The 143172-nt window shown below is 32.0% G+C and overlaps 12 protein-coding genes across 24 annotated transcripts; 7 read left to right on the plus strand and 5 right to left on the minus strand.

Moving 5' to 3' along the window:
* Positions 1–2883: 2883 nt before the first annotated feature.
* On the plus strand, positions 2884–12277 carry LOC137820707 (protein PSK SIMULATOR 1). Of its 4 annotated transcripts, none has more exons than XM_068624920.2 (12): positions 2884–3656; positions 4196–4533; positions 4667–4759; positions 4868–4958; positions 5623–5701; positions 7205–7302; positions 7544–7613; positions 7780–7883; positions 9503–9616; positions 10954–11030; positions 11170–11214; positions 11313–12277. In XM_068624920.2, the coding sequence occupies exons 1-12, from the start codon at positions 3357–3359 to the stop codon at positions 11800–11802; spliced, it is 1899 nt and encodes a 632-aa protein (XP_068481021.1). In that variant the 5' UTR covers positions 2884–3356; the 3' UTR covers positions 11803–12277. The 4 variants fall into 4 exon arrangements, 3 of the variants coding, with proteins under 3 accessions (XP_068481021.1, XP_090151469.1, XP_090151470.1); XM_090295343.1 differs by having other exon boundaries at positions 3007–3656; positions 4667–4771; XR_016515588.1 differs by lacking the exon at positions 7205–7302 and having other exon boundaries at positions 3062–3656.
* A 2235-nt stretch (positions 12278–14512) lies between these two features.
* On the plus strand, positions 14513–20824 carry LOC137821852 (protein PSK SIMULATOR 1). 3 transcript variants are annotated; one of them, XR_016515751.1, is made up of 12 exons: positions 14513–14919; positions 15119–15435; positions 15788–15880; positions 15986–16101; positions 16982–17033; positions 17645–17745; positions 17921–17990; positions 18259–18362; positions 19598–19714; positions 20163–20239; positions 20377–20421; positions 20528–20824. XR_016515751.1 is itself a non-coding variant. In XM_068626629.1 (12 exons), exons 1-12 carry the CDS (start codon positions 14710–14712, stop codon positions 20679–20681), a joined length of 1428 nt encoding a protein of 475 aa, XP_068482730.1. In that variant the 5' UTR covers positions 14513–14709; the 3' UTR covers positions 20682–20824. The 3 variants fall into 3 exon arrangements, 2 of the variants coding, with proteins under 2 accessions (XP_068482730.1, XP_090151742.1); XM_068626629.1 differs by having other exon boundaries at positions 15986–16073; XM_090295616.1 differs by lacking the exons at positions 17921–17990; positions 18259–18362; positions 19598–19714; ... (1 more) ...; positions 20377–20421; positions 20528–20824 and having other exon boundaries at positions 16982–17034; positions 17649–17714.
* Positions 20825–23923: 3099 nt separating this feature from the next.
* On the minus strand, positions 23924–38209 carry LOC137820092 (Small GTP-binding protein). 2 transcript variants are annotated; one of them, XR_016515841.1, is made up of 22 exons: positions 37816–38188; positions 37552–37728; positions 37335–37421; positions 36666–36722; positions 36479–36544; positions 36098–36160; positions 35192–35236; positions 34993–35093; positions 34392–34488; positions 29798–29869; positions 29295–29449; positions 29125–29182; positions 28619–28699; positions 28405–28483; positions 28187–28258; positions 27903–28037; positions 27724–27797; positions 26634–26721; positions 25010–25087; positions 24825–24900; positions 24439–24479; positions 23924–24167 (listed from the first exon to the last, which is right to left on the minus strand). XR_016515841.1 is itself a non-coding variant. In XM_068623895.1 (22 exons), the coding sequence occupies exons 1-22, from the start codon at positions 38071–38073 to the stop codon at positions 24072–24074; spliced, it is 2064 nt and encodes a 687-aa protein (XP_068479996.1). In that variant the 5' UTR covers positions 38074–38209; the 3' UTR covers positions 23924–24071. The 2 variants fall into 2 exon arrangements, 1 of the variants encoding a protein (XP_068479996.1); XM_068623895.1 differs by having other exon boundaries at positions 28397–28483; positions 37816–38209.
* Positions 38210–50626: 12417 nt separating this feature from the next.
* LOC137821088 (phosphatidylinositol 4-phosphate 5-kinase 2) lies at positions 50627–55777 on the minus strand. The gene is made up of 8 exons (XM_068625513.2): positions 54399–55777; positions 54154–54318; positions 53897–54062; positions 53620–53730; positions 53313–53506; positions 53088–53218; positions 52925–52982; positions 50627–51800 (listed from the first exon to the last, which is right to left on the minus strand). The coding sequence occupies exons 1-8, from the start codon at positions 55442–55444 to the stop codon at positions 51491–51493; spliced, it is 2181 nt and encodes a 726-aa protein (XP_068481614.1). The 5' UTR covers positions 55445–55777; the 3' UTR covers positions 50627–51490.
* Positions 55778–59433: 3656 nt separating this feature from the next.
* Positions 59434–66604, minus strand: LOC137823028 (oxysterol-binding protein-related protein 1A). Its single transcript, XM_068628097.2, has 10 exons — positions 65934–66604; positions 64109–64468; positions 63933–64029; positions 62802–63214; positions 62532–62687; positions 61459–61626; positions 61215–61355; positions 60211–60441; positions 59716–59829; positions 59434–59610 (listed from the first exon to the last, which is right to left on the minus strand). The coding sequence occupies exons 1-10, from the start codon at positions 66411–66413 to the stop codon at positions 59434–59436; spliced, it is 2337 nt and encodes a 778-aa protein (XP_068484198.1). The 5' UTR covers positions 66414–66604.
* A 5656-nt stretch (positions 66605–72260) lies between these two features.
* Positions 72261–77977, plus strand: LOC137821971 (uncharacterized). 5 transcript variants are annotated; one of them, XM_068626797.1, is made up of 10 exons: positions 72261–72325; positions 72963–73114; positions 73294–73466; positions 74678–75096; positions 75277–75603; positions 75763–76214; positions 76325–76469; positions 76547–76708; positions 76792–76880; positions 77545–77977. In XM_068626797.1, the coding sequence occupies exons 2-10, from the start codon at positions 73002–73004 to the stop codon at positions 77693–77695; spliced, it is 2031 nt and encodes a 676-aa protein (XP_068482898.1). In that variant the 5' UTR covers positions 72261–72325; positions 72963–73001; the 3' UTR covers positions 77696–77977. The 5 variants fall into 5 exon arrangements, with proteins under 5 accessions (XP_068482898.1, XP_068482897.1, XP_090151951.1 ...); XM_068626796.2 differs by having other exon boundaries at positions 72298–72379; XM_090295825.1 differs by having other exon boundaries at positions 72298–72379; positions 75395–75603.
* Positions 77978–84195: 6218 nt separating this feature from the next.
* Positions 84196–90513, plus strand: LOC137820956 (TOM1-like protein 5). 3 transcript variants are annotated; one of them, XR_016515542.1, is made up of 11 exons: positions 84196–84410; positions 84875–84962; positions 85644–85763; positions 86506–86584; positions 86822–86920; positions 87011–87124; positions 88343–88503; positions 88806–88881; positions 88946–89055; positions 89620–89781; positions 89885–90513. XR_016515542.1 is itself a non-coding variant. In XM_068625310.2 (11 exons), exons 3-11 carry the CDS (start codon positions 85663–85665, stop codon positions 90300–90302), a joined length of 1296 nt encoding a protein of 431 aa, XP_068481411.1. In that variant the 5' UTR covers positions 84196–84410; positions 84875–84962; positions 85644–85662; the 3' UTR covers positions 90303–90513. The 3 variants fall into 3 exon arrangements, 2 of the variants coding, with proteins under 2 accessions (XP_068481411.1, XP_068481413.1); XM_068625310.2 differs by having other exon boundaries at positions 88970–89055; XM_068625312.2 differs by having other exon boundaries at positions 84875–84946; positions 88970–89055.
* An 812-nt stretch (positions 90514–91325) lies between these two features.
* Positions 91326–97809, minus strand: LOC137820953 (ferrochelatase-2, chloroplastic). Its single transcript, XM_068625308.1, has 10 exons — positions 97325–97809; positions 96468–96792; positions 95983–96126; positions 95316–95417; positions 94621–94724; positions 94396–94522; positions 92988–93140; positions 92544–92644; positions 92252–92453; positions 91326–92044 (listed from the first exon to the last, which is right to left on the minus strand). Exons 1-10 carry the CDS (start codon positions 97438–97440, stop codon positions 91820–91822), a joined length of 1599 nt encoding a protein of 532 aa, XP_068481409.1. The 5' UTR covers positions 97441–97809; the 3' UTR covers positions 91326–91819.
* A 3227-nt stretch (positions 97810–101036) lies between these two features.
* On the plus strand, positions 101037–103661 carry LOC137820954 (putative glycosyltransferase At5g03795). The gene is made up of 4 exons (XM_068625309.2): positions 101037–101387; positions 101540–101760; positions 101858–102209; positions 102648–103661. Exons 1-4 carry the CDS (start codon positions 101121–101123, stop codon positions 103311–103313), a joined length of 1506 nt encoding a protein of 501 aa, XP_068481410.1. The 5' UTR covers positions 101037–101120; the 3' UTR covers positions 103314–103661.
* An 88-nt stretch (positions 103662–103749) lies between these two features.
* LOC137820957 (serine/threonine-protein kinase SRK2A) lies at positions 103750–107311 on the minus strand. The gene is made up of 9 exons (XM_068625313.2): positions 106768–107311; positions 106454–106528; positions 106241–106342; positions 106101–106154; positions 105917–106009; positions 105746–105838; positions 105374–105478; positions 105185–105283; positions 103750–104230 (listed from the first exon to the last, which is right to left on the minus strand). The coding sequence occupies exons 1-9, from the start codon at positions 106885–106887 to the stop codon at positions 103916–103918; spliced, it is 1056 nt and encodes a 351-aa protein (XP_068481414.1). The 5' UTR covers positions 106888–107311; the 3' UTR covers positions 103750–103915.
* A 10957-nt stretch (positions 107312–118268) lies between these two features.
* LOC137820289 (patellin-3) lies at positions 118269–121890 on the plus strand. The gene is made up of 4 exons (XM_068624274.2): positions 118269–119782; positions 120225–120349; positions 120449–120584; positions 121287–121890. Exons 1-4 carry the CDS (start codon positions 118634–118636, stop codon positions 121542–121544), a joined length of 1668 nt encoding a protein of 555 aa, XP_068480375.2. The 5' UTR covers positions 118269–118633; the 3' UTR covers positions 121545–121890.
* A 16866-nt stretch (positions 121891–138756) lies between these two features.
* LOC137822576 (defensin-like protein 1) lies at positions 138757–139385 on the plus strand. The gene is made up of 2 exons (XM_068627487.2): positions 138757–138915; positions 139031–139385. The coding sequence occupies exons 1-2, from the start codon at positions 138861–138863 to the stop codon at positions 139195–139197; spliced, it is 222 nt and encodes a 73-aa protein (XP_068483588.1). The 5' UTR covers positions 138757–138860; the 3' UTR covers positions 139198–139385.
* Positions 139386–143172: the final 3787 nt, after the last annotated feature.

The raw sequence follows: 143172 nt of genomic DNA on the forward strand, positions 1-143172 counted from the left end.
AAATGTAAATCTCATTTTGTTTTCAAATGCTTTTGAAATGAATATGCATGTATAAAGTTGGTTATTAGATTTATGCGATTAGGGTATATTGGTACAAGATGTAGTTAGTTTTAGATAATATATTCAACTTTATAGTAGAAATAATTAAGTTAAATTTCACATTTAACCAATTAGAATCCCTGTGTTATCTGCATTATTATTTTTTGAATTATGCAGACTCGTTGGGCGAGTCATGTGCTCGTTAAGCAAATTTCTTTTTAATAAAAACATGAGTTTTGGTCGTTGAGCAAACCTTTTAAACCAAAACTCTTAATATTTTTGTCTTTGGGCGAAATGTTTTTATGGAAATCTCCCAATGGAGTAGTCGCTTGATGAACATTTTGCTTGTTGGGTGTCTAAAAGTGGTCAACTATGGTGTGCCTTTGGTAGAGCGAGCAAAATGATGGCTATGCTTGTTGGATGAGATGATGTTTTCTAAATTTTGAAGAAACGTTTTAAAATGTTTCTAAATGCCAAAATGTGTGTATCTTTCATTATATTTGACTAATATATTGTATTTGAACATTATTATATGTAATGGAGAATGAATTTCAATTTATTTGCATTTAAAAAGAGTTAGATGTATATGTATGAATGTAAATCTATGATTGTATTAGATTATGAAATTTTGTGGTTGATTAATTAATAGAGTAAAAAAATGATAAAGTTTCCATGTTAGTGGTATTTGAATTGAATTCATAATTTGTATGAATAACTTATTTAGGAACTGAGGTATGATGTATGCATAAATATTGCTAGGAAAGATACTGTTATGTTGAGATCTATAAGATATGTATTGAATTCGATATTTATTTAGAAGGAGATATCTTAACTTTACAGTTTGAAAAATAGTTGGTTTGACAGGTCATATGGATTGACCCTATCATATGAGGAGACTTCGTTTCTATTTTATGTGGCTGGGTTAGAGAGATAACACATTGAATGTAGTATGACAAATGCAAATCCTTGAGTCAAATTCAATGCATGTGTCTTTTGGATAGAGTTGAGTGTTCGGTGATGTGTGTCAGTACAGTTCTAACATGAGTTGTAGATTTCACTTATTTTTGAAAGACACTTGATTATGTGAAATGTTTGAATGAATATGAATGAAATTGAAATATATAATTGTTATTGTTTAATAATTTTTTATGATTTTTTTATCAACTCTATTTTACTGTATTTTCTTATTTGTAAATGTTTGTAAGAGATAGTTCAGATAGAAAGACTAAGCAAAAGTAAAAGGAAAATAACCAAAATAGATATATGCATTTTTATCTATCTATATATATTTATTTTGATTTTTTTTTATGTATATATATGTATGTGTGTGAGTGTGTGTCTATATGTGTGTATGTGCTTGAGTGTGTATTGGTGTGCATGTGTGACGAGAAGTTGAATAATGTTAGATACTAACCAGGATTATTTTTGTATTTCAAAGTTGTACCTCCATACACAACTTTTACATAAAAAAAAATACTCATTCAGATAAAAGCAAAATAAAATTGCACCATGCAAATAAATAAAAAACTTTCCTTTTCGTATCAAAATTAAAGTTGCAACTATTTTGAAGCTATGTTGTAAATTTTTTTGAGTGAAATCTTATTTGGATTAGACTTATTGGCTAACCTGAATAAACCGCACTTATCTTCTATACAACCTGGTATTGAAATTTTTTTGGAGTGAGATATTAGTTTGGTTGTGGAAAAATCTAACATGACAAAGTAGATAATGACAATATGACTAACTTTTGAGTGAATGAATGGTTGTTCAAAACAATTGATTGTTTTAAAACTCAAAACAATTGATTGTTTTAAAACTCAAAACAATTTTTAAAATTTAGATTATTAAATAATATTTTAAAATAAGTTTGTTCATGATTTTAAACCTCTAAAATGCAGTGAAGGAAAAAAAATTAAGTTAAAACTCCATTCATAACAATGTTTAAAGAATGTAAAAGGTAAAACATAAACTAAATTGGGTTGGGTTTAGTATAATTTTTGACCTAACATATTTCTAACCGCCAAACTCAGCTAAATTATAACTGGGTTGAATTGAGACATTTAATAAGAAAAAAAATACCATGAAATAAAGGGGTAAATTTTTTATATAGCACTATTTACATTTTTATTTTCCTAACTAGCACCCTTTTGTTTTTATTTCCCTATCTAGCATCCTTTTATTTTTTTTATTTCCCTATTTAGCACCATTTAAAAAATAAATAAAAATAATAATAATTTTTTTTTTATAATTTTAATTTTGAATGTATTAAAAAATAAGTATTTTTAATGTTTAAAATAGTTAGAAATATAATTAATGAATAAAAAAATGAGTTTTTACAAAATAAAAAAAATAAAAATAAAATAAAAATGTTTAGTTTAAAATTATTTTTTTAAGAATGAAAAAATAAGAAATTAAACCCTACAACAACATAAAAGTTGAATCTATAAACATAAATTATTTGTGTGTGCACTATTTATGTTTATAGATTTTTGAAATGGTGTAGATAGGAAATTGAGCCTGAAATAAACACTTCCAATATTAAAATCATATTTCTCAACTTAAACACGTGAGTTACTAAACAGATTTTAAATAACATCAATCAAAACTAAATAATTAAAATTAAACGAATTAAAAAATCACTCTTAAATGTGGAGATTAATAAAATATTTTTAAATTTGACACACTCAAAAAATATTTTAAAAGACTAAAATAAATTATAGAGACAAAACATCTTCGTTCGTTACAGCATCTAGTTTTTATGTCTTAGTTTAGCTTTTTTTAAATAATAAAAAAATAACCTATAATTAAATAAAATAAAATAAAACACTCTATCACAAGGGAAATAAATTAAATATATTTGGTTGTAGCGTGAAGGTAAAAGCGAAAGCGATTGGTTGAAGAAGGTGAACGAGAGTTGAAGTTTTCCAACGGAAAAAAAAAGGAGGCACGAACGAAAAGTAAGGGTTTATGTCCGTAATTTTAAGGCCTAGCCTATAAGGTAGGGTGCATGGTGAGTGAGAGTAAGTCACAGATGGTTGGACCGAATGGATAATAGTCAACCCTAGAGTAGTTTTGAATTTCATCTGGTTGGCACCCAATGGGAGGGGTGGACTTTTGGGACACTACCCCACACGTGATAACTCACCACCCAGTCTCTTCTCATTCTGTCTTCTTCTTCCCTTTTGGAATTCGTTTATTAGTTTACTCATACACCTTATGCTACAAATTTTTTTCTTCTTCCTTACTATTCATCACTGCTACCAACTAATGCAATGACCAAAAATCAATGAGCCTTAGGATCTTAGGGGAACTACTACATGGCAGGGGCTTCGAATTCCAAGATCGAGTTCTTGGTGTGGTTGTCGCAAGTCATGGGAGGGCTCTGTTCGCGCTCTGCCGAGGACGACCGAGTTTTTGTCAACGCCGATTCTGCTGCTCAGAGTAAACCTGCCGCCGCCGACGCCGCTGTTTTCTCCGCCGCGCCTCAGAGGATGGAGAGGAATCTTCCCGAACCTTCTAGAACTAACGGCGGAGCTTCTTCCCCTGTCGACGAAGAGTTTTACGACGGAATCCCGCGCTTCCCTAAGGACTCCTTGCCTCAGAAGCCTAGGTCAAAGGTTAAACAGACTGTTTCTCTGTTGTTAATAAATATGTACTGAACTGGAGTGATGTATAGCGTGTTGAGTCGTTGTTGATGGTTTAGTCGCATCTAGGGCTGGTAGTTCACAGAGGCTAGGCAAGAAGTTAATGAGGTTATTGAAGATGCGGTTTGAATTAGAGAAGACCTGTGAATATTTTGGTGACTTGTGTAATTTGGAAGTAAGGTGTGTGGTTGGGGATTAGGGTTTGTTTTTTTGTTAATAATTAGGAGTTTTAGAATTGTGTTGTTTATCTTGTTTATGGTTGTATTTATGTACTTGAGGCTTGGCAATAGGTTTTATGTGCTAGAAAGGGAAATTATCCCAGGGCTTTGGATGTCAGAAGGTATTATTTCAGATATAAGACAAAGGTGGATGGGCTTGCGTGCATTTTAGCATCAAGTCCAAAGGGCTTTTGGGCAAGGGAGCATGTATAAAACCATTAAATTTTCTCCTGCTTAAATGGAATAATACTGGAGAAAAAAATGAAAATATCTACTGAGCTCTTTCTGTTTCAGGTCTCAGAGGTGAGTTCACGCTTGAGCAAAGCTGGTACTACTGGAATTGCTATTGGACTTGAGAAAGCAGTAGAGGTTTTGGACACTCTTGGGAGCAGCATGACAAATTTAAATGCTAGCAGTGGGTTTGTTTCCGGAGCTGCAATTAAGGGGAATGAAATTGGCATCTTGGCTTTTGAGGTTGCAAACACAATTGTCAAAGGTTTTAATCTTCTGCAATCTCTTTCCGCTAAAAGTATTAGGCATTTAAAAGAAGAGGTTCTTCTTTCACATCCTGTGCAAGATTTAGTGTCAAAGGATATGGATGAACTTCTTGGGATTGTTGCAGCAGACAAGAGGTAAATATGGATTAAATCAAATTTCTAAGCACGCTTCTGTACCATGACTAAGTTAACTATTTTTTTCTTTTTGCATTACCATGACTGTAAAATTAAAATATCAACTGTATATGGTTTTGGATTATGTTGTCAGGCAGGAGTTGAAAGTTTATTCTGATGAGGTGATTCGGTTTGGAAATCGTTCGAAGAATCCTCAATGGCACAACTTAGACCGATACTTTGAGAAGTAATATAAATTGTACTCACTCAATTCTACTAGCCTTTCATTCATCTTCAAAAAAATATTAGCCTTCCTTGTATTTATTCTAAGCTGTGATTTCATTGTAAATTTTAGGGTTAGCGGAGAATTGAATGCTCAAAGACCCTCAAGAGACGAGGCAGAATCAATAATGGAACAATTGATGACTTTGGTTCAGTTTACAGCTGTGAGTGTATTCCTTGTGTCACTAAAGAAAATGCTTAGTGTTGCTCGAGGACTTATAGTAACTTCTGAAGCTGAAAATATATGAAAATTAAAAAAAGAATTATTACTAAAAGTATTTATAATTTAAGAACAACTAACTCATGGGTTAATCAAGTTTTTAAGTGATTACTCATTAAACCACTCTTTCAATATTGTTAACCAGTACAGTGAGTGATTGTCCCTAAATAGGAAATACTTTTTTCTATAATTTTGTTTTGCAATTTTTCCGGAAATGTATTATAAGGGGATTTTCTTAAGGATTTTGAACGACTGTATCTTCTATTATATTACATATAAGTTGTATAGAGTTTTCTTACTCTCCTCACTTACTCAATACCTTTAATTATGATCTTTACTCAAAGATGTAAAGGAGAATTTGATTTCATCTGCAATAGCTCTGTAGTAACCTGTAGGTACATTTAAAAATTCATTTTGGTTTCTATTATCACCCTAGAATAAAACTTCCAATCATGTAAATTTGGCATTATCTACCATAAATTAAAAAAAAAGACATGTATTCATCGCTGAGACCAAGTGCTCCATGCATTTGCTTTTTATTCAATGTAGTCATTCTTTTATGTGGTTCTTTTAAAAGAAGTTGGAAAATCAATTTTCTGTGACTGCAGGAATTATACCACGAATTACATGCTTTGCATAGATTTGAACAAGATGTTCAGCGCAAGTGTGAGGATGATGATGAAAAGGGTAATTGTAGCATGTTACCCTTGAGCTATGAGTGCTATGCATTGTTTTTCGTAACTAGCGATTTTTAACCTTAATGCATTGTTTGGTCATTTACTATTTGTGGATTGATTTATGAGGATTGTGTGTATTTTGGTGATTTGTGATAATTTGTAGGGAAAGTTTTGAAAGAAAAAATGGAGTGTGAGATGAGGAGAAAAAGATGGATTTGTGGGAATTGTTTGATAAATTACTAATTTGCGCCTTCAACCTTTTTTTTTAAATAATTCTATTTATCGGATTTTTCTTTAATTTTTTATAATTATTATTGGAAATTAATAAATAATATTTTAAAATCAATAATATCTTTTAAGAAATGATTTATTTTCATTTTCTCTACTAATTTTTTTAACAAAAAGATGTTTATATTTTAAAAATTATACCTAAGGGCTATTTTCATCTTAGACTAAAAAATAACCTACCAACCTTCTGTCAATCAAATCGATCACATATACTATTACGTTCCCAGAAAGAAAGAAAGACAAAAGATTCACTCACAAAACACTGTAAAAGAATGAATACCTCTCTTTGATTTATTATTCCAGCACTTTAACAGATCACCCAAACGCTTACAAAGGAAAACAAATTCCTTTCACACAGGTATTAGCCTGTCACTACATTTAACATACAACAAGCCTCCCCTTTAACTTTCCGGGTTGGTCTTTATTTAAAGACCAACCATAGCCAACAACTAACCGAAACCCCTTATCCCTTGTTCTTAAATTTCTTTCTATAATACACCCTCCGTACTCTGTCCTTGTCTTCTTGCCTAACATATAGCAATAAACTTTTTATTCAAATCTTCTGTCTTTCTATTAAACCAAACCACCTCACTTTTCATTTACAAATTAATCCTCCACTTTCCACACCTCCAACCAAAGAAAGTGTAAATCTGAATCTATTGAAGATTTTTAGTTTAACACGAGGATGGATTTTGGTATGATTATTTATTGTTATTATTTTCTTCAAATAGACCAATCATTGAGATGGTGATAAATATGTGGAACCTTAGGACTAGGTTAACACTGATCGCGTAGTTGGTTTTGAGATGTTTAAAAAGATATATGCTAGCATCAACAACACTTTGATCAAGGACTCTGAAATGAATGTTGGTTGAATACTGGCTATCTATATTCTGCTTGAGCTGTATTCTTTTTTATGGTTTTGCTATTCTGTTCTGAATGTCTTCTTCATCTGCCATTTTGTCTCATTGAAAATCATCCTGTTAAATTGTAGCAGTTCCAAAACCCTACTTTGATATTGTTTTTCCATAATCATCCCTTCTTCATATTGTTGTTGACGATGTAATTCTGAGGCCTAAATGACTGTTTACTATTTATATTACACATTTTTGAAGAAAAAATCACTCTGATTCAGAAGTTTGACCTTTCAGTATATTGAGCAGTATTTGTTTATGTAGTCTCTTCTAGATATAATTTTGAACTTCAGTATATCCCTATCATATAGGTGATGGCATTGCATTCTTGAGGGCCGAAATTAAAAGTCAAAAGAAGCAAGTTAGACAATTAAAGAAAAAATCACTCTGGTCTAGAAGTTTGGAGGAGGTAACATCAGATTGCTTCTCTGTGCAATGTGTTTTCTTGTCCCTCAGTATCCTCCTCTTGGTTTGTTTTATCCTCATTTAGACTGTCATTGTATCGGATCCATGTGTTATGCCCAATATATTACTTGAACTATGTAGAGAAATAATTTTTATTTATAGATGTGGGTTCATCTTGTGCATATCATATCACCTACGGAGAACTGACAAAGGTTGAATATAATTCATAATGTAATGGATTACAGGTTATGGAGAAGCTTGTAGATATTGTCCATTTTTTGCTTTTGGAGATGAGCAATGCCTTTGGCAATACAGGTTTGTACCCACTAAATGCTATTAGGTTATGTTTGTTTCACTTGATTTGTAATGCTGTTCTGTACCACTTAATGTATTTAAGTATTAAATATCAGTCTGTATTCGTATCAAATTACTGTTGAAATCAGTCATACCTGTAATGTTGTTTATCGATGTGCCTCTGCAGATAGCCACAAACCATTAACTGGACACACAAGCAATCGCCTAAGACTGGGCCCTGCAGGCCTTGCTTTGCATTATGCTAATGTAGTGCTTCAAATTGATACTATTGTGAGTTAATCTTCCTTGTATTTACTTCATCATTCCATGTCTGTTTATTTTATTCCCTAACTTGGTTTGGAGCTGGTAAAAATTAATTGAGTTCTAGAGTTGCTCCTTTTGTTGCCTATTGAATTTCACTTGACTCGTAAAACATTTATCTTTCTGTGTGTTTTAATACACACTAATCTCCCTTTGGCTAATAATGACTAACCCTTCTAAGTGAAATAGGGAAATAACATAAAGGAAATAAACGAGATATTTATCTAAATTAGTAATATCAGATATATGTAGGATATTTATTATGATTTCTTCTGTTCTACTTCCATGTAACGTCCTTCTATTAACTTCAGATTTATGTAATTGAATGCTTGTATTAAAGAGGGAAACTCAACCACGAATCAGTAGTAAAGCTAAGCATTTACTATAAATTTGGCTGTCATTGACATCTAACAATTTTGATAGACAATTCCATAGGCTCAAGTTTCTATTACTAATTGCCTCAGTTTGTTACACAATCTGTGGCCCGCATTGATAATCCTAACTGTTAAAATGAGAATTGGATGATCCTCAAAATTGAATTTAAAGCTTCGTAATAGTTTCTAATGGAATAATATTTCTCTGATTGAGTTGTGACAGTGAACTCAATACCAAGGTGTCAATGTCTTAGGTTGATCTTGTTTGTGATTTACATATAAAATAATTTGGGTGATAGAAATATATATGCACCAGAAATAAACTACTAGATGCATTTATGATCTTTCATTCAACAAGTGTGATCTTCATAATAATTTCTTGACAATGCTGAACCGTGCCTGAACTGGAATCTGGATGTCATCATCAAATTGAAATGCACTTGTCAGGTCCGCACTTAGTTTTTTGGCAAATCGGTTAGGTGCAGACAGTATGTTCACAACTAACAAATTAGGAAGTGGGGCATCTTTATATATTAGTTCATGACACTATGCTTTGATCAGGTTGTGCTTTTATGCTTGACTATATGATAATTGGTATGTGATTTCTTCACTACAGATAGAGTTAATCATCGTGGGTTGGTTCCACTTGACCAAATTGAGATAAAAACACTGGATTGGGTTGAGTTGGTTTTAAAATTGGATAAATTGGAAGTAATTGATTTTGGTTTGGAAACTTCACACCTGAGCTGACCTAATCATATTAAAATATAAAATACTTAATATGTAATTACCCTTTTATTTATTTATCCTTTTTCTATATCCTTTGATACTATTTGATATTAACTTGGAATAAATATCTATATCCTTTCTATTTTTTATTTTTCCCCCTTTTTGTGCTTTTTCCTTCCATTTTCTTTGCATCATCTAATCCAATGACCCAACTCTGTCACAATCTAGTTGTGGTCGGGTTGGGTTGAGCCACTCACCACTCAACCAAACTATTTTCATTTGGTTTGGCTTCAAGATTCTCCCCCAAACCTAACTCAACCCCACCTATGTTTACCCTTAACTCCTACTTGCCTTTGTCCTTTCTTGGATTGATAAGGTGTGCTTATATATACTTATTCACCGACAATCAAATTTATGTCTTAAGAAGTTAGTTCATTGAAGTAATATTATTGTTTTTGGTCTGGTGTTGACTGTTGGCACTTTCAGGTGGCTAGATCCTCCGTGCCTGCAAATACAAAGGATTCATTATATCAAAGCTTGCCTCCTAATATAAAATTAGCTCTGCGCTCCAAATTACCATCCATTTGTGTTGTAGAAGAGGTATGAGAATGCTACTTTCTATTTTTACCACTTTGTTAAAAGAATCACAGAAAGAAATAAGTTTAAAGTTTAGAAGAAATTGCGCAAAATAGGAAATAACACAAGAAGGAAGGGTTAGAATGTGTTTTAAATTTTTTTGCAGTTTTTCACTGATATCGTTTGTGCAAGCACTGTCAAGCAATACAAAGATGAATACACCAATAAAATTAATTTTTTTTGCAAGGTTGACTTTAACTTTTCCTTCATTCTTTAGTTAGTTAAACAAATATATAACATGCAATGTAAAATATCAAAGGAAAGAAAAGATACTTAGTTTTTGTATATTGTTTTGTCTGATCACATAGACTACGTCCGATTCTTGACTAGCCAGTCAACTATTCTTTCCCAAATCGCTTTTGGCTCAAGCAAGTAATCTTTCGACCAGCCACCTCCTAGTTTAACCCTGTTCAAGTATTCTTTCCCAAATCGCTTTTGGCTCAAACAAGTATTCTTTCCCAAGCCATTTCAAGCTCAACTAATGAGCTTAGCTCACTAGAGAGTGTAGCATTTTTCGATGTGTACATGGTTAGACTTTATCATTAGTTTGCTGAATTGAATACAAACAATGATCTTTGCAAAGCTTTAGGGAACATAGTATTTTGGCAGAATTTCAGCACTTGCAAAATTATGGCTCACTTCTCTATTCTTCTCTATTTTTGGAAAGGATGTGCATGAGGTTTTCAACCGGCGTTTGCGTGAGATTTATTTATATTGTGAAAACAATATCAATTCGATAAATAAAGTAGATTTGATGTCCTCTAAAAATAAAAATATGATACTAGAATAAAAACGTTCCTAATAATACATATATAATTTTGAAATTCTTAATTATAAAGGGTATATGCATTATTTCTATAATTATAACGTTAACTTAGATTCATTGATGGACCACTTGTATTGCAATTCATTGATGGACCACACTTATTGAAAGGTTGCCTTAGTTTCAAGGTTTCAAAAGGGTAGGGAGCTTACCAAAAAGGACAAGTGTGAAGTGTCGTAGTGTGGAGACATTGAGACGTGAACACTTACAAAGATGAATCACACCTCAATTATACATTAGGTCTGAATAGTGCTTATAAAGTTTGGACAATTCTCTTGTCTTATAATCTGATTTTGTAGAGTTGAATCACAGCTCAAGTCTAAATACTAAGAAATATATAGAATGGCAAGGAAAATGGTCAACAACTTTTTTGAATAAATTTTCTTTTGCTTTCAGCTTTCCACTTTCAACCAAAGATGAAGAATTCCTTAAATTTTTCTTTTATTTGCTTGCTCCTCATAATGTCTGAGTCTTGCAGTTAACTGTAGCCGATATCACTGATGAGATGGAGAAAACATTACAATGGTTGGCCCCCATGGCCACTAACACATCCAAGTAAGATATCTGGCATTTTGTCAACTATCTCCTTATTTTATTATCCTTTCGTTTTTTATCATTAGTTTATTTACCTCATACATAAGCTAACACTAGTCTTTTTATGGCCTTTATTTTGGTTGTTTTAAAATTGGTTCAGGGCACATCATGGCTTTGGTTGGGTAGGGGAGTGGGCAAACACAGGGTAAGTTTTTGAATTAGAAATTTGTACGTTTTTTCCTTTTTTGTATTGTCTGTGTTTTTAATCCTTTCCGATTTTAAATACTTGCTTTGTTCTTGAAGCTCTGAGGTAAACATGAAGTCTGGTGCAATGCGGGTTGAGACATTCCACCATGCAGATAAAGACAAAGTGGAATATTATATTGTTGAACTTCTTGTATGGCTTCATCGCTTGGTCATCAGAAGTAAGGCAGGCAGTGATGCTGGCAAAGTAAGGCCTGCCATCAAGTCCCCTGTTGGCGCTGCTTTGCAAAAGACAAATGAACAGTCTACAAATGCAGTATTATCATTGTTGACATTGGACGAGCAAAACATGCTGCAGGATGTAAATATGAAAAAACCTGTTACACGAATCAGTAAAAGCTGGGATTTTGGCAGTGTGAATATTAGATTCAGGGACAACTACAGATTGACCAAGAGTAGAAGTCATTCATCAAGTAAAAGCAAGGAGATATGTTTCAATAGGATTTTGTCTAAGCTTCCAGTGATTGATTTTGATATTGACAAAGAAAGGGCATTGAACGTGATCGACAGACTGGATGTGCTAAGGTAATTTGCAAGCTTCCTTGATTGCCTCTAAAATGAATTGAAAGGAGCCAAAGTACATGTAGGCATGGTAGTGGGTTTTCTTTGCATGCACATGCCACATTCTTGCTGTTGAATGCCATATTTTTGCGGAACCTTTGGTACTTCGGATTCCCATTGGCTTCGTTTGGGTGATCTGTTTCGGTGAAGTTCCGTGTGATGTAGGTATCTTTATATGGCACAAGCTAACTGTTGAGACGATAGACATTCATGCTTGAATGAATGTGACTGCAAAGCCCACTTAGTATAGGAGCGGAGTGGACTAGTTCATTGTTGAGTGTATATATGTATTATGATGTAACGAGGATATAGTGCTCATCCCTTTTCTTATTTGTCTCTCCTTTTCTGGTTTGACTACCCATGGTCACTGTCTAATGTAGAGAATTTTATTAACTGAGTTTTCAGCATCTCAGTTTTTACATTTATTTTATTTTTTTAATTAATCGCCATCTATCATTTTTATTGACATTTAATGTATACAATCATTAGGTAGATTGTCAAAGTAAAATTTCAACTCTAATTACAGAACACTGTAAAATTATGAAATTGGATCTAGCTTTAGTACTAATAAGTAGGTTTAATTAAATTGCATCTCAGTTTAGTAGTAATATCGTGCTTTGTAGATGTTTTTTTACACTTCTAATGGCAAAAGGAAAATTTTAAAAATAGCATCCTTAAAAACAATGATATTTTGGAAATGAGATAAAACATATGTAGCCCCTTTTCAGTTGGGACATGCATGCTGATTGGAGTTTTAGAAGAACTCCAATTGTTGTAGATGAACATCATGAAAAAAAATAGATGAATTTTGGTTATGTTTTAGTTTTCTACAATGTATGATTCGTTTACTTGTCTGTGACAACATTTTTTGTGTTTCTTCTAATTTGTTTATTGTGTACTTTGTACTCAAATGTTGTGTGAATATTACATTGAACAATATTAAGGTATAATATTAGTACAGATTACCTTTGTTTTTTAAGAGTTCGTATATTTGCATTATACGCTCCTATTTATGATGTCCCAACAAACATTTCACCTCATATTTCATGCACGTCAACCAGGTCTCTTAGTTACTCTTTATTTTAATTCCTGAACTATGTAATCATTCCTTTATTGTTCAACATTCAAATTATTCTTGTTCAATTAATTATTTATAATATTCTCCTATATTTTCAATATTTACTTAAAAAATATCCTAATTTTCATCTAAAAAAATCACGTAATCCATCATAGTCCAAAAAGTGTTTTTTAGCAGAACTCAAGACATTAAAGTTATATAATTGTATCCAATGACATATAGTTTGGAGTGTAATAATACAAATAAATTAAGAATATTAAGATTAAAAAATACATAGTGCAAAGAATTTTGAAAGATTATGAGAAAGAAAAGTATTTTTTCTTGGTTATACGATATTCGTGTGCATTTGTAGATAGATTTTTTATACTCATAATGCATTAATGATTCTTTGGAAGTTGGAGTGTGAGATGTGAGACTTAACCTGTAATTGACAACACTTAATACTGTGGGGAGCATAGCATTTAACACAGCCTATCAGAAAATAAAAGAAACAATATATTCCAAAGCCTATCCTTTAACCATTCATTGGTTGTTGAAGTGTCAAAGTTAGTTTAATTTCCACAATTTCCCATGAAACTTCACCTATCTCAAATCATGACTTCTTTTCATATAACATTATAAATCTATCATCAAAGACTAGTAATTTCTTTTATTGAACTGTCCTCCCATAACATAAAATTTTAAACCCCTGAACTATAAAAATAAAAAAAATATTTTTGTTTTGAAAACCTTGATAACTAAATAAAAATAGTAAATTAAAATCTTATTACTGTACAAATTACCTAATATAAAAAGTCAGCATTTAAAATTTTACCCATTTTCCTCAAATACTTAGATAGTTTACCTATGAAAAAGTAAAAGATTAATACAATATAGTTTGTAAAGGCCTTACGTGCGTAAAATATATGTTTATTTTTATAATAAAACAAATAATATAAAAATGCTTTTACATATATAATAACTAGAAATTTTAAACATATAAAATTTATTTATATTTATAATAAATAATTTATATTGTGATATAGTATCGTTTTGATTACTAATATTTTTTGAAGTTATTGAAATTTAATATAACTAAAAGTATTAAAAATGATAAATTGAATAATAGAAGTTAAAATAATGCTAAAATTTAAGGATTGCAAAGTGAACCCGCACCCTTTTTATATAATTAAAATTAATTTCAAAGATTAAAATATTTTATAATAAAAAATATATAAGAATAAGAATAAAATTTAAATTATTAATATTTACAAATGAAGTTTTAATTATTTATTATATATGAATAATTTAGTATGTAAAAGTAATAAAACTTTCTTAATTTACCTAATTAAAGGGAAAAATGGACCTTTTTCACTTCTATTATTTTTATCCATAATAATCATTTCAATTTATACACAGAAAATAATACCAAAAGAAGTTGCAATTCCTTTTAATTTTATTATAAATAAAGCATATTTTCCTAAAAACTCAATCCAAAATGACTGAGACTGGTTTTTCATAATTTTGTTAATAATAAAGAATATATTTTGACGTGAATAATTAATAAAAAAATTAATTTATTAGAGTTTATGATATATAAAAAAATGTTTCTAGAAAAGAAGGGAAAATTTCTTCATACAAACGTGCCTGCGTGTGATATTGAAACGCAGCTACTAAGCAATTTCCATGTTAATGAGAAATTGCTTAGAAGGTATTATTTGAAGATTATCAATTTATAGTTGAGGGTGGTATGGAGAAGAAGGTGAAGGTGATGATCCTTTGTGTTGAGGTTGAACTCTCTTAGTCTCAGGTGCAGCAATGGCAGGGGGTTCAAATTCAAAGAGGCCTCATCATGTCAACAGGGCCACTGATTCCACAAACACACAACAGGGCATAATTGAAGGGAATAATCTGCAACCACAAACACAAGTGCAAGAACGAGTTACTGTTTTCGACCAACATTTCTATGATGGAATCCCATGCTTTGCCGATGTTTGCTTTCTCCACAAGTCAAGATCAATCTCAAAGGTTGTTTGGTTGGTTTTTAATTTTGATTTCAAATCATTCACTCTTGTGTGTTCTGCTAAATATAACTGGGTTTAAGGTATATTTATTAGTAACTGTTATTATTCTACTTTTTGGAGGGTGTTTGATTTATTCTACTTTTTGTCTCTCTCTTCTATAACTGTTTATTTGGAAGTTTATCCAAAGAAGTGTTGATTTTCAGGTCTCAGAGGTGAGTTTACACTTGGGCAGAGCTGGAAGTATTGGATGTGGAATGGTTTTGGATACCATTGGGAGCAGCATTACAAGTCTAAATGCTGGCAATGGGTTTGCTTCTGGAGCTGCGATTAAGGGGAATGGAATTTCAATTTTAGCATTTGAGGTTGCAAACACAATTGTCAAAGGTTTTAATCTTCTGGAATCTCTGTCCGCAGAAAGTATTAGGCATTTAAAAGAAAAGGTGCTTCTTTCAAAGGGTGTGCAGAATTTAATATCAGAAGATATGAATGAACTTCTTAGGATTGTTGCAGCAGACAAGAGGTAAACTATTGGTTAAATTAAATTACTAAGAATGAGTTCTGTACCATCAATAAACTAAGAGGTTTGTTTGGACCAATTTCTCTATAAATACTTGGAGAAGAAAATAAAAGGAAAAAAAATGGAATAAACTTCTCAAAAAGCTAAAAACCTAACATGAGAGAGTTTTTACAAATTAGCATAACCTAATTTTAGTTTTTGGAGAAATTTATTTAGTCTTTTCTTCACATTTTCTCTTCCAAAGTGCTTCTGGAGAAATTTATGCAAACAGACCTTAACTAGTTTATTGTTTTGCATTACCATGGCTCTATAAAACGAAATATCAAGTGTATGTCATTTTGGATTATGTTGTCAGGCAGGAGTTGAAAGTTTTTTCTAATGAGGTGATTCGTTTTGGAAATCGTTCGAAGGATCCTCAGTGGCACAATTTAGACCGTTACTTAGAGAAGTAATATAAATTGTACTCATTCAATTTGTCTAGCCTTTCATTCATCATCAAAAAACTATTTAGCCTCTCATTTATTCTTTGTTGTATTTCCTTTGTAAATTTTAGAATTAACAGACAATTAAATGGAAGACTGTCAAGAGACGAGGCAGAATCAACAACGCAACGCTTGATGACTTTGGTTCATTTTACAGTTGTGAGTGTATTCCTTGTGTCAATAACTGGTAATAGTAACTTTTGAAGCTGATAATGTAAGAAAACTTAAAAAGGAAAGGGATTCATTGGAAAAGCATTTGCAATATAAGAATAAGTAAGTCAAGTGGTTAATTGAATTTATAAATTATTGCTAATGAAGCCAACTTTCAACATTTTTAACCAGTTGAATGAGTGACTGTCCTCTAATAGGAAATACTTTATCCATCAATTTATTTTTGTAATTTTTCAGAAATTCATTATAGGGGAAATAGTTGAAGAATTTCAAACTATTTACCTCATATTGCATACATATCAATTGCAAAGGGCTTTATTTCTTTCCATCACTTTCTTCGGGTCCTACTTAATACCTTTTAGACGAATCATGATTTACAAAGGTATAATGGGAGTTTCTGAGTTCATCTGCTTCAGCTCTGTAGTAACTGTAGGTACATTTAAGTGATTTAACTACTCATTTTGATCATGTTCTCCATTATGACCCTATAATGTAACTACCAATCATGTAAATTTGGAATTGAATATGTACCAAAATTTCATAATGACACATGTGTTTTAGAAATGAAACCAATATGATGGTTATGATACCTTCTTGATTAATCTAATCTTTACTCATTTATTTTGACTGTACAAATTAAATGTTATTAAAAGTAATTGTGGAAATGTTGTATATACTACTTATATAAATTGGTTTATTAAATTGCCTGAGGTGTCTTCTTTCTGCACCTTTTGTTTCCTCTGCTCATTTTCTCCCATTTTGCAGTTACTTGATCTTCTAGATTTTCTATTACTTTGCCGAAACCAAGTTCTCTATGCATCTTCTTTTTATTCAACTAAGTATTTTTTTCTGTGGGTTTAATTCTAAATTTGGAACACAATTGTCTGTGGCTGCAGAAATTGTACCATGAATTAGATGCTTGGGATAAACTTCAACAAGATTTTCAACGTAAGTGAGTTGGAGGATCAAAGAGGGAGTTGTTCAATGTTACCAATGGGCCATAGCATAATATGCATCTTGTCTTTGTATTTGTATGTAGCAATTTTTAATCTTAAATCTGAAGCTCTTAGAGACTTAATTTAAAGTGAAGAATAATTTGGCATTAATGTTATTGTTGTAGTTGGAAATAGAGCCATCATTTAGTCGGTGAGAATGTGTAGAACCTTGGGACAAGGTCCACACTGATCATGCAAAATGTTTAAAAGATATATGCTAGCATCAACAACTCTTTCATCAAGGACTCTGAAATGAATATAGGATCTGTACACTATAGTTATCTACACTGCTTTAGTCGTATCCTATTTTTGTATCTTATGTCCCTGTTAAATTTTAATTTTTAACGCTTTACAGACAGATAACTTTTTCAAAAACCCCTACTTTACTTTTTTGGTAATATTTGTTTTTCTTTTTGTTTAGAGCCAAAACTACATAGTGTTGTCTGAGGGCCTGAATGATTGTTAACTATATATATTGCACATGTTTGAAGAAAAAGTCACTCTGATTCAAAAGTTTTATCTTTCAGTATATTGAGCAGTATTTATGTGGTCTCTATCCTATAGGTGATGATGACCTTGCAGTCTTGACGGCGGAAATTAAAAATCGAAAGAAGCAAATTAGTCATTTAAAGAAAAAATCACTCTGGTCTAGAAGTTTGGAGGAGGTAGCATTAGATTTCTTCTCAGCAAAATATGTTTATCTTGTCGCTCAGTATTCTCCTCATTGTTTGTTTTATCCTCAATTAGATTCTCATTCCATCCGATCCACGTATAATGCCAAATATACTATAGAGAAATAATGCAAAAGTTGAATATAATTCATAATCTAATGTATTACAGGTTATGGAGAAGCTTGTAGATATTGTCCTTTTTTTGCATTTGGAGATAATCAATGTCTTTGGCAATACAGGTTTGCCATTAGATTATGTTTGCTTCCCTTGATCTGTAATGCTGTTCTGGCCCACTTAATATTAAGCATTAAATATCAGTTCTTTTCCATGTCAGGACTTAATTAACACAAGTGATTCTTATTTTAAATTAGAAAGGGAGAATAAGGTGGGTGTTTTTTTGGAAGGGGAGAGGGTGGGGTAGAAGCATTTCATTTTCCTGGTAAAATCCAGCTTTAAATGAAATCTATATTCTACATACCTGTAATGTTTATCCATGGGCATCTGCAGATGATCACGAACCATCAATTGGACACATGAGCAATTGCCAAAGATTGGGCCCTGCAGGCCTTGCTTTGCATTATGCAAATATAGTGCGTCAAATCGATACTCTTGTGAGTTGATCTTTATATTTAATCCATTCTATCTCTGTTATTTTTTTTCCTTATCTTGAACCAGAAATTGAATTTCTAGAGTAGCTTCTGTCGTTAAGTATTGAATTTCTATTGTGCTACTTCTCTGTAACTTCCTTCCTAATTACTTTCAGATTTGATGTAATTAAATATTTGGATTTGGCTGTAAACATATTTATTTTAATCAATAAAATTAAGAGGGAAACTCAGCCAAGAATCAGCAGCAAAGCGAAGCATTTGACTTATACAAATTTTGGCTGCCCTTCACATCAGATGGTGCCAATTTGGTAGAAAATTTATGTGCTTTCAAGTTTCTAATACTAACTGCCTTTCAGTTTGCTACACCACCTGTGACCTGGACTTTGAAACTAGATGATCCCCTTTTTTTCAAGTGAAAACGGATGATCCTCAAAATTTATAAATATATAATATTTGGTTTACGACAGTGAGCTCAATACTAAGGATGTCTTTGGTTACTCATGTTTGTAATGTGATGTAAATAAGACTAGGAGGAAAATTGTTAATGTTTATGAACCTTGTCTATAGCTGTTGCATAACTTTGTGAAGGTTCTTATGACTTGTGATTTTTGAAAGACATGTTTGTAATCTGGAATATTTGAATGCACACTGCCTCTAAAGAAAAGAAAATCTGGTATTTTCGTGGTTAATTTTTATCAACATGCCTCACTGCCTTCTACATGTACTTTAAGAATGGAAAAGTAACTGTGGTGCCTTTTTTTCCATGCTGCATTAGATCCAACACCTAAATCATAGCGTAGCCTGTGCCAGGAAAATTCAAAGTTTTCTTTAATTTTTGGTTTTCAACCATTGCTTGGCCGTAGTTGATACTTCCCAATTTGTCAAGGCATCAAATAACATACCTTCCCATGTTCTCGTACATAACACATTCTAGTCAGAGAACACCTTAGCCTGATCTAGATCATAACGCACCACATTTCCTCTAAAATAAATTAGGAGATTGAAATATATATCCATGAAATTTTACATTCGTACTCGTATGTTTTGATCAGATTCTATATTCATACTTAGTTATATGATATTGGGATATGATTTGTTCACTAATGATTCCCTGTACTTTCTAAGATTGAATAAGGTGTAGTGTAGTTATATATACTAATCATAGTTGTTCAAATTTGTGTGATTCTAAGCAAACTACATTTGAGTAACATTGTGCTGTATCCGGCATTGACACTCAGGTAACCAAATCAACCATGTCTGCTGCAAATACAAAGGATTCACTCTATCAAAGCTTGCCTCCTAATATAAAATTAGCTCTACGTTCTAAATTACCATCCTTTCATGCTGTAGAAGAGGTATGATTAACTGCTGATACTTTCTATTATTACCACTTCTGTTAAAAAACCACAAAAAATAGATAGAAGGAAAGTTTAGAATAGACAAAAAGGCCTAAGGTTTATGCACACTTTGCCTATAGCCCGCAATAGACAAGGGAAAATAAAAAGTATACCAACTATATAGCTGTTAAACAATGACGCCATTCAACCTCCTCATTGAAATCAAGCAGTCACTCATCATACTCAGTCCATATTGAACGCCCTCAATTTAATTTACCAATGATTCTTTCACCAAAGGACATGCCTTCGTACTTGGCTAGATTGTTTAGTCACCGCATAACATGATGATATTTAGAATGCCGCGGAAAATGCTTAATTTTTGAAGAATAACTTTTCTTCTACTTTCATCTTTCCACATTTTGTTCTTTTTTACTCTTTCCTCATGGTTGCCGTTTGAGTCTTGCAGCAAAGTGTAGCCGATATAAAAAGTGAGATGAATAAAACCTTACGTTGGTTGGTTCCCATGGCCACTAAGACATCCAAGTAAGATATCTGGCTTGTTGTCAACTAGCTCCTAACTACCCATATGAAAAGCCTTCTATCATCACTATATCTACCTCATACAAGTTAACTCTAATTCTTTTTGGCCTTTTTTTTTGGTTGTTTTAAAATTGGTCCAGAGCACATCATAGATTTGGTTGGCTTGGGCAGTGGGCAAACACAAGGTAAGCAGCAATTCTCTGCTGCTATATTTGAGTTAGAAATCTGTACATTTTTTCCTTTTTGTATATTAATTTTTTATTTATTTAAATACTTTGTTGGTTCTTAAAGGTATGAGGTAAACAGGAAGGGTGGTGTAATGTGGAATGAGACATTCCACCATGCAGATAAAGATAAAGTGGACCATTATATTCTTGAACTTCTCTTATGGCTTCATCGCTTGGCCATCAGACGTAAGACAGACTGTGATGCTATTGCTGGCTAAGTAAGATATCCCATCAAAGGAAGCAATTGCCGGATTAGCTGTCCAAATAAATCTCTTGATTTTAGGAATTGTAACTTATATTTACATATTTTAACTCAACACTACCCGTGAAACTAATAAAAAAATAGATTTCTTTATTCTTAGTTTGGCTATCAGTTGAACTATCAGTCATGTAAGGTTATGGGTAATATTTTGTTTATTTGTCATAGTAGAACTCCGTTGGTCCATTCACGTCAATCTTAAATAATCTAGAATAATTTTCTGCCATAGCTAGCAAAGAGCTTTGTACTCTTTACATAAGAAATTGGCTGAGTCAGAGAAAATATTGATTCTAAATTTAATTAATGCGTAGTTTATAATTAAATTTCGAGTTAAAGTAATCTTTGAATGCATTTATAATTCAAGTGTTGGAAATTTTGTTTTTTAACTGCAAATAGCAAATAAATGCACATAAGTACACGTGATATTTTATTATTCTATTTTAATTGTTGATTTAATATTTTTAGGTAACTGTTCATAAAATCATTTAAGAGTCAGTTAATGCAAGTACTTTGTTAGCGATGATAATAAAATATTTTCGTCTGATTTATTCTAAATAACCAACAATTGGTATCAAAGCTATATTCTTGAGGGATGTGTGAGGTTAGTAGAGTGTATCAATGGAAGAATGTTTCAATTTTTCAGCAATGGTACCACCTGTCTTTGATGGAGACAATTATCAAATGTGGGTTGTTCGTATGGAGACCTACCTAGAAGCATTGGATTTATGTGGGAAGCTGTAGAAGAGGAAATTCAGTCCTAGAAAACCCTACTGTGGCACAAATAAAATCAGGAAAAGAAGATGAAAAGGTCAAAGGCAAAAACATGTCTATTTGCAGCTGTATCTCCTATGGTATTCACAAGGATAATGTCCTTGAAGTCGGATTACCTCAAGGCCAAATATGAAGGTGATGAGAGGATTCGTGGAATGCAAGTGCTGAATCTAATCAGAGAGTTTGAACTGCAGAGAATGAAGGAGTTAGAATCCGTAAAAGAGTACTCTGACAGACTTCTAAGCATTGCCAATAAAGTGAGGTTGCTTGGATCTGTGTTAAAAGATTCAAGAATTGTGGAAAAACTGCTTTTAACTGAAGGCACCATAACAACCCTAGAGAACACAAAGGACCTATCAAAAATTTCTCTTGACCAGATTTTTGCATCTTGAGAAGTCCTTGACCAGTCAGCTCCTCCTGACATAGATCTAATGAGAAACTTTTGTCTCTCATTTGTACCTTGAACAAATCTTGTCCTGTAGCATCCTTGATCAAATAGTGGTTATCTTCAATAAATTGCTCTATGTTCGGTACATATAACACATCAGTAATAGTTTTAGTACCTGAATGATGTGTTGCTAACAATGGTTCCTATTCCTTTTACTGAAATGTGACCCTCATGGAGTATCTTGACCTTTGAAATTTTTGAAGGCTTCAACTCCTTGAAAAGTTTTTTGTTTTTTGTTATAAGTCACGTGATTTGTGCATCCACTATCAATTAGCCACAATGCACTTGAAATATTGTTGGAGAAACCAGTTGCAACGAAAAGTACATCCTCCTCATTTGCAAATTGAGCATCTACATCTTGTTGCTCACTTTGGTTTACATCTTGTTCCTCACTTTGGTTTCTACAAATGACTGCTTCATGCACCAGTTGATTGCACTTGTTGCACTTAGCATCAGGTCTTCTCCAACACTTAAACAATGGATGACCTAACTTGTTGCAATGCTTACAAGGAGGGTAATTTCTCCTTTTTTTGTTATTGTGTACAACAACTTCTCCATTTTCTTGCTGATTCGGCTTGATCTGGCTACCTTTTTCATCTTGTCTCATCTTCATGATTGGCGGTTAAGGCTCCTTCTATTGTTCCATCTTGTCTCATGACTCTTCTGCTTGTAAAGCATTTAAGAGCTCTGCAAGATAAAGTTTTGATAGGTCCTTTGTGTTCTCTAGTGTTGTTATGGTGGCTTCAAACCTCTCTCAAATCGTTAAAAGCAGTTTTTCCACAATTCTTGAATCTTTTAACACAGATCCAAGCAACCTCACTTTGTTGGCAATGCTTAGAAGTCTGTCAGAGTACTCTTTTACGGATTCTCAGTAGTTCAAACTCCCTGATTAGATTCAGCACTTGCATTCCACGAATCCTCTCATCACCTTCATATTCGGTCTTGAGGTAATCCCAAATTCCTTTTGTTGACTTCAAGGACATTATCCTTGTGAATACCATACCATAGGAGATACAACTGCAAATAGACATGTTTTTGCCTTAGATCTTTTCATCTTCTTTTCCTTCTATGATTTTATTTGTGCCATAGTAGGGTTTTTTGGAAGAGATTGAATTTCCTCTTCTACAGCTTCCCACATAAATCCAATGCTTCTAGGTAGGTCTTCATACGAAAAGTCCACATTTGATAATTGTCTCCATCAAAGATAGGTGGTACCATTGCTGAAAAATTGAAACCTCCTTGATGCACTCTACTAACCTCACAGATCCCTCAAGAAGATAGCTCTGATGTTGTTTTTTTAGAATAAATCAGAGGAAGACATTTTATTATCATTGCTAACAATTACATTTATAATACTTGCAGTTACTAACTCTTAAATGAATTTATGAGCAGTTACCTAAAAATATTAAATCAATAATTTGTGATCTAACTTCGGGTACAAGTTTTGATCATGGTCAAATGTAATTTTAAGAAAACAATTTTAATTTTAAAAATATTTGTTGCTAAACAATGTTATAAAACAAATTTCAAGGTGCTGCACTATATGTCGCACATTCGCACATTTCTTTTTGTTCCTTTACTTTTAGTCCCTAAAACCTTTTCTAAAAATCTTTAATTAAACTGTTCAAAACACTAACTAAATCACTTTAGTTAACTGTTTAAAGCATTATGTTAGTCGGTTTGGCGATAAAAAAATTAAAATAATTATTAAGGACGAAACGATTAAAAAAATATTAGAGACCAAAGTTATAAATAATAAAAATATAACTTTATTATCATCATTATTGTAGCTATCCCACTTATAATTATGTCCCTATAGTTTGTGCATATGTATATATTAGTAATTTAGCATTGGCAGAATCAATAAACTAGTAAGTGATCATTTCAGGTGGCCGAATTCTGTCAATAAAGAAAAGTCTCGACGATTACGGCATTAACTAGAACCTTGACACTATATATCAATTTTTAAAACTAAAGAGAACTTATCAAGAATCCAATCTTATATAATGCAACTGAGAATCATAGAATTACAATTGAACAATTATACCAAACAAAAAGAGACCAAGATTCTAATATTTTCTTAATATATTTACAATTTAAGATCATGCTGCAACTTACACGTAAACACAATCATATTACCTCCTTTTCAAGTTTCAAAACTGCCATGAAAGCTTCTTGGGGAACATCAACTTTACCAATAGACTTCATCCTTTTCTTTCCTTCAGCCTGGTTGGAAATAGACGATAATAGTATTATGAACAATCCAAGGTATAAATCAGAATTAAAACATCAATTGCGTATAAGTAATTTTACATTTCCACCACGCAATTAATGAAGTAATAACCATTTTTCTTTGTTAACACAAAATACTACAGAAGCTGAAGTGAGACACACATCTATAGCTATACATATTTCACTGTTCACTATATACATACTAGACATCCATTTCGATAGCCTTAATATAACAAAAAAATTGCGAATTTATACTAGAACATACCTGTTTCTTAAGCAATTTCTTTTTTCTTGAAATATCCCCACCTAGAACATCAAAGAGAAAAAATAAATTCAGGCAATCAGATCAGTACGAGGAAAAAATAAAGTGAAAGATGGATGTGTTGTACCAAATACAATATTGTTCGTAGTTTCTATTTTCTAAATATCTACATAAGAAGGAAATTTCACTTATAATATGAAGAGCCACATGGTCAGGAAATCTTCTCAAAATATGTGGGAAGAGGAACACGAAAAAACAAGTTAAAAGATTTCATTTAAGAACAAATAGCAACCCAAAATCTACTGAGGCATCCTGGTGGTAATAATGATTTAAATATTTTTAAGCATGTTTATGCAAGACAACCCCTAAGGTTTGCTATATTCTCTCACCGTAGCATTTGGCTAGTACATCCTTCCTTATTGCAGATATCGCTTCACTGGCAATCACTTTTGATCCTATACATGCCTAGAATAAAGAAAGCAAGCATATATGTTAATGTTATCATGGTTAGCTTAATGATTTTGAACAATTTTTTTAAAAAAAAATTAACATTAGAAGTGTACTCGATGCTTACTTGAATTGGTACTTTAAACATTTGTCGTGGTATGAGCTCCTTCAACTTCAGAGTCAAAGCCCTTCCCACAGAATACGCCTGAAAATAAAAGCCTCAGTTGATTTTCTGATAATTTGTAGACATCAAAATTAAGTATAATCACAGGATATGCAGCCAAATTTAACTATAATGGTGTAGCCTATATAATATATGATGAAGCGTAGCTTATGCAGACGGGAGTAGCAGTGAAACATAAACAGTAAACCAAGTGAGCCGTAGACAATCTTTTAAATACTGAAAATAGTATCTTGTGATATTTTATACTTCAAGTTCTGCAATAAGTGACAACAGCACTTGAGGTGAGTGCAAGGGGAAGAATCAGTAAGATAGTAGTGTAGTGAAATAGGTATTAACGCTGAGATGCGGGGGATTAAGTGGAGGGCTAAGACTGTTGTTTTACACGTCACTGATAGGAATATAGTAGTTTAAATAGTTAAATAAACCATTTAAGTTTGAATCAAAGCCGTACAATTTTTTTCCTTTTATTTAGGATCATAGCTTTAAAGGGAGAATATGGAAAAAATAGAAGCAAAATGATAATGTTAAGATAAATGTACGCCCACACAAGAAAACGCAGGATGTGTAATGATTGTATACAAATACTTCACTACTACACTCCAATGAAAAAAGGGAGAATTATAAAACAACCCCTCAAAAAAACTGGTCAGCTACACAGAAAATTGGAGGGGCTGGCTCCTGTTCACAGTAACCGCCAAGATAGTCGTGATAGTGTCACTATCTCGTGCAATTAATAATTGAGATCTTTTAACAACAGTAATAAAAGCTAGAATAGACAACACAATATTGAGATTACTTGGGATCTATTCAGACGAGCTTTGAGAATTTTTAGAAGAGAAAAGAAAAAAATGAAATATATTTCTTCACAAGTTAAAATCAGTTTACGCATAAACTAACTAATTAGAAGAAGCGCTCTCGTAATTTCTCCATGAGAATTTCGAGAACAGAAAAGAAAATAATATATATATATATAACTCCATATAAGTTAATAGTTTATGCATAAACTAATTTGAAGAAGCACTCATATAACTTCTCAAAAATTTTATTTTTAACTTATGCATAAACTAATTTTAACTTATGGAGAAATCAAATTAATTATTTTTTCTTCATATTTCTATCTATTAGAAGTCCTAATGGAGAAGCTCGTCCAATGAGGTTTTTCCAGCAAATGGCAATTTTCAAGCTGTAATAGACCAAAAATGTGTTTTTTATTAGTTTCTATTAAATACAAATTCTTTCATTATACTAACTCTCTTTTATTTATTCTCATTGAATAAAATAAGAATTACAGGTCTGACCAACTATTCTGATTACTGAATTAAGGGTCACTTCTCCTCAGTTTAAATGCCTGCCTGAGTACTTGCATTTAAACAATTGCAATCAGAGTTAAAGAATTATTTACCAGACAATTTTTTCAGAAAAAATAGAAAATCATATATTCAAGTAGGGTTTCTCCAAACCAGTATGATTCCTTAAGTTCTATTGACAGGAAAATTACATTTAGCCAGATACATATATTTATTTCCAACCCATGCATAGACCAAAACAGAAAGAATTTATAAGTTACCTTATCATTGTGCACAATTGTGGCCAATGGCTCCACACAGTCACCATTTATCCGTATGTCAAGTTTAATTAAATTATTTTCGACGTACCTGAAAATTAATTATAAGAAAGCATTAGAGCCTTATGAGAAACTTTGGAAAGACAACCTTCTCAGTCCATACTTAATAGTTAATAATACGCAAGCATAACTTTAAAACTAATATATAAAAGTATTTTATGTGCTTGAAATATTAAAAAAATAAAGTTCATCCTCCTCTGGCGCAGAGTTAAGAGTATATGAGATAATATATAAATACTTAATAATGCGCAAGGATAACTTTACAACTATATATAAAATTATTATGTGCTTCAAATATTCATCCTCTTCTGATCCAGAGTTAAAGGTATATGTGTCATGCTAAGACTGTGCATCATTTACAAGATGATAAATCACCAATTTTGATAAACTTCTAAATAAACACTTACAGGAAGAGAAAATAAATGAGTTCAGGGATAAAATGAATTAAAATTCTCATATAAAAGTGTGTTAGGATTGGATTGTTTTTGGAGACTATAAATAATTTCATACCCCTTTTAGTAATTTTACAAAAACAATTATTACTTTAGACAATTCTAAAAAAATAGATAATCTAAAAATTACTTTGCACCTAATCACATATTCAGAGTCTAGACATAAAATTTCTTTTACATGATTGTTAGAGTACATCTATATAGAAATAAGCTCTACAAAAACAAAATTGAAGCACATACTAAGTTAAAATTAATTTATGCACCTCAACCGTTTTAGAGCTCTCTCGTCTAACTTCTTCATAGACATCTATTTAACTTAAGAAGCCCATCATTCCTGCCTTAGAAATGTCTTATTGGTAGGTTTTTACAATTGAAAAGATTCCATGTCTAGAAGCCAATCCAAAAATCAGTGATGCCTACATTAACTTACAGTCCCTAAGCATTAGGTATGTCTTATTTTATCAAAACTACCCTGATTACACTAGAGAGTCGGGGGTATTTACAGTAATCAACAGTAACTTGAAAGCCAACAGAACCTCGTGTGAATATTATCAATAAATTATGCTCTTGGAGACATTTACCCAACAAACGTATACTCCATACTAGCATAACCCTTACTTCTTGACTTCAACTGATCAAAGAAATCACCAACCATCTACAAAATTGACATTTAAAACAATTCAGACACCTGAAAGTCAAAACTAGTCAAACAGAAGCATGGTTAAAAGGTTAATTGAAAAGAAATAAAGTACGAGATTACCTCTGCTAATGGTAATTCATAGACAAGTGATGCCCTATTTTCAGCAATAAATTTCATTTCTTTAAACTGCCCTCTTCTTTCTTGTGCCAGTTCCATAAGTGAACCAATGTAGTCTTTTGGTGTAAGCATCTCAATCTGTACACAACTACATTAATTACAAATAAAGACAATAAACACACACACACACACACACACACACAACTTCCGAATTAAAATGTTTTCCCCTAACTGTTCTAATTCTTGAAAAAGGTGAACAATAAAGAGAACAAAGTGCAAGAACTAACCTTAACAAATGGCTCCTCAATTGATTTCCTTTTTCCAGGCTCAGGAAGTAATGATGGGTTGGAGCATTCAACCTTCAACAATTTTGTGATTCCGACAAAAATTATGGCGTTAATATGACATTTAAAAAATAGCATATATTCAGTTTTAACAAGTAGTTCACCCAAAAAACTATTACATAGAAAGGGAGCTTAGGAATGAGAAGAAATTACAGTATCACCATTTACACAGTTTACTCTGTACACAACACTAGGAGCAGTTGTTATCAAGCTCAAGTTGTATTCTCTCTCAAGTCTCTCCTGTAATGCAAAGTAAACCAGGTTTCCATAGTTAATCAAAATGACAAATCATATTTCTGGGAATTATGCCATATATAAGAACATTCAAGCATTTCCTCTGAAAGCCAAAGTGTAGATACTTCAACAAATGCAAACCTGGACAATTTCCATATGAAGAAGACCCAGAAACCCACATCTAAAGCCAAATCCCATGGCACTCGAGGTCTCAGGTTCAAACTGTAAACCAGAAAAGAAAAATGAAGTCTTTCAATATATCACTAACCCTACCATTGTCCGCTTGACTCTAAGAAAATTGGATATTTAAGAAAAAGAATTGTTTGGTGCCAAACTTTGGATAAAATTGTATATTATAATCCACCAAATGTCAAAAAACAGCTGTACATGAAGATCTCAATCGAGTAGTTTAAATAAACTTTATGGCTGGCAGACTCTGAATGCTTCTCTCACCAAAGAAAACTAATTCAAAAGTACAACTGAATAAGTTAATAAACATCACAGTTTAAAGAAATATCAAATTGATAAAAGGAAATTATAACTAAATCAAGAAAAAATTAAATTGAATAACCAAAAACCAAATTATGTTCCTTTGCCAAAAGTCTAGAAACAAAAGATAAACCATTGTTCAAACATATCAGTATAACCTTTAGTGCAGCATCATTGAGTTGTAGCTTCTCAAGTGCATCACGCAGATCAGGGAATCTGACAATAAATGATAATAAGGGAATCATTAATGATTAATTTCAGATACATTCAAGAGTAATAATACAATTGTTTTGCTCAAGAAAGAAGAGAGTCAACAAGAGATAAATACTGGTCAGCATCAACAGGAAACAAGCCACAGAACACCATAGGAGTGGCTTCCTCGTATCCAGGGAGTGACTTATCAGCCTTTCTGCCATAGTGAGTAATAGTGTCACCCACTCTAGCATCAGCTACTGTTCTTATTGATGCAGAGAGATAGCCCACCTATTAAAGCACAACAAGATATCATCAGTAATAATGAATAAAAAATGTTTATTTTATCTTTCTTTAGAGAACAAAAATGACAATAATGCATTTACCATAGAAAGGAATTGTCATGCCAGCTAAAAATATGCACATACAGATGCATAGTTACTCAGCAGAAACAATACACCACTGCCATGCATTGTGTCATCTTTTTTATGCCATTTTTTAAGTCTTTTATCTCATTTCTCATAGAGTGTACGTACGATATGTTACAAAAAAAAGGATAGGAGAGACAAACCAAAAATACCATAAGCAATATGAAATACATCAACCAGCTAATTAAACCATCCAGAAGTACTATTTTACCTCACCAGCATACAGTTCTTCAACTTGTAGTTGATTGGGAGACAAAACTCCAATTTCATCAGCAAAGTAATCCTGCAATTTAATAATCAATTACCTTCAGACTTCAGAGAACATTAGTGGTCACCACAATGACCAAGTTTTTACCAATTATAGATTAAAACTTGTTTGAATTTGTTTGCAGTCATAATTAAAAATTTGATAAATGTTGTTAGTAGGATATTAAGTGTAATATTAGAAGTTGTTAGAAGATTCTAGACATCTCTTTGTAATCAATACTTTAGGGTTAGAACTCTATATATAGAGATGCTGATGTAATGTTTAAAATCAATCAGTTGATATTAGAGCTTTCGATCTTGGGGCTCTTCTTTACCGTCTTAGTTACGGTTCTTTTTTTTAGGGTTGCCTGAGGTGCACCTATTTCCTTTGATTATTGGGGATTGCATGAAAAGAACCGAACTCGTGGTTTTGTCACTGTTGTTTCCACTGCAGCTATTGTTGCCGGAGCTGCCGCTGTAGCATCCAATCAGATAGGCATCCTCCAATTTGTCTGTTGCCAGAGTCACACCGCCATCGGAGCTATCACACACCTGCACATACGCAATCACTCTCCGCGAGTGAGTTTTGCGAGCCACATTTTTCTGGCACGTGATGCCGCGCCCGAAAGTAGTTCCCACTGCCGTTTGTGTCGTTAGAGCTGCCTGAAGATGGAAGTTCCAAATCTGCCAGTGTTTCCCTTTTTCCTTGGGTTGCGCATCTCTCCTTTAAAAGGAGCATTGTTCATGGACAACATTGTTCTGTTCTGTTGTCTTAATGTTCTCTATTTTATTTATGAGGGGGGCTAAGGAATCCCAATTTATTTAAGCATGCCAACTCCACTAAGCAATGTTGATCTTCTGCACCTGCCTTATGACAGTCACCTTAATGGTCAAACTTATCTTTGGTGAGCTCAATTTATCAGATGCATGTTAAAGGGTATGGGTAGGCTCAACCATATTGAAGGAGAGGTCATATCTCAGGACAAGCCTAATTTTCTAAATTTGGGACAGTGATGACTCACGAATTATTACATGGTTATGGGGATCCATGATTATAGAAATCAAGAGAAATTATACGTTCTACTCCAGTGCCCATGCAATTTGGGAAAACATTGCAAATACTTATTCTATGCAATAAGACATCTCTACATGTTATGAGTTAGAAACAAAGATCTTTGGAGCCAAGCAAGGCACTCTCCCGGTAGTGTTGAAAGGTTTGTGGATTGACTTGGACCAGCATCAAAATTTGAATCTTGAAAATAGCAGAGATGTTGTCACTCTTGCTTAGTTTTTGAATGGTCTCAGATATTTATCCGGTTAGGACAAATTCTTGGGAAGGAAATACTTCCTTCTCTTTTTGAAGTCTTCTACATTGTCCGAGGTAAGGAAACTCGTTGAATGGTCATGATGAATGAGCCCTCAACTGAAGGAGCTGCTATGTTCTCTAAAAAGGCTTCCAAACCTGGGACCTCAAATCCTGGAAACATGAAACTTAACTTAAAAGACAAAGAGAATTGTTGGTAATCTCATTGTATGAAATCTAGCCACAATAACGAGACTTGCTTTACGCTACATGGAAAGAAGAAAACTCTCAATCGTTTGGCTGGAATAAAAGGATAGCCCTCAAGGAAGGCTTATCGGGCAACATCAGATTATGAAAATTCTAGCACGACTCCTTCATCCTTTTCAATTGAAGAAGAAATGTTTGCATTACGTGCTGAAATTGAATGTCTAAAATTTCTCAGAGTTCATAAATAAGCCACCTTCTGGTACTTGCTTCCTAACCATGACTGGTAAGAACTCCTCTTTTAAAATTTTAAAATTTTATATAAGGACTCTTGGCTTCTAGACTCTGGTGCGACAAGCTATATGATCCCTCATCCATCTCTTTTAACATCATATGTTTCTCTTTCTGATAACCACATTACTGTTGCCAATGGGACCTGTATTGTATCCCAATAGTTGGACGTGGTAATATTTTTCTTTCGTCATCTCTCAGCCTTAAAGACGTCCCTTACGTTCCAAAACTTTCTAATAACCTTGCTTGCGTTAAAAAAACTTTACGATGACCTAAATTAATTTGTAACATTCTTTCCTACTCATTGTGTTTTTCAGGATCTTACTATGGGAAGGACAATTGGAATTGTTAAGGAGCAGAGAGGGTTATATTATTTTAACAACTTTGGAACTAAGGATAGGATCAATAAACAAGCGTCTATCTCTTGTCTCAAGTTTGGCACTACTTTTGAGTCCTCTAAATTTGGCTTCTCCACCATCGTCGAGGACTTCCATCCTTTTTCGTTTTAAAGTTTATGTTCCCCTCCATATTTTCCAAAGAGTCTTTCCCCTCCTTATTGAGCCATTTAAATGTGATGTATTTCAACTTGCAAAGCACCATCGTGCCACATACCCTCATAGTAATACAAAGAGGGTTCATTCTTGTGATTTGGTTCATTTTGATGTTTGGGGGCCTACATCAAACTCTAGTATATCTAGTGCTAAATGATTTGTCACTTTCATTGATGATTGTACCCGTGTTCAAGGTTGTCAAACTCGAGAGTCTCCGTAGACTCGTGAGAGTTTAGTAAACTCAATTCGTAAGAGTTTACTTTATATAAAAAAAAATATTTTAACAACATAATCATTCAAAGTAATTAATTGTACAACACTAAAATAACTACATTAAGTAGTAAAAATGCCACAAAGTATCCCAAATATTATTGCAAATATGTACTCTAACTAAAAATAGAACTAGATAAAAAGGCATCACTAGATAAAAAGGCAGTAGGATGCAAATGTGTTTATAAGACCTTTACAAAGAAAGGTTAGTTTGCTAAAGGATATACTCAAACTTATGGTGTTGATTATAAGGAGACATTTGCTCCATTGACAAAGATGAATATTGTTAAAATCATTCTCCCATTGACAACTTATTTTGGATGGAAATTGCAACAATTTGATGTGAAAAATGTTTTCTTGCATGGACATTTAGAGGAAAAAGTCTACATGGAAATTCCTCTAGGTTTTAGGTCTATTGAAGAAGGGAATAAAGTGTGCGGGTTGAAGAAAGCTTACGTACTAAAGCAGTCACCCCATGCTTGGTTTGGTAGACTGACTTAGGCTATGATCTCCATGGGGTATCGATAGAGTCAAGGTGACCATACTAGAAGGTAAACTTACTCTACTCTTGGTCTATGTTGATGATATGATTGTTGCATGAGATGATGAATACGAAAAACAAATCTTGAAAGAAAAGCTTGTTGCTCAGTTTTAGATGAAGGATCTAGAAAAATTACAGTACTTCCTTGGGATAGAAGTAGCTTACTCGAAAAAAAGGCATCTTTATCTCCAAAAAAGTATGTTCATGATCTTCTCAATCAAACAGGTAAGATTTATAGAACAAAACCATAGAATTAGGAGTGATAAAGGTAGTTCTACTATGAATAAAGGCCAATACCAAAGACTTTTGGGGAAGCTCCTTTAGTTAGCCCACACTAAACCTGACATAGCCTATTTTGTGAGCGTACTTAGTCAGTTAATGCATAATCCAAGGGAGGGACATTTACAAGCCATGAACAGAATCCTTCAATATTTGAAGACAAATCCATTAAGGAGATTATTGTTCGAAAGGTATGAACAATTAAAAATGAAGGTGTATATTGATGCAGATTATGCAGGGTCTATCATAGATAGGAAATTCATCTCGGGATATTGCATGTTCTTAGGTGGAAATTTGGTGATTTGGAGAAGAAACAAAACATTGTTGCAAGGTCTACTCCATAGGCTGAATTCTGAGCTATGACACATGGGGTGCGTGATTTGAAATGGCTGAGAATTATTCTAAATTATCTTAAATGCTCTACACATTGCTTCCAATCCAATTCTCCACGAGGGAACTAAACACAGAAATTGATTGTCATTTTATTCAGGAAAAGTTGCTATCCAAGTAAATTTGTACTGAGTTTGCCAGATTCAATGATCAAATGATCAACTTGCAGATGTGTCAACAAAATCCTTAAGGGGACCTTGGATTGAATTTATTTGTTCCAAACTTGGTATATACAATTTGTATGCTCCTTAAGGAGGGGGGTGGTTAGCATAGGTATTAAATATAGGTAGTAAGTAGTTGTATTGGAAAATTGCTGAGTTGTACCTATCTATGTACCTAGGACTCTAGTTTTGGCTTTTGATATTTGTTCTCCCCTCTACTTATTGTATCAGAATTATATCAATATAAAGGTGAACATAAGAGAGGTGTGTGATTAAGCCCTCTAAAATATCTTGTCTCTTTTATTTATCTTAAATACCTGCTTGAGGAGGAGTGTTGTTGTAGGAAATTAAGTGTAGTGTTAGAATATTCTAGAGATCTCTTTGTAATCAATACTTTAGAGTTAAAATTCTCAATATATAGAGGCTAATGTATTCAAATCAATCAATTGAATAAAATCTACTCTCATTCAGATTAATCATTTTCCGTTTTATTACAAACAGGCAACTATACTAACAGTTTGTCACCACAGGCAAGAATAAGGGATCAAAAAATAGCAAACGTACTATACCTTCCCACTAGCCATGAAATAAACTCTATCACCTTTCTTTATAGACCCATCTACAATTCGGAAGTATACAATAACACCTCTGTATGGATCATAGTAGCTGCATTTAAAGAAATAATAAATATGAGTGCCTAAAGGATAAATACCACATGAAAAGAATATTAGCATAAACAACATGCAAGGGGGGTTAACCAGCCATACATACTAAAGGAATTTTATCCATGTAAATACTTCACATCTTTATGAAAGCTATTGCATCCAAGGATGTCTTTGTAGAGAGTAATTGTATAACAAATAGATGCATAAAGTACAGGTATCTGAACTTGCATTAAGCACACAACAACAAACTACATAGAAAAAGAATTACCTAAAGTATGGGATGAAGCCTAGACATGTAAATTAGATCCTTGAACTTTACAATTAGTATACCAAGTCTTAATTCAACATGTTATAATTTCTAGATTGTAGGGACCTTACCAAAATTATTTCATGGTATCAATGTCATCCAAATCTAAAAGGACAAGCTATGTGAATCAATAGTATACTGCTTATATTTATCATCAAATGGATTAGTCTGATAACATTTGAAAAGAATGAACAGTACCTGTCAAATATTAAAGCCCTCAACGGTCTTTTAGATGTATCTTCAGGTGGGGGAATTCTTGCAACAATCGCATTGAGAATATCAATTATACCTATTCCTTCCTACAGCAGAAAGTACTTCATTACGTAGAAACATGTACATATTAACGTAAAATCATAAACCAGAGAAAACAACAGGAAATGAAAGAACAATAACAAACCTTTGCAGAGCAGAGAATCGCATTGCTGCAATCTAGACCTACAATCTATACAAGAAATCAATTCCACTCACGATTTTTCTTATCAATATCATAAAAATAATTCAAGAATTAATAAATAAACAAACTAGCAATGCTCATGCAAGGATGCCCTAGTTAACCCATTCTAAAAATGTATATCTCCAGCAGTGAAACTATAACCATTCTAGTAGTAGTAATTAAACTAGGAATAATGAGACTTAAGAATGTGTTAAAATAGTAGAGAGAGAGAGATAGAGAAACTGAGAAAAAGAAACTATTGTGTTATTATGTAAAGAATACATATCAATTGATTATTTTGTCTATCATAGACTTTAAAAGTCTCGGAGATGCACTTTTAATGACTTTTAATTGTTTATTGCAAGTGAATAATTGATTATTTGGCCATTTAATCCATTAAATTGTGCAAGTTTATGGTGCAGTTCCTGCTTTAAAGTCACCAAACATGCTCCCCTGGATTACTGAACCATAACAGTTGTCAAGGCCATACTCTAACAGAACTATAAGCTAATGATCAGTACAGGTATGCTCCAATCAAAGAACATATCAATTTTATAATGCCAAAAAGTTTGCTGGCATTCTCAAGCTTCACTTTTGTGTATTTGGTTGTAAAGAAATTGCTATAATCCTGGGGACCCCAATCTTCTATTAAGTTCGTTTGGGATTGAGTAGTTTTTCTAGCCTCTTGTAGTGCTCTACCCTTATGCTCACGGTTGCCCTCTATCCTAATCAATTCCTTTCTTACCAAAAAAAGGAAAAGTATAGTGTCATAAGGGTAACTTAATGAGAAGGGTCCTAGACTATCTTAATGTGAAACTGAAAAATTTAAACTAGGAATATGATATCAGCGGTCTAAGTAGGCAGACAAACCTCTTCAATCTCCTTGATAACTCGATCTGGTTCTGCACCTGGGAGATCTATTTTGTTCAAAACCTGTTACAGAATATCTAGTGTTACTAAACATGCACACATGCAACACATTCGGACATTTTATCTCATGATTTTATGACTTCAGAAAAGTAATGAAAAAAATACAAAAACAATTCATCCTTATTTTGAAAAGAGCCATGCCACAAAATTACACAACTGCTTAGTAAGTGTAAATATGTGGTCTTTTTTCCCAAAAAAAAAAGAAATATTTGGGTTTATTAATTGAAAAATAGCATCAATAAAGGATAATGTGTATCTCAGTAAACTAAAACAAAAATTAAATATAAGTTAAAAGTAGAATAACAGAAATAATGTACTCACAGGGATGATTTCTAGGTTGTTCTCCAAAGCCAAATAAACATTAGCTAGGGTTTGTGCTTCAACACCCTGTGATTTGAAAGCAAATTTTTGCAAAAGCATAAACAAGAATTACTGAAAGATCACTCTCACATGATAAAGGAAATAAAACCAGAGGGGAAAAAAGAGCAATAAAAGCATAGAGATTCACCTGAGAAGCATCTACTACTAGAAGAGCACCCTCACATGCAGCAAGTGACCGGGAAACCTGGCCACAGTTGAATAGTCACAATGTATTATTGTATTGATTCTGAGAAGGGTTTAACGGCCACCAAAAAAGAAAGAAAAGAAGATTATGTTCATTTCCAACACTCAAACCCAATTGAGTGGGAAGTGTCATTTAGAAAGACTAAATGGAAACTCTAAAATGTGATTGATATATAGCGTTTTATTTACATTTTCATGCAGTTTTTGTTCTCATTGTTAGCTAAAAACAAAGGATGTGGCTTCTTAAAAGGTTCTAGAAAAAGAGAAGGAAAGAGAGGTGGGGGCGGAGATCAAATAGAATGCCACCCACATTTGATAGCCGTCCTCTGTTTTCTGTTTCTTTTTTGAAAAACCAATTTATTTTCAAAAGCTCGCCATTTATGCCTACAAATTCTTGAAACTACAACTTGATGGAGAGAGTTCACAAGACTGACAGTCGTGCTTAAGTTTCTCTGTTCAATGTTCATATAGGTGTTACATGTCGTTGTAGTCCCTAAATTTGAAGCAAAAAGAAATGAAATGGGACAAGACTGGTGCAAAAAATAATACAATAGAAAGAAGCATATAACAGATAGGCAGTTAGCATGTACGTATAACTAACTACATCACATACCTCATAGGAGAAGTCGACATGACCTGGTGTATCGATTAGATTCAAGCAATAAGGTTCATTTTCAAAAACATAACGCATTCGAGCTGCCTGCCATGATAAAAATCAGCCAAATACCTTCTCAAATATCTTAACATCGAAAAACAACTTCAAACTCACATTTCCCAATCTCTCACACACGATTAAGCTAATATAATACGGGATTAGGAAATGGTGGAACCTGGAGCTTAATAGTGATGCCTCTTTCTCTCTCCAAGTCCATGTTATCGAGAAACTGATCCTTCATGTCTCGCTGTTGCACCGTGCCAGTAACCTGAAGCAACTTATCCGCCAACGTCGATTTCCCGTGGTCAATATGCGCAATGATGGAGAAGTTCCTTATATTACGCACCGGCACCTAAAACCAATACAATCCAAACATGTTTACTGCTACGAACGACGGGCAATTTGGGGAAATACGACAAAATGTAACTAATGGTGATACCTTAGAGAGACGGTGTTCGCCGGCTTTGGCGGCGGAGTCGAAGTCGGTGCTGGCGACCTGGCACAAAACGCCGGAGCGAAACGTGGAAGCATTTGGAAAGACGGAACTAAGGCAGCGTTTGGATGAGTGGAATCTGGTAGTGGTTCTTCTTGTTCTGCTTCGTTGAGCATGGAAGAGCGCGCGTTGGTGGTGGTGTGGTTGTTGCAGTTGAGTTTTAACGGATAAGAATAGAGACGCGCCACAAATTTCTGCGGCCATTGGAAGTGTGACTCTACTGCACCGTTGCCAATGGAACACGAGCCTTCAACTTAACTTTTGTGCTGGATCAAGTTGGGCTGGATCCGTTCGAGTGTGTTTCTTCCTGCACTCCCATAATTTTTTCCTGCACCTCTGTGGGTCTATATAAAATAAAAATATCTTTATATATGTTACTGGGTTATTAACCCGGGAAAGATTGTTTGCAAAAGAATATATTAATAAATAATTAAATAATTATAATTTATGTAGGTAATATATTTTAACTTTTTTTTTTTGCATTAAAGATGTCTTAAAGTGTCTTATATAAAAATATTTATACATTGAAATGTTTTAATAATAAAAAAATTTTATTCAATATAACAAAGATATCACATTTATACCAAATAACCAAATACCAAATAACAAAAAAAAACATAAGTTAGAAAGCAGAAATATAATAATTATAAATATTAATAATGTTTGAGCAACCGTTGTACACATTAAGTCCAACTAAATTTAAAAATTTATCTTTTTTATCAGGCTTTAAAAACAGTCATGACTCCCAAATATATTACAATAAACTTTCAATCAAATTATTTTCATAATGATAACTCGAAAGTGTTGTCATGTATGTTCATCATCATCTACTTCAAAAATAATTTTATCATTTTCCTGAAGTGAGTGTTCCCCATAGAATTCTTTCCATCCACTTCCCAATTTGACAGTCTTTTTGGAAACATTTCGGATTAGAACTTTGCATTGCACTTGTTCATTTGGACCGTGCAAAGTGACATTTTGGAATCTACCTCTTCGCACATAAACTGCGAAAGTCACAGGCAAATCCTACACAACAATAAAAAGTTAAATATTTGCAATTGTGAAAAAAAAATCATTTCATATAATATATGTAAAGCAAAAGTCAGTTATAAAAAAAGATATCAGATGACTTGTTGTGCACTCGAAAGCAGCCAAAGTTAGTGTAAAATGCAGTGCATGATAGTGAGCTTCGACTTTCAATCTCTACGGCAGTAGTTTCGGACAACGTATCCTCAAATATGGTTACATCAAAACAGCTATCCCCACGTAACGGAAGACAATTTGATGAGATCCTTCTTTTAACGCGCACTCCATCGCAACCTTTAACCATTAAGGGATTATGCATGTCCATATTATAACGTACCTTGAATATATTTCCTTTTGATGTGCAAGGGTCCATATAAAATTCAGTTTCGTACCAAATATTATTGCAAAGGCCCCATCCACAAAAAAATCATACTATGATAATATAAGCATAATATGAGAATGTTGACAAAGAATAGTTAATCCTAAAACGGAAAGAAAAAAATAACATATGGAGAATAAATATGAGAACATATACCTCCGAAGGATGATGCTCTTGAATGTACCTATTGTTTTCCTGCTTATGATTTCTGTTGAGTCTGCGTTGTTCATTAAAAGTTAATGAAACACTGAAGTGGTTTACTAGATAAAAGTATACAGAGGGTAGAGGTAGATTAAAGTTCAGAAACTTTTCAGAAATGCAAACTAATGGTGTGATTGTGGAAAGGTATATAATTTATAAATAATAACTAATAATTAATAAAGAAAAGGAAAAAAATGTTACATTTCTAGGTATTGAAATGATGAATGGTAATTTTTGGAAATAACAGTCATACTAAATAAATTGGTATTTTCCATTATGAATGAGAAGTACAGACAACCATAGAAAAGAAGATTGTGTAAACAATGAGTTTAAAATACAAAAGTTTGAAAAAGACTTCAGTAGTTAAGTATACGTTTTAATGTGAAATGAGAAACCTATGAGGCAACACATCAATCCAATCCAGCAGAGCAGAGTGCCTGTCTAAAAAATGCACCCTCATGAATAAATAAATATTTTTGTGGTTAAATACCCATTCACAAATATCCCGTCTCTAAAAAAAATAAACAGAATTCCAAATAAAGTGCGTGGTGCATATTTGAACATACATGTGCACATCATAAATTCATTTTAATATATCATATTTTTAATTTAAAATTAACAAAAATTACATTCTATATTTAATTTATTTTATTTTTAATTAGTTAGCTTATACATTTAGTATGAAGTAGGAATCCGTTTTTCTAAATTTTTGAAAATGACAGTGATACTAAATAAATTACTATTCTTCACTATGAATGAGAAGTACAGAAAACCATAAAAAAGAATATTGGGTAAACAATGGGTTTAAAATTCAATAAATTGAAAAGGACTTCAAGAATTAGGTATACATTTTATGTATTTTGTTTCTATTTAATTATCATTTCTTTAATTTCAAATTAACAATAAACATCTTTTACAATTACAAAATTAATTTCTTTTATTTTTAATTAATTAGCATATATTATGAAGTAGAAATAAAAAAAGTAGTATACTTTTCTAAAACCATAAAAAAGAACATTGGGTAAACAATGAGTTCAAGAGTTTGAAAAGGTGTTCAAGTTAGGTATACATTTTATGTATTTTGTTTCTATTTAATTATCATACTTTTAGTTTTAAATTAACAATAATTATCTTTTATAATTAGAAAATTAATTTCATTTATTTTTAATTAGTTAGCATATACATTTATTATGAAGTAGGAATAAAAAAGCAGTATACTTTTCTAAAGACTAAGTTTATTAAATAACGGTACTATTATAAATATTTAATATAACAATATTAAATACATCAGTTTGTTATAAAAGTAAAATTGATTTTTAATCACATATTATTGTAACAATTATAATAAATGTCACTCAACTGTGTTTTACCTTTACTAGCTTAACATTTAGTGATTATTATAATTCCATGCAATACTATTTCCTAATGAATCATAAAAATTTATGAAATCTATAATATAAAACACTCTGTTATGCTATAAATTACTATTATAATAATAAACAGTTAATATCAAAATATACATGTTGTCATTTTTTAATATAAATTGAAGTTCACATTATGATTTATGATTTAAGTTGAAACTATAATTATAGGTTTATCACATTATTCCATTGTTTTTAAATATTATAAAAAATTTCAGTGTAAACAACATTTTCTATCTTCATCAAGAATAAGAATTTTCATTCATTTTTTTGTTCTAACTCTAGAAATAGCTACATAGAATTGTCCATGTGTGAAAACTAGACGTGGAAGATATAAACCAACTTTAGTCAATGATTGACCTTGGCTTTTATTGATTGTTGTTGCAAAACATAGAGCTACTTGAAATTGTCTTCTTTGAAATTTGAATGGCATACCTGAATCTGAAGGGATCAAATTCATTCTTGAAATGAAGATTTTATCACCAATATTTGTTCTTGTTAGAACTGCTACACAGATAACATTTTTCTTCAAATCAAGAACTTGCAACCTTGTTCCATTACAAAGACCATTGACTTGATCAATATTTCTCAAAAGCATAATAGGCACGCCAATTTTCAAATGAAGTCGATGATTGGTATCCCTGAACATTTTTTCTCATTTAAGAACTTAGAGGTGAACCATTCACCTTCAATTTCATGATCTTCCTCTGATTGGCAAGGTGTATCCAAACTAAGATAAGTTATTTCTTTACCATTTAACATAGATAAAATAAAATCATTCACTTGCTATACTGATTCAATTGTTGGACAAAGTATTGCTCCATCCTCAAAGTACCCAAAACACATCATGTCAGTTAACAAATTAGGATAAACAAAATTCACCAATGACAACAAAGGTGTTTCTGTGGGCTCAATCAATAGATCAGGTGGGATTTCCACTACACACTCACCATTTTCATTCAAACCAATTTGGCCATCTCCAATTTTGAGAATCCAATCAACAAATTCTTTGATACTGTTTGCGCTTACATTAGATTTTGCATTGTTTAATCTCATGTTTTGAGAAAGTTTTAAGATGACAGCTTAGCCACAAATGAGAAGAGTTGATTGTTGACTTCACAACATCGTATCTTGATCATTTTTTTACAACTAGCAATATTTGCCTGAAATCACCTCCCAAAACCACAAACTTCCCACCAAAAGGTTTTTTACTATTTCCCTCATTAATCATTCTCATAACATCTCTCAAAGTTCTGTCAAAGGCCTCAAAACACATTCCATTCATCATTGGTGCTTCATCCCAAATAATCAATCTCATTTCAATCAAAAGTCTAGCACAATGACTTCCTTAAGGTATATTACAAGTTGATTCTTCATTTATTAGAATAGGAATGCAAAATCTAGAATGTGTTGTCTTCCCTCCAGGTAGTAGTAAAGAAGCAATTCCGCTTGATACTACATTCAAAACAATCTTTCCTGTAGATCTAACTGCAGCAGATAATGTTCTCCGCATGAGAGTTTTGTCAGTTCCACCATAACCATATAGAAAGAAGAAAGCACTCTTTTCAGACTCAACTGATGAAATGTTCTCTTCATAAACATTTAATTGCTCAGTTGTGAGACATATCAACAATGACATATGCTCTTTTTCCATTTCATCTTTGTTGTTGTTAAGTTCATCCATAATAAACCTATTTTGAAACAAAGATGAATGAGAAGGATCAAGGCAAACAGACAAATTCTTGTAATGACTACCCATTTGCCATTAATAACACTTGTATTTTTAATAGACAGAGATCATGTAGTTGTTTCTCCTCGAGTTGAAGACCTAACATTATTCAAAAGCACGCGCCATTTCTAAATGTCTAATGGTGTTTTGGGGAAAAAATACTTTCAAATACGACATCTCTAAAGTTGTCGAAATGGTGAAAAGGAGTAAAGGAAAAGGAGAGAAGGGAGGGCAGAAGGTTGAGATGAAGGGTTGCGATTAGGGTTTGAGAGGAAAGAGAGTAATCAGGTTTCAGAGACCGAGAGAATGGGGAAAGCGAAAAAAAAAAACGCTAGAAATCGGAAATTCAAATTCAAATTCAAAAACCATTACCTTAAGGATGCTCTGTCATTGTTCTCCAACATCTGTTGGAATCGACATTGCACAGTCATTCACGGAAAAGGAAAAACCATGTTCAAAAACCCTAATTCAAGAATCCTAATTTAGTTGCTTTAGAGAGAGAACTGCAAAAACAAAATGAAAGAGATTGGGGAAAGAGAGAGAATGGGAAAAAAAGTGAGTTTTAAAACATTGGCCAGTTTTGCACCAGCGGAAGCAAGGGCCTGTTTTGTTCACAAAAAAAATAAAAAAAAATTCACATTACGATCGACACGTGTCAAACTTTATTCTTTCAGTACATATTAATATCGGTTTTCTTTTCAAAAAAATGTGAGAACACCACGTGTAGAAAGTTTCTTGGTTGTGCTCCCTTAAATGTTATAAGTATAGATTTCAAAAGCACACGTCATTTCTAAATGTCTAATGGTGTTTTTGGGCAAAAGTGCTTTCAAATACGACATCTCTAAAGTTGCCAAAATGGTGAAAAGGAGTAAAGGAAGAGGAGAGAAGGGAGGGCAGAAGGTTGAGATGAAGGGTTGCGATTAGGGTTTGAGAGGAAAGAGAATAATCAGGTTTCAGAGACAGAGAATGGGGAAAGCGGAAAAAGATGTTAGAAATCGGAAATTCAAATTCAAAAACCATGACCTGAAGGGTGCTCTGTCATTGTTCAGCAACATCTGTTGGAAACGACATTGCACAGCCATTCACGGAAAAGGAAAAGCTATGTTCAAAAACCCTAATTCAGGAATCTTAATTTAGTTGCTTTAGAGAGAGAAAATTGCAAAAACAAAACGAAAGAGATTGGGGAAAGAGAGAGAATGAGGAAAAAGTGAGTTTTAAAACATTGGACCGGTTTTGCACTAGCTGAAGCAAGGGCTCGTTTTGTTAAAAAAAAATCAAAAAATCTCACATTGCGACACATGTCAAACTTTCTTTTTTCAGTAAATATTAATATTGTTTATTTTTTCAAAAAAACGTGAGAACGCCACGTGTAGAAAGTTTCCTGATTGTGCTCTCTCAAATGTTATAAGTATAGATTTCAAAAGCACGCGCCATTTCTAAATGTCTAATGGTGTTTTTGGGCAAAAATGCTTTCAAATACGACATCTCTAAAGTTGCCAAAATGGTGAAAAGGAGTAAAGGAAGAGGAGAGAAGGGAGGGCGGAAGGTTGGGATGAAGGGTTGCGATTAGGGTTTGAGAGGAAAGAGAGTAATCAGGTATCAGAGACAGAGAATGGGGAAAGCGGAAAAAGATGCTAGAAATCGGAAATTCAAATTCAAAAACCATGACCTGAAGGGTGCTCTGTCATTGTTCTTCAACATCTGTTGGAATCGACAATGCACAACCATTCACGAAAAAGGAAAAGCTATGTTCAAAAACCCTAATTCAGGAATCCTAATTTAGTTGATTTAGAGAGAGAGAGAATTGCAAAAACAAAACGAAAGAGATTGGGAAAAGAGAGAGAATGAGAAAAAAGTGAGTTTTAAAACATTGGACCGGTTTTGCACTAGCTGAAGCAAGGGCTCGTTTTGTTCAAAAAAAAATAAAAAAATCTCACATTGCGACACATGTCAAACTTTCTTCTTTCAATAAATATTAATATTGTTTTTTTTTTCAAAAAAATGTGAGAATGCCACGTGTAGAAATTTTCCTGGTTGTGCTCCCTCAAATGTTATAAGTATAGAATTCAAAAGCACGCGCCATTTCTAAATGTCTAATGGTGTTTTCGGGCAAAAATGCTTTCAAATACGATATCTCTAAAGTTTCCGAAATGGTGAAAAGGAGTAAAGGAAGAGGAGAGAAGGGAGGGTGTAAGGTTGAGATGAAGGGTTGCGATTAGGGTTTGAGAGAAAAAAAGAGTAATCAAGTTTCAGAGACAGAGAGAATGGGAAAGCGGAAAAAAAACGCTAGAAATCGGAAATTCAAATTCAAAAGCCATTACCTGAAGGGTGTTCTGTCATTGTTCTGCAACATCTGTTGGAATCGACATTGCACAGCCATTCACGGAAAAGGAAAAACCATGTTCAAAAACCCTAATTTAGTTGCTTTAGAGAGAGAGCTGCGAAAACAGAATGAAAAAGATTGAGGAAAGAGAGAGAATGGGAAAAAAGTGAGTTTTAAAACATTTGGCCGATTTTTTTAGCTAAATCAAGGGCTTGTGTTAAAAAAAAAACAAAAATTTTCACACACGTCAAACTTTTTTCTTTCAGTAAATATTAATATTTTTTTTTAAAAAAAATGATAACACCACCACGTGTAAAAAGTTTATAAGTATATATTTCTTTCTATGTCGTGGTCACTAGTTCTTTCTCTTTTCTTCCCTTGCCACCCCTTGGACTTTTCTAAGTTAGCATTCTCCACTTGTAAGAAGTTAATATTCTGATGAAGCTTTTTTTATACTCAATAATTTCTTTTTCATTTTGGATTGGAATTGTGAAATCCATACGACACTCGGATTATATAATCTAACCGCTTTTTTTTACAAAAAAAAAATAGCTTACAAAGGGTAATTTGGAAAAAAAATTGCAAAATTGTTTTTGAGATGGTTTAATTCGGAAATAAAAAAATTACTTTTGAATTATACTGAAAATAAATTTTGGTTTATTTATTTTAAAAATAAAAGATGATTTTTAAATTATACAATGCAAACATTTTATTTATATAAAAAATACTTAGAGATTATATAATATAGAAGTCAATGTATTCCTTTTATGCGAAACCATCTAAAATACATTTTTATTTTCAAATTATACTTGAATTACAAAATTCAGAAAAGAAAAAGACTTTAAATCAAAAGGGCAAAGTAGAGATTTTCATATTTATTGAAGTGCAAAAGAAAAGTATGGGAGTGCAAAAGAGAAACCCCGTACATTTCAACAAGGATGTTAATATTAGCTCAAAAGTTTGGCAAATGTTCCCTGCACCATATCAATTCTAACATACATCCAATCTGAAATTGAAAATGACAAAATTGTTCTTCAATAATGACGAAAATAACCTTAAAACATATAAGGGTGTAAATAAAAATTACTTCCAAATCCTTTTATCCGAAAATATTCCGGAACACTTTTTTAATTTTATGTTCCAGATCTTTTTATCCAGAATGTATTTTTTCATTTATCCCTAGTTTTGTCTTACCAAGTTGGGACGTTCACTTTTTGCACCCTCGTGATTTCTTCTAGAGGTGTTGCAAATGTTTAAAAAGCGTATGGTTGATTGCGGAGTTTGTAAACATGTTTTGAATTACATTTCTAGATTATGAAATCTACAATGATTTTCAAATTTTTATAGATAAATTCAAAAAAATTCTACAAATTAATTTCTAGACAATTATTCAAAAATACATTATCAATATCTTGAGCATATATAAATCGATAACCAGTTGATAAAAATCAAACTTGATAAAGGCTTCCAAAGCCATCCCAACATGTTATCTTTCTTTTCTATTATTGGTATTGCTGGTACAACAATTTTTTAAATGTCACGGTGTGATTGTTTTGTTGAGTTAGGCTAAATTAAAAGGGGAAAATTATTGTACCTTCACAAAGGACTAAACAAAGATACAAATCATTACATGTGTGTGGTGTTGATTATGTGTGCGACTCTTGCACCACTCTAGGTGGATACGCTCACATTCCTTTGCAGCAATTTCTTTTGTACTTTTATAGTTTTTTTTATTTTTCATTTTGCACTCAATGTTTGGTCATATTCATACGTGATTGTTTTATTTGAAAACTTTATTACAAACACAACTTTAATCTAAATAAATGTGTATATTAGAATAATTATTGTGAAAACTTATAATTTAGAAAAAAAATGAACCGACATCCACCTACTTCCCCTACCACAACTCAAGAATTATGCAGGACAGATTCAGATTATATCCAGAGTCAGCATCATAGCATGTGCAATCCAATCAAACTTGCAAAATAGTTAAGCAGAGCATGTTATTTCTAGAGTTAAATCAATTACACACACATACATAGTATTCAAATTTTGTGTGTCTCTTCTAACGAAATATTAAGGAAGAAAACATGCTATGAATTTAGTTTGAAGAATCATTTTTAGGTAGTCAACAAAACCAAACTAACTAACATGAACTAACTTAGGATGCATGGTTTTTGATTGGGCAATGTTTTTTTTTTTTTTTCAGAAAATGAAAACATAAGAATCTGAATGTCACGTTATGTTACAAAGATAGTCCTTTCTGCGGCTTCACGCCTCTGTTGTGTCTATGTGCCAACTTATTCCTTTGTGTTGTCAATTGTTTGATTTGTTGCTGCTGCTGTGTTCTGACCACTTCTGTTCCCTCTATTTATCATCTCATTTGTTTCTTTGTTGCTCACCATCTAAGGAGGAGGAATTTGCTTGTTTGGATATTCCTATTTCAATGATGTATGTGTAATTAATTGGTTTTATTTCGTTTTCCTGTTTCATTTCACATGTTACAAAATGAATCAGATCCACTGGTAGTGATTGTATCTCTGTAAACTACTCACTAGTGCGTGCGTGTGTTGTGCTCATCATTATGCTGCAATAATAAAAAGTTAAAAACAAACGTTTGTCTAAAACATACAGTTTCAAATGTATTGGGTTTGACATTAAAATGCTCACGAGACAACATTGTTTAGAGTTTATTTTTACATGCTTTCAATAAAGAATTGTTCTAACTGTTATTCATTATTCAGAAATGTATATTAGAAGTGAAGTCGATGTTTTCATTGTTTGAGCTAAAAGAGAAACATTATCTGAAATGAAGTTCAAGTCAAGTAATGTAAAATTATATTATGTTATTAACTAGAATCTTGACCGTTCAATGCACGGGATTTTTTTTTAAAAATTTCACATTTAAATGATAATATTATAATAATTATGGATAATTATATATATTACATTAAATTTGTTTTTCTCACATATAATATATTAAATTATAATATTAGTTATATAATAATTTGTAGGTTAAAATTAAATGAATTAAGAATGATATAAATTAAAAATAGATATACTCGGTAAATTAAAAACACAATATAGAAAAAAATTTAACAATAATTAATAATTTAAAACACTTATAATTATTATTACAAAATGGAGTTTAAGTTTAACTTAATCCCATAAAATTAACTCATGAGGTAAAGTTTGCACCCACTTATATACAATAAATTGTCCTCATATCTAGTCGATGTGGGATCTCCAACACATAAAAATCAAAATTACATCAATTATTACTAAATAATTTAAGAAAAGATAAAATTGACCAAAAACAAAAGTATTATGACAAAAATTATTGATCAATTCAGGATGGTTGTAGAGTCTCTCCTTTGAATATCAGATTTTCATCAAGGCATGTAATGTCACAAAAAGAATTAAATAAGATTTATTAAATACAAAAATAATAAAATACAAGAACTAAATATACCTTTTAGTTGAATATTGTTGATAACAAAATGAGTTTTCTGAATGAAATTTTACTTTGATGTGACTATGTTTAATTTATTTGATAGGTGCAAATATAAATGATATGGTATCAGATACAATATGCATACGAGGTAGTAATGAAGAATGAAAATTAAAAATCATATATTGATGTAGCTGCCTTATTATGCATGTTAACCACATTTTTTTTATCGACAATAAAAAATAAATAAATGTGAACTACTTCAAGGGTGATTCAACCCTTATACAAACATAAAATATTTAAGACACTTCATCTCAACACTCACACCGCCAGACGCCTAGAATTACTAAACCATCCAAACTCAGCCCATACAATCTGAGCTAAAAAATAATTCAAAAAACCATCGTCATACAGACCAAAGGTTCGAGACACCACTCGAAAAAGGAGAACAAACCAGAGAGAGACTTAGATGTAATCCAAGACATAGAAAGTGGTAAACACATTGTTCTAAATACATCAAGTCAAAACTTAAAATTTATAATCGTACATGTATGCATGATTTTGGAAAACATTGTTTGCTTACTTGCTATTATTAAATAAACACTTTCGACATAATACTTATCACATAACGCAACATATGATGGATATCTTTGCAAAAATTACTTGAAAATAGGGTTCAAAATGGGAAAAAGGTAGACCATAAATACTAAAAATAATTCAATAAGCCAAAGATTGAAAACAGAGATTAAGCATAAAAAGGAAAGGTCTTTGACAAAAAAAATATTGAAATACGGTTAAAAATAGATTAAAAGTGAAAACCCTAGGGAGTAAAAAAAAAAACAAAATGACTTCATTCACAATTAAACCCTCAAAACAATGTAAAAAGCAATACGTAAAATAAAAACAAAAGATGTTACCTCGGTGCTTCAACATCCAGGAGTTCAGTTTCACAAACATGGAAATGAAGAAAAACCTATGGAAGTAGCGGTGGCCACGAAAGAATATCAAAATCTAAAATGAGATAATGATTGACGATTAAAAAAAAGAAAAACCTACAATGAAAAAACCAATGCGTAGAAAAGAACGAAAATATCTTACCTCAGTGTGTGAACATTGAGGGGATTCAATTTCACAAAGATGAAAATGAAGAAAAACCCATGGAAACCGGTGGTGATGATAGAAACGCAAAAGACAAAATTAAAGAAAAAACGAGAGAGATAAAGCAAAAAAGAAGAAGTTTTAGAAGAAATGAAAAAGAGAGAAAACTAAAAAATAAAAAAAAAATAGAGAAAAACCATGAAAGGAATTCAAAATGAAAAATAGAACATGTGTAGACATTACACAGTTTCACTTGTCACGCGCATAATACATTTCAGATTTCTATTTTTGTAAAAATTGCATTGTTTTAATTTTAATTTATTTTGAATTTTTTTCTGGTACAGCCATTTATCAAAAGTTTTCGGGTGAATCCCCTCCATTTGTATTTTGTATTATAGATAGATAAGATTCTGCAAGAAGCAAAGTTATGTGAAATGGAACAAAAATATTGGTAATGTGTTAGTTAAGGAAGCATATTGAACACCATTTATAGTTCTGTGTGATGGTATTTTCCTTCCTACTAGACTATTGGAGAATTTCAGCTACAATATTACAACTGTGATTTGATGAATACAAAACAAATCCAGTGTTCTGGCAGGGGGAATTTTAGATGATGGGGGTAAATTTATTGGTCCCCTGGGTCTGGTCTGGTAAAGTTTAGTTTAGTTTGCAGAAGAAATAAAAGTTTACTATATTCCATGCAAGAGACACCATCACTCACTCCAACAACAAAACAAGCCCTGCCAGATTCAGGATCAAAGCAGGCAAAGCAGCGCAGGATCACTCAACAGTCCATTACTTAAATAGCCCACTTTTTGTCCTCTTCGTTTTCATTTCTTGTTTCTACCAGAGTTTAGGAGAGATAGATCCAAGAGCCTTCACTTCTCGATTTCATTCCACTCATATTGCGTCATTTCAAATTATACCACCCGAATGTTTGGTCACAAGATCATTAGTTCATGTTATGTGAAATAATTAACTTCACTTTAGTTATAGTTGTAAGAAAAAATTATTTGACAAAAGCAACAAGTGTGCAGACACAGGTTCGAGTTTCACTGTTTTTCTCTTGTTATTAAAATACAGGGGCACAACATGCATGGATAGCTATCGCTCTCAAATACCAAACATGTTCACATTACGTGTCCAAATTTATTGCTTTGTCGAGTTGTTTGCATCTTGGTATTGTTCAAAAGAAGCAAAAAGGACACACCCTTGTATTATTGTTATTCTGCTTTTCTAAACTTCGTTTATAGAGTGACAAAGAAAGAACATGAACCATGGAAACACCCAACTCTTTCTTTCTTGCGCTTTTCTCTTCTTTTTATGCCTTATTCACTGCAAAAGAGAAAACACCCATTTTAATGCATACAGCAGACAGAGAGAGAGAGACTGAGACAGAGGGGTCCTCTGTGGGAACTTTTCTTTCTTGCACATCAGGCAAACCTTCTCCTTTCGATCTCGCCAACCAAAAATGTATGTTCACTCAATTCCATTCCTTTATCCATCTTTGACTGTCTGTACAGTTATTTAACCCCCACCCCGGTCAAATATGAATCCTCCATACCCATTTTTCTATTCCCTATACCTCTTTCTCTCCTCAACCACAACAAAAGTCATCAAAAAAGAATATCTCTCATCACATGCCCTATGATGCATTTTACATGTACAACCAACTATTGTCACAATCTCTCCCCTCAATAAATAAAAAATAAATAAATAAATAAAGCATCCCCTGCCATGTCTATCATCTACCAGCACCCCCCACTAGTGTTCACTTTTCATTCCATTTGCAATGGCTATGAGAAAAATTTAGCCATCAACTACCAAGGCCTCCCATTTGAGACTTGTATTTAATTTTAGCACCAACATGTTCAAACTTTAAATCGCCAACATTTGCAGCATTCACTGACATGTCCTGATCCTGATGCTAAGGTGTCACCACGCTAAAGTTGGTCCCGTTTCAGTTCCAATTGTCTCTCTCCAAGTATATCTATCATTTGTCCTCCACAAAGATTCTGTGTATGAAATCTCTAAACCTTTTGGAGTATAGCTTGGGATCAACGGCTGAGATGGAGGAGGAATCCACTTGCAGCGACTTGTATGCATGCTCTAGCTTTTTGCTTATATCATAATCTTGAAGAATGTCAATTATGCCAAAGTAGAGGATTACATCAGAGACCTCATCACCACTCTCTGAAGGGGTAGAATTGCTACTTCCAGTACAAGTGTGCTGATCCAATCCAGCTTTACACACTCTCTCAGGTCTGGCAGGCATGTTTGTTCCCAGTCGAATTAGAGGTCCCCTGGAATACCAAGAATCACCACAATTCATAGAAAAATTAGAATTAGAATTCAAATCAAATATTTGCATAATTGGGATATGAACAATAAATTTGTACATTAATTTGGTTAATAAGAAATTTAATAGTTCAGTTTATTTGATAAATCTTAAAAGTGGAAACCCAACTGGTAATTATAGTTTAGAAACAAAAAAAACGTGTATATATTAACAAAACAAGACCAGATTTTTATGTTACCGGCACGCAAATATATATATATATATATATATATATATATATATATATATATATATATATATCCCAAGCTTCAAAAGTACTAACAACAGCCACTGCTTTATCAATATCACAATCGCGAGTCAACTAACAACTAGCTTTGCAAACAAGGTTTTGCCCTTCTCAGAAAAATCAAACGACCCCACCAGCATTTGTTGTCAATAAAACTACCTCCAATTTTGCCATGATAACTCAAGTCATTTTCTGTCCATCTCCACCAACAGAATCGTATTCCAAAAAGGAGATAACTAGCAAGTCACCTACTCCTAAATCACAAATGGAGAGGGGCTAATTTATTTGCAATTGCTTTGTTTCTACATGACTTTGTGACCATATAGACTTACCTATTTGCATGCGTATGGGCCATATTGACAGTTTAAGACAGAAGCATTTTGCTTCTGTTTGTTTTATGACTGGGTCCAGACAGACTACGGCTCGAAGAACATGGCACATGCATGCAAACAAGTCATAGAAGTGAAAGCTATGGCTACCAATGGGTGTAAGTATCAAGAGACTAATAAAGGTATATCCCCACTAAACCATCTCTGGTCATGAAATATTGCAACTTAGAATGGTCCATCTTTACCCGAAGCAAATTCCATTAATTGACTTGGAATGGTCCATCTTCAAGAAATGAGGGGCTGGATTGGCATTCACATGACCACTCAAGCTAATAATAGAACTGCACAAAGATCTCTAAAATCCCTAAATATTGTCCTTTTTTTGGGAATATAAATGAAAAATTCAAGGAGGACAATAATTTCTGTTCGTTTCCATAACTTCATAGGAATTTATTCATCATGATGAAACAACAAAAAATGTCAGATACTGTGGATTAAGGGTAAAGGGCATACCGGCCTATGGGTATCCACTTCGTATCCTGTATATCATCATTTTGCACGTCTCTCTTGCCTGCCATACCCATAAATTCCACAGATTTTTTACCTCTCGGACCCAATCAATTAATCCAAATGAAAAGAAACACAGAACTACGAGGAAGTAAGAAGAGGCGTGTACCCGAACACAACTCATTCGTTAAAGTCTTCACGTCATCAACTGAGCTATCATCACGAAAATGAAGGCCAATCAAAAAACTGTAATCCATTATTCCCTCTGCTTCCAAGAATTCACAGTCTCTATCAAGTTGCCTGAGCAGAAGTCATCACAAGAGACCAACTTTAAGAGCATAGAAAATGTTAAAAGTAAAAGCAATATGTAAAACCCTGGCAGCAGATTCTGTACCATTTTAGCTCTTGAAACCAAGACTGTTCCAGGCGGAAGACAAAACAAAGATCAAGGTCTTTAAGAGTGGTAGTCTCATCAATCTCCTCGCGGGGTTTATCGGTTGTTCGACCATGAGAAGAACCTTTGAGATCAAACCTTTTATGGATCCGATACTCCGAGCAAAATACATTGCCCATCACAATAAACCGAGTCTGTTTTTCACAGCATAATTTACAAGTGTTCATCTCGTTGTAATTTGTTACAAGTATTCACACACAGTAAACCAGTAGAGAGCAAAGTTCAAATAAGGTAAGTTCATACAAACCTTTTGACCTCCAATCGGTTTGACACAGTGAACCCCCAGAAATTTTGTTACCAGCGAATTCTTGTACTGACACACATGTTGATAGTAACTCGGAAGCATCCTGATGAGCACCTGACATGGCCACCAACTAATTATTGAATGGTGAATACCCACAGAAAAAAAAGGACGGTGGCAAAGAGCTGAAAGTGAGACCTCACCGTACTAAATATAGGTTTTATGGTTTTCTTTCTCATAAAATTGAATGCATCTTAAAGTCTAGTTAAGGCTAGCAACTAACCTTGACTTCAGACTTCTTCAAGGTTTTGATAATGAACCGGTCGTCCTGAGTGAGGTAAAAGAAGCTTCCACTTTTGCCAGGAGAAGACATCGCCCTTAGTGTGTCATTGCCGCAAATAGCAAGCATGTAATCCGCAGGATCTATTCCAAATAATTCCCTTAGATGTCTAAATGCCCACCAAGACATAGCCATAATTAGTCCACACAGCACCAATCAAATAAAGTTCACAGAAAAAGAACATGTCCATTAGTGCATACCTGAACACCACAGGACAGTAATCTTTCCACCTAAAGTCCACAGACTGATGAGGAGGTGTAAACTTAGAGCCCTCCGGAGGGAACCTCGTCCAGAACTTCTCCTTGGGATCAAAATCCCCAGGCCTAAGCCCTTGCAAAATCGAAGCATGCTTTCCAACAGAGTATCTACACAGAAACAATTCAGTCTCAAAGGGATGTATCTACTTAAATTAAACAACGAATGTAGGTAAAATCAAAGTAAATACCTAATACCCAGTTGAAGATTAAGCATGAAATCATAATTCTTGTGCCCTTTGGAAACAGTGTGACCAGGCTTCTTAACATCCCCGTCAACAGAACCACAAGGAATCCTCTGGAACTGCACGCTCTCACACCCTGTACCTCTTCCACCATTCTCGCACCCTGTGACTCCTCCACCACTCTCGCACCCTGTGCCTCCTCCACCACTCTCACACCCTCCACCACCATAAAACACAGAAGTCTCCACAATGTCACAGGTGATATCCCCAGCCTCACCATCAAGCTCCCAAATGCAAATCCTGGGAAAACTCACACTCTTGGTGCTGTGGTTGTTGTTGTTGTTACAACACTCATCCACCGACACACGTTTCTCATTCACAAACTCCTTCCCCCAATTCCCAGAGGAGGTGCTCCCATCCCGCCACGTGAACACGCCTCTCCCTTTGGGAACCCCGTTCTCCCAACACCCCTCGTAACGGTTCCCGTTCTTCCACACCAACACGCCCTTCCCGGAGATGGCGCCGTTCTTCCACTCCCCGACGTACTCGTTCCCGTTGCGCCACGCGTACCTCCCCTCCCCCTCCTGCAGGTTGCACCGCCACCACCCCTCGTACACGTCGCCGTTCGCGTACCGCTTCTCCCCGAACCCGTGCTTCCGGTCCGAGATCCACCCGCCGCGATACGTGTCTCCTTCGACGCCGACGAAGGTACCGTGGCCGTGCATCCTGCCCGCGGCGAACTCGCCCTCGTAGGTAGCGCCGGAAGGCCACGAGAAGCGCCCCTTGCCGCTCGCCTTTCCCTTCCTCCACTCTCCCTCGTACATGCACCCGTCCGACCAGAGGTACTTGCCGCTTCCGTGCGGCGCGTTTCCCGACAGGCTGCCGCTGTAGATGTCCCCGTTGGGCAGCGCCCTCTCCACCGCGCCGGGAGACACGCGGCGCGTCCTTGTGGGACGGCGGCAGGGCGGCGGCGGCAGGAGGAGCTGGATGTCCTTGGTGGTCGTGTTGTTGTCCTTTTGTTGGTCCGACAGTGTGAGCAGCGTCTCTTGCATTTTTGCTTAGCTCCTCCTGAAGACAGCCTCACATTTCAAATGCCGTTGCCAACTCTCTAACGGTAATAATGCTGCTCTTGCTGTCACCAATGGAAGAGAAGAGACTATAGAGAGAACCAAGTGACAGTGCTTTGGGAAAAGAGAAATAAAAACCAGAGAAGGAACACAGAGAAAGTGGTTATGGTTATGTTTATGGTTATTGTTATAGTTATGTTATGGTTAAGGCCTAGGAACATTGCCATACCAACCTCTTCCTCTTCCTCTCTTTTATTTCTATACCAAACACCTCCATTACCTTTTCTCTTCTTTTCCTTTTCCTAACATTTCTAATTTACCTATTTCATCTTAATCTTCTCTTTAAAACATTACAATTTTTTTTTAAATCTAACATTAATCATAATGTTAGGACCAATATTTATTTATGTTGGAAATTAAATTTGTTTTAAGCTAACTTCACACCACATAACTCAAGCTTAATTTAATGTAAGAAATTGACCTCAAATTTTAAATGCATTTTAATACAATAAATCACATTTGAGTTGACCTACTATTTCTGAACTTTGCATTCTGCAAGAGCCAAATGACCTCTGATAGGAATATACAAATTACCAGGTACCAATATAGAATGAAAAACAAAAACTATATAAACACTTTCAACACCAACTTTTGTTTATAAATTAATCAAACAATCATAGATGATGATGATAAGTTTATATATATATATATATATATATATATATATATATATTTAAATGTGACAAGTTTGAACCCACCATAGAGTATTTTGAATTGAAGCATGGTTTTTGTTGTTTTGTAAGAATATAAAAGAACTACACTTACTTAACAACTTATAAATGTGTGTATGTTTTGATATTAATTATTATCACTTGGCGCATCATATAATGGAAGTGAAGCATTGAATTGTTTGGAGAAAAAGGAAAAAGTGGTGTGTTGGTTTGATTTGTAACTTTGATCTGGGATAAAAAATGAAACAAAACATATCTCATCTTCCATATTTGTTGCAATGATTTCTGGGCCACAACACAAGGTGGCATCAAACTCAAGAAACTAGATCTAATGACTTGGAAATAAAATAATGTTATCAACTAAGCACTTTTTTGCTTAAATCAATCACTTGGAAGGGGACAGTTGACCACATAACATGTTTTCTTAAATGTATTCCACAATTGCTTCACTTTTATCCATTAACTCATTATTTAACAATATTTCTATGTTTTGTTTACAAACAATTTTTTTAATTCAAATAATTATAAAATATTTGAAATGTTACTTTTTGTATGTGATTACTTTTAGATATGAGAGATTCTACTGTGTGTATTTTATTAAATAATAGAACTAATTTAATTTAATGCAAGACACAATTACTTAATTAAAAATAACACCAAAATAGTTATAACAAATTTATATAATGGTATATATATTGTTGTAGAAGTATGACTTTTCTTTCTAAATATAGTATTTTGAAATGATAGTTGGATAAACAAATTATTTATTTAAAGTCAACACATATTTAATCTCTTATATGTCTTTCTTATTTTGATAATGTATTTTGATATTTTAAAATTCAGTATTCTTATCATGATTCTTACTAATATGATGACATGGAATAGTTACAAATTATTTTGTCTTTACAAAAGTTTTGATATTTGCTAAAAAAATCAATCTCTTACAATAATTTTAGCAATTAATTATATTTTGTAAGTCTTGTAAAAAAATTATTCAACAACTTCTTAAAAAAACATATATACTATACTAAATTTATCCGAGCACATATCCTAGATTATAATTTATTTTCTACTTCTCATTAATGATAGGTCCACAATTAGAGCTATAGAATTATACAATAATGTTTTATTTTTTTTCTTCCATTACATTGACCATCTTATATCTTAGACTTATTTTTCTATCTTTTTTTTATCGCAGAAGCTTTTGAATATATTTTCTATAAATACAATTTTTGTTGTAATAATCATTGTTTTCAGCCATGAGCTATTGTATTTGGTCACGTAATCAAATAGGTTATTCTTTTTTTTATATTATTACATAGACATATTGCGAACTAAATTGGATATATATTGTATGTGAAGTGATGGTATGATTTTGTAGTTTTACACATAACTAAATTATTAGAAGTTATATTTATAAATTTTGTACTCAGAAAAACACGTTTGAAATAATAAAAATGAGATTTGGAGAGTGTAACAGTAATCTTTATATTAATTTTTTTTTATTAAATAAGACTAATTTTAGAGACAAAAATTAATTAATCACTATATTGATAATTTATATAATTAATTAGATATAATTTAAAAACTATTTATTAATAATAAAAATTATTTTAAATACTAATATTTTTTTAATTTTTAAAATAGTATATAAATTAGTTAATATGTTGATTAATTATATTTTATCTTTAAAATTAGTCTGTATTTAATTAAAAAAAATTAGTGTTATATGATTTTTCTTAATCCAATTTTTTAGAATTTGTTATCATTAACTTTTTTAAATATTTTTGTATTTTTTTTAATAAATTTGTTATCACTTTTCTTTTACACATGATTTATTTCATATATAAACGTCATGGTCCTTCTGAAATATAATTAAGAATTTATTATTTATTTTCCTAATTAAACATTTTTAAATGAATATATTTAATCTCTAATCTAAATTTTGATTTATGAAAGTCCTTTAACCCTTTCTTTGTTATCATTTTTAGTATTTGTTGTTAACAATGCTAACTTATAATCATGGTGATTCAATAGTCTTCAACAATGATGATTGGGTTGTCAATATTACTATTACATCATCTATTAACTCTAGTGGAAATTAAAAGTAATAACAAAAAATATTCAGAGACTTGACCAATATCAAAATCTAGATTAAGGATTAAAATTAAAAAAAAGTTAAAGGGTTAAAAAAAATAGTAAACACCCTAATTAAAAAATGAACGTCTTTTGTGATGAATATATAAATCATATACAGTTTATCACTTTGAAAGAACATCCTCTTTTAACTTTACTTCCATTAATAGTATATCAGAAAGTATTTTGTCAGATATAGATGTTTGAAGAAATATTTTGCTTTACAAATGTTTATTTTTCAGGATGAACAGATTGAATTAGGTTTGGAAACACGCAACTGAACAAGAAATCATCAAGTGGGATAGGTGTAGACAAGTGGTTGCATCTTTTTGCCCCCACTTTTAACTTGTTATTTGTTCTTCTCACAGCACAAAATACTGTGAACATTCTATTTTGTTTCCTTGACATGTTCTGATACAACAATCTCAAGGATCACGGGAATAGCCGCTTAATCTTTTGGAAGCTGCTATACATAAAAGATCAATGTTTCTCCCTTGTTTGTTAATGCTCTTTAACAAGATTTTTCACACAACTACCCCATCTTTCCAGCGAATAAAAACGACAAATAAATACAAGATTCTAGTCAATTGTGTTTTCTAATGCACGCGCAGCATTTTCTCTGTCCCTTGTGGTGGACTACTTAGTAAATTTAAGTTGCACCAAATTGGAATAAACGTGTGTAAACAGTTAAACATGTTTCAATGGATAATCAGAATAAGCATTAAAATAGGAGCATGTTCATTTAATGAGTTTTCATTCTTTTCCACATTCTGGAATGTTGTGACATTGAAATGATTAGGATAGCAACTATGACTTTCATATAAAGCTCCACATCATCCCTTCTAAACCCAACTTTGAAACAAGCATCTGACAGCAAGAAAAGTTGTTGTTGTTGTTGCCAGTTGGAATAGGGAAATGGGAGGTTGCCTTGTTGAGAAGAAGTTGTTTCTGTACATATATGACTGTACACAAAGCCATTAATCAACCATATCTGTTGAATGCTAAAAAAGTTGTGATCATAAATATGGTTACGAATGTATATTTTGATCAAAAGGGCGAGGTGGTAGGGGGAGTAGGTAGAGATCTCAGGTAAAAAGAGATGAAAATTTATGGATTTGGGTTAACATCAGTATCGGTTGAGACTTGACCAAAAATGTCAGGACAGGATTCCCAGTTCCCCTTTTCCCTACTCTCCCAGTACCCTCCAGTATAACGGTAAGAGCTGCTGCCTTTTTCCTTAGCAAACCACCTTGGTTTCCAACCCTTTTCTTGCATCTTTCGTGCCTGCAATTATGGAGAGTCTCTTGTTTATTAATGAATGAGAGCACATTAACCAGCACAACATCATGCATTTCATTACAGGAGGGTCCAATAATGCAACAATTGTACCTGCCGCTGTCTTTGTTCCAGTCGCAACTTTTCAGAATTGGCCATTTCATGCTGTCCATTCTCCAAACACCTTTGATCAGGTCTTAGCCTTGAATCTGTCGGTGGCAACTTCTCCTGTTTGTTAACACAAAATGTCAGAAATAAGTACTGACCAACAACATAATTTTAATGCGTTATTGATGTGATTTTCCATTAAACTGCATGATTATTTACTATCTGATGAGTTTTTGACTAAATTGTAATGATTTTAAATAAAAGTCATTTTATGCTTGGATGTTTTTAAACAAAGTACTATAAACCTTTTATGGAACGGAAAAGCTATTTAAAATCATTTTTCAGTGCACAATCAATTCTTTAAACCGAAACTATAGATGTGAATATTTAGTTTGAACATCGTTACCCTGTATGTTATTGTGAGTTTGGATGTGTTTTTGGATTAGAATTGGAAAATCGGTTTTGTAAATTTCAATGTGCAATTGCGTGATTCATACTCGCCTTTAGTCCAGGTGTGATTTCATTGAGTGTAATAGCAAATTGTGTGAAGTTATATCTTGTCTGGTACTCCGGTGGCGGGCTCCTCTTCCACAGAAGATGTGGTTTTGATGACTCATTGGACCCTTTTCCTTTCCCAAAACTCCCCCCAATTGCGTAGTGCAAACTTTCATCCCACTTCCCAATTAGAGTTGCTACTGTTCTACCTTTCTTATCTTCCACTATGCCGTGAATCTGCAGCAGAACTTAAATTACAAAGCATAAGTTACATAATATGTCTATGGACTATGCTTAAGAAAATAATGTAACTCATAATGTAATCTTATATTTCTCTTTAATCTATGAAAATGATAAAGTGGGCATCCACTGTCAAACTAAAACTGACATGAAGTCATTTGATTCAATCCAGAAGAAATGTTGAAGAATCTGTAACATTAGATTCATATTTGGTAATTGAAGTCGAATAGGGACATTGGTATAAGTCGATTGAAATTAAAATTACTTCGCGTGTTTAACTTCCTAATTATCATTTATAACAAACAATGAATGGAGTCAAAAACCATGTACAGTTTTTATCTTTTTGTACTTTTGGGGTGTTGCTTAAATATTTTACTTTTCACTCGTGCCCTTTTCTTCTCGACTTCAATTTCCTCGGAAAATTTCTTTCAGAGGCAAGTGTATCAGTAAAATGTTTCCTGAAAAATCCTCCGAGTATTATACTCTCTGTTCGTCAATCTCTAAAGATTTCTGATAATAAAAACACGTAGGGAAGTTTCGGAACCATAACATGCTGCAACAAGTTGAAGAGGGGAAGGAGAACAAGGAATAGCATAGGTTGGCAATTACTAAACTAATACTAATATAATTCTCCGACTTGAAATGCAATTTTTGCCCGAAAGCCACAAGTGGCACACGTCATAGTACGAAAAAATGTAACACATTTTGATGAATACATCACCTAAAAGGAACCAAATAAAAACATAAAAATAAGATATGAGAAAGGGCACCTGGTGAGGGTTCCTATCAATGATTGACTGCTCCTTGAATTTGATCTTACATAAATAGTCACTGTTCCCCTCTAGGCGCATTGTACCATAATGGTCGCAGTAGAGTTTTCCTAAAATGAGGTTGTAAATGGATGTTGTTACCTGGTGATAGAAAATGAATTAGCTAATATTCAGAGTGTATTTTGGAAAGAGATTGACAAGTACTAGTGCTACTAAATACATTCATGTAAAAAACTATATATACCTTGCTCCAATGAATAATTTCTCCATCATCAAATTCCACTGTCAATACACCAACAGGGTCAAGCTGGATTGAACGACCCCAAAATTTACTTTTTAAACTGACGTCACCCCAGAATTTCCAGCCCCTTCCCTCACAATGGCATGCTACAACCATGGGGTGATGACTGACCTATCTCAAGATGAATAGCGTTAGCCTTTTTCTTTAAACCACTAGCACTTTACACAAGAAAAAATAACACGCCAAGCTATTGATAAGCAAGTCTATGGCTTATTATCATGAAACATTATAAATGGTTTGGAGTTATATGAATGAAAATATGAGCCCCACAAATGTTAGAAGAGAGACATTGTTGGACAGGGAATGGTAAAGTGAGGCATTAATGTTAAGGGGAAAGGTGTGTGAGAGTGAGAAGTGGATGATTGTAATGTATGACCTGTAAGGAGAGAGAGATTTCAGGACAACTTTGTTTTATGTTAATAACATAAATGTTTACAGAAAGGGACAAAAAGTAAAAGAATAATTGAAATATGCAAATTTAAGAAAGGTAATAAATATAGTAGGGAAAGGGTAGACTAGTAGAGTATTCAATAATTTATGGTTTACCCGTTTAGAAAAAGAAGAAAACATATCCAAATTAATTTTTGTATGAATAATACTTTCAATACTTGTATTCGTGTTTAATGGATACTTATATATTCGACCTGAATTAATCACCTGTGTTTTGATCAACAAAAATATGTTCCTCTTTTTAATGTTTTATTTTACATATTGCATACGGACATGCGTACTATTTTATGGCTTGTAATTGGATGATAGTATAATAGTTTTCGATTGTGGAAGGCACACATTATTTATTCATATTTTTGAAGAAAAAGGAATCTTAAAAAAAAAATATATACACACACGTGCCATGGCATGAAGGGTTCCCTTTCAAGCAAAAGAAACTGACGAATTAGCGACGTGCTATCCAATGGTGGATCTTTTACTGTATATATAATCTTTTCCAACAAGTAGAATGGACGTGTACATGTCGCATTTTTCATCAACAGAATGATACTGATATACAATTGTACCTTCTCAGAGATAAAGCGAATGCCTTTGTCTGGGTAATCTGCTTCATATGTCTCTCCCAACAGTGGATTAAAAGGTTTGCAACTTCTACCTTTGGTGCTAGCATATGCCGAAGCTGCAAATCCAGCTACATACACCATCCTCTTCACACCATCACCCTGTGCACAATAAGTAGCATGCATGTGAAAAATCTCACACATAACAACTCCTTAGTGAATTATGACATTGACTATATAAATTATCTACTAAATAACAAGAGTTAACAAACTAACCATTTTGCCCCATTCATAAGCTTGGTCTAGAAGGTAAGAGTACTCAACATCTTCAAAACATTTCTGCAGTGAGGAGAGAGGCTCGTTAAAGTAAACTGGAAGACAAACTTTTGTAAGATCCTTCCCGATATTATCTTTTATGATTGACCATAGACTGACGCTACTTTCTTTCTCAGTAGGATCGGGCAACCTCTTTCGTCGCTTGATATGAGGATAGTTAAATCCTACAGATCCGGGTGCCTTTTCATCACATTTCTCATTTGGACCAGTCTCATCCTGCTCAGAATCATGGCAGGATCTCACGGGATCAGAGTCTGTTGATAGAAAATCATATGAATCAAAGAATGCCTCGTCGTCATCATCTGAAGCATCGAGCCTATCGTTCTCATCAGAAGAGTCATCCCCACTTCCCTCTGTCACAATCATAATAATTCGTCATGTTTAAAATTGATGAGAAATGACCACACATTCACTAACTGCATGCACCTACTAAGAGATACCAAGAGAACAAAAAAGTGATACACGTAATTCAACAAAATAAACAGAAGAACTCAGGGAGAAAAAGGAGGTCGAAGAGGCATACAAGTAGTGGCATAATATCTTTGCTAAAAACTGTTTGCGAAAAAGTAAAAGTACTTCGTTTATATAGCCCCTAGGGAGAAAACACAGTAAGTGAAACATGATGTTTTTGTATATTTTAGTGTACCAATGCAAAACTATATGACGAAGAGGAGTCAAAGCATAACACTAGACATGATTTTTTGTAGGGGGCTTGCCCCTTATTACCAAAATGGATATAGTTTTTTAAAATATTAAAAGTCGGGTTAAGACACGAGTTCTTAACGGATCACTTTTTTAAATACTAAGGTTGGAGAAATAGTGTATATATAATATTTTGAACTAAAATTCTTAACACAATTTTAAGATAAGTTGAAGATGACAAACAAAAGGCATGCTTACCGTGAGATTCATTTTAATAATTTTAACTATATGATCGACTAAGTACGAAGAGAAAGCAGCAATTATATGAATAACGATGAAGTTCAACATTCACTAGTCTTATATTTCCCTATTACTTCAATGAACAAGAGCTCTAAGACATAACTGAGTGCACTAATTTCATGCACGTACCGCTATATTTTTCTTGCATTGATGGATGGGTATCTGCTCCATCCTTTGATTTTCTCTGGCTTTCGATAAGTGTGTTCTCCAAATCAACTTTCTCCGACTAAATATATAAAAGAATCAATGTCATTATTACAAATATGCTTTGGTTAATTCACACTAACGCAGCAATGAAGTGATACCTCTAACTGGCGTAACGTGTCCATTAGTAGCAAATGCTTGTGCTTGAGAGCCACCATTTGCTTCTTCAACTGAGCGAACTCGAATTTCATGATTTCCTCGCATTCCCAGATTGTAGCTTCACTCACACCCTCTTCTAAAATCCTCTCTCTCAACTTATCAGTGGAAATAGCCACTGATGCCATGGGTGAGAAAATCTCTGCACTGGGCATGCGAGGATACATGTCCTTCACTGCCATCATTGCATCCACCCACATTGCTCTATCTTCCTTGCTCTCCGCCCTCAAATGCAGCCTCTTCTTCGTCCCCGTCCACACAGAAAACCTCCTCTTATCTGACCTATTCTCTCGCACCGAACACACCTACAAATGTATAAAATGAACATGAAAAACAAAGGTACAACACTGTTGAACCACTGAAGCATTAACTTCACTTCAGTTTGAAGAACACTGACAACACGGTCTCAGAAGCTTAAGTAGTTAAATAAAGGAATATATAATTTTTAGATATCTCACTTTTTCAAAGTTTAAGTGTGTATTGGAAGAAACTAATAGATAAATTCAGGGTAAATTAACCACAAAGCTATTTGTTGTTTCTAAAATTCCCAGTTCAATTCACATTAATTCAAGAGTGTTGATACTTTGAAATAAATGTTTTTATTGTTTAGAGTGTCAAACCATCTTTTTCCTTAATTCAAACACACACTAATTAACTCATTTTTTTTTCTTTTTTTCTATTACATTATATCATCATCTATTGTACTTTATTTATCTCTGCTGTTTTTGTAAATAAAATATTCAACACAACCTATTTATATATTAAATATTTTTTAGTTTCTCTTACTTTGTGTTGACTACTAAAATAATGTTAAATAATTTCATCCAAAATTATTGAAGGAATTAATATCTAAAATCAATTATCTTAAAATAAATAAAATGATGACATCGTCATCTTGAATGGGACTAAGGATAGCAAAAATATCCTTGAACGGGATTTAGCGGACATAAATTGGCAAGGTATACAACACATGTATGTTTAATAGTAATGTATATTTTTAATAGATATATGAAAATAATAAGAATAACTATTTTAATTATATGTTTATTAATTAGAGGATATATATGTAAATATAAATATTTTTCTATTTGTCAGATAAATATTTTTATATGAATAATTTTCTAAAATTAAGTGATTAAAATAAGGTCATTGATGAAGAAATTATTAACAATTTATATTTTTTATTTGAGCTTATAAATTAAAGTTGTTTTTAAAGAGATAATTATATGAAACTTATATTCTGTTGTCTACTTTAATTAAATTTGTCTTTTTCAAAAGAATATTTTTTTATACTAATACTTTATATTATTTTATTTAGATTATATTTTTAAAATTAATTTTTAATTGAAGTCTGTATTTCAAATATTTACATACTCGTCTAAAATAGGCAGGTTCTTTTTATATAATTTTGTTAATCCAAACTGAGTAATAGAGATTTATATATATAAAAAAAACATAAAGCAACCAATTCAACAAAAAAAATAGAGCTACTTTATCAATTGATAAATTAGGTCTTTAAAATATTCAATTTAATGAATATTGTCATGAACTTAATAATATTTCATTAATGAGAAATCTCTATGTCTTAACAATTGTGTGCATATTTCAATTTCAATAAATAACTTGTAGTTAAACTCTTGATCACGTGTTTCAGATTATTAAACTTGATTATTACATGATTTCGATGATAAAATAAGGTAACCGTTACAAATGATCTTCTTCCTAAGCATAACATAATTTGATTATTAGGGTTAAAGAGAGAGAACTAACCATAAGATGGATTTCGCTGACGGGTTTGCGGTCGCGGGAGGGGCAGTGGCGGTGGCTATTGATGCGGCGGAGGGACTCCTCGCCGATGACCATGGAGCCGTTCTCGACCTCGCGATTGAGGACGAGCTTGTCGGGGCCGTGGATCTTGTAGTAGGAAAGCACGCCGTCGTGGAGGACGAACCAGCGGGGGCGCCACCCGCGCCCGTAGTTCACCCACTTGTGAAGGATGCCGGAGATGCCGTTCCCGATAACGTCGCTGAGCATGACCTCGCCCCGCGTGGTGGTGCTCTGGCGGGTTAAGCGCGCGGAGGCGGAGCGCTGCACTGCGCGGGAGGCGGAGGGGCGGGTGTGGCTGCAGGTCGAGAGCGAGCGGAAGCGCAATGCAGGCGGATCCATGGATTGGTTCTCGGAAGTGGATCCGGGTTGGCAAGGGATTGGAGCGGGTTTGTTTCGGTTCAGTGATCCGCGGAAGGAATTCATTGGAGAATTGAATTGGATAGGGTTGGGATGAAGATGATGAATATGTGAATGAATGCATAAACGAAGAGTTGTGCTGTGAACGAAGAGTTGTGCTGTGAACGAAGACTTTCTCTTTCTCTTTCTGTTGTGTTATGGTTACCGGGGCAGCGTTCTTAGCGGCCACACCACCATGCAGGGGTGGCTCGTAGTGAAAATCGCCATTTGAGAAAAAAAATAATTAAATCGTCATTCAACGAATAAGACAAAAAAAAATAGAATTAAATAGTTTAACTTATAAATTATATTATATAAGAATGTTTATTTTTAGTTGTTTTCACCCTCAAATTATGCTAATCGTTTATTTTTAATCGATACAAATGCATGATTTTTAACAATTATACGTTCCTAGTAAATTCTATATAGATTTTAATTTTACATTATATTATCGATTATCAGTTTATTATATTTCAAGGTATGTATGCTTTCTTATGATCGATGTTTCTGATTTCAAGTCTAAAAGAACACCATGTAGAGAACACGATCCTTGATTGGGACGAAAATGTCAGCAATCGTTAAAAAAGAGAATGATTTTTAATATATTATCATAAACTTCTATAATAGAACTTCATTACATATAAAATTAAAATTAAAAATAAAATAACATATTAGGTTTGATAGAAAAGAAATAAATTGTTAAAGATTGTTTGGCAGAGAAGATGAACATAATAAAAGGACTATTGAAAAAAATTACTATTTTACTCCATTAATTTTAGATTATGTTATATAAGATGAGGGATAAAATAAGAATCTCGTTAAATAAAATAAATCATACATTTTTATTTTATTTCTTACTTGACCAAACCATCAACATTAATTTATTTATTTTTATTTCATTGTAATTAAAAAGAATGATAATTTTGATATTTTTATTTCTTTTCTAGAAAATTACACTGAAACTTTCTACGACTTTAAACATAAAATGGTTTGTCCTGGATTGTAATTTGAAATATTGATAAATTTAACTAAGATTAAGTGAGATATTGTGATGCACTTGTGGTAATCATTTATATCCAAGCATCCATCCATCAAAAGTCAAGTAAATTCATCCAATCAAATATTTTAAAAAACTATACCAACATTATTATTATTATTATTATTATTATTATTTTTCAGTGTGATTTAAGGAGATTTTTTTTATCAAATTTGTAAAATTTCACAGCTAATTACTAAAATAAGTATTTTTTTAAAAAAAAATATTAAAATGAATAAGTCATCTTAAAATTACACGATTTAATTAAAATCTGATAACGTTAATTATTAAAATTATTATTATTATTATTTAATTTGTTTTTATTTTTTTTAATTACTCTTCATTATTTTAACTTCGACAATAATATGCATCTTGTAGGATTATTCCTAATATTTCTTATACTTCATAAAAGTTCCTAATCGCTCCACTTAACATTTCATTAATTAAAACCTCATATTTGTATGCAATCCAAAATATATATATATATATATATATATATAATAATAACTTTTATAATGTGTAAAACATAAATCACTTTTTTACATAACAGATATTCGTAAATATTTTCTAACATTTTGATCATCTGTGATAGCATAGTCTCCAATTTTACTTAAATCTAATTGTTTTTTAAGTGCTTTTATTGTTATTCTCCTGTATGAATCATGTCATGTACTCATACAATTTTTTTAACCTGAGTACAGCTTTAATTAAATTTTCCATTAATTTAAATTTAACACTTTAAAAACTTCAATTATAAAAATAAATAAATAATATTTTGACCTGAATATAATTAAAAAATTTAATACTTAAAACAGCACGATTAATGATACAAAAATTATACAAATAACAAATTAAGCTAATATTATAATTTAAATACCATGTACACCAAATTTTAAATAAATGGGATATAATCCAACCATTAATGTTTCGCGCATGGGAAATTTTAGCAAAAAATGGACACAAATTTCTATGTTTGTTGGTAAAAAAAATATATGTTTAACAAAAAATTATTTTATCATTTTAATATTTTCACTGTAATAAAATTTTTAAAATATTACACAGATACAATTTATTTTAAAAAAACTATATAATATTATTAATATATATATATATATATATGTGTGTGCAATTTTAAAAATAGTAAATGTGTGAAGTATTATAATATTATAAAAATATCATAATGATGATAAATTTGATAAAAATATATTTAAGAATTTTTTTATTATTTAAAATTTAAGAGGAGAAAATAATATTAATCAAGATCGTAACAATCCTAGAGGATGAACAGTAACTAAATAATAGATATTTATAATATATCACGTATTAGTGGATGAACACCACTAAAATCAGTTATGACAATTCATCTTATAGCTCGACAGTAATTACCACATTACTCAGTGTTCGACCTTAACTACCAAGTAACTGCCAGACACCTTAATGATAGGACATATGTAAGAAAAAACGAGGCCTAAATGGTTACTACAAAGTAGCCACTTTATTTGAGTTTGTATTTAAGTCCATGAGTCTATAAATACCTCAATTTTCTCACGAAGTAGATCTATCATATTATTCATTGACATATACACAAAAAATCATTTGTATTCTTATTGACTTGAGCGTTGAAGAATCTTCTGCATGTGCACCACCACTCATTGGAGCAACTCGGATATTCTTGCCATACCCACATACACCTCAGAAGAAGGACAACTCATCATCTGTAATAGCATTTGGCGTCCACCGTGGGGTCTAGAAATTTTTTTTTCCATGACCATGTTGTCATATGGTTCTTACAAGAAACCAAACAACAACTTCAACATCACAAGCAAACATGAATCCATCATATATTTTGGATGCACTCAAGGCCCATATCGATTCACATGTGCTTGATATTCAAAATTAGTTGGGTAAAGATATGGAGCTGATGCGAATTCAACATCGTGGTGAAATCCAATCTCTTCAATCATGATTAATTTAAACAACTCGCACGCATTTTGTGGATCTCTTCGAGAATATTATTTTAGATGGTATTGAACCCCATGATATGGAGTTATCAATTGGGGTTTGAGCATAAAACCTGCGTCTCCAAGGTAGTATTTGCCTAGGATCATCCCTTAACACTTATTACTTATAAGTAATGTGATCAAATCAATATTTATTGCACTAAAAAACACACTCAACTAACCTTCCAGAATGACCAATTAATCGTCTTGTACAAAAGCATTCTTCAATATCTTGGAATCAGAAGTTGTTCTTTCCCACCCGACAAGAACATATATGAATTTCATGTCAAAACCACAAGCAACAAATACGTTTTGAGTTGCTCAGTCTTTTCATCCATGAAAACTAGGAGCATCAACTCATGGGACTTTCACACGGACATAAGTTCCGTCTGACACTTAAACAATCCTAATACGCAACAAAATCACATTTATAAATAACTTTCATTGCATACAACATCAATTAAATATCTAAGTACATTTTCTCATATTCATACCTTAAAGTATGGAAAAAATCGACTGTTGTTTAAGATATGAGGTTTAACCTCAGTCCTAGATGGTTGAATTAAAAACTCTCCTTCCAGCATCAATATTGCATTCAAAACATTATGAATTTGGCGAGACGTTGTTTCTCTAAACCAATGAAAGAATATCAAACTACTTCAATTCTTAATGTTATGACCAATGATGCGTAAACATCTAGCCACTTGTTCTTCAATTGTAGATCCAAATGCATCTTTAACCTTATCCGTTCCTCTTATTCTTTGACATAAATTAATAAATGCTTTTGGACCCATGCAAATAATGTCACGACATCATTCAGTATGGACCAAGTACGACATCAATGCTTGTTAACGACACTCTTTTTGTGGAACCAACTTCAATATAACATTATTTGTCTCTGTTAACACACAACATATTCAATCCATATACAATCATGCAAAGGATTGTCATTATTGCTACTTGCGTTTGCAAATTGATTTTCTTTTGTATTTGTGAAATTAGTGTGAAATTCACACCAACAATATCGAAATTCATGTCATTCGTGTTAGACATCTTGACATTGTCAAAATACATAAGCCAATGATTATCATTATCCATGGTCACAAATCCTTTAACACAAACAGTCTTATAAATTTAACTATTAGATCTAAAGAACCACGTTTAAAAAACATAACTTTTTAAACAAAAAAATTTAATTATTATTTTATAAAAAAATTATTTATAAGTCCAAAATTTCTTTTAGACCCTGTTATAAACTTCTGAGACATATTTCAAAAAATCTTCATTTCTCTAAAATAAATTAATGAGACATATTTTATAAAATTATTTTGTTGCATCAAACCCAAATTTTATAATTTCTATACTTTGCATAAAAAATTGCATATTTTGTTGCACCCAAATTAATAATTTCATTTTCGGTTCCAAATTATACTTAACAATTTAGTTTTGTTCTAAAACTATAACTAGAATTCAAAATAATATTTATAAATTTTTTTCAATCATATCCTTATTTATATTATATATAAGTTTTACAATTATCTGGGACAATATAAATAAATTTTAATTTCCTAATTAAATCTACTTAATATTATTGTTTAAAAAATATTTATATTCTTAAACTTAATTACCATTATGAATATTTTTAAGAAATACGTCTTATTCAACAAACCACCTAGTTACCATTATATATTTTATATACATACATCAGATAAAAATCAAAAGAAAAAATTATTCTAAACCAAAACAAACTCAGCATATATACATAAATTAAACTACAAATAAATAAAATACAAAAGAAACATTGATTATGGTTGGCAAAAATCGATTATAACAAAAAAAATTTGGAATAATCGATTTTGTAGGGAGATAATTGATTATACATATAAATTAATTTAAAAAATTGATTATGCTTCTTGCTTGAACATCGATTTTTCAATAAAAATAGTTTGAGAATCAATTATCCCTCATCAAAATCGATTGTCCACCATTTATTGTTTTTAGCTGAAACGAGGATGAAGAAGAAATCATCGACGACCACACAAACCACCACCAAGCACTGAGCACTACACACAAAACACCATTGCACACCACGCCGAGTCACACCAAAGCACCACTTTAACATTCTCATTTTACCACCAAACTCACACCATTCACACCCAACATCACACTCATCTATATGAACAATGTTAAGTATTTATGGGTGTAATAAACCTCAACCACACTACCAGTCTAAAAGGTTTTAGATGCTCAAGAATATATTTTTGCATGCATGTTGCGACTGTGCATGGTTGTCAAAGAAATCTCACGACTCTTTCATAAGAGTAAGAATGTCGTATAACTCTTGCTCCATGTGGATTTCTTCTACAATCGCGACACTGCATTGAGGAAGTTCTTCTCATATTTTGTTGCAAAAATCCACACTCTCAACTCCTTTCCAATCACCTTATACAAACAACCTATTTTCCTATATTTCATCCACGTAACACAATGTTCATCCAAATGTAAACACTAAGACATAAAATAAAATATGTGTATTTCATAAAACATTTCATTTTTTGTTGTATTACAAGACTAGCAAAATTTTACAATTTTTTTTATCAATTTTAACAAATAATAGATAACATTTAGTGTATAATGTCAAGTAATTTATCGTCATAATTTTTCTAAAATACATTTAAAAGTATAATTTACTGGTAAAACTTGTTAAATAAGGAATGCTTTGATAATGTTAATATATTATTACACTTAATAATCCAACTATATTTATAGTTAAAATAATGTTCTTAACATTTTCCAAATAATAATAATAAATAGTATTTTGTGGGAGGGAGAGGAAGAGAAGACACTATATAATAGAATCGCTCACAAACTTTGAATATTGGGAAACAGAAAACCGAAGAAGGGTGAGTGAAGACCTTTCTTCTCCATACTCTCTCTTCTTGCTTCCAACCTTCACTGTAAGATCCTTCTTTTCTTAATCTCACTCCATTTTTCAGCTCTCTCTCTTTCTCTAACTCTCTTTCACTTCTTTTTATCTTCTTCCACATTTCTTCCTATTGCCGATTCGGTTATGGCGGGAATTCACGTTTTTTCGCCGTTTTCCTCCATTCTTGCCGTTTCCTTTTCCCATTAAGGTTCATTTCACGCCGTCACTTCCTCTAATATTCCTTTCTTTTTTTTTTCTCGACACTCCCATAGTTGCATCGTTTGCGTGTTTCGTTACCCAAACTTCATTTGTTCCGAAATCGCCGAAAATGCCACATTCTAGGGTTTCCCTTAATCCACCCCCAACCCAATACCCCATTCGGACCCTGCAATGCTGGCCGTTTCGATTTTCTATGTATCGCCATTTAATTGAATTAGATATTAAATTAAGAGTAAAAAGATTATTATTTTTATTGTTGTTATTCTATCTTTTTATTTTAACGAAGAAAAGATTAAAAGTCGAAACTTTTGCATGCATTGTTTCAAGTGGTTTCTGTGTTGCGGTTTCTTATATGGCTGAAAGAGTTATGTTGTTGTGTTGAATTCTCGATGCAGGGTTTCTCTGATTGAGAGGGACTGAGGCTTTATATCCCAATGCCGCTTTTGAGGAGAAAGCCTTTTGCCCTGGCTGAGCCACCTAATGATTGGGAGCCATGCGAGAGTCTTTTTCAAATTAGATTTACTAAAGAAATATTTCGAGATTATAAGTATCTTTTGTCGTTCATTTATTTCTATAAAGTTTTACCTGTCTCACTTAATTACTTGGAATAAACCAAAAGAAGAGCGTGATTTTGAGTTGAAGAGGTTGAGTAGTGAAATAATGAATTGTTGTACTTTTTTGCATTTTGACTTTTTGTTTAATGGTTGGTTCCTTGACACGAACAAGTGATTATTTGAACCGTTTAAATCAATACCGCCAGAGGGTTTGGACGTGCAAAGTAACTGGTAAAACTGGCTTGACTTATGAAGAGGCTCTGGTGTCAGAGATGCATGCCACTGAGAAAGTTCAACAGATTCCGGAAGAATTAAAGGCACCTGCACTTAGGATTATTCAGTACAGTAAGTTCTATTTTGGTCCAAAATGAAAAAAAAGGTTTATGTTGATGGAAAATGAACTGTCTGTTTCTTTTTTCTTTGTGGCTTGTTATTGGTTATGCCTTCTGCATGGGTGATTTGAAATTTTCACTGTTTTCTGCATTTGTTGAAATTAAAATATAAGGTTTAGAAAGCCGTTTGTTAATTTGCTTTCTTTATAAGGGTGTGTTATGCTTAAAAACTTATAATATACACTTTTAGACGCCTGTGGAACAAAGTAAGATGCTTGTGCAGAAGCCCAAGTGATGGGATGTGCATATTGAATCCTGCAGTAGGGGCAGTGACTTTAAGCTGGACGTTGCTTAATTGAATGATTGAACAAAAAGTATATCATGCTACCATCCACAATGTTATTTGAAAATGAATGTTTCCTTTGTGGTTTGGGAGTGGTTTTTAAGGGTCTACAAAATGGTTTTAAAATAATTGTTCCGTTTTTCATTACAGGAAGTAGTCTACCAAGTTACAACCTAGCAGTTCAATGCAAGTATTGCTTTTTACTGTTTATTCCATAAATTATCCTAAGCCTCATGTCTATCTCCTATGTTGGTCTAGTTGAAGATGAGTAAGCTTTGGCTAATTAGCTGGTATAATAGATTAAATTATTGTGGCTAAAACAAGCCGTGCCAAATATGGTTTTAGGTTGCTTGTATATATCTAGTGGATTCCTCTTCAGTTTGTTTTGGTTGACAGAAGTTTATGGGAGGAGAGCTTGCCTTATTCCAAGGTCTGAAATCAAGACTCAGGGAGTTCTGGAAATTGTAGCTAAGAGTTATAGATGATCCACTAATGTAGGATTAGCTAAGTAATATATGTCTGCATCCTAATATCTTGTGACTTTGAGGCAACTAAGAACTGTGGTTTTCATGACTTTTCCATTCAGATTGCTTTAATTGTGAACCATCAATTTGTGCGTGGCTCTGACTTTTGATCAAACAATGCTATACATAAAATGAAGGAGTTTGCTAAATTCATGTTATGTATTATTATGATTGATTATGACAATTTTTCTTAGAAAAATTCCTAGAATTTTGAAACTTTAAAAGTTATGATTGTTTAAGAATTGCTATGAATATAAGGTGTTGTTTCAAATTGGACTAAGTTTTTACTCTTTTCCTGATATAAATGCTTGCACTATTTTTCATTGTGTACTTTTAAGTGGTCTTTTATTATTGCAGGCATGCTCCCATTGAAGGATCTTGTTGATTCTATTGCTGAAAAGTTGAAGGAGCAGTTGTTTGTGGGCTCTCAATTGTATGGAAAGAAAAATGACAGGGTGTGTCCTTGCAAAATATTGAAAGTGATGCAGGAAGATGCTGAAAATATCAGCTATGTGGTGGCTTGGCTTGATGAGAGCAATAATGTTATTGAAAGAGCAGAAGTCAGTTCTCAAGATTTGGTGCAGAAGAAACGACCTTTTAGTATAAATATTTTGAAGTCTTTTGTCCGTGGATGTACATATCGAAATGCTCCTTGGGTTTTACACGATAAACTTGCAAAAAAACATGGTATCTCAACTGACATTCCAGAGGAGTTAAGAGGAAAGGTTTCCTTTAACAATGGACTTGTGGTCTTCACCAAAACAAGAAAGAATGAGGTAGGTAGACACAGGGATGTGGTAGTTTCAGCTTCTATTTTGTTTCCTGCCAAAGTAAAAAAGGAAGAAGAGAGTACAAGAACACCCAAATGTCAAAATTTATAGATTTATAGCTTACAGACTTCTGATTGGTTTGTTAAATAAATTTATGATTTGTTGTTTCAAATCTATCATGTTCAGGAAGAGTCAATCCAATATCCAATTGATGATCTATTAGTGAAGCCTAGTCCAGATGATCCTGTTTTCAGTAGTCGTCCTTCTCCATCAAGAGACTTTAATGTTCCTATTTATTGTGTAGGGGATCTCTTAATGGTTTGGGATTTTTTTATGTCGTTTGGTAAACTGTTACGATTGTCTCCTTACTCTCTCAAAGATTTTGAAAAAGCAATCAGTCACAAGGATAGCAATGTAGCTCTCCTGGTGGAATCTCATGCAGTACTCTTTCGAGTGCTCATCAAAGGTGATGATGAATACTATGCAGCTGTTCAAGACAAATTACCGAAGAAGGTTGGTGCCTCTCAAGTATATTCTTTTTGTTAGTGTTGTGATGGATAAAGATTGGTCTCGATTATGTTTTATTTTTATTATTCATGTATCATCCTTGACTCATCCCTTATCCCTCACTGTTTTTCATATGTAAATGTCTCATGCAATTTTTTTTTTCAGATTACAATGATTAGTTGGAAAGAGTATTTATGTGAGTTTTTAGAAATGATCAAAATTCCCAAGCTGCGGCAGTATGAAGCAACAATTAAACGGGGACATTATGGTTATGTTGATGTCAATGCTAAATTAGAAATCTTTAGCGAATTAGTCAATCGAGCCCTTGGTACTGCTATTGTCAGGGAAAAATTGGATGAGTATATTATACAAAGGCGGGTACTGGGGGCTGCTAAAAGGGAAGAAGCTATTGAAGCTTCTGCGAAGAGAAGAAAAGTAAAGGAGCAGTTGAAAGCTGATTCTGGAAGCAACTGTGGTGAGAATTGGCGTCATCTTGATCAGGATACAACTGTGTCAACAGATAATAATAATAACAGTAACAGAATACAGAATGGTAGTATTGGAAAGAATAGAAACAAAGAGATAGAATCATCTTGGCAAAAAGATGCATGGGATAGGTTGGACTTGTGCGCTGTATCTTCATGTCTTTATGAAAATCTACGAAACACATTTTTCTCTATTTCTTGGTTATTCTGGTACTTAACTTTTTTTATAAATATATCAACAGTGGTATCAAGCATTCAAATCTTGCTTCAAAAATGTCAGCTGAAGAGCTGAATCAATCTGCAGAATTCAGAAAAGTATACAGAAAGGAATCACTGAAACAACCAAAGGGTGATAAGGATCAATCAGAGAAAAACTACGAACAAAGGGTGAAAATTGTTTCCCTTATTCAACTGTTCTATGTTACATGTTGAAGTTTATATTTTAATGAAGTTATTTACTACAGAGAGAATATTTTGATCGGGAGATAGAGAAATGGTGTATTCGTACAAGTTTCCTAGGTATGGACAGATATTATAATAGGTATTGGTGGTTTTACCGTGATGGAAGGATATTTGTTGAAAGTCCTGAATCCAAGGAGTGGGGATACTACAGTAGCAAGGGAGAGGTACTTGATACATATGCTATATATGCATTTTTTTACAAATAAATCTTTTCTAATTTTCAGTTGGCATGCTTGAATTTGAATAGCTTGATGGATTGACGACTTCACTGAATTGCAAAGGTGAGAGGGAAAGGGCACTGCTAAAACAACTGAACAAATATTATAGTAGAATATGGTGAGTTAGATTTGCTTCAGTTGATTTCATTGAAATGAACATTTGGCTTTTCCCCCTCCTTGATTTCGTTTCGCACAATGCTTAAGCTATTTCATGACTATTCTTCAGTAAAAGCCTTTAATTATGGATTTTGTGATCCTTGCCCAATATTAACATTTGCTCAATAGATGTTGCTTGCCAGTAAAAGAAACAGAAGGAATAACTCAGAAAATTACTATTGTGTGTACTGTTAAATGCAAGTTTCTTAAAGTTCTATTATATAAAAAGATCTTCAAGTTGTGCTAATATAATGGAGTTATTGGCTGACTGTAGCAGATTTTAACATGAATACAGCTAAATTAATTATGGTAAAACAAATAATATAATTGCTGTCTTGTCGAACTTATAATCTTTCTTTGAACATGTAACATAAAGTGAACCAGAGATAGATATACTTGATTTGAAAACTGAGAAATGGGGATTATTTAAAATAATTCTTTAACAAATAATTTTTTTTTATTTCGACAAAATTTTGAAATAATTAAGAATATTTTAAAAAATTTAGAAGAGAATGAAGACTAAGGTAATTTCTATGTTCACTCTTCTAATAATGAAGGATTTGTATTTTATCAACATTTCTCCCTTGACTTGTGAGGTTCTTTCCTTTTTTGTTGTATGTTTACAGCTCAGAATTGCAGAAAAATTCAAAGGATTTGTTGCATAATATTGCCCTGGATGATTCTGTGGTGAGAAGGTCTACTCGTGTTCGCGCACCACCTAGGAAGAATCCTGCCAAAGCTTTCCTTAGATATGTAAACAAGTGGAAAGAAGAGTAAGCGAATGAAGGTGATCTGACATTTGTCTAGCTCTTCAATCTTATGAAGTTTGAAACTTTTGAGGGACTTAGGTTTTTTATACATTAGGTGGATAAGTTTTTCGGGGAGGGTCAGTCAATCCCTACTTCATAGGTATTAGGTTCCTGGTCTTTGAGGGAATAGGGATTGTTTTTCAATCCAGTTTTGGAAGATGGGCAAGTATTCATTGATGCTCGTTTTTGAAATTTTGCACATAATGTTGCATGATTGTAGAATCTACTATAAAAATGACGTTTTACTTTAGGTTTTTTCTTGTTGCCTGATTTGGCCATTTTGGTTCTTGAATCGCTTATATCTTAATCTTAGAGTGAACATAGAGATAACTTAATCTTAGGTACCATTTTGTGTGAGTTCTGTCATTTGTTTGTTGAGTTGGAGATTAATTTGAGTTATTATTAAAATGTAAATAAGGAAGTGTAATCTCTTAAGTTCCGTTTAGTAAGTTGAGGGTTGATGTTACATGAGGGAAGTAAAAAGAGTTTATCAGAAGAAACGTGTGGACCTGCACTTCTTCCATGTTTGAGATCATGAAATGTTTATTAAAGGTGTAACTCAAAATACCTTCAATAAATTATTTTTCTCAATCCAATTATTGTTTCATTGAAGATACTGTCTTGAATTCCCTCCCCATCACCAATCCATCTATTATTGGAACATCTGGTCTCACCCAATCACATCATTGCAACCTACATTTGCTCAAATAAACAATTTCAAGATAATTTACTTTTTTTTTAATATTGTTGCAATAAGAGAATTCCTTTTCAGTTTTCAAATGTTTATTCGATGAAATATACTATTTCAATATTTGCTAGTAAAACAAGATGATATTGTTGGAAAGCATGAACAAAGAGGAAGACATACTTTTGGCACAAGATGGTCATTCGCAATCCTGGGTCGTTGTTCTTTTGGCACTAAGACTATTTTTCCTATTCTCGTGGAATAACTTTGATTTTGTTGGACTTGGATCATGGGAATGTTCATGAATAACAATGATAATATACCATTTGGACTTCTTTCTTGCAACACCAATCCTTGCTTGACATTCATTGATTTAGGTGGGAAGAGTCTTCAATTAGGGAGATGAGAACTGTATTTGCCTTTCCTAGGGGTGGTTATGTTCAAAATCCAATCTAGATCCAATTCAAAATCCAAACAAATAGATTGGATTAAAATCCAATCTAGATCCAATTTAAATCCAAACAAATGGATTGGATTTAAAATTCATATCCATTTTAACTAGATCAAATTTATTTGGATTTTTTTAAAATCCATTTAAAGTGAATTAAATCTAGATTAAACTCACTTTATTAATTACATTAAATTCACTTTGTCAATTACATTAAATCCATTTTGATATGGACACAAACTAACTTGGTTCGAACTGGGTCTAAGCTGACTCAACCTGAACGTAAACTAACTCAGCTCGACATCAGACCGACTTAGTTTGACATGGTCCCAGGCTAACTTGACTCAACATGGGCCATGCCAACTCTGCTCGACATCAGCTCGGGTTGGCTCCGCTCGACATCGGCTCAGGCCGACTCGGCACAACATCAACCCAAACTGAGTCAGTTTGACATCGTCCAGGACCGAATTTGCTCGACATGGGCCCAACCCGACTCCGCTCGACATCGGCCCTGATCGACTCAGCTCAATATCTACCCAGGCCGACTCGGCATAACAACAACCCAAACTGACTCAGCTCGACATGGATCAGGACCGACTCTGCTCGACAAAGGCTTGGGCAGACTCTGATTGACATCGACCCTGATTGACACCGCTCAATATCTACCCAGGCCGACTCGGCATAACAACAGCCCAAACTGACTCAGCTCGACATGGATCAGGACCGACTCTGCTCGACAAAGGCTTGGGCAGACTTTGCTCGACATCGGTCTGGGCCGACTCGGCACCACATCGGTTCAAACTGACTCGGCTTGACATCGACCCGAACTTAATTGGCATGAGATGGGCCTGGGTCGACTCGGCTCGACATCGGTCTGGACTGACTCAGCTCGACATGGCTCAGACCGACTCGACTCAACACCAACTCGGCTCGACAATGGTCAGAATCAACTCGGTTTGACATTGGCCCTGACAAATTCGGCTGGACATGGGCTCAAGCCAATTTTGCTCGATATCGGCCCAGAAAAATTCGGCTCGACATGGGCCGGGATCTGCTTGGCTCAACATCGACTGCGTCGACTCAACTAAATGTGGGATTGGATCAATTCGATTCGACATCGACCCGAGCCCGCTCGTCTCGACATCGACCCAGGCTCATTCGTCCCGACATTGGCCAGGGCCTGTTTGTCCCGACATCGGCCCGTGCTCGTTCTTCACGGGCCTGCTTGGCCCGACATCAACCTGGGCTCGCTCGGCTCCACATCAGTCTGGGCCCGCTCGACTTGATATCAGCCTTGGCTCGCTCGACTCGACATTGGCCCGAGCCTGCTCAACTCGACATCAATTTGGGCTTGCATGGCTTGACATGCCCTAGCCTGCTCGTCTCGATATCAGCCTGGGCTTGCTCGACCCGATATCGGACCCAAAAGACTCAGCTCGACACGGGCCTGGACCAACTCGACTCAACATCGACTCAAGCCGACTCTACTTGACATTAGCCCGACTCGACTCAACATGGGTTCGAGCTGACTCGGTTCGGTATTTGACATGGGTCGACTCGACTCGATATGGGCCCAGACCAACTCGAGTCATCATTGACCTGGGTCGACTAGAGTCTAGATGGGTATGGATTGACTTGTCTCGACATGGGCCCAGGACGACTTGGTTCGACATGGCCAGTGTCGACTCAACCTGGTTCGGGTGTCGATTTGACTTGGGCTCTGGCCCACTCAACTTGACTTGGTCCAGGGTTGACTCAGCTCGACTTTGACCCATAACAACTTGGCTCGACTTTGGCCCGGAACGACTTGGCTCGACTTTGGCCCATACCGAGTCGACATGGACTTGGGGCGACTTTGCTCAACCTAGGTTCAGATTGTCTTGGCTCAACCTAGATCGGGCCAAGTCAAAATCCAACCCAAAATACAATTTGGATAATCCAAAAATGTATCAAATCTATATCTATAATATCCAATTAATTGGATTTAAAATTCATTAAAATATGAATTTGAATTTGAGATAAATTGATTTAAATGAATTAAAACTAATATGGATTTGAATAATTATGGATTGGACTTTGTAATTTGAATTTTTTTTCCACCTTTACTCCTTAAAACACACTAACATAAAGTATGTTATTCCATTTTCTTTTCCCTTTAGAAGTTATCATAATTCCAAAACCTTTTTAATTTCATATTCTCTGTCGAATGACTTCACTACTTCTGCACTCAAAAACATTCCAACTGGAGAGACACAGAAGAATAAACATTCCCTTAATATTTCAAACAACAACACTAAATTGTAGTCCCCACCCACCAGTAATGATTTTACATGTTTTCATTGTGTGCAATAAAATGGGTTATTTTAATAGAAAAAAATGGGTTTTCACTGAAAAAATCATTTTGTTTTATTTTTAATGTAAAAACAATAAATAATAATGATGTAAAGTTCACTTTAATGACCATTTTGGTCTTTTTCCATCACTTTTATTGGCATTTTTTTTATTTATACATTTTGAACTATAAAATTTGAAATAATATGTTTTAGAATTCATAACTCACTTTAATCCGGGATACAATTTTATATTCTGAATTCAAAATATATTTTTGAACCTATAAATATATTTTAAACTATAAAATTAGAATACAAAATTGTATTTCGAAATAGTTTAACATGTATTTTCAAATTCAGTCAATATCTTTGAATATTCTAAAATTTATAATACAAAATTGTGTTTTGAATTTTATAATTCATAATGATTTTTTAGAGTTTGAAAAGAAATTTTACAGATTATAAAAATGAAAAAAAATCTAATACCTTTTTTATTAAGAATAACTTTGGAAATGAAAAATGTATAAAGGTGGAGGAAGAAATTGTATAAGATACTTTATGAGGATCGAGATCTTGTTAAATTCTTTATATCAAAATATTACAAGTATCGAAAATATTTAATTGATATGTTTTGTTGGATTGACAAATGATGAAATTAATGTATCCTAGTTATGATTTCATAATAGACTTTAGTCTTTGATTTAAAGAATGAATCTGTAGTTATAAGTTGTGTATGTAATTTTTAAGCTTCAAAGGTTGCCTTCGTATTGAAGAACTTCCAAAGTTCCTTCAACAAAACAAACCTAAAAATTGAGTAATTCAAAGTAATTTCTCTAACAAGTGTAACATGATTTTCTTCACAATGAAGAGAAAAGATCAACTCTATACGTGTAATTGAAAACACCATTTAGCTTCTCTTCATTTCATTTAGTTTTACACATTCCACATTTTTTAAATCCCTTATCCCACCATATATTATATATAGTCTATGAATGAAAATTTTAGATCAGATAAAAGAGTTTAATTTCTATTCTATCATTCTAAAAAAACATTAGAAAAAAATTATTTATTTATTCTATTAGAAAAAAAAAAAATTTACTCGTAACACTGTTACTGAAATTTTCTACAACTTAGAGATCAAATACAAGATTTTCCATATTCTCACAACATAATTATATCTTAATTGATCTTTAACTTTGTTTTTTGTTGGATATTATAGACTTTATCTCTTCTCAATTAATCTTAAAACATCGCCTTTTTTTACATACACATCTAACTCTCAAATTCATTTAAATTAATTCTTAAAAGTTGTTTTTTTATAGATTAATTTTCCACAAATGAAATATAACGAAGTTCAAATTAAAGGAAAAATTATTTTGAGGAGTTTTATTGGGTCCTTTTTATACCTTACAAGTTCATACTTTTATTATATTTTAAATAAGAAAAATGATTTTATTTTTTAATAACTAATCTTCATTAATTTTTTATTAAATTTCTAAATATTAATTTCTGTTACTTTTTTATTTGAATGATTACAAATTAATTTTATATTTTAAGGAACTAGCTTTTATAAATATCTTTGAAGAACAAAAATTGTATTAAATTGAAAAATAAAAAAATAAATGTAAGGCTTAAATAGGTGGTGTGTCTAAGGAAAAGAAATGAGAAGTTATTTGAATTTATTTATTTGAGGTGAGGTTGGAAAGGGGTGACAGGTGGAAGAAGAAGGAGCATGATGATGTTTGGTGGTCGACTTTTGTCCCCATTCATACTTTTTCTCAACACAAGAATCTCATTTTCATACTCATTTATATTAAAAAAATTATATTATATAATATAATTTGATAATTTCAATTTAAATTTAAAATATGTACCCTCAACATAACCATGATATAATTAATTATATATTTTGAAATGGTTAGTATATTTATTTAACTTAAATGGTTTAAACCATACCCTTCCATAAAAATATACTCTTACTGGAAAGTAATTTCCTCTTTCTTAAATATTAATCTTTGTTTACTAAATAAATAATAAAAAGTTCATTAAAAAAAGAGAAAGAAAATGATAGCAATAAAATATCCTTGGAGGAGTGAGTGGATGCAAATCAATACACTTGTATCAACATATATATTCTTTATTAGTATTTTTATGAAAAATATTTCATAAAAATAAACATGTTGAATGTTTTAAATTTTAAAACTATTCAATACTTTTTTGCTTAATAAATAAAAATATAGTAAAAAATGTTGAAAAATTTAGAATTATTCTATTGCAATTAGAAGAAAATGGCTGATGTTCCAAAAACTAATAAAACTAATAGGGCATAAACCAAATAATCCAGATTTCATAAGTAAATTTCCAAATTTGATCTTTTATAAATATGATTTGGAGAATTAAAGTGATAATACAAATGTTAGAGATTAATTATGGAAAAAATACAAATAAAAACACCTATAAAAAATTGCAAGAAGATACATATTAGTTGTGGAGGAAAAATAAATAAAAAAATTGTTAAACATTTTGGTACAAGTTTAAAATGTAATTTTTATAACACTTTTTCACTTGAACTTCAAGTGTGTTGGGGTATCATAAAATTTAAGATTTTGAATTTTGAATTATAAAAATAAAAAAAAGTTACCTTTATCTTAAAATATTTTTTTTAACAAATTTTTTAAAAAACATCATTAAAATAGATGTAATAAAAAGCTTTATATTGAAATAAAAAAAAATTGATGAATACCATATTTCATGGATTGGTTGGAAGAAAAAGATGTAGCTTTTGGGACAGACAGCTCTCATGGCGGTGCAAGTCTCTTGAAGGAAGTAAACCGCCGTAACAGCCAACCTTAGATTCTCTTTCTGCCTATTTTCAATTCCCATAATTATTAATAGTAATAATTTCTTACTTAATCTTTTATGTATTTAATTAATTTAATTCCTAATTGTAGCAAAATTTAATGCGCAAACCCTTTCTTATGTTCATTTACCTTATTCTCTGCAAGCTAACAATTTGTCCACAACCTCAAAATACAGTGTCCCACATGCGAATTTCACAATCATCATATTCCAGAAAAGGTTAAAGTTAAGAAAAAAAGAGAAAAAGCAAGAGAATTGGCACTTGATCTTCTGTGAAATCAAATGCTGAAGCTCTTTAGGGCCTATCAGTGTTTTCTCGCCTTCTTCCTCGTCATCTCTATCGTTGTATCAGTTTTCACAGGTGCTAACTCTCACCCCATAAGATCAAACCCCTCAAAGTTTTATTTTTTATAAGGTTTTCACTCTACTTGAGTTTCAATTATGTTTCTTCGAGTTGTGGGTTTTGTTGTTGTGCCTTAATTCAGATCTGAGACTAGTTGAAGTCGTATCGCGATTCAGTTGGATGCTGAAGAAGTTCTTGTTTTTTGAGCTTGATTAGATACCCGTTATGTTTATGCTTGCTTAAGAGGATATAAAGATGGGAGGAATGGACAGTAATTTTAATTTCATAGTTCACTGTCTCATTTCAACATTTTCTGTTTTTTGCCCCCTCTGGAGTATAACCGTTTTTTCTTTCTTTCTGGGATTAATAAGGGTCATACAGATTGTAGTTCTGGCTTATTTTCTTCAATGCTTTTTCTTTTGCATGATATTGAAATTGAGTCATATATTCTGAATATTCGGCCTCTTGATTTTTTTTTTCAGGTAGTCCATGACATACTCTTTCAGACTTCGATTGCTATTGTGACATGATGACATTTTTCACTTTGGACTGAGGTTAATTTTCTTGAAGGTGATTTGATATTGTTACAATTTATGAGTGTCGAGATAGCAGTTTTTTGTATATGGTTTTTCAATCACTATCCATTTCTCCGCAGATATATTGTATATGATAATATGATGGTTAACAGTCTGATTGATATGAATCTCTAATTTTTGCTTTGTACTTGCTTAAAGACTACCTTTTAACTAAAACTATGTGATACTGGCTTCTCAAAGATCTGACAGATACAATACATATTCTATCATGCTAATGCTATTCATACAGCGACAACCAAAAGGCCAAGCTTTTTTTACACTGCATGAGATCAAAGGACAGTATAATGTTCTGTTGTAAATTATATATATGCATAAACCACTGGCCTCTAAGTTCTTCTGAATGGTTTTGGCTGTAGTTTTTCTGGGTCTTCTGTCATACAATTCATAGGGAAAAAAATTGGTTCTCCATTTTGTCTTCAATTGTTGTTATTTATTTAAAGCTATCCTTTTTTTTTTTTTTTTACATTTGTATTTGTATGTCTCAAATCTTTATTTTACGGTATCCTTTTTTCTGAAAATCTATCAGAAGAAGGCTTTGTTTGTTTCTCCATAGCAATAGCTGGTAAACTGTCGATTTTAATTATTATCTCTTTGTTGTCTGTTTGCCTCTGCTTCTGAAATATCTTTAACGTTTTATATGCTATTTAATTTTTAGATTAAAATCTAGAAAAAAGATGGCAGCTGAGCTAGTCAATGGTGCAACAAGCGAGAAACTGGCTGAAACTGATTGGACAAAAAATATTGAAATCTGCGAGCTAGTTGCTCATGATAGAAGGTACCCACAACCCTTTTATATCCTTCTTCAATGTTTGCTTGTTTCTGATTGAACAATATGCTTAAACACTGGGAAATGAACAGTTGGTGCCAATGGTATTATTGTATCACCTGAGACTAAAATCATTTAAATTTGTTAATATATAACTTTTTATGTTTCAGATTTTGACTAAGGAAACTGTGTGAATGCGCGTGTTTTTTATTTTTCTTTGCATAGGAAACGAACCTATGATCTTTTACCATTTCCACTTGAGCTTTGCTAAGTGGCTAACTGTGTGTTTAATATTGGAGGATAACCCTTATGAATGATCATTTTTCTTTGGTGTTGCTGAAATTGATTGCAGGGTTCTTAGGAATCAGTTATTTTTCATTCTAGGTGCACCTTTTTTTATTTGATTTTTTTTTTCTCAAAAGGAAAAGTTGTAACCCTTCAATTAGTTGGTGAATAACTGATATCTTATGCCCAGCATAATTGTTATGTTGTTAAATTAGCTTAATTGTGTTCAAAGTATCTTATGATTGAAATCTTGAAGAGGTTTTGAAAAAATGAAACAACTAAGTCTTAAAAAAATGATCAAATCCAAAGGAGTTCTTAATTTGCCATTTAAGTTCATGGTTCTTGTTCACCACCATCTTGGCTTGATTATCTTCACTTAATTATGAACGTAGATAAATATGTTGGATTGTCAGGATAATCCAAACATTGCTTCTGTTTTTAACTATCATATCTTTTGAATATGCAGGCAAGCTAGAGATGTTGTTAAAGCTATAAAAAAGAGACTAGGAAGCAAACACCCTGATACTCAACTTTATGCTGTCCTGGTGAGTAAAATGACTTTATTATGAATTTAGTTACTCAATTTTTTTGTGTGAATTTCTAAAAGTTTTAACCTATGCTGAAAAACTTGTATAAAGATAGTTTGAAACCACATAGTTTTCACTGTATCTGATACAGAGAAGCTTGGTTATTTGACTTTCTTGTGTTAAATATTTACATTTCTCGCCTTCGTGTTCTGTAGTATTGTACTGAACCATCTTTGATCTATTTTGCTTTTCTAGCTGCTGGAAATGTTGATGAACAATATTGGAGAGCATATTCATGAGCTGGTGATTGATACTGGGATTATTCCTATTCTAGTAAAAATTGTGAAGAAAAAAGTTAGTTTTCTCCACGAAGTCTTCTGTTATTTAGCATTGTCATTTTTTCTTAACCTCACTTTTTTATTCTGTTTTGCTCTCTGGTTGCAGTCTGATTTGGCTGTGAGGGAGAGGATCTTTCTCCTACTAGATGCCACACAAACATCCCTTGGTGGTGCATCTGGAAAGTTTCCACAGTATTATAATGCATATTATGAGTTGGTGGTAGGTACAAATTTGCGTACAAAACCCGAGGACATTCTTATGTTTTGATCTGGATTCATTTGATTAATAAGCTGTGCTTAGGCTGTTGACTAGGCAAAGAAAGTTTATTTAAACTTTATGATTTTAAAAGTATAAGAAGAGACTAGCTGTCATTTTTCAATTAGCAGCAATTGAAATTTTACTTGCTTATTGGAAGGGTATTTTTTGTGTTCATATTTAGAGTGGATATATGATATATGAGCTAAGTGATAACTCCGGGTAATGATGGTCAGGTTATATTTATATGGTAGTTGCTTATATAGTTTAGAGTGCATTGTGATGACTAAATGGGAAAGGAATTTTGTGCCATGGTGATATGCCCAAAGGGTCGCAAAAGTACATGTTGGGTTTTGTACATCTGGTTCAACCTTGTGGCCCATGTCCAATGGCCTAAATAGGAATGAGTCTGCATTTGATGCAAGGTGTTACACTTCAAGAGTTGCGCTTTAGCTAACAACTTTAAACTTTTAGTATGGTGGTAAACGCTATTGATCATATCATTTGGTATTTTGTATTAGAGCTCGTACATATTAAAATTTCAAGTTTGATATGTTTCTACTTATTTCAAGGTTCTTGGGCAACTGTTTCTTAGAGGGAGGGAATGGTATGTGGAGAAGGTAGCATGGGTATATGTTTAATTTTAAGTAAAGTTCAATAATAGCTTAAATAAGTACTGGATTGCATCTGATCCAAAGTGCTACATGTCAAGAGTTTTGTCTCAGAGACATTGCTGGTTCAAATACTAGGTTCAACATGTTTGTAATTATCTCAAAGTTTGAGGGCGAACCTTGGTCAAGCTTAAGGTCTAGCTAGAGTTGCACTTCTATTTGCAGTTTAAGCTTTTAACATGATGGTATGCACTCTTGGTCATATAAAAAGGGGCATGATTGATGGTGGTGGTATCATTATATATTAGAGCTCAAGGCATGGTCTGCAGATATGGTGGGTAGTAAGCATTTCCAGTGTCACACATTGTTAATTAACTTCTCTTTATTTGTTACCTAAAGTATGAAGTGCTGTCACTTTCCTAGTCCTTTTTGTACATAATACAAGTAGTTGTTACAAAAAAAATGGTTGCTGGGGAATATATTTCTTTTTCCAATACTTGTCATTATAATTTATATGCTCTTTGAACAATACTAAACCCAAAGTATGACATTGGTTTTTTTCTTTTTACAGAGTGCCGGAGTGCAGTTTTCTCAAAGGGATCAAGTGGTCCAATCAGACCATCCCAGTTCACAACCTAATAGGACTAGTAATGTACCAAACAGGGAGCAGGCCGCACCTAGACATGAAGCGGTTTCTCAGCAAGCTGAGTCCCAGACTGTCCCTGAATCTAGGTGACTTTTGCTTCAGCTTTAGTGTTCTTGTGATTGGTAGGATCTTTAGAAATCCTTCTCTAGATGAACATTTAAAATGATTTATTATGGCAAGAAGAATTATTTGCTTTAGTTATAGGATGGAGACTGGGATAAAAAAGATTTAGCTAAATACGAATATTTATGGTTAAATGAAATGAATGATGAGAGTTAGTTTCAAAATCTTCTTTTGGGTGATTTTTTTTTTTCCTTAATGTTTTTTTAATAAATTTTTTCTCAAACTCTTTGTTCAGATCTCATTCTAGTCTACTTGTATTTTGTAGCATTATTCAAAAGGCTAGCAATGCATTAGAAGTACTAAAAGAGGTCCTGGATGCTGTTGATGCTCAAAATCCTCAGGTGACTCCCAGCCCGAGAGTTAGTTTAGAATCTAGAAATAATTACATTCTAACTATTGCTTTAGCTTTATAAATGTTTTCTTTTGTAGGGAGCAAGGGATGAATTCACCCTAGATCTTGTAGAACAATGTTCTTTTCAAAAGCAAAGGGTTATGCATCTTGTGATGGCTTCTCGGTAGGCTCCTTGAAATTTCTCCTTTCTAACTTTAATTTTCGTCTATAGAATTTCCGTCTTTCTCCTTTGAGAACTTGACATTGCTCAGACTTCAGAGGATGGATGTTGATGCCTTTGCTTCTAGTCTATTGGTAGCCCTGCTCTAAGATTTTTCCTTTGACACTCATCCTATACAAATTAGCAAACCCAAAAGAAGAAAGTTGTTTAATAATATAGACTCATACCCACTCTACCTTACACGTCTTCAAAGAGCGGAAGACCAGAACCTCAGATGAACATGTGCATGTAGACTTTATATGGGAAAGCCACAATGGATGTACATATACTCATAATAAGAACATTTGTAGTTTTATTAACAAACAAGTCATTGAACATTTCTACTCAGTTTGAACACACTCAATGAGTTGAGTAGTTAATTATTCCTAAACTAGAATAACTTTAAGCTAGAATTTTTTCCTTGTACTTTCCTAGTGTTTATATATTTGCGTATGCACAACCCAGGTATTTATTAGCATTATATGGTTAATTTGTTCCATAAATTGGTTTTGCTTTGGTCTTTTGCAGAGATGAAAGGATAGTTTCTCGGGCAATTGAATTGAATGAGCAACTTCAGAAAGTTCTTGCAAGACATGATGACCTTCTTGCTGGCAGAGTTACAACAACTGCAACTCGGTTTGACCATGAGGAAGGGGAGGAAGAAGAGGAGCCTGAACAGTTAGTCCGAAGGTGCATTCCCTGTTTTTGGAATTCAATTTAGTACACTTTTGTAATGTAGGATCATACTGAATTTTCAAAATTCTTTTCTCTCGGTATGGCTGATTCCTTGCAGATTACGTAAGGGAAAGGCTTGTGCAAGACCTGAAGATGAGGAGACAGAAACCGACATCCCTCCCTTGGGTTTACTTGGTGAGAGACTCAATCGTCCACTAATACGACCACTCACAATAGAACCGCAATCTCGAGATGCTGGAACTCGATCTCCACCTGTTGTGATCCTGCCATCTCGTGAAGCCGACACTCACACTCGATCTCCACCTGTTGTGATTCCACCGCCACGGCCAAAACAGAACGGCGATGTTCCGCATCATGTGGCAATTCCACCACCACCTGCAAAGCATGTTGAGAGGGAGAAGTTTTTTCAGGAAAACAAGGATGGGTCTAATTTGTCTGGCCACATTAGAGGCCTCTCCTTGCATAGTCGTAATGGCAGCAGCTCTCACAGTGGAAGCTTTGATTTTAGTGAATGATCTCTTCACAACCGGATATTTATATTTTCTTTTCATTTTTGTCTACATTTGGAGTTGGTATTATTGAAGCTGTGAGGGATTGGTGATTTCTCATTTAGTCTTGATTAGTATGGAGATGGGAGGGAAAAAAAGGGAAACCACTCTGCTTCAGTTTACAAATTACTTGTAATTATATTATCAGATTATGTGCCATGATGGTGTTTGAGTTTCAGGTGCAAGTGTTATAACTGATAATGTTTTTTTTTACTTTCCCTGATTTCTAGAAGCTACAGTTTTTCTTCCCATGGAACCATTTTAAAACCTTCAAACACCACTTTTACTTGTTCGTACGTGTGTTTTTTTTATTTCACTAAAGCGAAATCTACCTTCACAACTAGCTACAATTGCTTGCTTACGTTGCAGATTTGTCTTTTGATTTGATGTGCTATTTTATTATAGATATTTTAAATTCATGCAGAAACTAGCTGTGATAACCGTAACTCATTAAATCGAAGTAAAAAGTCCCAACAAAATGGAAAATGGTCCAGTTAATTTTTTAATTAAGTAATAGTAAAATACTGAAAGCATTACAAAATGAATTTTAACTTTTTAGTTTAACAAAAACAATTTTGAAAAAGCGATATTCTCCTCCCCCTTATCCTATTATTTTAGTTAAATTTCCACTTTATTCCTTGGTTTCCATTTGTTATCCTCCAAGCTTACTCTATGTGTTAGCGAAGTAGCAACTTTAGCATTACTCTTAACTCGTATCTTTTTCTCATGCAGAGACTTTAAACATTTGAAAGCCCTGCAGAAACTGTAACTTTCCTAAAATACATAGAGTACATCTGTAAACAGTAATGTTCATTGAAGCTGGTAAACTGACTCAGATGAGGCAATGTCCGTTTTTTTCCTAACCTTTCTTCTTTAAGTTTTGCTAGACATGTCTACATCGGCACTTGTGTCTGGCCCAGGTGCAAAGAAATTGAACAAGAATTTCATTACCTTTTACAGAATCTCTTCTGTAGATCTTGGATAACATAATAATAAAACTGCCAGTGTGCTCAGACGAGTTCACACTTCACATAAGAATTTGTTATTGCCTTTGCCTCAACTGATCATCGACTACAGCCGAGTAGTTTTCCAACTCATGTAAGCCAGTTTTCAAGTTTAAATACATACAAAAACATTGTGTAGTATACACATTTTCTCTCCATCCTCAAATACTGTGCCTAAACTACATTTGAGAACTCCTGGGTCCATGCCTTGGATCTGAGAAGTATAATATGATGCTTAAATAATGGAAATACAAGCAAAACTGAATGGTTTTAAATTGATCCACAGTCAAGACATTTTTACACTACTGTAATCATGAATTAACACAATGTAAAGTGTAGTTTGACTATGATAAAAACTACTCGAAAACTGTGTTAAGAACAGGATTTTACTGTAGTATAAAAAAGCCATGTACTGACAAAGGATCAAAACTGAACTCAAAACTAAATCCTGTCTTTAGAGGGCACGTGGTGAGGCTTCATTCACCTAAGTGAGGGCCATATTCCGACCTGGTGCAGCAAACCCTTGTCTGTAGTGACTTCAAGAAACAAAATAAGAAGCACAGCCAGCATTGCTACTCTTCCATTCCAAGTTTCAGCACTTTTTGTCCAACCCCATTCCCACACTATAACTGGTGGTGGCAACTCCTTGCGTTGTGTATCATATGCTGCCAATAACTCTTCTACACTGCCCAGTGGAACAAGGGACTGACAAAGAGCAAACTTTCAATCAGATCACAAGATGTAACTATATAGCTACAAAATATATTTCTTTAGCCCCTTTTACAGGATTACAACTATTGGGACTCGCTTCACTGGTGCTTCCAGTGACATCTATCTTTTTTTCACAAACCATCCAGATTTCTATCTAGAATATGAAACATAAATTTATATGGGTGTTCAAAAGAGTAGTACCTGTCGAGCTTCAAGGTCTGAGGCTGCCAGGGCACCAACATACGGGAGACTCTCAATGACAGCATCTGCCAAATCAGAAATGAAGGTAGGTTCACATCCTAGAGCAGGAACACGGCCCCAATTTTCTATACCAGATTCTAGAGCCAATTCTTTGTACTCAACATCAATTTCTTCAAGAGTTTCAATGTGCTCACTGACAAAGCTGTGAATTAAGCAGGGGTTAACAGTGTGCTTTGGGAGAAACAAAGAAAAGATATGGCGAAGATAGAGACAGATAGAAGTAAACTAATACCTAATTGGAACAGCCAGCAGACTTTTCACTCCCTTTTTTCCAAGTTCAATTATTGTCTCGTCTGTGTAGGGTCTTAACCATTCCACTGGTCCAACTCTACTCTGTTACAATATTCTAGTCAACTGTTAGAAATCCAGAAAAAGAAATGTCTAACTCTAAAAGAAGTGTCCAGCTGTAGGGTATCAAAAGATGGTATGTTTGAAAACAGATGGACTAATTGTAAAGAAATTCTCCCAAGGAGCTTTCTTTTTGCGAGCATTGGTGAACTTCATGAGCTATTTAGAATATTAGCCTAGTGAATCACTCAACTGAGAGAATTTCCAATTATGGTTTGGCTCAGGACAATATACCATCCTTTTAGTAGAAAATCTAAAAAAGAATAAGTAATAGAAATCAAAACTTAAAGAGAATCAACTGCTGAAAAAAAAACAAAAAAGTATTCACCTGATAAGCAAGGGTGTAAGCATTAGTTATCTTTCTTGTCTCGAGTTCTTCCATGATCAAATCCACACATTCCTCCATTTCAACCTTGTATGGATCACCAGCCTCTTCCACATAGGCAAGAGGCACCCCATGTGCACTGAAGAATATCCTGACCTGCAACAAGCATGAATTACTTGGACTCATGCAATCACAGAAACTAGAGCAACTATTTGAACTGAATAAATAAACACTGAATTCTGATTTAAGTTATAGAAATGATCTGGTTCTTAAGCTAAATTTGAGTACATTGTCAACAAACAAGGGTTTCCCCCTAGCGAGTTTTCTTCTTTAAAACACTGGAAATGACAATCTGACACCTTAATTTCTCTTTACTAGTCTATGACACAACTTATATATCAGTATATTTGGTAAATTATAACCTATGTCTGCCTAGTCCGAAATCACTATTAAAGTTATTGCCTCATAACTTATTAATGCAGAATTATAACAGCTTAAATCAGATTTTGGCTTATCAATGTCTCCCAGTACAGAAGCAGCCTCGTCCTCAAGGCTAAAATAAGGAAACTGTCCTTTGCAGTAAAACATTTAAGTTTGGTTCCATCAGTTAAACTTTGAAATTCTCTTTGCTCATTGTCATCTCTTCTCACAAAATAAGCACTCTTAATTTCCTTTTAGAACACCTATGAAGTGGCCCAAACGGTTAGCCAAAAACCTTCTTCCCTCCTTCTAGTCTGCCCATGATAAGCTAAATGCCAAGTGCCACAGTTTATAAAACACAAATTGTGTAAATTACGAACGCAGAACTTGCACCTATTTAAATTGTGTTTCATTCTGCCTGGTTTCACACTTAAAAAAGAAACAACAATGTCAGACCAATTGTTGAGCACACAAGAATATTGAATTATAGAAATAATTTGGTTTTTAGGCTAGATTTGAGGACAAACATCATCAGATACAAGGTTTCACCCTAACAGGTAGTTTCCTCCTTCAAAACACCAAAAAGAACACTGATGACTTAATCTTGATTATCTTTTTAAAAGTCTAGATCACTATAACTGTCACATCATAACCTACAACTGCCTAATCCCGAATTATATAAAAGCAACTACCTAATAACTTCCTAATACAGAATTATAATTGCCTAAGTCATATTTTGCCCTATCAAACTAAATTTCAGGAAATATATTTCTCAGCAATGCCAAACAAAGATATAGAGTATAACAATAGTTGTCAACAGAGCAATTTCAACAAAACAAAGTATAATATATCTTAAAAGTATGATGAAATCAAGTATAGTTAGTTTGTCAATCTGTTACCATACGGTCAAATTTGAATTATCAAAAATGTCAACGAACCATGCCCTTTTTTTTATGTCATTTAAATTTAAAACATTAACAAAATGTTGAACCTCCTCAGGGCAGTCAAAACTCTTCAGCTCTTTTTCAATTAAATTTGCCATTGCCTTTATGTACCCTTCGCGTTGATACCATGATGGTATTACTGTGTGCTGCATGTTGACTAGATACTCATCCTCTCTGAAGAACCAACAATAATTTGCAAATAACAGCACATTAGATAGTTTATGTATTTGAAGTATAATAAAAGAGATAACAATTTGTTTTATAGTAATCACCGGAATATATTCTCCAGCAGACGTAGGCTTGAGCCACTAGTCGAGATTGAGAATTGAGGATAAAGTGGAAGAACAACAAGCTTTGTAATTCCATCCCTTTTAATCTAAACAATATATTTTAAGGGATAAATTAATTACAATGAGAGTAGTCAAGAAATCACAAAAAAGATAAATGCTAAATATGGATGTAAAAGTTATCATGATTTTAATAAAATTTCATGATTCCTTAAGATTTATTTTAAATACTATTATCATTTATTCTTTCTTTGCTAATCAAGCTTGATCTTTTTAACTTGTTTACAATAAGCACAGTGATCTCCTTATGAATCAGAGCTCAATACTTTTGTTCACACAAGCATGTGAATGCGTGCTCACTGGTGTACAGTATAAAGAGACCAGGAAATATCTCAGGCTAATTACTGACAACATTAGTAAAAAGTTTAGAAGTCAGAGTTCAGTTGGTATTGGCAAAGACATAACTTCACAAGGATAAAACACATTGGCTGCATGGAATCTGCCAAATAAATGCAATATCAAAGACAATTGCTTCAAGCAACCCTTTTAAATGTAGCAAGCTTTCTTTTAGATTTCGATGCATGCAGCTACATCTTTTAACTCAGATTGAAGGACAATAACAGGGAAGAGAATCCACCAATGGCATGATCATCAACAAATTCTTTTACATCATGAACTACCTGCTCAATAGCTTCTTCAGTGAAAGGATGCCAGTAACGCATTCCAACATACACATTAGCTGGGACATTCTTTTCCCAAAGAGATTTCTTCAACTCTTCAGCCTGTGAAGGAGCTCATTAGATGAACCAGGACTACTAGGAAACTAATAGAGTCAAACAAAAGTACCTATTTAATGGAATGAATATGTAACGTGTCCCATAGCATTATAAGTTGATTGTAATATCTAAATGGACTACTGAAATTTGCAAAACTTGATTGTATTAGTTGGAAAAATATTAAGGATGAGGTGATGGTATAACATTGTCCGAGTTAGTAACTTAATGTACTTACAGAAAAAAAAACTACTCTAATATTAGCCACTTATATTAGTTATAATTTATAAATACTATTGCTAAATAAAATTGAAATGCACATGACAATGATTTCTTGAAATCTCTTTGCAATTTTTTACTTCTATGCTTTTCTTTCGGTTTACGTAATCTGAAGCAGACCAAATTGGCAAGAGACAAATTTCATGTCTGGTACATATACACAGCTCAACTCCCTCTCAAATATAATCAGTTCAACTTGTGGAAATTGAAATTGAAAGTATCCAATGCCTAATTACAAATTTGACTATGAAGTATGTCATATTGGAAAATAAACAAGTGATAGGAAGAGTCATGCCTGTGCATCAGTCATACGTCTGAGAGGAGAGCCACCACCGATTGAAGCATAGCCTTCTTTGCTTTTTGGGGCCCTTACAATAGATACAAATTGGGCCAATGGCTTTTGAAGAAAACTAAATATCCTTGGCAATCGTATTATGTCCTGTGTGATTGTACATAATATCTGTTAGTCAGTTATTCTGGTTTACCTTTCTGTTATTCGTTATTCACCTAGCTCTTATCTACCTATTTCACCTAGCTGTTATTTACTTTTCATGTTCTGTATATAAACAGCTCTGCTCATGTAGCTCACATAGATAATAATAATTCTTCTGTTTCGATTCTGCTATCTTTCTAAAATGGTATCAGAGCAATTCATTTTTTTTTCTTCTAAAAATATCAAACAATAAGGAATTGATAGTTTTGGGTTAATCTCAACCTAAAGGAACTGAAGAATAAAAAATGACAGCTGAAATGCAAAATGTATAAAACCAAGTGTATTACCGGGTCGGCAAAAAGGTTAAACAAAAAAGGCTGCACATCTTCTAGAGTCTCTGGACCTCCAAGGTTTAACAGTAACACTCCAATCTTATCATCAATAAGACGAGTGGTATCAGAAACACCTTGAGATGTAGAAGTTGCTAAAGATCCTACTGAGAACTGTTTGTTGAGTGATTGATTAGAAACCAGGGATTGTGCTTCAGACCACCATGGAGAACATCTGGACGATTTGTAATTTTTCAAGGGATTAGTGCTAAAAGAAGCCTCTACATGAGCTCCAAAGCAGCGAATCTTCTTCTGAGAGGTACAGATTGTCTGTGGAAACAACCTATGAACATAAAAATAAAAATTATACACATAAAAATGTTCGGATGAAAGTCTAGCAGTTTGCAGCTTCAGGGCAAAAAACGCAACAAAAATTTAAATCATGCTCATGAGCACTCTGCAAAATTCTTTTGTTCATGGACAATAAACTTGAAAGGGAACAAAGAGTGCTTGATTCTAAGGATATTTCCTTAGGTAAACCAACCATGTAAGTAGTAGTTTAAACTCCACTCTACAAATAAAGCTTAAGTAGCAACCATTACCATCCAAACAATAAAGCATTATCTTGTAGACCTGCATCTCCGACCGAGAAAGAAATGCCATTTTCGTAATTTAAACATTGTCTGAAAACCCTTCTTATAAATGCCAGTATCAACAACTTAAATTATGAACAGGACACCCTTTACATTGATTCCATTTCAGGTCATGTTAAGAATCCGTTCCGGGAATGAAATGGAAAAGTTGTTGGATTCCCAAAACATGGGTCAGAATAAAAAATACAAAAGCATCAGAATCATGAAAAATGGAACACTTACAGAGGACCCTTGAGGTTACGAGAAGCATGAGTGAGGCATGGAGGAGGACGAAACACATGGGAGGAAGAAGAAGAAGAAGATGCTGATGATGAAGGTGCACGAATTGGTGAGTTCATAGCTTAATAGCAGTGACAAATCAGCACAGTCCAATGCTATGAGCAAGAAGTACCCAGAAATGAATATAGGGAAAAGATGATAACTTTACTCAATTCCAATTAATTTGGAGGAGAAGGTGAAAGCACTAGCAAGAGGGTAGTTGGGAGAGCATGAGATTGGAGAGAAAGTTTCATTTTCTCATTTTTCACTGGTTTTGAGGTAAAGAAGAAAATGTAATTTGTGTTGTTGTTTTGTATTGGTATAGTATATTGGTACATTAGTAGAGGCAAAGGAGGGACCCTCTTAAAGTTATGGCTGATGTTGAGAGTTGAGAGGTAGAGGCAGGTGAGACTGGAATGAATTGCCACCACTTCTTTTTTGTTTATCTTAATCTTCTTCACCTCAACTATCTATTTTTTTTTATATATGCATATGAAAATTGTGTTTAATTTTATCTACTTTTTTTATATATGCATATGAAAATTGAGTTTAATTTTATCTATAAATTTGCAACAAAGGGAAATTCTTACTTTACTTTCTTAATTCTCAGGCACAGGCTAAGCATGTCAACTTCAATTGGTGAAGATTTATTCAAGATAGAAAAAAGTTGTCTTAACTTCAGACTGAGAATGATATACTCAAATAAAATAATTTTTAAATATTTTAATCTTCTTAATTCCCAACTTTATTTCATCTTAACTTCATTTTTGGTCTGTAATTGGCTTCTTAATTAAGTCGGACATAAAATCGTGATCCGAGATACCTTTTATCTTAAAAATGGATAGATTATACCAAAATAAATCTTAATGGCCAGTTGTAAACAATTGCACTACAATTTACACATTTAAGTTTGTCATCATCATAGGTTCGTTTTGCATAACCTAAGTGGATTTCTTCCTACAGTTGCATGTCATTCTTTTAGCACACCATACTTTAAAAATATCCAAATTATCTTTTGGATTTTTTTAACATTTTTTTAATTCTAGAATATAAAATCCAGTGACTTCTAAAATTATAGAATCTAAAAGTTAAGATTTATAATTATTTTTATTTTGGAATCTAAAATATAAAATTTGTATTTTATAATGTATAATTTAGAATACAAAATTTGTATTATGAATTTTGCAATGTATTTTAGATTTACAATTTGAAACACAATCCAAAAGTTAATTATTAGGGATGACAATATGAGTCGGTCCACAATCCGAACGAATTCACTAAGCATCTAATTCGTTGATCCGCTTAGGCTTGTCCCGTATAATTCGCAGCTCGCGTGAGCCAACCGCACGACAAGACGGGTTAGTTTGCTGACCCGCATAAATAAAAAAAAGAATTATTTTATTTTTTCTACAAAAATATTAAATTTAATATAAAAAAGTAGGTTTTATTTTTAATCAGCTAAAAAAGTTAATATTAAAGATAAGAGTGAATTTAGTTTTAAATAAAATTTTACATTTAAAATTTATTAATAAAAAATAATATAAAAAAGATATTTCATTTTGTAACAAAATTTTGATAAAATACTCTCATACATACACATACATATAGAAGGAAAATATATACAAAACAAAATTTTAATTATTTTTAATCAAACCTCGTCATACATAAATGCCTTTATATTTTTTTTATCTTAATTAAATGAATTAAGACAATGATGAAATTTTAATTTTTCAACAACAGAAATATTTTTTTATAATTAATAAAATTTTAATTTAAAAAAATATTTTTCTTACCCAAATTGATCCACAGCTCGTGAACTACTTTTATGCAAGGTGAGTCAATGAAATGAGTTTGTTCCTTATGCAGGACGATCTAACCCAGTCTGTATTTTGTGAACTAAATACGAAGTGGGCTTATGCGGGACAAGACAACCCGCATTCCCACCCTTATCCAAAATACAAATTTGTATATTTCAAAATGCAAATTCCAAAATACAAGTTTTTATATTTTGAATTGTGGCAATCGAAAATTCAAATACAAAATATAAAATTTATATTCTGGATTGAATTCATAATGGATATTTTCATAAATTTCCCAGGAAGAAATCATGGAGGTGAAAGAAGAAACCGCTTAACCTAACTCATATGGGTTAGTCCTTGCAACTTACATTACTTCTTTTATCCCAGGATTACCCCATACTAACAGCAAAAACTAAATATCCTTCCTCACTACACCATGTCACCCCTGTCGCCATGCACTTTATTCTTGATTCATTAACTAAGGTGATATGTTGTTCATTTTCTCTACCTTAATTTTTTTTTTTAACTTTACTTTCTTTTGTTGTTTACTTTGTTTTTATCTAAGAGTTATTATTAATCATTCATAAGAGTTTGTGTCTTTCAAATCCTTATTGAGTTGATTGATCTTGCAATACTCTAACTATTATATAAATATATGTTATTTAATTATAATTTGGGAGTAATTTATTTTTGTGGATGATAATTTTATCCTGAAGAACATTAATCATAATATAACCTCATAGATAAATAAGTATGTCAACATTTTACATTTTTATTATTATTTATACTTTATAACAAAAACTTATAATTTCTGTGTAATAATAAGAATTCTACATCAAAAAGAGACCTATCTAAACATTTATGTCTCGCAATGATATTAAAATTAAGTCGTCTATGAATCAATATCTTAGAGAAGACCTTCTTAAACCTTTCCAAACAAATTTTACTAAGTAGGCACATGTCAAATAGACACAAAAACGAGTAAGTTCTTTATAAGTCTTATAAGTAGATGATTATCTATATATTTAATGTATTTCAATGATATTAAAAATAAGTTGTCCATGAATCAATATTTTAGAGAATACTTCCTTAAACTTTTCTGAATTTTTTTTACTAATTAGACAATATGAAAAAAAAAACACGAAAAAGAATGAGCTCTTTATAAGCCTTAAATATCAATCTTAATAACTTAATGTACAATAACAAACAATAGGGACTCGAGATTTGACCTACAAGTATAAAACTCAATCTCCCTTTATCAAACACATATGAATTAATATTCCACGATGAACCACTCTGAACATCAAAATTTACTTGAGAAGTGATTAAGTAGTTAAGTATTTTTTATTAAAAATATTATTACAACATAATTAAAGATATCTAAGTTTTTATCAATAATAATAATTAAGGAACTAGTAATAAATATTGGTATGCATTTTTTTTATCTTTAATATTAAAAAGATCCTTAAAGGTAATGAAAATAATTTTGGATGCACTTTTTGAGTATTGCAAAATCCTTTTCCCATGCATGATATACAGCAATAGTTCGCACTTCCTAGTGAAGAGATACATCTTTTTATATAGACAAACTTTATGATCTTTTATAAAAGCAAACAACTACATCTTTCTATAAAAAGAAATACAAGTTTTTCATAGATAACTTTTCATTAATTTTGAATCTCTCATGTTATCTGGTGTATAGCTACCAAGTGGATGTGAAGCATTCATGAAAACTGCATAGTCTCTATTAAAAGGAACACACATATTTGCTTTTCCCCCTATATTACTCTTGGTACGTAAGAATACTTGGTCTCTTCGATAAAGAATCTCTATTCTCTATGCACCAAGAAATGCATCCCATCCCCATATATCATCATCATTCTTTCACCATCTCCAACTTCTTCACTTTGAACTGATCGACCACGGTTCCTAGTTCATGAACATATAAACTGTAAATTAAGATGAGAGCTTATTCTACCAAATACTTCTCTTCATCCACTTCTTTGTCTTTTCACTTTCTGGCTCTTTTCTTCATAACTACACTTGTTCTTGTTTCTTGTCGGAGTCTTCTTGCTCCCAATTTCTCCACACATGTTTGTCGGAGGGGACCACCAACTTCATCCTTGGATACAGAAAAGAGAAGAGTTTCAATATTACATGATGAAAGAGAGGCTCCATCTCCAACTGCATTTGCTTCTGATAATCATGCTTCTCCAGAATTCAATGAAGTATATTTATCTCCTTCAGTCAACTTTTTAGAAGGGACCAAGTCTATTTTTCATATGATTGAACCTTTTATTTTCTTTCAATATAGTGTACCTTCTCATGCTTTCTTTTGTGGGTGTTCTTTTCTTTTTCTTATTACGTGGTTGGTCTTTAGGGTGATGAAAAGCTTGACACCAACTTTGTGCAAAAAGGTACGGATAAAGAGAACCTTAAAGGTCATAAGCACAGCAAGTTAAGAAGAATTGAAAAAAATTTGGCTAAGGCAAGGTATTCAATCAGAGAAGCTAGCAAAATTCGAAATTTGACATCAACCCTCCAAGATCCAGACTATGTTCCTCAAGGTCCAATTTACAGAAACGCCAATGCCTTTCATAGGTACATACATATATATTACGTTCTTGAAATCCTTGAAAATTTAGCAGATAATCTTACTGTACTTTAGTTTGTATTAATTATAGTAATTTGTTCACAGGAGTTACTTAGAGATGGAAAAGGTGTTCAAAGTTTTTGTGTATGAAGAAGGTGAGCCACCGTTGTTCCACAATGGTCTAAGCAAAGACATATATGCCACTGAGGGAAGATTCATAAATGAAATGGAAAAGGGGAGGCACTATCGTACTTATGATCCAGATGAAGCTTTTGTGTTTTATTTGCCCTTTAGTGTGGTTATGTTGGTCGAATATGTGTACGATCGTGGCTCCAATTATAATCTAGATCCCCTTGGCCTTGTTGTGAAAGACTACATTCAGACTATATCCTATAAACATCCCTTTTGGAATCGATCCCTGGGCCATGATCATTTCATGCTCTCTTGCCACGATTGGGTTAGTAATGACCTCTCTCTGCTTAATGATCTGAATTCTTCAATTAATCTAAGACCTATATAAAAATTCAAAGCTTCCTTAAAACAAACCCAAGTTTGTATTATTCTTTATATCTTGGACAAACTCTTAGTTGTCATATTAAATAATGACACGTGATTTTTTAGTACTATAAAGTATTTACTAAGAATATACTGCAGAACTTTAAAAACATATTCATGTATCATTGGTTTGAAAAATTTCAAAGTAAAGGTATAAGAAAGTTATTCTAAGTTTTGACCTTGTTAATGTACATTGGAATAAGTTCATATTAAGATATTTAAAAGAAAGCAATTGTTAGTCATACAACAATTGTGTGGCCATTAATATCAAGAATGTGACAAAATATTTGCTTAGTTACAACAACCCTTTATCTAACAACACTATTTGGACACTGCACAGGGTCCAATTGTATCTAGTTACGTGGATCTCTTGTATAACAATGCCATAAGGGTTCTTTGCAATGCAAATACATCTGAAGGATTCAAACCTGCAAAGGATGTGTCATTTCCTGAGATTAAACTTATGAGAGGGGAAGTCACAGGTTTAGTGGGAGGGTATCCACCATCTCAAAGGACCATCCTTGCTTTCTTTGCAGGTCACCTGCATGGCTATATAAGGTACTTACTCCTACATACATGGAAAAACAAAGACCAAGATGTGCAAGTTTATGAGGAAATTCCTGAAGGAATCTCTTACTACACAAAGCTTAGAAGCAGCAAGTTTTGCCTTTGCCCAAGTGGTTATGAAGTTGCCAGTCCCAGAATAGTGGAAGCAATATTTGCAGAATGTGTTCCAGTATTGATTTCTGATAGCTATGTTCCACCCTTCAGTGATGTTTTGAATTGGAATTCATTTTCAGTTCAAGTGGCCGTGAAAGAAATTCCCAACATCAAAAAGATACTCATGGGCATTTCAGAAAGGCAGTACTTGAGGATGCAAAGGAGGGTGAAGCAAGTGCAAAGGCATTTTATGCCTAATGAGCCCCCAGAGAGATATGATATGTTCCATATGACTGTCCATTCCATTTGGCTCAGGAGGTTAAATATCCATATTCAACATCAGTAATATCATTTCCACCACACAGTGGACCTAGCATACAGAACATCAATACACAAATCTGGAGGATTTTCATATGTAAATGATGAGGAATGCAGTCAGCAGATTTTGCAGATCTAGAAAATTGTTCTCTCTTTACGTTTAAAACCTCTGGAAACTGGAATATATTGACAACTAATGTTTACGTATAACTGATTCATCGTTATCAACATGATCCATTGCTTGGTCTTAATTTTTTGAGGAAGAGATGATAGTAACATGCAAGTACTTTTTCAATGTGATTCTAATTCTTAATTTTTAAGTGTAGCCTTGTTTTCTCCAAACGAAGGGGGAACTTTTAGGCATCATTATACAGGCTGAGATAATTGTTCACTGAACTATCCATTGAAATCATTTTTTAAATCTCTTGCAGATAAAAACAGACAATTATTGTAGTGTCATATCATTTTGAATGTAATCAAACAACTATTATTCTCATGAATAGCGATCATTGTAATACACAAACTATATTACACAAACAGAACCATAAATATAATACACATAAATAGTTGACTTGGGATACACATAAAAAGGGTGACTTCTAAAACAGTGCACAAGAATTTTGAGGGCTTTTAACTAATTTGGAATTCCCCACTTGCATGAACCTCTTTGACCCTCTTATCATACTCATCTTCTTCATCATCCTCTTCTTCCTCCACTTCTTCATCTAAATCTTCTTCACCTTCCCAACCAAAACCTTTGACCGGCCTAGATACTGGAGGTGGATTTCTGGCCTCTCCCACAATTTTCATTATCTCGTCCACACTTTGAAGGTGAAAGTTTGGATTGTCTCTCTGGTAATACATAGCTTGAGCTGATTCAGTTAGCTCCCTTGGAAGATTCTTCAAAAACCATGGGTGACTCTTAATTTCCTTAATAGTAATTCTCTGTAAACAATAAAGAATATTTTGAAGCAGTTAGCTCTATATAAGTCCTAATTCCAAATGTAGTTAATTATATTTTCAAGAGCATGTTGTTTTGACAGAAATCACATTTAAACTCTTGTATTTTGCTTCAAGGACGTGTAAAGCCACAGGAGACTGAACTAAAGACACAAGTAGAGCATTCTAAGAAGGAATGTAAAGATGTGAAAACAATAAAAAGACTTTGATAAAAAAATGATAGAATCAAATACTAGTAAAATAACTAAGGGGAAGTTTACTTGTTTTTATTTTCCTTGACAATTTTTTATTAAAAAGGTAAAAACATAAAATAAAAATACAAGCAAATGTCCCTTCAAATTTAGCAGTCTTTATATTCAAATATGAACAGTAGCCAGTCAAAATTGTACATGGCATCACCTAAATTTAAGAAGACAAGTACCAAAAGTGTTTGACTCTGAAAATCTTACACTTTGATAAAACTTCCCTCAAAATTGTACATCAGCCTCAACTTCATGATATAATGCAACACTCATGGAAACTCTCAGAAAATTAGTATTTTGAAAAGAACAGAAAAAGGTCCTAATTAATGTTCTCGCGGATAAGATACACATAAAAGTCAAAAGAGAAATGGAAACACTCCAATTATACCTGTCCAATAAACATGAATTGCTCAGTCGAAGAAGATAAAATAAAGGCTGGCCATAAACTTCCTCTTTAGGTATAGCTTTGAACCAGAAATATGATGTATTTTATCAGAAAAGTATCTTTTGAATATTTTCCATTCATTAGCAAAATGGTTTGCAAGGTTGAAAAGTAACTTTTAATACTTCAAACTATATATACTTTAGACAATAGAAGAGGCATGGAACACATATGACATGATCTGATCAGTTGTAAGGAAGTCTAACCGAATTGCAATAAAAACGTAAGTTGAGTTCCTAAAGCATTAAAACATACCCTCAATGGATTTGCAACAAATATACGAGAGAGGAGTTGTTTACAATCTTGAGATATATGAACATAATCAGGGATTTTGTATTGAACAGCCATTATACGCTGTAGAATAGAACAGGAAATCAGGGTAAGAGTGATGTTAAAAACATAAGAAACATTATGCAAATCAGTGTTGAAATGGAGTAAGAATACCTGAATTGCTTTCCTAAAATTCCTAGGATCATTCTGGTCCTCAAAGGGGTATGCTCCAACCAGCATGACATAAAGAGTCACTCCACACGACCATACATCAGCCAACTAAAACAATATTTAAAACAGAAAATACATCATAGAATCATTAATGCATTGGTTCAAAAGCAAGCAAGCATATTAAATATTAAAAGTATACTTCATTCTTGGCAGCATATCAGAAGAACAAAGCAACAAAACTAGGGATGACTAAGTGTTTAGTATGAAATCCCATTAGCCCACACCCTCAACGCATCACCGTAACAGGCTAGAAAGGTGAAGTTGAGATCCAATAAAGTCAGATACAAGGAACTCTATATGCAGCTAATATAGTACCTTCCCATCGTACTCTCGCCTAGAAAGAACTTCCGGTGCTATATAAGCTGGTGTTCCAACTGTTGATTTGGGTAGTGAATGCAGCAAAGATGACTACATCACAAACACGAAACATTAAAAAATGTTTAACAGTAACTGAAATTTTAAGCTGGATGATGCTAATTCCAATACCTTGGAATAACCAAAGTCACAAATTTTCAACCGAGGCGCAGGACTTCCATCTAGAAGGGTATTTTCTAGCTTCAAATCTCTGTGACATATTTGCTGCAAAAGAACAGCAAACACATAAGTTCTCATGTTGTGATTTTCCATAAGAGCCTGCCATGATTTCCCACAAACTTGAGCATGAGCATACCTTGGTATGGCAGAAATGGACACCGGAGATCAACTGCTGAAAGAAATATCTAGCCTGAACATTACAACCAAAGGAAAGTGAGACACATCATTGAAACAAAAACAAGGGAGAAAATTGCCAGAGCATGTGAAGCTATTAACCTCATCTTCACTGAACCTGCCAGCACTGCATATCCTCTCAAAGAGCTCTCCTCCTGCTGCATACTCCATCACAATTGCCAAATGTGTGGGAGTCAAAACCACCTGCAAAATCAACATCCCATTGCAGAAGAAAAGAAACAGCAAACAATTCATTAATGTGCAGTGCTAAGTGATCCAGCATATTAAATAAAAGAAGTAAATTAAATTCCTTGCCTCCTTGTAACGAATTATATTGGGATGCCGAAGGGACCTGTGGTTCATAATCTCCCTTGCCACGTTCTCATCAATCTGAAAATTGAAGTAGAAGAAAAAGAAAAAAAACATGTTAAAGTTTAAGCCTATCATTGACAATAAATCACAGGGGAATTAATCAACAAATAGTCAGATACAAACAAGTCTCATCGATCTTCAGTTATGCTTCAATTCAAGTGGTATCATACCATCTCTTCTACCCGTTAACAGTAAAACCACAAAAGGGTTGTGAAAAAAATCGTAAATTGATGGAAGAATTGTATTAAAGAAGAAACCTTGGGGCCACGCTCGATGTATTTCATGGCTACGAGCTCCTTGGTGACCTTGTTCCTCATAAGCCTAGCCACCCCAAAATTGCCAGCTCCCAATTCCTTAACGGCCTCGTACTTATCCATAGTGTAACGAACTAGAAAATAGAGAATCACACCACCATTCTATGTTGTTCCCCACTTTGATCAAAAGGGTATGAAAAAATCGGTGGCTTGATAGGAAGGAAGAAGGAGAGACGAAAGGGTAGGGGAATGAATAATAATGGATATTGAAGCAAAGCAAGAATTGGGTAAAAGGAATAGTAAGTGGTTTTGGGTGGCACTTGGTTATCGGTTATCGGTTATGTTTGTCAGTTGCTTGTGTCACTTTATCCATTAATAATCATCGAATGATTCACTCAGAGGTTTTGAATGAGCAGAGTGTGTGTGTTTGTGTTTTGGTCGGAATTGAATGTTCACTTCAAAAAGAGGTTTGGTTGGGACTAATAAAGTCCATCATTGACCTACCTTCCTTCCATGTTCCAACATCTCCTTCATAGTGGGTCCCTTCAAAACTAGTTCTTATTTATTTAATACCAATATACCAATATTTATTCACTTTCTTTCTTCTAATTTTCATTTCATTTCATTTCTTCATATAACAATGTATAGATTAAATTACATTAAGATGCAAGATGTATGAAATCCTTCCAAACTAAGCAAAATTAATCAATAAATATTCATTGGAACTTCATATTAAAGATAAAATTGAATCACTGAGAAAAATATCTCAATTATTTGAAATATATTTTTTACATAATATCATCAAGTATGGTAAATTATTTAAAATTTATTTATATTTGACTCCACCAACTTATTTTATTTATAATTAGGTTTGGAAGGAGTAAAAACTTTAAAATATGTTTTATGGTGTGTATATAAATGTATCAGTAAAAATATAGTATTAAAATATTTTTAGTCGAGTTGAAAAGTCGTATTAATATTAAACATTAACAAGTTTTAATAAAATACATATTATTATATAATTATATAACATCAAAAGAAATGGGATTTTTGTTCAATTGGGATAATTTGAAATATAATATAAACTTGTTTAATTTTTAAAACTCAGTCAAAATCAACTTCATATGAAGTCAGGTTAGATAATGACTTTTGAATAACTCCTTTTTAACTCTTCAAAAGTTGAAATATTTTGAATAAAAAGTGGTTTTAAGGTATGATTATTCTTTTATATTTTTCGAACTTATTAATTTCTTTTCCGAAAAATATAAAAATGCTTGTGAATATTTTGTGAATATTATAAAATAAAAATAAATGAACGGCCCTTAATTTTTAAAATATTTGTAAATTATTTTAATTTATTTATGTATGCACCTTAGTTTTTAAATTTACAAATATGTAAAAACATAATTTTAAGTTTTTTTTTTCTAAAAACTGAGTTCATATACCATACGAGTGCCGACTAAAACAAAATATACCACACGAGTTATATGCAAATTTAAAACTAAAGTTGTAAGTATTATTAAATTTAGTGAAGGAAATGTAAAGACATTAGTTTGTATATTCAAAACTATATAGTTTCACTACAAGAAAATTATGAAATAAAAATTAATTTTAGAAAAAAAAAGAATTAGTTACTATAATTATTAAATTAGAGACCATTTTAGAAATTAAAAAAAAATGGTTTCTAAATTAATTTATATTATTGTTAAATAGTTTCTAAATTTGTATCTAATTAACTACCAATAATTTAGATTCTAAATTTGGTAGAAAAAATCTTGATTGCTAATTACATACCAATTTAGAAATTATTTAACAATAATATAAACTAATTTAGAAATTAAAATTTTTTTAGTCTTTAAAATGTCATCTAATTTAGTTACTAATAACAACTAATTATTTTTGTTTTTAAATTTGATTTCTATTTCATGATTTTCTTGTAATTTATAATAGTTAAAATATTTTTCTTAAAAGTTTTTTTTAAAAGTTTTTTTATTGTGAATAGTGTATTGATATTTGGCATAAATGTGTTTATAGTTAATTGGTGTGGATTCTTTCTAATATTATTCTCTTATTGGTTTGGTGATTACCTTATATACCTGCCATTTAATTTAATTTTTTTGAATTTCTTATATCTTTTAGGGAATATGTAATCAAATTTATCAAATATTTAATGTTGTTCCATGCAAGCTCTAAATAATTAGCATGCATGGCACTTAGCAATTAATATATATTTGTTTAATGTTGGCCATGAACTTGACCTCTAAATTCTTGTTTTTGACATAATCATGTGGCACACATCTTCTCACCACGTGAAGCATGCATGATAAAAATTGAGTCTTGTTTTGTTTTGGACCAACCTTGGAGACACTTTATCAAGAATATCATGGTGCCCCATTCTTCACATTAATTACTTCAAAAACATTGGTACCTTAACCCATACCAAGAGTTTCACTTGGAAGTGTTCTATTTAAAGGTTTTGGTATCCAAGTAATTTGACCTATATATAAAAATGATCGATGCATGGGGTGTTTGTTTTTCACTTCAAAATTATTTTTTCTAAAGCAACAAATTATTACTTTGCACAAGTTGCAGTAAAATGTATGTCAATGGATATAGAAAAACAATAACTGTTAATTTTATTATGTGTTTATTTTATGTAAGTTTCATAATTTGTAATACAATGAATTAGTGTTTATATATAATTAATGAGTTTATGTAACTAACACTATATTTGACTAATTTGATTAAATAATTAATAGTGTATGTTACACCTTATAGAGAGTACATACTTGGATGAGCCAAGTATTATGATACGCTTAATAATAGGTTATAATTATGCATACTTCTATTTTCTATACATGAAGAGGAAATTTAAAATTCATATGAATAATTTTTTAATTAATTTTAATCTATAATCAAAGTTTATTTTATCCTTTGATATATATAGTCCAAATTTAGGGGAAGGCAAGATGTTTAGAGAGAAAATATTTTAACTTAGAGTGTTTATAAAAGTATTTATATTACTTACCTTAAAAAACAAGGGAATGTTTGAATATGCAATTTTTCATATGCTAGACTCCATTATGTTATCCTTTTATGATTATCTATTAGAAATAGCATGCTTCTTAATAATATTTTATTAATGTACCTATTTAATGAACTTTTTTAAGGCACGCATTGCATTGATGAAATATTATTAAGAAAATACTTTCATAATGGACAATAATGACAATAATAGAGTGTTAGTGTTAATTGGTTTTCATGTTTTAACTCTAAAATTCTGATGTGAATAGAAGTCTCTGGCATGGTTGTGGCCGACATGCATGGTAGCACTGTGGTCCTATTGGGATTCTCTCAATCCACATTGTTCCTATTTTTGGTCAAAGAATGCATGTTCTATCTAATATATATATATATAAAATCTGAGTTACACTATTATTGGGCATTGAATGTGCATATAGAATTATTGGCTATGGAAACTCAAAGTGACAAAGGTATGTGAGTCACGTGTCACCTCTCCACTGGAGTGCTAATGCCCATTTTCCTTTTCTCTCTCTCATTTATTCAAGAGTATAAACTTAAGTTTTTTATAAAATTAAATTAAATTTAAAATTTATTTTTTAATATAATATTAAAAAATTTAAGTTTATTATAACTATTTTTTAATTTTGGTAAGGATGATTTTCTTTTGTGTATATTTCTGTTGACAAAGAACAAGACATGTGTATCTTATTCCTTTGCATGTATGTGCTATGTTTAAATATAATTATTATTTTTTTTGTCATTCATTAACTAAAATATGTTAAAAAATCTCACTAAAAACATTTTATAATATATAAATGAATGTAAATATCATCTTATAAATTAATTTTATAAAATTAAATTAGACTTAAAAATCATTAATATCACATAATTTCAGCATTGCATTACATGTAAAATCATGAAAAATATAAAATCACATTTAAAAAAGTGTTTTATGATAGATTTCCGACCAACTAAACATGTGCAATAGCTTTAATCATGTAAATAGCAACTTAAGGTAGAAGGATAAGAAAAATAAATTATAAGTACGTCTTTTGTACTAAACTATAGTTTCTTAATGAAATCGTAGGTCTATCCAACAACTTAAATACATAAGTGTTAATCAAACAAATGTAAGGAGATTCTAGACTTTGACCTAAGTTAATTATTATCACTAAACTATTGAACTTTTTACATTCTATATGGTGATCCTCTTCTATAGTAAAAACAGTTGAAAAACAATTAAGGGCTTATCTCATAAAAGTGTTGACAATTATTATAGTTATTTTATAAAAAAAAATGAGAGTGCCACTCTTCAAGAGTATAAATATACGAAAAAATTTCAAGGTTATAAAGCCAATTACGTGTTTTGTTTTAACATTTACCTTCATATTGGATTGAAAATTTTACAATTTCTAAATAATTTAAATTAATGTCACTTTAAATGGTTTAATTTTTTAAATATTTTATTTGAACAAAATAATTTAAATGTAATAAATTTTAATCCTCTCGTTTAGATAAAATATTTCAGTTATTATTAAATATACAAATTATTTAAATATTAAATAAATGTTACTGATTCTGAAATATTAATATTAATAATTTTTTTAACTCTTAACATTATTTTTTAGTCAAAGTTCGTAAAAAAAAATTCCATCTGATATATATACTTTTTTTTCTTGATTAATTTAAGTTAATATTATTTTTAGTTGATATCAATCATAATTATTTAGAATAACACCAATAAGGCTAGTTTAACGATGTTGGTGGTTAGAGGTTTTTGCCAACTTCTTTATCAACTTCAACTAAAAAATTTCCACCAATTAATATTACTAAAAAATAACATCTATGTCGTTAGCAAAAAAACCTTAATTCACATCAACCAAAAAATAATAATCCCAATAATATCTTGATCTTAGTTAAATTGATTTACTCAAACCAATAGTCGAGTTAAGAAGTAAATAAAAAAGAAAGAAAAAACGTGAATTTAAGAATACAAAAAAAAATCAAATTTTTATTTTCTAAGTGTAATTTAAAATTCAATCCAATTATTCTTAATTTTTTCTAAATTTGTTTTACTCAAACAACATATTTTATTCTAAATTATTTCAAAATTTCAGTATAAATAAATTATCCTTTTAAATTTTCCTCTTAAAAAGATACTATTCAAATTATCCTCTTAAATTTTCCATCCAGAGTGCATGGAACTGCTCTCAACATGATTGAACTTAACTCATAGATAATTATATACTTTTGAATATTCCCACGTAATTTCCCTAATCACAAACTTCATTATATACAAATACAGATACACTTTATATTTACTTACATTTACAACATTCAACCACAATAATTTAAACACGTACAACTAAAAAACATTTCTAATTAATTTTCTATACTTAAACTACTTAAAAACATTTTTAACACAATAATTTAAAATATTTAATTTTAAGTTTTGTTCTTAAGTTCACTGATAAAACCTTGTACTTTCATTATTCTTATTTGTTTTAAAAACTAGCAAAAAACATGCGTCATCGCACGTATTTATATTTTTATTAAACTAATATATATAATTTAATAATTTTATAGTTTTATTATTTTATTAGCAACTAATTAAAAAATAATAAAATTTAATTAATATATATATATATATATTTAAAAAAAATATTAAATATATTTATGTCATTTAAAATTTATTTAGTTATTTTGAAATAAATAAAAATTATTTTATTAATTAAATTATTTTTATTTATTAAAGGGTAAAGTTATCCAATTAAAAAATAACACCAAAAATTAGTATCTCTTTATATAATGGTATAACAACAATAATAATAATAATAATAATAATTTAGTTATTTGTTTTATTCCTCTTATTTTCTTATAAAAACTTATTATATTTATGAAAGTGATAAATCTTTTGTATTAGTTTAGATATCTTAATCGCTAAAATTGCCCCAAACTATATTTCATAACGTTAATTTTATTTTCTACCAGAACTATATATATAAATTGAATTATTATTGTTAAAAAAACTTACTAATATAACTCTATAACGATGCTATATTTTATCTAATTCCAATTAAGTCTTAAGTTGTCATAAAAGTTATTATAAAGTTATTTATATTTTATCAAAGTTGTAATAAAAAAAAGAAGTTATTCTCCTTTTAAGTGAAGTGGGCCGAAGTTCAATTGTAAGGATAAGAAGTTTTTCTTTTACTTATTTATAAAAACTTTCCTTCATGCATCCCCATCATTACTAAATGCACCCTCATGTTAATAGGAAAAGAAAAAAATAGCCTATTCATTACACAATCGCACCGCTGTAGACAAATTGTTTTGGACGAAGCTATTATATATGTTCCAAAAAAATTGTTCTAGAAATTTTATTTTGAAAAACTTGTTCCAAAATGCTTGTTAAGAAACCTCATTTCAAAAGCTAATTCATGTGTTTCAAAATTTTTGTTATGAAATCTTGTTCCCAAAATCTTGTTCTGGAAGTCATGTTTTAGAAATTTCATAAATCTTGTTCCAGATTATTTTTTGAATAGATAATTTGAATGTCATTTTTATAAACGATAAAATGGCTATTGTAGAAATTATGGGGGTGTAGTTAAAACTTATTGGGTGTAGGGATAAAAAGATAAGTTCATCAAGTGTGGTAAGAAAATCTCTTTCCTTTTGTTTTAAGGCCATTAAACAAAAAAGCACTTTATCAATGGTAGCCCAAAATCTAATTTGTCTTTCATCATTTTACATAATGAAATAGATTGATATAATAATTTGTAATATATTTTCTTAAGACTTATATAATAATGTGTAAAAAATTATACATCTAGTTATAACTTTTGTGTTTGGATTGTTCATTGTATTCCGGAATGCACAATCTAATATTTTTTTTTTTATGTTTTGATTTCTTATAATTAATTTTGAATGCTATTAATTTATTTTAAAGAGTCATTTTTGTATTTTAAATACACATAATTTATTTAATACAATTTTTTTTATAATAGTAACAATATTCATCCAAAGTAAACACAATAAATCATGATAATATCTAATATGTTAATGGTTAATTTTTTTATAATATTATTATTAAATTTAAATACAAAATTTAAGTACATTGGAAAAGTGTCGAAGAACTAAAAGTATGTCCCTGTCATGCTCTGTATAACACGTGGGCGTCTGTTATAAACAATCCCCTTATCTATGACACCACATGCTAACTATAATGCATTGCAGATTTCGTCCCATGCTAGAATACCTTATAGAGATTTAAATGACTTGATTCAACTTTGCATTAAAGTTGATTTTTTTAGAAAAGAATCAAGTCAAAAACAAAGTTCATGCTCTCTACCTTATGACAAGGGTGAGTTCCAAAGGGGGGTAGAGCATATAAAAGAAACATCTCCAAAACCTTCCCATAACCTATCTAAATATGAGCACATCTCACAGACTTGAACTAGAGAAATCCAATGTTTTAAGTGTCTTGGTAGGGGTCATTTAGCATCTCAATGTTCCAATAGAAGAACTATGGTCTTAAGGGACAAAGATGAATATAGTAGCCAAGAAAAAGAAACTAGTAAGAGTGAAGAAAATGAGGATAAAATAAGTGAGAAAACCTATCCTTGTGAGGGTCAATTGCTCATGATTCAACGTAACCCTGACAATCGATCTAGTTCTCTATCTGATTCACAAAGAGAGAATGTATTTCATACATGTAAAATTTTAGAAAATATGTGTTCTCTCATTATGGATAACGGGTCATGCTGTAATTGTTGTAGTACTAGACTGGTTGAAAAGTTAAATCTTCATATCATTCCCCATTCCAAACCTTTTAAGCTTCGATGTGGCTAACTGATGAAGGAGAATTGGCAGTTAACCAAGAAGTGAAGGTCGAGTTATTTGTAGGCATCTATAAAGATAAAATTTTATGTGATGTAGTGTCTATGGAAACTTGTCATGTCTTATTGAGACGACCATGGCAATCTGCTAAAAACTCCATGCATAATGGTTATACCAACGAGATTACCTTCACACATGAAAAAAATAAATATATTTTTTATCCTTCAACACCTTCTCAAGTGTTAGATGATCAAATAAGATTAAAACAGAAAGTAAAAACTGAAAAATCACTAGCTTTTCTAGAACAAAAGGTTGTGTGTAAAGAGTCTAGTAATAAAAATCTAGAACAAGGGAGGAAAAACTTAGAAAAGAAAATTTTGTACTCCTCTCTAAAGAAATATTGTGAAAAGTTGTCAAAAACAAAAGAAAAACAAGAAGGGCAACTTAAAACTGATTTTTATACAACTGTTGAAACTAACTGATTTGATTTGTTTGATGAGTCCAAAAAATGGTCATTTAATTCTGGAGGACGAGCATAGTTTTCAAAGCAGGGATAAGGCTGTTGTTCGAGATCAACCTTGTAGATCTGAGGACAGATCCTCTCAAGAGGGAGGGGATGATGACAAAGCCCCCAATCACACACAACCACATAATAAGGAAGATGAAGACCTAAAGGTTGTTTATGATTTTATTTGCACATATGGATTTACTTGGGCTTTTGTTTATTTTGGTAGGTCCAATTAAGAGAACAACTCTAGGGTGAAAGAATGTACAAACATGTCCAAGAAGACCTCAAAGTCATCAAAACATAATCTAGAGCTTTGACCCGAAAAACACAAGAAGACTAAGTTTTTGCTAACTAGTCAACATAATTTTTGGGTCAAGCTTTAGCTTAAATAAATTGTATAAAGTTGACTAGGATTTCATAGGCCATGTATTGTGCCTAGAAGCATAAAATAATTGGACCCATTTGGGCCAAGTAGCGTACGTTTTTTGGCTTGTATTTGGGTCAATAGTAAAATAGGTCTAGTTAGGGTTAAAAGTGATTAGTTAGGGTAACAATTGAACTTCTTTGAGCCCAATGTAACCCTAAAACGTCTAGGTATATTAGAAAATGAAAATTACCTTGACATGAAGCACATGGGCGTCCACATGGCAGCCTAGGAGTGGAGAGGATTTAGCATGGAAAATGTGAGCTAAACATGGAAAACATGACTCCACATGGCACATTCTCATTGGATAGTTTTATTTTGAATTTTCAAATTTTGGCTCCAAAATATTCAACCTTCTCTCTTATAAATTGAGGTGTTTGACTCATGAATTAATAAGATCAATATATGAGTGAATTGCTGCCCAAGTTTGCAAGCTTTCTCACTCCCTTATCTAGACTCTCTAGGATGGAAACTTTGATCTTCTTTTTCACCTCTCCAAGTGATATGGCCCAACCAATCACTCTCCCCACCTCTCATTCACCTTCAAGGAAACCATAGCTTTATTGGAGCCATCCTTGTCCGCTTCATCCATTTGCTTCTGCCATTCATCTCAAAATTCTAAGGAAATCAATCGATCATGAAGGCAACACCATCAACTACTCCAGAGAGAACTTTCAAGAATAAGTTGAAGAGTCATTTTGGCATCAATTTAGTACTCATTCCAAAAATTTAAAGAATTACATAGCCAAACACTCTTACTTGTAGTGCTTCAGAAACCTAAGCTTGTGCCACAAGCTTCTAAAATCCTCTTCACTCGCACAATAACATGTGGCAACAATAACTTGACGAGTAAGCTTCATAATCCTTCTCATTCATGCAGTGACATGTGACAAGGATAACTTGAACCTAAGCTTCAAAATACTTTCCAATGATAAATGGATAAGTGCAAAAGAGATTTGGAGAGCAAACTATGTCACGCCTTTCTCAAGCTTCACATGTGGCGCAAATTCTCCATAATGAGGTGGACATGTGGTGCATACTTGGAGCCTTGCAAGGTTATAGGTAGACGTCCTAAATAACTTGGATACAAGGTCTAGGGTCCATAATCCTATACTACTTGGCTCAAAATAAATTCATAAATTACTTTGTAAATTTTTTACAAATAAAGGTGGTAGCATCCTCTTCATCCGATTGGAATTTTCTTGAGCATAGGTTGGAGTTGGTGGAAGCAAATGAAGGAGATGAGTCAAGGATAGCTCCATTGGAGCCATGGTTTCCTTGGAGTTGTCGTAAGGTGTGGGGAAAGTGATTGGTGAGGCCAAATCACTTGGAGAAGGTGAGAAGAGGCCAAAAGGTTTTATCCTAAAGAGGGTAGACAAGAGAGTTATAAGCTAGCAATTTGGTAGCATAACACTCATATATTTGATCTATGTTGTCATGAGTCAAGCACCTCCATTTATAGGTGAAAGGACTGACAAAGGTTACAAGCATTTGGTGGGAAATTCAAGTACAAAAGCATTCAAAATTGCCGCATTCCTTGAGCCACACGGCAAAGATGAGTGAGGTGTGCACCATCTAACCTAATTAGGTCTAATGATTGGCTTAGGGTTTAATGTGGGTTGTAATCAAGCCCAATTATACAATAGGTAGGTTTTAGAAACCTAACCCTACTCTACCCAAGACCAAAATACAAGTTAAAATCTTATTATACTTTTAAGTAAGAAATTTAAATCCTATTCTAAATATTACACTAGGTTATGACACCTTCAAACATGTATAGGAGAGTGTCTCTGTCATCAGTAGCAGAGTCTCAATCTTCTTGAATTCTTTTGATCATTGTCCTAATGGTTGATCCTGAACTGAGACCTCTGTCATTAAGAGGTCTTGTAGTCTTGGTTCTTCAAAATCTTTAAAATAATCTCTTCAAATTGAACTTAGACCCAAAAGATTGTTTGAAGTCCCAAAAAGACTTAAAAATCACACCCCTAATTATTTATAATTAAATGATAACCAAAACTGTTTTATATTCTCCAATCCACAATCATTAAACTCTTAAAAATAAATAATTTGTAACAAAAACTATAAATAAATCTTATGTTTTCTACCTTGTTCTAAAACATAATTGAATTCAGCAATCCAATTTCATAATTTGTTCTCATTCGTGAGTGTTTAATGAGTAACATAATTGTTTTTTAAATTCAATTACAAACACGTGTATCAACAATACAAATAATTCACACATATCCATCCTAATTAACATGAGCTAACTCTGGTTAGATGAAAAAAGCTAGGACTTTATTTTTGTGACAGAGAAAGTTATATTTTGAAAACAAATTTATTGAATGTTAGAGTTGAACTTGTTAAACTTGGGTGTATATAAGAATGCATTAATTGGACATTCTAAAGTCTAAAGACAAGATTTAAAAAAAGAACATAAAACATAAAGGATTGAAAGTCCCGACAAACAACAGCAAGGATGGTGGAACAGCATAATATTCGAAAGGCAAACAATTCCTTAACGCGGTTATTAACCAACTTAAGAAAAAACAATGAATCATCCAACGTTAATGCCATTATTAAATTCAAATTTGAACTAAAGAAGCTGTTACTAATGATTGTCGAGATATATTAGTGATCGATGTGGGCCAAACCAAAACTGTTGAACGGCTTGGTTGAAATTGAAAGCAAACAAAGGTACAGCTAAACAATGGCAACACTCAAACGCATCCAAGGCAAATTCCTCCAACTCATCACCAAAGGCCAATTAACCTTCTCAAAACCTTTTTTTTTTCAAATTAAATAAATATTGTAACAACAAAACGTGAATGCATGCATAATTCTAACTGGTTGGGCCCTGAAAGTTGCAGGTAGGCCCACTCTGTTGGGTACAGAGTGTAATAACACCGTTACATCCGGGCCGGGGCCCACATTCCTAGCTGGCACAGTCTGGTCTCTCTCTATAACTCCCTCTTTCCATTTCTCACTCTCTTCACATCAAATTCTCTCTTCTCTTTCAAATTTTGTTCATTCAGATCAAAGAAAGTGTCGCTGTTGAGTGTTGAGTTGCCTTAACCATGGCTGAAGAAGCTTCAAAGACAACCACAACTCAAGAGGAAGTGGTGGTCGCTGACGTGGCGCCTCCCGAGCCATCGGACACCAGCGTTGTTGTTTCCGTTGAAGAAGAAGAAGAAGCAAAGGCATCATCTGAGAAGGAGAACATTCCAGAAACTGCGACGGAGGTTTCCAAAGATAACATTCCGGAATCAGGTTCTTTCAAGGAAGAGAGCACCATTGTCTCGGACCTACCAGAAACCGAGAAAAAGGCACTGCAAGAACTCAAACAGCTCATTCAGGAGGCACTGCATAAACACGAGTTTTCTGAGCCTCAGAATAACCACCCTCCCAAAGATGAAAAGCCCGAAGATGCCACCGACAACAAGGAAGAACAGAAGCCCGTGGAGGAAGAGAAAGAACATGCTGTTCATGCTGCTGCTGCTGCTGATGCTGCTGACGTAGCAGAAGCGACAGAAAAAGAAGCTGCGGAAGTGAAGGAAAGTGAAACTGAAACTAAGGTTGTTGAAGAGAAAGTGGCAGTTACCGATGCTGCTTGTGTTGAGGAGGATGGAGCGAAAACGGTGGAGGCTATCGAGGAGAGCGTTGTGGCTGTGTCTGTGTCTGAGGAGGAAGCGAAGGTGGAAGCTGATTCCGCTTCCCCCGAAGAGGTTTCGATTTGGGGAGTGCCGCTTCTTGCTGATGAAAGGAGCGATGTGATTCTGCTGAAGTTTCTGCGTGCGAGGGACTTCAAGGTGAAGGATGCGTTTGCGATGATAAAGGGGACGATTCGGTGGAGGAAGGAGTTCAAGATGGAGGAGTTGTTGGAGGAGGAGTTGGGGGATGATTTGGAGAAGGCGGTGTACATGCATGGGTTTGACAAGGAGGGTCACCCTGTGTGTTATAACATCTATGGGGAGTTTCAGAACAAGGAGTTGTACAAGAAGAGTTTCTCTGATGAGGAGAAGAGGCACAGGTTCCTCAGGTGGAGGATTCAGTTCCTGGAGAAGAGTATCAGGAAGCTTGATTTTGCCCCTGGTGGGATAAGCACCATTGTTCAAGTCAATGATCTCAAGAACTCTCCTGGACCTGCCAAGTGGGAGCTTAGACAGGCTACCAAACAGGCCCTGCAGTTGCTTCAGGATAACTATCCTGAGTTTGTAGCCAAACAGGTACTGCATGCATGCCCTCTTAAATTCGACCCATTGTTTGAATTTCAGTCACATTCTCTTTGCAATCTTCATAATGGCATTGCAGATAAATGTGGTGAGTGAGGTCTTGGCAAAAACACAAGGCCCATTTTTACAATTTTTCAAAGAACAAAACTTGTACTTTTGGTACACTTCTCTGACTAAATTATATTTTTAAATGGAATCTCTGATTACCCATTTCAAACTTCAATTCTGATTAGAAAATAAGGTGAAATTGTGACAAATGCTGCCAATGGAGCCATAGATATAGAGACAAAAACAGCCCTTTACATTGCATCTGAAATTGCATTTAAAACCTTGATTCATTCATACATTATTTGTTTCGCTTCAAATTTAACACTTATCTAGGGTGTTCAGTGTGTGTTATGTTTTCTTGATATTCTCCTTTGTTTTGTTGGTGCAGGTGTTTATCAATGTGCCATGGTGGTATTTGGCAGTGAACAGGATGATAAGCCCTTTTCTTACTCAGAGAACCAAAAGCAAGTTTGTCTTTGCCGGCCCTTCCAAATCAGCCGAGACTCTTTTGAGGTGAACACAAAATACACGATTTTTCTTGCTTCATGTCTTTTCAGTTTGGCTTGAGTTTTGTCCCAATTTGTAACATAATTTGTTATGTGGATATTTCAGATACATTGCTGCTGAGCAACTTCCGGTGAAGTATGGTGGACTAAGCAAAGATGGGGAGTTCGGAATTTCCGATGCTGTCACAGAAATTACAGTGAGGCCAGCAGCAAAACATACCGTGGAGTTTCCAGTTGCTGAGGTGGGTTAGGTCTTTCCTCTTTGTTTTTTTGTCGGAATTGATTGATCTCAACTGAGAGGGAATCCAATGAATGCAGCATTGGAATGCGGAATCTTACCTAGGATTCCTCAGTTCTCAAGATTTTAATATTATCCCTTTCGTTTGCCGCCTGTTTCATGCTACAGATTTAGGCAGATCCATTCCCCGATATCAGATGTCTCGGGCAATGCACCATAATTAGTAAATAAAGAATAATAAATAAACCTGGAAAGACCATACTCGAATTGGAAACATAAGTGTTCTTATTTTATTTCAGTTCTAAATATAGCTACGAGTCAAAATCCTTTTCCACTACTTAAGTTTTTGTTTTCTACCATCTAGGCTAGAAAACAGCAACTGAGATGCGTGTTAGCTAGGTTAGTAATATTTGTCAGCAACTACAAATTTAGCCCGTTAGAACTCGAAAAAGACATGTTGAATCTTTAGAGCATCAAACAATGATTTATTAAACTAAAAAAAGACATATCTGATGATTTGTACATTTAATTTATTTATGGAGTTGAGTTGAATGGTTAAACTCAACCTTATAATATTAAAATTCAGTTAGTTATAAGATCAAAGAATTAATCTAAGAATGAAAATCTTTTGTAGATGTAGTTCAAACGGTAGAAAATTGTTATTTGCTGAGCATTTGCCTAAGTAATGCATTGAAATTTTGTGCAGAACTCCCTACTGTCTTGGGAAATCAGAGTAATAGGGTGGGACGTAAGCTATGGTGCAGAGTTTGTGCCAAGTTCAGAGGGAAGCTATACTGTGATCATCCAGAAGGCTAGAAAGGTTGCTTCATCAGAAGAACCGGTGCTTTGCAACAATTATAAAATTGGTGAACCTGGGAAGGTGGTTCTCACCATTGACAACCAAAGCTCTAAGAAGAAGAAACTCTTGTACCGCTTGAAGGTGAAGCCCTCCTCTTCTGACTGAGAATCTCATAATTGTTATGTACATCCACAAGGGGGAAGGAGATGAGCAGCACCTACATTGATTGCTGGCAATTATGTTCTTGCATTCGCTTCTACCACCCAAGATGTTCAAATATGGACTTTGCTGCTGCTAGAAGAAGAGGAGAGTTTTAATGTTAATCGTGACCATGTGTTTCATTTATATATACTTTTTCTGTGTTTCGTTGATTATTTATTATTATTGTTGGAGGGAGCTTCTGATTTTTGAATTCTTATTGATATATGGAGGACATAACTGCTATATTTCTCTGTATAAATTTCATGTAAATTTTGGTGGGGCCTTTTAATCAATATTGTCTTTGTCTGTACCCAAGCTTTAAATTATGTTTTATCTGTCATGATCCGTGTGTTCTCAGCTCAGATAGAAAACATCATAAAACTATCTATCATGGGTCCGAAATTGTAGAGTATGTGGGTGCTATAGTTAGACTTTAAGCTCAGCTTTGTTATTTGTCACGTTTTAAGCCTTAAATTTTGTTTTTTTTTTTTAAATTTCAGATACTCAAATGTTACTTCTATGATCAATAGTAATGTGTCTTAGGCACTCACTGATTCCAGCAAACAAGCTATTCAAACCAATAAAATTGTGAAGTAGGATAACTTTTAAGATCAACAATATTTTTAACCTTTAAATCAATGAGGTATTAACTTTTAACTTTTTTCTTCAAAAGAAGTTCTTGATTAATATGATGAATCAGCAGTTAAAAGTAGTATTACAGGTTTAGGTGGATTATAATTGTGTATGAATACTGGTGTCAGATTATAGTTGTTTAGTTGAAGTGGGCACATTGTGGTCCTTGGTCACAGTTGTAACAGGGCTCTGAAATACTGATTTGAATGCAAAGTGTGTGGCATAGCAGAAATATGAAGACATTGGAGTTAGATAACACATTTTCAATGTCATAGTGACCACTTTTACTTTTTTTTCACCGAATTTCATCATAAAACCCACTCATTACTCCGTGCTATACATCTTTCTATCCCACCCTTTAAAGATGCTTTTCTTATGTACCTTTTTTCAGTCTTTCAATACATCAAGAACTGGACCAGGATCACCCTTCTATATACTCTTTTTTCTTCTATGTTTTCAAATTATATTTACATTTTTTTATATTATTACAATCACCTTCTTATGTAAATTAATATTATTACATTTTATCTATTTTTTTTATAACAGTTTGAAAATTATAGGTTCTACCAACCTGAGTAAACCTTAACAGAATATATTTATTGCAATTAAAAACTCGCGAGTATCAATAGATTTCCTTTACATATAATATTGTTTCAATGTATTAATATCAATTATAGTTTTCTGATGCCCAACTGTAATTTTTTTTTACAAAATTCAATGTTAAAATAAATATTTAATTAAAAAATAATTTAAATATAAAATAAACGTATGAAACATTATTAAAAAATGTACAAATATCATTAAAATAAAACATAAAATAATAATTTTATTATTCATAGATTTAATTATATTATAGTTTAAAAATATAACATATATATAAATATATTTTATATATAATAATCAATTTTAAAATTAATTACTTTAAATTAAAAAAATAGATAATAAATAATTTGAAAAAAAAAACATTGCAAAGTCGTGGGTAAAATAACAAAGATATCCTCTAAAATTAAAACTATCAAAATGGGTTACCTACATCCATCTATAACAAAAATCCTTCGATCACTTTATATATCTCTTTTAATTTATATATCTCTTTTAATTTGACCTTATCTCAAGTTGGTTAATGCTAATTTTTTTATTATCTTTTATCTTTGTCTTTCTGATACACAATCCTCAAAATTAAAAAAAAGGTTTAATTTACATTCTTTTAATTTGTTTTTCTTCACAAAACTTATTCGAAATTAATCGGAATATAGGTCAGTAAAAAACAAATCAAACCTTAAAATTAATAATCTTTCTTATTCCAAATTTTTCGCAACGTTAAAACTTATTAATGATTTTCAGTTGTTGAAAATATTTTTTTTAGAAAAGATAAAAAAATATTCGCAAACATGATAAACAATCATTACATACATTAATTTGATCAAATCTTTTTAAGAAAGATAAACTTTAGAGATATCCAATAATAACAAAGTGATTTTGCGATTTCAAATTTTAACTTTTTTAGTACAAAAATATCTCCAATAATAATAAAGTAATTTTGCGATTTCAAATTTTAACTTTTTTAGTACAAAATATTTTTGATTAAACAAGTATATAATACATATGTATATTCAAAAAATTACGTTCATCTTTTTAATGTTCAATTTGTTCATCAGAGCGTCTAGCATGACCGTCAAACATAAACAATTTCTTAAATCGTTTATCATAAACAAAGATTGTAGACGTTCAAGAGATCTTTTACATATTGTTGTTGTATAAAACACTATTTTGATATTTCAATATTCAAGAAAAACATACAAATAATTTTTGTTATCAACAAAACATAAACATATGATATGAACTCAGAGACCGTCTAACATCTCATAAGACCGTTTAGTGTCTAGACATATTGTCTAGATCGCCGAGAGACTCAACAATCTTCCCTTTTTTATGATGACAAAAAAAACATTAATCATATGACAAAATATTTTTATCCATGAGTGAAGTATGCATCATGTGACCTAATTAGCTTTAATGATTGACTTAGGGTTTAATATGGGTTGTAATTAAGCCCAATTATACCCTAAGTAGGGTTTAGAAACATAACCCTAACCTTATTCTACTCAAGTTCAAAAGTACAAGTCAAAATTCTACTATACTTTCAAGCAAGAAAATTAAATCCTACTCTATAAATTACACTAGGTTATGACAACTTCAAACATATATAAGAGAGTGTCTCTGCTATCCGTAACAAAGTTCCAATATTCTTGTATTCTTTTTGTCATAGTTCTAGAGTTGGTCCTGAGTTGAGACATCTGCCATCAGTGGAAGCATTTGAAGTATTGGCAGTGAATGAATGATTTTGCCCTGAATAATTCCAAGAAGCATGGAACGGGCGTTGGGAAGGTTTCTTATTGTTGAATTAATTCTCTTGTGCTTCAATGACTCTCCTTGCCTCCATTAAGTTTGTCTTGCCTTAGTATCATTTACATAAATCCTGCAACGATTTACAAGAGTAAGCAATAAGAAAATCTCTAAATAACCAACTACCTATTTAATATCAGGTATCAGTCCACTCTCGAACTTTGAACAACAAGAACACTTATCAAATCTCTCATGAAGGTAATCACAAAATTTTGACAACTCATCAAATTTTGTTGCATATTTTCCTACAAACATGGTTCCTTGATGAAAATTAAGGAACTCAACTTCCTTGCATATTCAAAGATCCTTTAGAAAATATTTTTCGAGATTTTTTTTATATAATTCCAAAGTATTTTGTCTCCTTTTAGCTTCCTATTGTTGTTTGGAAAATCTCCACTTATTTTCAGTTTCTTTGTCAAGCATAAAGGCATCAAATGTGACTATGTTTACATTGGCTTGTGTCATTATGATGAAAATTTTCTTGGTTTTTGCTATCCATGATTGAGCACTATCAAGGTTAAAACCTCCTTTAAATTTTTGTTGAATGTTCCTAGGCTTCCAATCCTTGATTTTCTATGGGTTCAAATTTTTTTATTCATATGTTTTAAAAAGATTTTTTATTCTTTCCAACATCCATGATGTTTGTTCCGTTATCCTTCTTTTTCTGAAAGAATGAACAATTACCTTAGTTCTTTTTTAATTTAAATTTTTAAGTTTTAATCATTGCTCAAAATTTCTCATAAAATAATTTATCAAAATTATTAATTGTGACTAAGTTGGGACTTATTTTTACTAGTATATTTATCTTACACTTCTCTTATTCAAGAGAAAATGTAAGAACAAACAACTTGTATTTCTATTACTCAATAGAAACTACACACAAGATGGAAAAGACCATACTCAAGGTCTTTATAGAACCATCTGCTAACGATTATATAAATAATTGTTATTTAGTTAGAAATTGGGACTATTTTCTTTTGTGCAATAAGATTTTTAAGAGAAAACATTAACCATAACATAACATCATATATATATATATATATATATATATGTGAACATTTTACATCTTTACAATTATTCTTAGTATATTACAAAAGCATATAAGTTTTGTACAATAATAAGAGTTTTACATCATAATAAAGAGCTATCAAAATATATATATATATATATATATATATTAACCAACAAAATATTTAATATCTCTTAAGAATATTAAAATTAAGTTTTCCATGAGTCAACTTTCTAGAGATCTCTCAAAAAATTTAAGATGACCATATTCTGCTTCTACTAGTATCATATGTACATATAAAAGAAAAACACGCAAAAAGTGATGTCTTTCTAAGCCTTAAATATCAATCTTAATAAAGTTAACATACAATACAAACAATGAGCCGATAAAAAAAAAAATACAAACAATGAGGTCTAGGATTTGACCTACAAATATAAGACTCAATCTCACTTTATCAATTATATGAATCCATATTCCACTTTTGATGATCCACCAAAAGTTACTTTGACAATGACTGTCTACTTAAGAATTTTCTCATTAAAAATATTGGTAAAATCATAATTATTTTTCTTAAGAATATCGATCATTTATGAGTCCACAAAAGAGATATATACTCATCACCTAACCTTAGCAATATTGAGCAAGTATTAGATAATCCAAAGTTTGGTCTATTAGTATCATGGTCTAGAATATTATTCTAAACTATCCAAATATTCACCTACTTGATAAATATTTCCTTAAACCTACCACGGTCCATGCGTTTCATCTTACAGTATACCAAACTGTACTGAACACAAACATTCATATATTAGCATGATCTTAACTCGTTGCAATGAAACCTAAGACTCTTTCTCAATTGACATAATATTTAACATTTTCAAGGATTATATAATGTGATGACTATTAAGATACTTCATATTTGGTTAACCAATACTATATACACACCATTCAAATAGATAGAAAAACTATAAAAATAATAATAGAACATATAGATAACTTTTTTTTTCAAGTTCATTGAATAAAAAAATATTTTTTATTATTATTTTATATACATTTCTCCAAATGATAAAAGAATGATGTTTAAAATAATACAAAATAAAATAAGAATCAAAGTATGAAAAATTTAAATAAATAATTAGATATGGTCAATATATATATTACAGAAGAGTAAAATAAATATTAATAAAAAGACTAGTACGTAACTTAAAATAAATTAAATCACATAAATATAAATAAATAAAAGAAGTCAATGCGTTAAATTAAATAACATAAGTATAAATAAATAAAGAAAATTAAAGTATAGCCATAAATGAATTATATGACATAAATATAAATAAATAAAAAACACCAACACACATATAATTATTAAGCTAAAATTTCTAACTTGTGACTGAATGCATTAAATGTAATCATACCTCTTCTTATCTTCTTATCTTTACTCTTATTCTTTATTATATCTTACATTTAAGATATAAAAGGTTCCTTTAAATATTTTTATAATAACTACTATTTTTAAATAATTAATTAATATACTTTTAGAATAAATTGTTTTTAATTATATATTTTATATATATATATATATATATTTATTTCATTTAGTCATAGTGCTTCTTAAAATCTACTTTATTGATTTGTTTTTCAATGTTAAAACTTTAACTAGATATAATACAAAATATTTTATGAATTTAATTATAGAAATTAAACCATAAAATTTCTTAACTCTTATGACAAAATTCTTGAAGGAAGGGAAAATATTGACCAAAAGAATCACCACTATATCTTCATCCTCCATCTTCACGTCCATATTTCTTAGCTTTATCATAATTGCACTCATCTCATGAAGACATTCCTTCAATGATGAACCCTTCTTTCATATCAAGTTCAAACAATTATTTCTTGATAAACAACTTATTATAGATAAACTTTATCGTGAACAAACTTTTCTAGTTTTAACCATATCCCAACAACTACCTTACCTTACTGTTGGTTATTAATTCATATTTTATCAGTCTCTATCCTTGATGGAAAAAATTACAATCGGTGGTGTGTAAATGAGAGTTTTGTTTGATTATCATGAGTTATGGGATGTCGTTGAAAGTGGAGTGTCTGCATTAGCTGCTAATGCAACTGAGGCGCAACGTAGTAACGCATCGTGACCAGAAGAAGAAAGACAATAAGGCTTTGTATCTCATTCATCAAGGGATGAATGACGAGATGTTTGAGCAGATAGAAGGAGCAACAACTGCCAGTGAGGCTTGGACAATTTTGTCAACCAATTCTAAAGGTGATGATAAGATCAAGAGGGTGCGTCTTCAAACCCTAAGACGCCAATATGAGCGGTTGCAGATGGAAACCACAGAGACTATTGATGTCTATATAAATAAAGTTATTGCCTTGACAAATCAGATGAAGACCAATGGTGAAACACATTCGGAGCATACAAAGGTTGAAAAGATTTTGAGGTCTTTAACTCCCAGATTTGAACATGTTGTTGCCGCAATTGAAGAGGCCAATGACATTTCAAAAATGACAGTAAGGTTATTGTCTGGTTCTCTACGAGCGCATGAGCAGCGGATGAATGACAATAAGATTGAAAAACCAATTGAACAGGCTTTACAAGCACAAACCTCAATTGGTAGCTCTTATCATAAACATGGTAGCTATTTCAACAAAGGTCGTGGTGGCCAGAATCATGGAGGCCCTTGGCACGGGGAACGTGGTCGCGGAGGACGATGAGGCATTTATAATAAATCAAATGTTGAGTGTTATAATTGTCATAACGTGGCCATTATGCAAATGAGTGCAGATCAAAAGGTGATAATCATGTTGCCAATTGTGCTCAAGAAGGAAGAAGATCATACAGTACTAATGGCAGCCACATCAAAGGAAACCCCAAACAATCAGACTTGGTCAGAAGGAGTTGTTTGTAGATTTGGATGACTCATTTCGCACAAAAGTGAAATTCGGTGATGGCAGGTTCCTTCCGATGACTGGAAAATGGCGAATTCTTATCACATTGAAGAATGGTGATCACAGGTACATCTATGATGTTTTCTATGTACCTGATATGAAAAGTAATTTGTTGAGTATGGGACAACTAGCTGAGAAGGGTTATGAGGTGCACATAGTTGAAAATAAATTATCAATTTTTGATAAAAAAAGGTAATTTGATTCTTAAAACCTTTTTATCAAAAAACCGCATGTTTCCAGTAGATATTCAAATGGGTGATTTCAAGTGCTTGAATGCAATAGTGAATAATGAATCGTGGTTATGGCATTTACGCTTTGGGCACTTAAATTTGCAGAGTTTGGAAAATCTTTCCAAAAGAAATTTAGTGAATGGTTTACCCCATATTCATCACCCTGATCAATTGTGTGAGGCTTGCATTTTTGGAAAGAATCACAGGACACCATTTGTTAAGGAGCCTTGGCGTGCAAAATTTCCTTTGGAGCTTGTTCGTACAGATGTTTGTGGCCCGATGAACATATCATCAGTCGGAGGTAATAAGTATTTTTTAACCTTTATTGATGATTTTTCAAGGAAAACCTGGATTTATGTATTGAAAAGCAAGGATGAGGTATTTCACTGCTTTAAAATATTTAAAGCATTTGTTGAAAGAGAGAGTGGTAGACAAATTAAGATGGTGCGTAGTGATGGAGGAGGTGAGTACAAGTCTAATGAATTCAAGAGGCATTGTGAATAACTTGGGTTGCAACATATCATAACTTGCCCTTACACACCTCAACACAATGGAGTTGCTGAGAGAAAGAATAGAACAATAATGGACATGGCGAGGAGCATGTTTAAAGCGAAAGGTATGTCAAATTATTTTTGGGCTGAGGCCGTAACATGTGCAGTATATTTGATAAACAGATCACCCACTCGGAGTGTTCCTAACACAACTCCGATTGAGGCATGGAGTGGATTCAAACCCAATGTGCAGCACTTGAAGGTATTTGGGTCAATTACTTATGCTCATGTTCCCAATGCAACAAGATCAAAGTTGGATGATAAGGCAGTGAAAACCATTTTCATTGGATATAAGCATGGGGGATACAAATTGTACAATCCAATGACAAAGAAGGTGATTATTAGTCGTGATGTTACATTTGCCGAAGATGAAGAATGGCAATGGAATGCAACAGCTGAAATGGATTCGAAAAAACGATATATTTACGTTTTGAACGATGATGTGGAAGATAGAGTCACTCTTGAAGCACCTGCAGTTCAACCTAAAGTTGTAGTTCAACCTGAAGTTGTAATTCAACCTGAAGTTGTAATTCAACCTGAAGTTGCAACTCCAATTGCAACTATGATGGAGCGACCAAGAAGGCAACAACGACAACCTGTACATCTTCAAGATTGTGAAGTAAATCTTGATGATGAAGTTGATGACAATGGAGATTTGGTTCACTTTGCTTTTCTTGCAGAATCAGAACCTGTGAGACTTGCTGATGCCATTCATCACCCCAAATGGCAAAAGGCTATGAATGAAGAATTGATGGCGATTGAGAAAAACAATATCATGACTCAAATTGGGAAGGTTGTTCCAAATCAAAATTAAGGGATGATGTTGGTTATTAATTCATATTTTATTATTATTAATTCATATTTTATTACCCTTAAACTATTTTACCGTTATATTGCATTAACGGTCAATTTACAGGCCTGTTAGTATTTCTAGTTTATAGCTTCCAGTAATTGTAATTATTATATAGATGATTGAGTGAATCAAAATGAATAAGATTAGTTTTGCAATTTTGTGCAATTACGTTCAATCAGTTGTTACAACCTTTTGTCTTCTCTTATTTCATTCAATTAGTTTCTACAACTACCTTACCTCACAAAGAACATCACATGAAGAGACAAGAGAATTAGAATGAGTCTTCTTATTATCAATTCTCATAATTAACTCCTCTAAGTCTACGATTATACTATATTATCAATGCATTAGAGATTGAAGTTTTCTTTTTTTCATGTAGATTTCTCAATCTTGATTGTATTTATCGTAAAAAAATTCTTTACGAAAAAGAAACAAACAAATGGGATTGATATTGGTCAAAAAAATCAATTCCCAAATAATGTGAAATAAATCAAAACTAAAACTTTGATACTAGTTTGTTGGTATCAGATCAAGAAGTTTACATACAAAAACATATAAAAACACTATATTATCTAATATTTGAAAAATAGAAACATCTAAGAAAAACTATATCACATGAGCTAACGAGAAAGAATTATCAATTAATCATTTCTTGATGAACATATACAAGATCAATATATAGTGATTTAAAAAAAGATTTAAATTTTTTTACAAATACGACACATTAAAATATGAAATAAGAAAAAACAAAAAACAAAATACAAATTCAATTTCTTAAACTCTCTTAACATTAGTAAGACTACTTATATGGATAACAATATAAGTAGCATTATTGAATAACATAATGTATTAACTAACTAATGAAATAATCATACATTGTGTATTAAACAGTTTATCAAAGAAGATGGAATAAAACGTTCTAACACATCTTCTTCCATCACCAAATACAAATCAATGTTAACAATATTTCCTATCAGGTTCTTTGTAGTCAAATATAAGATGACTGAAACAAAATTATTTTTGATGAGGAACCTTCAGACACACATCACGCCACAAAGTAACCTGTTATATGGGTATTTATTTGGTTTAATATAGTAATTGTCAATATAAAAACATGTAAACATGATTTAAATTATTAAAAATTATCAACTTTTTATATCAACATTTTAAATTTTATAGTTTAAATAATTTTATGTTAAAATGATTTTAAAATAATTAATTATTATTATTCTTCTTAATTATATTTTACATAATTAGTAATACTCATTAATTGAAATTAAATTTTAATAATAATTAATTAAGAATGACAATGCAGGCTAGTTCATCCGCATAGGCACGTCCCGCATTTGGTCCGCAAAATGCGGATCGGGAATATGCTGGCTGATTTTACTAGCCCGTCTCGCTTGAGAATTAGCCCGCGGAGCAGCCTTCATATTTTTTTTTAAAATTAATAAAAAACAATTTTTTAAGTAGAAATTTCGAATAAATTTAATTCTTTTATTTATTTATTTAGATACATTAGGTAAATGGTTTTACATTATTATTCTCATTACAGATGTGTAATAAGATGAGTAAAAATTTCAGAATGTAAAATATGATATGAAGAAAATATGAGAATGCAAAAAAAAATTCTAAACTTTTAAGTTATGTGAGTAATACGGATCAATTCTCCCTACCTTACACTTAACCCGCTGAAACGAACTGCAAATTATTCACAACAAATCTAAGCGGACTAAGCGCTTGTTTGTTTCAGGGGGTGCACTGTTCCTGTAGACGAAAGTGAGGGTGCACCCCCTGTTTGGGTCCGCAAATGAAAATAGGTGAGAGGGCGCGGAAGGGTGGGAGAGGGAGCTGAATGCTTCTTCTCAAAGTTGCAAAAATATGAGGAGAAGAAAAGAGAAAGTCATACATAAATATATAAAATGACTTATATACCCTCGTTCTATTCACAATATTTACTATAAATTATTCACATTTCACATTTTTTAAACTATTATGCACATATAATAAAACATAAAAAAATATTAAATATATTTTATTCCAAATATATTTAAAATAATGATAATAAATATTAATTGTATTGGCCAGACATCGACATCAGACATCGGCACCTGTGAAGCAGGTCGACTCGGTGGACTGGACGCGATGGTGGGCCACGTAAGCAGAGCCCTAGAGGTCGTGAATGTTGAAGCTATACAAAGAAAGGCTTGATTGCGGGATAGTCCATGCACGTGGTGTGTATAGCACATTTGGGTCTAACACAAGTAAATACTCCCTAAAGGTGCCTAAGCCCACGAGCGCTAGGGTTTTCAGGGAAAGCTACATGCATGGCACGTGAAGAATTAGGAAACCTACAGAACAGATGGATCCTGCAGAGTTGGTACATGATTTGGTACCTTGGCGACCATACCATTAGGCTTTGTGCAGCTGTTGCGCTAAGACTGCGCAACAACGCAACAGGATGTCCTCCTAGTAACCCTAATTTCACTAGAGGAGATGTTCTAATGGGATAGGGGAGTTGACCTAAAAACAGCCTATAAAGGGAAGTTGAGATCCCTGGTAAAGGTACGTCGTTTCTAAGACTGAAACTATTTTACTTACTCATTGTTTCTTAGCTCAGTATTGACTTGATCGTCGGAGTGCAATCAACAAGTAAAGTCCCCTCTACCTCAGCAGAGCCGCTCTCCAACACCCAGGTGTGAGCATAGAAACCGCCAGAAATTGAAGGAGTCACCGCCTGCCTTTGAAGTCAACGACGGTTAGGTCAACCGACGAGAACATTAATTAAAATCATTTAATTTTATTCTAAATAAACTATAAATATCTAAGAAATATTTAATATATTGATAATAAAAAATATTAAATATATTTTTAATAAATTAAAAATACCTATATACCTAAAAATATATTTATATATTTATAATAATAAAAATTATTATATTTAAATTATATATTATAATAATTTAAATTTTGATTTATTAATGAGAATACAAAATTTATTTAAATATTTAAATTCTAAAAATATAAATAATGAAATTAAATTCATATTTAATTAACTAAAATGTACTCTAAATTAATTAATTTTTTATTTTTTTATATATAAAGATAATTTTATAATCTTATAATTTATATCATTAAAAATAATTTAAAATACTATTACAATCATCACATCATTCACGTATTTTAATAAACTTTTCTCATACATTCACTCTAACATATCTTAATCTAAACATACTCAACTTTCTTTACACTTTTTTCTTAAATTCTCACACTCCCACTCTTTCACACCCTCAATTTTTCACTCTCCATACCAAATCAAACATAAAAGATTAAAATAGACAAACGACAACTTTTTTTGTCACCTAGCCGCGAATCATAACCATTCCTTTTTATTACAAACATTTTCTAATGATTATAAACTTTTACATCTTTTAAAATTGAATTAAATATATCTTTTATTAATCAAATTTATCACATTTTTTTAAAATTTATATTTAACTTATACTTTAAAAAGCATTTCCATTTATCTAATATAATTTTTTATAATGGTTAACTCTTTCATCCATAAATTTATTAACAATAAATTCTCAATTAATTATTTAATTTTATATAATAGTTTATATAATTTTTAACGGTTTATATAATTTTTCAAATAACTTTTTCAAAAACTTTAATTTAAAAAAATCAGAAATTTTAGGAGTCGATTTTGAATGTTTTATTAATGTGAAGAGTGAAAGGGTTACTAGAAAAACAAAGTTGTAAGTTAATCCATGTGTTTTTAAGGATCATGATTCATCCATATTTTTTTTACACTCACCTAATAATTATATAAAATGAATATTTAATTAAAAATAATTGTAAAGTATATATTTTTAAAACAATAATGAATCCTACTCTGCCATTCAGATAATAGAGCAGTTGTAGCCTCAGAACTACTGCACTAGCTTTCACGCTTGTCGAGAAATTGATCTCTGCCAATAATATTTTGCTTTTATGAACCCAAACAAAACCTGCTCAGCCAAAAGACACTTATTCATACATCATTTTCATTTGCATGATTATAATTATTTTATTTTCTGAAAAATAATGTGTTTAATTACATTTTGGTTTAAAGTTAAATAAATATTTTATGATTTTCAACAAAAAATTATGCATTCTAATGATTAAGAAAGAAAGATTTGTTATTTTTAGGGTAAAAATACTTTTCATTTTTAACTTTAATTCTACTTTAATTCAAACATGCATTAAGTTTTTGAATAGAAGAATGAATGTATAAAAATTTGAAAAAATAAATATACGAGGATGTGAGAGTAAAATGCAAAAAAAAATATGTTTGACCGAGTAAAAATTATTGAAGTTTGTGAATTGTGGATTATGAGAAAATTTTGAATTATTTTTAAAAATATAAAATGTAAAATTAAAATTTATTATTATTTTTAAAAATATTTAAATAATAAAATATGAAATATTTTGGTATGATTCGAGTCAATTAAAATTTTATAAATTATTTCCGATACTTTAAGTAACGTGGCTTTCTAATGTTCTTTGTGTTTGAGAGAGTTTCCAAAATAGTTATCATGCTCATCCTTCCCTTGAAGTGCACCCCTTGTTTCCTGGTGAGAATGTGGGACAAGGGACTTGGTAATGGAGGGATGGGAGAAAATTAATTCTTGTCACCTTTGTAAAGATTTATGAAGAAATAAATAAATAAAAAGTCACGTGGACACTGTTACATTACATTTATCATTCAGTTACTTAGTAAAAAAATAATTAGTTTATTTTTTTATTTTTAAAATATAACTAAATTTCAAAAATAAAGTGTAAATATTTTATTATTATGTTTTATTTACATATTTGATTAATAATATACTAATTATATTAAAAAATAAAAATATTAAATATATTTATGATAAAATAAAAATATATTTATAATAGAATAAAAAAACAATTATATGATAAACTTCAAACATTTTCTAAAATTTCCAATATTAAAATTTAATGTTTTACACCTAATCAATTATGTAATATGTTATTAATGATTTTATAAATGAATCATAATAGATTATTTAATATGTTATAAATAAACCATAATCGATTATCCACCATTTTGAAAGTATATTTGATTATGTAATATATTATAAATGAGCCATAATCGATTATTGAGTGATTTTGAAGACATAATTGATTATTCACTGATTTTGAAGACATAATTGTTCTTGTTGAAGACATAATTGTTCTTGTAGTATGTTATAAATGATACTTATTGAATATCTCATATATAAGTTGCATGTTGTTGGATTTGTGTTTTTATTTTTCTTATGAAAAACTTTTTTTTTCCAGTAATATGTGTAAATATTGAATTTATTACTATTATAAAATTTATTATACAATTAATAATATTATGTATATTCAATAAAAAATTATTTTCTAATTATATTTTATAAAATTGTAATTATTTAAACTATTTATTTCTATCTAGTAATTTTAATTTTTTTTTATATATATTGATAATTTTCTATCTAATTTTTTTTACAATTATGAATATCAAAATATTATTTTTAATGCAAATGATTTTTTTTTTATTTTCTAACTAATATACGTAATTTGTATTTTTTTTAAAAGTCACTTCATAGTTTCAAAAATAATGTTTTAATTACAAACTATTAAAATGCAAAAATAAATAAATATTTTTTTTAATTTATTTTAAATATAACGGTAAATTTGTATACACTTAGATAATATTATTTTTTGATAAATTTTCATGTTTTGAAAATATTAAGTAACTCATATTTTTTTAAATAATTATTTAATGATATCCAAAATAATTTACAAAGTATTAATTGACTGGAATTTATGCAAAAAAAAAATATCTTCTATTTTATTATTCAAATATTATAAAGATAAAAATAATTTTGTAAACTTAAATTTTACACTATTAAAAATAATTTAAAATATTTTTATAACGATCACATTACTTACAAATTCTAATAAATTAATTTTTTCTGATACATCCACAAGATACATAATTAAAAAAGAATAACTTTTTTTTATATTTTCTTATAAGATCCTCACATATTTCCTAACTAATCATACTTATACTTCTCAATTCAAATAGAGTGGTAGGGTTCGTTTGTATCCAATAGGAGAAAAACAAAGAAAGATGAGAATAAAAGGAAAGTTGGAAAAACAGAAAAAAAAATGAAATGAAATTACAAAAAACAATGCTTTTTATTTTTTCAAATTTTCTTTGATGATTTGAAGAGATTTGGATAGAAAGTGGAGTCTTTTTTCAAATTAATTATATATAAATTGATTATATATAAAAATTATGTTTTAATATAAATATAAGTATAATGTTTAATATATATTTTTATATTATAATAAAATGAATAATTAAAAAACTAAATAAAAATAATAATTTAAAATTTAATTATTAATATGTATTTTTATTATTATTTATTAATTTTTAATTTAAAATATATTTTAATTTTAATTTTTAAACTTTTTATATTAAATTATTTATATTTATTTAAAATTTATTATATTTATTAAATCACCTACAAACTTTCGCACAATCATCACGTCACATGATTCACAAATTTTAATAAAAAAAAATTTATAAATATATTTTTATATACTTCAATCCAAATAACTTTAGTCTTCTTTCTAATCTCTCTAAATCCATTACCTCAAATTTCTTCCGTATCCAAAGACACCCTCACTAAAGATACTTATGCATTGTTTAGATCCGTTGATCGACTTTTAGAGTGGACGTGCGAGCGGGTGACTCGAAACGTTTGGATCAACTGATGTGAAGGTGAGTGTGCAGACGGATGAGGGAGTGGGTTCTTTTTTTCTTTCTTCCCTCATATGCGAGGATTAGCATAGATGAGAGGGTGCATACATGTATACCCATTCAAAGTTACTATAATACCCTTATTTCTTCAGGTGTGTGTGCATGTGGAAGGTTCTTAGATTTGTTGAAGGTTATGAGGTTGAGAAAGAGGAAGAAGAAAACATAGGAAAAGAACTGCAAGTGAGTGAAATAAATATCACTGAAGGGAGAATCGATTTTCAAAGCTGTTATAAGAAAGGGAAAATCAATTCTCATAGTTGTTATAAGGAAGGGAGAATTGATTCTCAGATTTGTTATAAGGAATAGATAATCGATTCTCATAGGTGTTAAAAGGAAGGAAGAATCGATTTTTGTGTGGGTAATGGTTGATTTGCAAAATCGATTCTCATGTAAGTTATTGTGAAGGCAGAATCGATTCTCCAATTGTGGTGGAATCAATTTTCATGCACTCTATGTAGAAGCTTAATTAATAATAATTAATAATAATAAATTTTAACTATTAATAATAAATTTTAATTAATAATAATAATAATAATAATTTTAATTATTATTATTATTAATCTTATTATATATACACAATATATTCATTATATTATATTATATAATAAAAATAAAATAATTTTAAAAAATATCAAAAGAATATAAATAAAATTATTAAACATTACATAATAATAAAATAAAATTATAATAAAAAATGTATACAATAATTATTATTATTTTCATGAATTATTATAAAATTATTACTATTATTTAAATTTAATGCAAAATTATTTTATATTTTATTTTTAAAAATTATGAATATTTCAATAATTTATTTCTATGTAACAATTTTCAATTTTTACATATATTCATTATTTTCCATCTAAAAATTATTACAATTATGAATATTATCATTTTATTTTTTAATTGAATAGGAAATCTTAAAAAAATACCTCATATTTTATTATTTAAATATTTTAAAACACAAGGATAAATTTGTAAATTCATATTTTACACATTTAAAAAAAATATATAATTCTTTTCCGGCCATCACATCACTCACAAATTTCAATAAACCATTATCAGAAATTCACTCTAACATTGCTCAATCCAAACATCCTCACACATCCTCTCAAATCTTCACACATCCACTCTATCAGATTGTGACAAATCCTCCCAATAAACACAACTTAATGTTGTTTTATTATGTAAGTTTTCAAAATAAAAGTCTAATAGTTAGTACTTTTTCTTACAGAAACTACTAAAGGCGCTCGAGATATATTTTGATAATTAGACTTTTTTTCTTTTTTTTATACCACCATATTATAATCTTTAATATTATTATTTTAATTATAAATTTATCCTTTATTATATATATTTATATTTAAATTAATCACATTAAAAATTTATCAGAATATCATTTGGTTTGTTTTTGTCTTTTTTTCTCCCTGAGTTGCAGGTCACGTGAAAGTGTACATCGCGAATCCCCCACCTCAGTAAATAGCCATTACTACATAGATAAAAGGACAAAAGAAGCTCTCAGTTTTCAGAAAATTGCATGCTCTCTGAATTTTTCACGTGATCATGCCTTTTATCTTTGCAAATCTCAAACCTTGCTCCATCCAATGTTGTGGTCTTAATCTTTCCACGCCATTATCTTACACGTCATGCACGCGCTCTTCCCACCATCTCCCTCACCCTCACTTCACTATATAACCACACTTGCTCAACCCAGTAATGTTATTAATGTTATTGCCCCAGAGAGAGAGTAGGTTAACTTGGTGAACATAGAGATGAGGAAATCATGTGCCTTTTTCTTCTTGCTCCTCGTTCTGCTCTTTGCTTCCCGTAAGATTATTTTCCTTTTCTATTTTTTATTGTTACATAATGTCGTTTGTTTAATAAGGTTCTACGTGTGATGTGTGTTTGATGAATATATTGTGTGTTTTGTTTGTGGCGGCAGAGGTGGTGGTGCAGACGGAGGCAAGAGTGTGCGAGTCACAGAGCCACGGGTTCAAGGGTGCATGTACTGGAGACCATAACTGTGCTCTGGTATGCAGGAACGAAGGTTTCTCCGGCGGCAACTGCAGAGGCTTCCGCCGCCGATGCTTCTGCACCAAGATTTGCTGAACATATCAAACATTAGTGTGTGCGTCTCACTACCCAATAAATCACATGCATGTACTCTTTCGTATTATCCATTTCGAAATGGGATATAGCTACCACAACCTATTTCTCCTCTTCTCCTTAAACACCTTTTGCTCATGTGTTTCTTCAGTCTTTTATATTTATAAATAATAACCAATGTTTCTTAGTTACCTCCTTGTTACATCTCTTCTGTCACAATTTTTTATCAGCAATAATGAGAAATAAATACTAAACACTTCTGAGTTAATCAACTTTACCAAAAACAGTAAAAAAAAAAGTTCTAACTAAATTACTGTAAAACTAACAAAAAATCTCTAAAACAAGAAATCCCAAAATCATAAACTGGGCAAGTTAGAACCAAATTTAAATCGAGACAAATCATAGATTCAAGATATGAATGAATAAGAAAAACAAACCGAAGAAATGAAATAAGAATGAAAATTAAAAAATCAACCGATTCAACTAACCAAGCGAAACATCAACAAAAATACAGATGAAAAGAATTTTCCTTTTTTTCCCACAAGCTCCAGATATTTTCAACCACAATCTCATGTCTGATCTGTGCCATGATTGTACAAGTTTCTGTATTCTCTGTTCTTCCTTCCATTATCTGTCATTTATTGTTTTTTTATGAAAAGAAATTGTTAAAGGTAAGGGTGTTCTATCCACATAGAACCTATGACAACTCAGTTAATAATTTTGACCAATATTATAAGCTATGATATTCAAACGCTGGAATGAGCTGAAAGACTTTGGTGTGGTGTGTTTCTTATTAGAATGTTTTTGGAAATCAGTTTAGATCAGAATGTTAACACGTTCTTGAAATTCCTTTTGTGCATCAAAATTCGAAATATCTTGTTGAAGGTGATCTAAACTTTTTCTAGATACACTTAGTTTACGGTGCTTTGTTTTTTATTTTAATACAGTACCAGAAAAAGACTAATGAGAACCTGGAACTCGCATTATCTCCATATATACTACTCAAAAAGTCAGAACAATTTCCTGTAAAATGATATATTTCCTAAGAATAATGGTGGTGGATGGATATCTTCCTACTATCTGAAAATTTTATTAATTTTTAAGTTACTTTTTTTTTTCTCTCAGCAAGTATTGGGCGGGACCATTGAAGAGGTAGTGGTGGGTGTCATTGTCTCATAACCAAGAAGGAAAAAGAAAGAGATGATGAGAAGAGAAAGAAGGATAAAAGGGTTTAATAACATTAGTTAAATTTCTCAATTAAATTTATTAATCTGCCATTTTTTTAATTATAATTGTCAACGATAATATTATTATCCACAACTTCAATTCAAATAAAGAAGAAATTAAGGTTGTCAATTCGATTGGTTGATAAGATTTTTTTTTAAAACGAATAATAATTAATATTTTTCAAAACAAAAATACACAATTAAAAAATTATTTTATAAATAATATTAAAATTTAATTTAATTTAATTTAAAAATATATATATAAAGTTAAAGAATTAAAATAAATTTTAAATAAATTAGATTAAAATTAATTTGTGTGATAAATTAAAAATATTAATTATTTTCTATATATTGTTAAAGTTAAAAAAAATGCACTTATAATAAAGTGGAATATGATTTATATATAAACTTTTAGATTATATAATATATGAAAGTATAAATTATATAATATGTAAAAAATAATAATATACATAAATTTATGTTAAAATAAGTGTATTAAAAGATAAATTAAACTATTGAATATAAGTTATTAAAAGAATATGATATTAAAATATTTGATGAGAACAATATTAAAAAGGATGATTTTATTGTCTAAATGAACAATTTCCTTCGTTGTGATCTTCATTGCGACAATAAGAACATTTTTTTGGTTGGTTCTGAATTGGTTAATTCATTTCATTATGCAAACGAGTTCTCCTGAGTTTTTACGTTGCATGTGGGGGCTATGTATGAAATCTGGCCCGATATAAGTATACTAATAATTCTCGTTTTGAACGAAATGGAATTCAATTTGATATGTCTTTCTAATCGTGTGGAGCCTATAAATTAGATCAATGAATGTCGTCATTTGTAAATGAAAAAAGGAACAAACGTCAATAACGCAATGACAAAGAAGTCGAAGAGTTTGGAAGTGGCCACAATCACACCACCAATCATTTAATCTAATTGTATATGACTGAGGTCGTCGACCATGTTGAGGGGTGGTTAATTCTTGGACATCAAATTCATAATTTTCTGCATTAAACCTTTCCACAAAACACATAACTGAATCTTGTTGATTTTTTAAAGTAAGGTTGTGATATCTTCTGGATAATAATGACATGCGCGTAACATGATGTCTATTTTAAAGGCTTGTTGAACAAACCATGTTTTTTTTTCGAAAGTCGCCTTAACCAAAACAGAAATCGATAAGGAACGAGCTCCCTTAAGCATGGAGTTAATGCACTCTACTAGATTTGTGGTCATATGACCATACCTCTTTCCCCCCATCGTATGCTTTAGTCCATTTCGCTAACAATGTGTGATCCATCCAAGAAACTGCTTGTTTGAACTCAGATCACATAACTGATAGCTTTGCCTGTACAATGGGTTGTTTCATCTCATAAGTTGTCATAAAAAATTAAATGAAATTAGTTAAATGGTAAAAAAATCGTAATTATCTATGAGGGAAGGTAAGGAATGTTATTACCTATGTTAATCAACTGTCATTTGAGCTCGACATTTTTTAATTTTTTGCTGAAATTCTATGCTATGGCGTATGCAGTACACAGAAACAAGGTTGTCTCCTTCCCATCCAACTTCTTCAATTGTAATGCTGAAATTATATTGGTTCCTCTATCAATAATCATGCAGAAATTTGGTTCAAGTGTCACATATTGTCACAATAATTGGAAGAACAAAATCAAAGTCTCCCGAGTCTCGCCTTCAACAATCTCAAATGCTGAAATTATATTGGTTCCTCTATCAATAATCATGCAGAAATTTGGTTCAAGTGTCACATATTGTCACAATAATTGGAAGAACAAAATCAAAGTCTCCCGAGTCTCGCCTTCAACAATCTCAAATGCCAATAGAAATATGTTCGGATTCCCATCTTGAGCGATTGTGGTAAACAATATTGTATGGTATCTTCTGGTTAGACATATCCCATCAACTTGTACAATGGTCTTGCAACAATTGAAATCGTAGATACAAGGCTTGAAAGACCATTGTCAACTTCTATTTAAATTGGTGTGAGTGGGTGGAGGTTGTAGCATAATGTTTCACAATCCCTATTTAATAAACTTTTACTCCCCTCATATTTAACCACGCTTAACTTCATGTTTTTTTAGCTTTGCCATTTTTTTAATTGCTTAGATGTGTCAATTTACAAGTAATTTCTATCTTTACATATTAGTATAATTTTATATTATATTATATATGAATATTCTTTCAAAATGTTATGAATATTTTTCTATTATAACTTTTAGTCTTATGAATATCCTATCATCATATTATATATGAATATTTGTATATTATATTACTACATAACAATATTTTTTGGACAATATTTTTACATTACATTATATATAAATAGTTTTCTATTTTTCTATTACTTATGAATATTTTATATTATATTATATATGAATAACTTTTTAAGATATTATAAATATTTTTCTATTATATTTTTTTTTAATCTTATAAATATTTTACTATGAATATTTTTATATTATATTACTACATATTAATATTTTTTGGGACAATATTTTTACGTTACATTATATATAAATAATTTTATATTTTTCTATTACTTATGAATATTCTATATTATATTATACTTATGAATATTTTATATCATATTATATATGAATTTTTTTTTAAGATGTTATAAATATTTTTCAATTATATATGCAAAAGGAACTGCTATTGAAACCCCATTCCCGTGTAGTACTTCGGATTGCATTGTCTTTCATGAATATCGTAGGAATAGCTC

The sequence above is a fragment of the Phaseolus vulgaris genome, chromosome 9, assembly GCF_051622355.1.
Source record: "Phaseolus vulgaris cultivar YP4 chromosome 9, ASM5162235v1, whole genome shotgun sequence".
Taxonomy (NCBI): domain Eukaryota; kingdom Viridiplantae; phylum Streptophyta; class Magnoliopsida; order Fabales; family Fabaceae; genus Phaseolus; species Phaseolus vulgaris.

What these genes read in the sequence shown, in the direction of transcription:
- LOC137820707 (XM_068624920.2), top strand. Translation starts at nt 3,357, where the DNA reads ATGGCAGGGGCTTCGAATTCCAAGATCGAGTTCTTGGTGTGGTTGTCG. An exon ending in ATTGTTGCAGCAGACAAGAG is followed by an intron (nt 4,534 to 4,666) that starts GTAAATATGGAT and finishes TTATGTTGTCAG; the next exon opens with GCAGGAGTTGAAAGTTTATT. An exon ending in CCATTTGTGTTGTAGAAGAG is followed by an intron (nt 9,617 to 10,953) that starts GTATGAGAATGC and finishes TGAGTCTTGCAG; the next exon opens with TTAACTGTAGCCGATATCAC.
- LOC137821852 (XM_068626629.1), top strand. Translation starts at nt 14,710, where the DNA reads ATGGCAGGGGGTTCAAATTCAAAGAGGCCTCATCATGTCAACAGGGCC. An exon ending in AGTCAAGATCAATCTCAAAG is followed by an intron (nt 14,920 to 15,118) that starts GTTGTTTGGTTG and finishes GTTGATTTTCAG; the next exon opens with GTCTCAGAGGTGAGTTTACA. An exon ending in CTTTGGTTCATTTTACAGTT is followed by an intron (nt 16,074 to 16,981) that starts GTGAGTGTATTC and finishes CTGTGGCTGCAG; the next exon opens with AAATTGTACCATGAATTAGA.
- LOC137820092 (XM_068623895.1), bottom strand. Translation starts at nt 38,073, where the DNA reads ATGGCCGCAGAAATTTGTGGCGCGTCTCTATTCTTATCCGTTAAAACT. An exon ending in GCGAACACCGTCTCTCTAAG is followed by an intron (nt 37,729 to 37,815) that starts GTATCACCATTA and finishes TATTGGTTTTAG; the next exon opens with GTGCCGGTGCGTAATATAAG. An exon ending in ATGGAGTATACGTTTGTTGG is followed by an intron (nt 26,722 to 27,723) that starts GTAAATGTCTCC and finishes ATTAATTTTCAG; the next exon opens with GTACGTCGAAAATAATTTAA.
- LOC137821088 (XM_068625513.2), bottom strand. Translation starts at nt 55,444, where the DNA reads ATGCAAGAGACGCTGCTCACACTGTCGGACCAACAAAAGGACAACAAC. An exon ending in TACTGTCCTGTGGTGTTCAG is followed by an intron (nt 54,063 to 54,153) that starts GTATGCACTAAT and finishes GTGGGCATTTAG; the next exon opens with ACATCTAAGGGAATTATTTG. An exon ending in AACCGATTGGAGGTCAAAAG is followed by an intron (nt 53,507 to 53,619) that starts GTTTGTATGAAC and finishes TGTGAAAAACAG; the next exon opens with ACTCGGTTTATTGTGATGGG.
- LOC137823028 (XM_068628097.2), bottom strand. Translation starts at nt 66,413, where the DNA reads ATGAATTCCTTCCGCGGATCACTGAACCGAAACAAACCCGCTCCAATC. An exon ending in ACACGTTACGCCAGTTAGAG is followed by an intron (nt 64,030 to 64,108) that starts GTATCACTTCAT and finishes TTATATATTTAG; the next exon opens with TCGGAGAAAGTTGATTTGGA. An exon ending in TGGAACAAAGACAGCGGCAG is followed by an intron (nt 59,611 to 59,715) that starts GTACAATTGTTG and finishes CCATAATTGCAG; the next exon opens with GCACGAAAGATGCAAGAAAA.
- LOC137821971 (XM_068626797.1), top strand. Translation starts at nt 73,002, where the DNA reads ATGCCGCTTTTGAGGAGAAAGCCTTTTGCCCTGGCTGAGCCACCTAAT. An exon ending in ACTACAGTAGCAAGGGAGAG is followed by an intron (nt 76,709 to 76,791) that starts GTACTTGATACA and finishes GAATTTGAATAG; the next exon opens with CTTGATGGATTGACGACTTC. An exon ending in AAATATTATAGTAGAATATG is followed by an intron (nt 76,881 to 77,544) that starts GTGAGTTAGATT and finishes GTATGTTTACAG; the next exon opens with CTCAGAATTGCAGAAAAATT.
- LOC137820956 (XM_068625310.2), top strand. Translation starts at nt 85,663, where the DNA reads ATGGCAGCTGAGCTAGTCAATGGTGCAACAAGCGAGAAACTGGCTGAA. An exon ending in TTGATGCTCAAAATCCTCAG is followed by an intron (nt 88,882 to 88,969) that starts GTGACTCCCAGC and finishes TTTCTTTTGTAG; the next exon opens with GGAGCAAGGGATGAATTCAC. An exon ending in CATCTTGTGATGGCTTCTCG is followed by an intron (nt 89,056 to 89,619) that starts GTAGGCTCCTTG and finishes GGTCTTTTGCAG; the next exon opens with AGATGAAAGGATAGTTTCTC.
- LOC137820953 (XM_068625308.1), bottom strand. Translation starts at nt 97,440, where the DNA reads ATGAACTCACCAATTCGTGCACCTTCATCATCAGCATCTTCTTCTTCT. An exon ending in TTAACCTTTTTGCCGACCCG is followed by an intron (nt 96,127 to 96,467) that starts GTAATACACTTG and finishes ACAATCACACAG; the next exon opens with GACATAATACGATTGCCAAG. An exon ending in CTGCTGGAGAATATATTCCG is followed by an intron (nt 94,523 to 94,620) that starts GTGATTACTATA and finishes TTGGTTCTTCAG; the next exon opens with AGAGGATGAGTATCTAGTCA.
- LOC137820954 (XM_068625309.2), top strand. Translation starts at nt 101,121, where the DNA reads ATGAGAGCTTATTCTACCAAATACTTCTCTTCATCCACTTCTTTGTCT. An exon ending in CTTCTCCAGAATTCAATGAA is followed by an intron (nt 101,388 to 101,539) that starts GTATATTTATCT and finishes GTTGGTCTTTAG; the next exon opens with GGTGATGAAAAGCTTGACAC. An exon ending in TGCTCTCTTGCCACGATTGG is followed by an intron (nt 102,210 to 102,647) that starts GTTAGTAATGAC and finishes GACACTGCACAG; the next exon opens with GGTCCAATTGTATCTAGTTA.
- LOC137820957 (XM_068625313.2), bottom strand. Translation starts at nt 106,887, where the DNA reads ATGGATAAGTACGAGGCCGTTAAGGAATTGGGAGCTGGCAATTTTGGG. An exon ending in ACATCGAGCGTGGCCCCAAG is followed by an intron (nt 106,529 to 106,767) that starts GTTTCTTCTTTA and finishes TTCAATTTTCAG; the next exon opens with ATTGATGAGAACGTGGCAAG. An exon ending in GGCGAGAGTACGATGGGAAG is followed by an intron (nt 105,479 to 105,745) that starts GTACTATATTAG and finishes ATATTGTTTTAG; the next exon opens with TTGGCTGATGTATGGTCGTG.
- LOC137820289 (XM_068624274.2), top strand. Translation starts at nt 118,634, where the DNA reads ATGGCTGAAGAAGCTTCAAAGACAACCACAACTCAAGAGGAAGTGGTG. An exon ending in CTGAGTTTGTAGCCAAACAG is followed by an intron (nt 119,783 to 120,224) that starts GTACTGCATGCA and finishes TTGTTGGTGCAG; the next exon opens with GTGTTTATCAATGTGCCATG. An exon ending in TGGAGTTTCCAGTTGCTGAG is followed by an intron (nt 120,585 to 121,286) that starts GTGGGTTAGGTC and finishes AATTTTGTGCAG; the next exon opens with AACTCCCTACTGTCTTGGGA.
- LOC137822576 (XM_068627487.2), top strand. Translation starts at nt 138,861, where the DNA reads ATGAGGAAATCATGTGCCTTTTTCTTCTTGCTCCTCGTTCTGCTCTTT. An exon ending in CGTTCTGCTCTTTGCTTCCC is followed by an intron (nt 138,916 to 139,030) that starts GTAAGATTATTT and finishes TTGTGGCGGCAG; the next exon opens with AGGTGGTGGTGCAGACGGAG.